Raw genomic sequence first — 144179 nt, forward strand, 5'->3', positions numbered from 1 at the left:
ACCCGAGCTCCCCAGCCCGCCCCAAGCGGAGGAGTACGCGGCTTCCCTTGGCAGGGAACCCGGCTGCGGCTGTCCCCCTCTCCGCGCCCTCCCCCCTCCCCGCCCCCCGGCGGGGCACTGCTACTACGGCGATCGCCACCTCACGCCGAAGGAATGCTCGAAGTATGCACACGTTCCCAAAAGTAGACCTCCTTCACCGCCGGAGGAGCATACATCACCCCGTGGCAGCAGTCCACCTTCTCAGGCGTTTCGTAACCGAGTAAACTGAGAGCTGGGAACAGCCCTCTATTAAGTAGCCCGCGGCGCGGAGTCTTTCCCACTTGGCGAGGGCGAGCCGCCGGGGACGCGTCCGCACGCCGGCAGCTGCGGTCCCAGGCGGTGTCCGCTCGTCCAGCCGCGCCGGCAGCTGCTCCCGGGATCCTCCTCCTCCTCCTCCTCCTCCCAGACCTCCCCGCCGGTGCCCACGCCTAGGCGGCCGCCAGGTGAGCCTGCAGAGTAGCGCCTACCACCCGGGCGTGCTGGGGCCACACGGAGCGCCAGCTTCTCCGACGCCGGGGAGCCTCTGTCGCCGCCGCTACCTCTGCCACTGCCGCCTCAGGTCAGTCTGGTTTCTGTCCCCTCTCCCTCACTCCATCACTCCGAAAGATAACGAGGGAAACTTGTTTCTAGCTTGCACCTTCCCGGGAGCCGTGAAGAATGTCGGGCGAGGACGTTTGGGCTTGTAATAGCGTAGCTGTGCCAGAGGAATCCCTGGTATACTGGGATTTTGTAATTCACTTGGGGTTTTGAGGGTAGACGGAATTGCTTTTCTTAAAAGCTGATGCAGGGCGGCAAGTGTGCGCGCAAAGGATCTTGTTCAGTATTTCCATTTGTGAAGGAATTTCGTCTATAGATGCTGTCGATTTTATCGAAGGGCGCGCCCGGTTCTGGGGCCACCCGATTTCCCTTATCTCGCGCCGCTGCTTTGCCCGGAGTGCCCGCGTGCGGCGGAGGCGCTGGGAAGGTATTTTGGTGACGCACGGTGCGGAATTCTTTGAAGAGCCGGCTAAGTGCTCTGCAGCTCGTCCAGGCTGCGCGGGTTTGTGTGGCATCTCGGGACAGATTCCTGGTCGAGTGTTCTGGCTTCTTCCTCCTCTTTTTTTTTTTTTTTTTTCAAAGCGTCCGAGGTGTTGGTTTAGGCCAGCTCTCAGGGACTCCCCCTGGGCCTACTGGAAGAAGCCCCCTGTCCAGCCTCCTCACCGTGCACTGGTCCGTGGGGCCTCTGAGGCGGTCTCCGGCTCGGATCCGAGACAGTGTGGGGACCAGAAAGCGTGGGGCAACTGGCTCATTTACGGAGCCGGCGGGGGTCCGGGGGACCCGGAGCCGGGGAGCAGGACAGGTACTCCAAATTGGGCATCATAAGGAACCCTCCAGTGACCAGTTCGGGGCTCCCTGGGACGGACATCCCCTCTCCCATCTCAACTAGGACTATGCAGCCTTGTAAAGAATGCTGGGGAGAGGGATGGGGCACGAAAGGAAATGAGCTCTAAGCTCTGTCTTGGTTAACTAATGTCGCGTGGTGGGTAGGAGAGGGGGTAGGTGACGCGCATGGGATCTGGAGGGACCCTGCGGGTGTGTGTGTGTGTAATTTTCTTTCTTTCTTTCTTTTTTTTTTTTAACTTGCCGCAGAAGTTAAGGAATTGGCCTCTTCAAGAGAGGCGTGAGGAGTGGGCAATTTGGCAGAAGGAGACGAGTCTCCTTAGCATCCCCCCCCCATGACTCATTTTCATTCATGAAGGTGAAGTGGGGGAATCCTCTCGGTGCCACGTAGGGGCCGCCGCTTTTAGACATTTATGTCTGAGAATGCGCAGTGAAATGTTGCTAAGCATTCAAATGAATGTTTTGGCTAAAAAGGAGAAAAAAAACCTTTTTCTTTTTAAAACATATAGACGGAATGCCTGGCTAACTGCGCGTTAAGATACCACGAACCGAGATTTATTCTTGCTGCTGAGTCAGGAAGCCAATAGGTGGCGCTCTAGACTCAGACAAATTGCTTCCACCGCTCAGGTTTTTGTTGAATTCGGCTGTTTTTTAAAAAATCTGCACACAGCTTTTCGGTGGGGTCGACTGTCAGCCTTTAACTTCTCGCGAGCACGACTGCCAACTGCGTTGGAAATAATTGTAGCAAAGTAAAGGCCAGATGATGGGAACAATGGGCCAGTCTCACCTCTTGTTTTCACTGATGTAGGAGAGGGTTAGAAATGTCAAACAGTTGTTAATTAGGAAGAAAGAAATTGCTAGAGCCCTTAGATCTCCTGGGCAGTGCCAAAGTTTTAATCTTGGCTTCGTGGAAAAGGAGCTCCAGGCAATTTGGCACGCCTGCTCATCAGACATTTAAAATGTAATTTACACTCAAGCGGAGGAAAGTTGCCCTAATACATTGTGCCAATAATTTGGAAAGACATGGTTGGAGATTGTCAGTTTCTTTTCTCAAAGAGGGCTCCATCTTTGGCTCATTTTTGGATTCCCAAGCAGGACAGCCCCCCAGCCCTGTACATTTTTCCTGAGGCCTACCTCGCCCGTTGCCTTACGATAATTTATGCACTTCAGAGTCAATTAATTCTCTTTTTATGTTTAGCCACTGGCAGCTTCCCAGTTCAGTTCATTGCTTGTAGCTTTTGTCTCTGGATTGGACCTTAGACTATTTTAGGAGATTCCATTCTGCAGACATGGGTTAAGCACCTGCTGTGTGCTGGGACACCACAAAGGTGAATAAGACTCTTTGTCTTTGAGGAATTAATAATCTAGTTGCAGGAAAAGTCAGAATAGAACACATTCTCCCCTGGAGCACATACACCTGTAATCTTCCAGGATAAATAAACAGTTAACTGGAAAGATTAATTTTTATTGCGAATTTTTATTTTAAAACATCTTGGAAAAACAGAAAAGAGGGTTTTGCCTCTTCTATTGGGCTGTCACTTTGTATTATGTATTTTGAAGTTGTTTTCTCCCATCTTGGGTAAAGGATTTATCAGATGTGAAAACAACACAGTTAGCAGGAGGGTCAGGTTTCAGCTGGATCTTACATATTTCTGTATAATCCATTTCAGACCTGAAAGAGCTGCAGATTTGTAGGCAGAACAAAATGAAGAAAAAAAGAGAGAAAAAAGGTTTATTATACTTTTCCAAATTGTCCTGAGACCACTAAAGTACAGCTACCTAAAGAGAGCAGCAGCTAGGAAAAAGCAGCCAAATAAAATCCCCAGCTGGAAGAGACATTTAGTTGAGTCAGGGATTAAATGACCTCTGGATTAGCCATCACCCAGGCAGGATGAAGTCATTCGGGGGCTGGTAAGGCCTTCGCCCGGGATGCTAAGTAGGACCAGTCTCCAGGAAAACAGGACCCTCTTTAAACTTGAACTCCCTCCTAGTGCCGTGATTAAACTTCTGTGGATGATCTTGACTTCCACTGCTCCACAATACGCCCATTGTGTGCTGGGCTAGGCCCTGTCGTTATGAAGGCAGATATGGTCGGGTTCTGGACTGGCTCCAGGCTCCAGCTCTAACCTGGTTCCGGGCCTGCCCAGACCCGGTTCTGATGCGATCACTGCTTCTTCCGCAGATCCCTTCATGCGGCTGTGAGCTCAGAGGCCCAGCATGCGGACCAGGCTTCCCCCAGCGCTCGCCGCCCTGGGCGCGGCCCTGCTCCTGTCTTCTATTGAGGCAGAAGGTAAAAAGCCTTTTCCTTCCCCCTCCCGGAGTGACAATGCAGGATTTGAGAAAGGAAAAAAAAACAAAAAAAACCCCACAAATCTTTCTTGCATCTATTGCTTGCTCTGTTTTCCCTGCGCTTTGTGCTTTCTCTGATGGTTTCTCTCCTCCAGAGAAGCACACTCTTCTCCTGAGGTTTGTCCATTTCCCAGCTCTCAGGTGCAGCTCTTTCGTATTCTGCTTAATCCATTCCGTACAGTGCTGTGTGGTCTCCTTGAGTGTGTCTCTGCGGTGTGCTGTCCACACTGCCACCTACGCTGCCGCCTTCCGAGAGGACCAGCCGCCTGGGAGGGAGCCACGGCTGTGCCCAGCGCCACCGACGGGACCCGCAGGTGGTACCCAGGAGCCCTGGAGCGCAGGCGCGCTTGCTCGCGGGCTTGGCTGTACCCACCTGTCTCTGGGTCTGCGACCTCGGTGACAGCACGAAATAAAAGTCTCCAACAGCGCTGGCTCTGCGCGTCTGTGTATTTTGTGGGGAGCTCAGCGGGCGAGGCGGCTGATGCAGGCAAATAAAAGAGCCCGCGGTCAAACCGCCTGTAGGGGTGGGAGACCTGCCGCCTTGGGGCCACGTGTGGCCTTCTGGATCCTTGACGGGTCCTTTTGACTGAAACCAAATTTAAAACAGAACAAATCCTTTTCTTAAAAGGGGTGCAGCAGAGAAAGAGGAAGCTCTTCTTGCCTCCTTTGGTGCGTAAAAAAGAACAATCTTGAAATCAGAAGGCCTCAGGTTCCTCTCCCCCCTGACCCCCTTGCCCACCGCGGGGAGATGGGGGCCCGGGGGTGTTCGCGTGTCCCAGGGTCGCTGCTGTCCCTGCCTGGTTCGCGGTGCTTCAGGCGCGTGGCCCAGACCAGCCCAGCTCAGACAGGTTGGGTCTGGGCCAAGCTTTTCAGCCCGGGAAGCCAGCGCACGCCAGAGGAGCCGGGCATCACCTCCAGCGCCCTCCCCTAGCTCCCTCCTGCCTCCCTCCCTCCAGGACCGCTCCGCTCCTCCGACCTTCCCACCGAGGGGGTCAGGGGCTCAGAGACTATCTGTACAACGACTCCGTGTGGCCCCGCCGTCTTGAAAATGAAGAGCTTTTGTTAGATTTCCAACCTCGTTTTTGCTGTGTGCACTTGATACCTTAATTTCTCAGTATTCACTAACCAATCCATTTCTATGTATTAACCCCATGGGTGCTTCTGTGTTCCCTCAATTATCATTGGAGACTTGACAAACTAGTTTTATTATTCTGCAAGATAAATGGGGTAATGTCATAAAAGACATCTTACAATTTTGTTTTTTCCAATACAGAAATGCTCCCAATGAAGTTAAGGGAGAAAATAAATACTTCTGCATGTGACAATTGTGGAACTTTCAGGGTGGGTTGTTCTTTTTCAGAGGTGGGAAAATTGGGACCGTTTCATGACAACACTGAGCTTTACAAAGTTTCTGTAGTGTTTGATTTTCTACTTCAAGATTGCACAGAAACTTAGGGAAAGCAGTGTTTCCAAAACGTATGGCATGCTTAGAAAAGTGACAGACACTTGCTGGCTCTTCTTACTTGATTAATATTTTGTGAATGTAGAGACTCTTCAGAGTGGCCTCGATGAAGTAATATTCAGATGAGGTTGGCTTTAATGTTCGTTTCTATGTCGTTGTTAGGAAGGAATTTTATTTGAGGAACACTTGGAAGCTCTACTGAAGATATTTTTAGATAATTCACTGAAGTGGCCCATTTATGGCTCATTAAGAAAATAGTTATTTGAAAATCAGAATGTTTGAGAATACTGGGGAAAAGAATTAGGTTGGAAATGATGTAAATGGAAAAAAAATCAATTCTGAATTAGATAATGGCTGGTTAGCAAAGTGCAGTTAAAAAGAATATTTTACTATCTACATTTGTGATTATTATCATATTTCTTATGTTTTATCTTTTTAATTTGTGTTGATATCCATATGGTATTTTTGCTTTCTTAAGCTGTGTGTTGTGTTTTTTTTGTCTCCCATCCCCGTATGTCAGTATTTAATACTTATATTTTAATAGTATTCATTTCTTTGGCCTTATACTCTAGTTTGGTAATGTCAAATAGAAATATAATTTGAGCCACAAATGCAAGCCATATATGTAACTTAAAATTTTTCTGGTAGCCACATTAAAAGAGAGAAAAGAAACAGGGGAAATTAATTTTAATAATATATTTTATTTAACCTCATATTATCATATCAACATATAATTAATACGAGAATTGGTGGTGAGGCATTTTACATTTTCTGTATTGAGAGTTTGACATTGGGTGTTTTTTACACTTGCAGCACATTTTATTTTAGACTGGCCACATTTCAAGTTCTCAATAGCCACATGGCTGGTTGCTCCTGTGTTGGACAGCACAGCCTTGGTGTTAACTACCAACTAAGTGGCCTCAGGAGCCTTTGAAAGGCTAACAAAATTTGTGGCCAAAGCCTTTCTGGGGACAATGGGATGGAAACAGAATTTCTTTGAAATATTTCTGTTGGGAGCAATTCAAAATTTCAGCTTGCAACCCTCTTTGGTACTATGCCATTTTGATCTTAGTCCTAAAGTAGCCATAGTTACTCTTTTTTTCCTTTTTATGACTCTTACTTGCACTCTTATATTCATACTATTTTCTCACCATTTTCTATTTACTTAATTTTCTATATATTGGAAATCCAATATATATATATATATATATGTATATTTATATTAGTAAAAAGGTTTTGGTATTCACTTTTTGCATTTCTTCTTTTTTATAGTGGTACCACTTTTGTCCTGTTGTTTTTCTTCTGCCTACTTGTCTAAACTATGGTATCTTGTCTTACTGAAGTAAAGATGAAAATAAGTTTTTTTTTGCCTTCAGTATTTTTAATTTTTAGCCACAGCATAGACTTTAGCAACCTTATAAGTTGGCCATACATTCTAGGCCAGTGCTCTGTATGGTCTCTAATGTATGAATTATTTTTGGTTCATGTAGCATACAGTGTGTTAATTATGCTTTAGAAAATGTAACACTTTGCATTTAAAGGTTAATGGCCAGTATTCCCTGAGAGTTTGGACACCTTTCTAATTAGTCTAGAATTTGAGATGAACACAAATTTTGTGAAAAACAGAGTTTTAATTTGGTAAGTCTGATGTATAGTTTATACTATATCATGAACAATTAGATATTATCAATTCATTGGTGAGTTTAAACTGTAAGCTTTGTCTTGTGTCTAGGTTAAGAGGCTAATTAACACATATGTCTATTAATCCTATAACGGATTTCAAACTAGAGGAGAACTAGAGTTCATCTATTCTAATTCTTTCATTTTCCAAATAAGAAAATGAATCCCAGAGAGGCTGAATAACTTGATCAACTAATACAATTACTTAGGGGCAAAATACAGACAAGACCCAAGTCTTCTAGTTTTTGTTAGTGCTGGTTTGGCCAAACCATGTTTCCTTTTTGCGTGATAACTGGTTGACTTAGTGGGTTTAGTGTGGGAACACAATCTGTAATGTGTACAAAATAATCTGTTGCTTGTCTAAAATATTAACGTTTCAACTAGTTATTTTTGGTATCTTGTAAACACAAATGAAAGGAATTTTTATATCATGGGGAAGATCATTAAATTTATACTACCTTTGCATGGAAAACATAAATTAATGCCTATCAAATATAGTAAACTCATCATACTTTGCGTACTTCTAAAGGTTTCTGTCATTAAGGTAGTATCCTTTCCAATGCTGTCATCACAAATATCAGGCTAAAGATCTTACTAGTTCATCAAGATGATATTTTAGTAGTGTGTGCTCAGCTTTGCTTTATCCATAACACATTATATACACTTATCAAAACTTATTGGACTATTCTCTCAAGCATCCATCTTTCCATCCATCCATCCATCCATCCATCCATCCATCCATCCATCCATCCATCCATCCATCCATCCTTCCATTCATTTATCTCTGCCATGGTTGGTAAATTCTTGGACATACCAAATTCTTGGACAAAATTCTTGGACTTTTTGGGTGCCATAATTTTAAAAAGTGTTTTTCTTCTTCTATATCAAGACAGACACTTTAGTTTTCAAATTATTTCAACAGGTGTGTAAAGCTAATACCAAATTCTATCTACGTCTGAATAGGAGATATCTGAATACCACATATTTATTATTGATTAGGCATCATTTGCTCTAATAATGTTTTTTTCATAGAGTAGGAAGAAAAATATATATATATATTAACAGGCAAACATATATAAATATTAGTTTCTAAAGTTAATTTTTGATTGAAACATTTCTTCTTTTTCACATTTAATCTAGTACGGTAGAAAACTGTATGCTTCACAGTCAGACCATGGGATGACAGTTTGCTGTCTATTAGCTGTGTTAACTTCTCTGAATTTCACTGACTCATCTGTAAAACAGGGATAATCTGTAAAACTCACCATTGGGTTGTTATTAGGGAAAAAAAGATACAATATATGAAACGACTAGCTCTCTGTTATAGAAGACACTCAGCAAATGTTAGCTATTATTAACATTCCTAAAATGTCCTAACTTCTGCCAATTTATGTAACAAAAATCTCATCAGAATGAGGCTTTCATAGCATAGTGCTTGATAACCAAAAGTATTATTCTAGATATGGAATTAAACTACTAGAGTTATAAATACTTAAAATTTTAGCCACTTCAATATTAGTATTCAGGTTTTATGACTATGTATCAGATTATCATTTATTTATAAATTTAGTTATATTTCTCTTGGTTTATCTTCTTATTCTATGCAACTAAGGCTCTTTGTGATTATAATCCATATGTAGTGAGTTCATATTTGAAATATTCCAGCATCAAGATTGTTTTGGGAAACACTCTTTGATGATGCAATGGTGGCTGTGAATTATTTTTATGTAAAAGAAAACATTTGCAAATTTATAATAATAAAATTACATTTTTGCATTGATTTATGTTGACATGGGTCACATACTCACATCCGATTGATTATTATTGTTTTCATGAAACACACAAGCAAGTGTATAACAAGAATGACAAGCCTGTGAGGTGGTAGATGCGATAAAAATGGCAAGGAGATAAGCCAGTGGGCTTTTTGTTGTACATGTGCTGGTCAGCCATTCTTTCTTCCTCTTGATTCCCACATGCTAGATCTTAATTGGTTGTGAGTATGTTGACATGGGTCACATACTCACATCCGATTGATTATTATTGTTTTCATGAAACACACAAGCAAGTGTATAACAAGAATGACAAGCCTGTGAGGTGGTAGATGCGATAAAAATGGCAAGGAGATAAGCCAGTGGGCTTTTTGTTGTACATGTGCTGGTCAGCCATTCTTTCTTCCTCTGGATTCCCACATGCTAGATCTGAGTTTCTATGAACACCTTAAAGTCCTCTGAAATGTTAAAGACTTTTCCCCACAGTCAATTTTTCAGTTTATCTGGAATCCTGGTCATTTGGATATCAACAAGGGGGGCTGCTGCTGCCCTTCAGCAGTTTTAACCTAATGTCTGCTGCTTCAGGTCAATTTCCTTCCAAGGTTGGTGGTACTATTTTTCCATGTACTGATTTTTTTTTAAAAGCATGCTCAGGCCAGTTGTGTCTGCCTTTGCATTAAATTTGTCCTGAGCCATTGCTATTGGAGCAATATTTTATAATGATATTCTTAATACCTGTTGTCCTATTAACATCTGTTGCATGCATGTTATACTAAGTGATGAGTACAGCTAAACCTCCAAATATGATTATAAACAGAAGAATGTTGAATAATTAAGCTTTGCATGTAGATTAATAGTCTAATCTCACTGCCTGTGTATGGATAGTAAGAACATAACATTCATTCCAGTTCTCGTGTATCCATTAAAAATAAAAAGCCATCTCCTACAGTTGGAGACAGTAGTTTATTAAAGCAAATGTTTGCTTAATTTGTTTTATTCCCATTAAAAGTGCTATTAATATTACATAATCCTTAACCCCAGTTAAATTCTATGACTCATGTCTCCAAGCTACTACTGTATTTTAATTGACCTTTGTAAAAACCTAAAAGGAGATTTTAATCTCCCAAAACATATGCAAAAATTCTGACTCACAAGGAATACTTTCAGAGCAAAACATGTTAAGAAGAGTATGGCTGAAAGTCATCTTACTTTGTTGACCTGCTTCAAAAGTAATCATTTTTAATGCACTGACCATGCACTGACAGTGAGTCAGTACAATGCTGCATGATGAGGCATGAACATTGTAGAGAGAATATCATTATAAAATATTTTGGAAACGTCTTTGTGTAATCACTATTGTACATGGAGGCTTTTGTTCATTGTGGGAAACTAAAAGCAAGTCAACATTTCATTGACCCATGCATGATGCTGTACGGTTTTGTATGTAAACTATTCCTTTCTGTACTTTTCAGTTATTCCTGTCATTGACTTCTCCAAGTTTTTATGCGCAGTCATGTCTTCAGATTGCTGATCCTTTCTTCACTATTTTCTTTAAGTTCTGTAAATAAATGTCCATAAATAAACATTGATGTTGTCTTTTCATAATTAACCATTGTTTTGTAAAGGACCATACTGGCATTTTAATCCAAAATGCCATTTCTAGTATGGAGTATACCTGCTGCAAAGGAAATAACAGTGTTGGTTTACACCTTGGAACATACAGCAAGTTGGTGTAAACAGGCAGAATAGTAGTTTTATAAACACATGAATATTACTGTTTATATACTTATAAATTATTAACATCCCTTATTATTTTTGGATATTTGTCTATATATGAATATACATTTAAATGTATATTTCCTTGTGAGACGTAACTAAGTTTCCCATGAGTCTTCATTTTCATTAAAATATATTTTTCATCTCTGCCACGGATTGAGATTTATCAAACAACAATAACAAGGCAATAATGCAGAGAATGAGCCAAAGACATCATTGATTCTTTTCCATATTACTGAAAAAAAGTATTATGTCAACGTTCTAAATTAACTTCTATGATTGTAAGCAGGTTGTGATTTGGCATGCTTGTTCAAAATGCACTCAGCATGTATTGAAATTTCTTTAATTGTTATGTGAATTGTTTGCATATGTGGGTATTATATGTGATTTCATTGTACTTGTATGTACTTGTATCCAAATGTTTCTATTATGCTTGATTTTGCTGGCCATTCTTGAATGACCTAGCAACTCAAGAATCAAAAGTGTTTTGTGCTGTCCTCTATAATATGTATACTCTCTGATGTTTTGTCATATCTTGTCAGCTTTTAATTTTATTCTTATCCAACAAGATATATTTTATATTTGTTGGAAACAAATTTATGCAAAGACAATTTTAGTAAGCTTTGCTCAACACAATTCTTTATTAATTAAATCGACCGTTTTGTGACATTGGAAAATGTAACTGATATCAGCTCTCTCTTTTGCAGTTGACCCACCTGCAGACTTGAATTTTAAAATTATAGATGAAAATACTGTTCATATGTCATGGGCAAGACCAGTTGATCCAATTTTGGGTTACAGAATAACGGTGGACCCTACAACAGGTAAGATTCAAGATGTTGGAGTTTTAAGACACAGACATCAAGATGGTATAATCCAGGCTCTTCCTCTCCTCCCAGTTCATAATGAAAAAGCTGAGATTTAGAAAGTCTAGGGGATTTGGTCAATGTCACAGATATTTGGTGGACTCAGGTTTCAAATTTCCAGGCCTAGTACCCACTGTTATATTTTAATGGTGTTGAGCTTTATTTACATGACTAAGCTTTATTTACATGTGCTAAGCTGTTGTTATTAAAAATAGACATTTAAAAAAAATCTGATCAGAATATTGTTAGTAATCTTCGATCTTATAAAATAGAATTGTCATTTATTGGCATTCTTCTTGAATTTCTTAATCTTCTCAACATTTAAAGTATCAAGTTGTTCCACGTTACCCAGAGTCCTATGCATTTCGATGTTCAGAAATCATCATTCTGGGATAATGGTGGGCAACCATGATGAAAGACAAGAGTTTACTTTGGCTAGGTGGATTCTGTGGACACTAGGCTGAATCCTTGGAAAATAACCAAGTGTGAAGAACCAATCTCCATGGATTAACTTTTAGTTCTAAAATGGAATGGGAAAATAACCGTTTCTACTAACACAGGCCAAATGGTCGGAAGAAGTCTTAATTGGTTGATAGTAGAGATGGATGATGTCGACATAACTTATCACTAGAACTGTTTTCTTATCTTGGCCTTTAAAAATACCAATGATTTAAAAAACTGATTTATCAGGGAGCTTTAAAAAATATGATCTGAAAACTTAAAAAAGGATCAAGAATTTACTTTTTCCTATTTTAATTTTGTATCCTCAAATATATTTGTAGTTAACTAATTCATTCATTCCAAAGCAGAAAAGCGGTTCAAATAAGATCCATCCTGTTTTCAGATGTTGGGAATTACTGACTCCCAACACTTTCAAAACTGGCACTGAGACCACCCAACCCAGCAGAACTCCAGTATCTTGATACCCCCAGGAGTCTTGGTTGGTTTTGCATGTTCCACATTTAAACCAAGAGCATTTCTCAGGGTTCTGTTGCACCTGTTACCTTTCCTGATCACTTATGTTTTTTTTTTTTTTGAGACAGAGTCTCGCTTTCTTGCCTAGGCTAGAGTAAGTGCCGTGGCGTCAGCCTAGCTCACAGCAACCTCAAACTCCTGGGCTCAAGCGATCCTCCTGCCTCAGCCTCCCGAGTAGCTGGGACTACAGGCATGCGCCACCATGCCCGGCTGATTTTTATATTATATATATTAGTTGGCCAATTAATTTCTTTCTATTTTTATGGTAGAGACGGGGTCTCGCTCAGGCTGGTTTTGAACTCCTGACCTTGAGCAATCTGCCCGCCTCGGTCTCCCAGAGTGCTAGGATTACAGGCGTGAGCCACCGCACCCAGCCTGATCGCTTATGTTTTGATGCAAATTTAATATAATTAAAAATATCAGGCCGGGCGCGGTGGCTCACGCCTGTAATCCTAGCTCTTGGGAGGCCGAGGCGGGTGGATTGCTCAAGGTCAGGAGTTCAAAACCAGCCTGAGCAAGAGCGAGACCCCGTCTCTACTATAAATAGAAAGAAATTAATTGGCCAACTGATATATATATAAAAAAATTAGCCGGGCATGGTGGCTCATGCCTGTAGTCCCAGCTACTCAGGAGGCTGAGGCAGAAGGATCGCTCGAGCCTAGGAGTTTGAGGTTGCTGTGAGCTAGGCTGACGCCACGGCACTCACTCTAGACTGGACAAAAAAGTGAGACTCTGTCTCAAAAAAAAAAAAAAAAAAATATCAAAAGGCATTGTCCCTAAGAGCCACCATGTTTCCTGTTTGAATTGAGAAATAACAGAATCTAGGAGGAAGTATATAATTGTCAATATGTAAGTAAACACTTAGTAACTGTACCATGAGATGTTTGCTACCTAGTTAAGTCTATTCAGAGGTCCATGGTTACCCATTAAGCTATGCATCCATTTAAGTATGGACAATGCATTGCTTTCATACACATTGTTTCCCACTATGGGTTAATCTTAACCTATGGGATTTGTTTCCCTTGAGTTTACTTTCATCCCTTACTTCTCTTTTTCTGCTATCCTACAATGCATAATTTAAAGCTAAATTCTTTTCTGCTTTATATCTCATTTATAAAAATTTTGTTATCTACCATTACTCTTCAAAACCAATGAGAGATTTTTGGTTTGAAATTCTGGTATACATTTAAATCTAGAAAAATCTTGTATCCTCCAACAAGTACTAAATATGATTGTAATAAGTAATGGCAATATCAGTCCATTAATTGAATTTCTAAAATTCAAAGTTTTAGTTTTAGAAGACAGTAAACAACGTTTGGTTGTCCTGGCAAAAAAGCACATATTAAATTTTTCAGATTTTGAGTGTATCTGAGAATTACAACGTATGGTGTTGTGTTACATGTGAAAAATGTTTTATCGCATTCGTATTTTTTTCATTTTATATTTCCAGATGGGCCCACTAAAGAATTTACCCTTGCAGCTAGTACCACTGAAACTTTATTATCTGACCTTATACCTGAAATAGAGTATGTGGTGACAATAACTTCATATGATGAAGTAGAAGAAAGTGTGCCAGTTATAGGCCAACTAACAAGTAAGCACACATATAAATTCAAATACTTTTATATCTTTTATTTTGTGGGACATTTTTCCAGCTTCAGATTTAATCTCTTATTATGCAGAGTGAATTTATTTAACTATTCTTTCTGTGATGCTAGTTATTAGTGGATATGAATCATTCTTGATTTGTAATCCTGGTCTGTGGAAGCAGCAGAAATCACAAATGAAACATATTGAAAACATTAAACTTTGCTGCACAACAATGTTAATGTCTTTCTGAAATGTCTATAAAATATATATTATTTACAAGGGAATGCCTTTTTTGCAGTATTCGCTGACCAGTTGCACATAGAACATACATTTGAAAGACAATAGCAAAGGACAATATATTTATTCTTTTTAAAAGAAAATATTTGGGTTCATTTCCTTTTCTAATACTTAGGTTTTGATTCAGTTCAAACAGGTGTTTCAGCAAAGCCAGGGGAGAAGAAACCTGGAAAAACAGAGATTCAAAGTGAGTGTTTCCCTTAATATTTTTGCTTGGATTTGTAGAGTTCATAAATGTAGGATATAATAGATTTTCCAGTTTTGTAAATAGATTGATCCTATTCCTGTATTAATTTCTATAATCTTTATCTATAAGTAGCACAGACAATATGAGTAATGTGTAGGTAAGCAGTTATAATGCTTAAGTTCTGACTTTCTAGCCAGTTTTTCATTCTGTTTACTAAACATTCTTTTTAATGGCAGTGTTTTGAATTTGTACGTGTCCAAATTTTCCTGCAAATTTTGGCAGTAGGTGAAAAACAAAGCTCATCACTGGACTCAACTAATTTCTCAAAGACAAACTGATATAAATAGATAGTACTTAGAAATATATGAGAAATACAATGCTGGAGCATGAGAGAGATGCCCTCAGTTAGTGTTCAAAGCAATTCAATTGCCACAAAAATACTTTTCTAAGTCTATGTGTATGTTATGCTCATCTCCAAGATATTTACAATGGCTTTAGTTGATGGCAGTTGTAAACTTTCCAGTCTCTGTAAGGCATTTCTGATAAATTGGTGCATTTGTAATCAGATGAAAGCAATTTTATTTAGTCTAGGACAGGTTTTGCAGTTATTGGCCATCTTTTGTCTTATACTGCTTTGTCTGACTTATTGGGATGGACCCTTAAGGGGTTTCTTGGACTTCTGATTTTGCCACTTTGTAAAGGTTGGATTTATGACCCAGAATGACAATAAAAAGATTATAAACACAAAGTCCTCTTTATCTGGAAATTTTCCTTCCAGATCACTGTTTTTTATTCTTTCAGATGTCTAATAATCTGAAATGAAGTTTATAGTATGTAGTTACAATGCTAATATTTTCCCCAAACCATCAATATTTATGCTAAATCAAAGCATTATGCCAAATATTGACTTTTTAAATAGACTTAAATTGATCTACTAAATAATGTGCAAAAATTACTTAAGCATGCAGCTTGTATTTGGCTTGCAAAATTTTCCAGGACCCTTTTCTCCTCTTCTTAGCCAAATACTTGTTTTATTATCTACCAGCTGACTACAGGGACAAAAACACCTTCAGAAAATTCACTTAGCCTTGCCTTGTAAATACAAATTTTGATGAAAATCAACCTGACTTCCACCACAGAGAAGGAAAGATAATATATTCAGTTATAAAAACTGGCTATTGTATTTTAGTAATTTAAGGATACCTTGTGGAATTTTTACTTTTGAAATGAAATGATTGTTCACTTTGTTTAGTAAAAGTAGATTTTAGTTGCCAAATTTAAATACATTGATAATTAGGATAGGATATTTTGGCTATTTTGCATCATTTTATGCTTGTTTTTACTTCTGTTAAACTCCATTAACCCTCTAGACAAACCTTACTGCAAACGGACAATTATATTGAAAAGCAAAAGAGAATATTGAAAAATTTGCTCTTTTCTACAACTCAACTGCACTTGCTTGAGTGGTATTTATTTTTTTATAAATACCAAGGAATGAAAACACTTCATTTGCATTTCTTTTATATGTCTCACAGAAGTTTTATATAATTTTTACTTGGAAAGAAGAGTGAGGATATAGTTTATAAAAATAGATAGGTTGATAGTACAACTACTTGGATATATGCCCCTAGAGAGCAGGTCATATATATTTTTATCTCTTCTTGCAAATGTCTTATACAGTAATTTAAAGACATTTAGTTCCATAAATGCATCTCAATGAAGGCACTGAAAATGTGTGCTAATAAAATTATATACTCTTTTGTGTGTGAGGGTGAAGAACAATGGGTGAATACGTCCTAATGAACAGAATGATTTAAGAAGTCAACAGTTTTGCAATGTTAGCTTGTATTTCTTGATGATAGATTGATTTAATACAACATCATTTAAAAATATATTAAATGTATTTCAGAATGCTCTGTCAGTGCCTGGACTGATTTGGTTTTTCTTGTGGATGGCTCCTGGAGTGTGGGAAGAAATAATTTCAAGTACATTTTAGATTTTATTGCTGCTCTTGTGTCTGCATTTGACATTGGGGAAGAGAAGACAAGGGTTGGAGTTGTTCAGTACAGCTCTGATACCAGGACTGAATTTAACTTAAATCAGTACTACCAAAGGGATGAGCTGCTTGCTGCAATTAAAAAAATCCCATACAAGGGTGGAAACACGATGACAGGTATGTTTTACAGATTTTGTTATTGTTTAAAATAAATGGCATGTCTGTTTTAGAAAGAAATTACACGTGGCACAATTATCATATATTAAATAATTTTGAAATTAATCACATAGTTTTTGACTTTGGCAAAATTGTGTAGTACAAAGTGAATGAACATGTTTCTTTTTCCCTTTAGGGGATGCCATTGACTACTTAGTTAAAAATACTTTCACGGACTCTGCTGGAGCAAGAGTTGGCTTTCCTAAAGTGGCAATTATTATTACGGATGGCAAATCCCAGGATGAAGTGGAAATTCCAGCAAGAGAGCTTCGTAATATTGGGGTTGAAGTTTTCTCTTTGGGTAGGTTAAGTTTGGTTAATTATTTTCTTTTTACAACTGCTTTATTACACTTAATGCTCAGGAAGATGAAAGATTGATTCCTCAGGGAAGGATGCTGTTAGAAGTGTTTACTGCATTTTATAGTGTAGTTTAAGCCAAATTGTCTTTAAGTAAAAATTTTGCTTATCTATTTTCCTCATATAAATCCATTAGCATATACATTAAGCAAGGTGGTATTTACATTCTCTGCCAGCTCTCTACTTTTCAAAGAATGCTGGTCCAATGATTCTAATAAAGATACTTCTTGTATTATCATTAAGTGTTTTTTATGTGTTTCCTATATTACGTAATGCTTGAAGAATTCAGAGGGCTCCAGCATATTCAGGACTCTGGAAGAAGAAAGTATTATCTTTACAGATGGCAGAGACATATGATGGCATGGTTGGGATGAAAGCCCACTCTGTTTTACTAACCATTTGTTTTCCTCTTTGGCTGGCCACTTTATGTGAAATTATAAAATGCTTTTGTCATCTGAACAGTTGCACATTCGTTATGAAGCAAAGCAATTCTGGCTTGTGACTTAATAAGGATTTGAAAATGTCTTCGGCTGTGAAAGCCTCCCGAAGCAAAGATCTCTTAAGTCAGCCAGCATATTTCCCACTTCAATATATTCTTGTCCTTTTGTTTTTTAAGGGATTAAAGCTGCAGATGCAAAAGAACTCAAACAAATCGCCTCCACACCCTCACTGAGCCATGTTTTCAACGTGGCCAACTTTGATGCAATTGTGGATATTCAGAATGAGATCATATCCCAGGTGTGCTCAGGTGTTGATGAACAACTCGGTGAATTGGTTAGTGGAGAAGAAAGTGAGTAGCATGTTGAGTGTTCCCCATGTGTTAGCCTTTTTCATGATTGGATAGCATTTATAGCTTTCCAGGTATCCTAGAAGTAGACATATTTATTTAAATATATCCTTCAGTGATTCTCCAACTGTATATTGCTTTTCAGTAACTCAGCTTATTGATACCATTTGTGTGGCCCCCCCCACTCCCACTGAGTGGAACATTCACTACAATAATTATGTCATTGTAAAGTTCTTTAAAATTTGGGGGGGGGCAAGTTTTGATTTGCCCTTTTCTTTAAGACCATCTGTGCACATTGAACATACATTCAGCGTGCACAAATGTATATGATGCAATTCTGGTACTTAACTTTAATTATTTTACACTCTGATTTAACATTGGTGGGCTGGAGAGACATTTATTTTATTTAGCATTCTACAACTGAAAATAATAATAACACTGTTACTAGTAACTGGATAAGGACAAGAGTTTTCTATCATTATATTCTGCATAATAGTTTCAAAGCTTCTAAGTCTATTTCAAAGATCAATTTGATCCTCCCATGTCTGAAAGTTTCCCATTTCTAGTAGTTATTACTTCTAAATAAAAAAAGACATTTCAAAGGATGTTTTGTAAGCATCCTTTCGACATTAAAAGTCACAATTAAAAGGCTTTATATCTTTCCATAATTGTTCTCCTCTCAGCCTGAGAACTGACAATTGATTAAACATGAATTCTAACTAGCTACGTCTGCAATCATAGAAACCCTTTAATCTCCAAGGCCTGAGTATTTTGTCATTGTTCGTTGGCCCTAATTCTGTCTCAGAACTTCTCATTACTTTGTGGGTTGTGAATCTTTTTCTTTGTTTCACAGCCTAATGTCTGACTTTTTTGCTCTGTATTATTATAAAATCCTCCTCTACTTTTCTCTGATTACCTCTTTATCTTTCAAACATTCTAGTTCTTCACGGAGATGCGGTTCTCTGCGTGCAAGGGTAGGCCGAGCTGTTGTTCTGCTACTCTTGGACTCTCCCAGTGTGGGAGCTGGGGCCACACGACAGGGTGCACACTTTTCTTCAGGGCCTTCTCTTTCCTGCTGGTAGCCTCTTAGCCTGAGTCTTCTGTTCCCTGCACTGCCTCTATGTCACTCAAAAGGGTTGGCCAAACTTCCAGTGGGTGCATCTGTGGCTTCCCTCCAACTTCTTACTGGATCATCATTTTGCATGCACTACGTCTGTCTGATTGCCCTTTTGAGGAGATGATGTGTAAACTTGTGCCTGCTTTTACAACCACTTCTTGCAGGTACATTTATAAAAAATTAGAACTATGTCTTCTGGGGATTGGTTCCATTGACAAATCTAGAATTTTGAAAATTTGTCTAAAATATCTTAAAATACTTTATGTTAAATGTTAAATGCATGACTATGTTCTACATTGAGTAAGAATAAAAAAGAAATTTTTTTTTTTTTTTTTTTTGAGACAAGGTCCCACTCTGTCACTCAGGCTGGAGTGCAGTGGCCCGATCATAGCTTACCGTAACCTTGAACTCCTGGGCTCAAGAGATCCTCCCACCTTAGCCTCCCGAGTAGCTGGGATAAGAGGCGTGCATCACTGTGCCTGGCTAATTTTTAAAGTTAAAAAACTTTTTTATAAAGATACAGTCTTGCTATGTTGCTCAGGCTAGTCTTGATCTCCTGGCCTCAATCAATCCTCCTGTCTGGGCCTCCCAAAGATCTGGGATTACAGGTATTAGCCACTATGCCCAGCCTCGAAATTTTTCAGATGATTGTTATTTACATGTCAGTGTGCATGTTATAAGCTATTGTTTCAGCTATGTTTGGTGGCACTGTGAACATAGTTGTACTTGTTTCTTATGCTGAAGGAAGTGAAAATAAAATTTGTTTAAGAACACATTAAGAACACATTATTTAAGAACACATTATTTAAGAACTGCTAAATGCTCTCTGTTTCTTGCCATATTATAAAGTATACTTAAAAGATTATAGTTTTACTCCTGTGATATTATTAAAAGAGAAAAACTTTCTAGAGAACTGAGTAAATAATTAATTTAGTAAATATTTGAGTGCCTATTTTGGTACCTGAGAATAAAGACAATGAGTAAAATACCAAAAACCAGAATGGAAATTCCGAGTTCAGAGAAGAATTAGGCATGAGGTGTCCTATCATTACTTTGTTCCAAAGACTTTCTTATTCCATAAACTTCTCAGCAATCTGACTAAAAATCAAGCTTAGAGTCATTTTTGGTTTGACAGGGACAGGCGGAATTGAGGAGAGAGGAGGGTGTCAGGCAACTCTTGATGTATTCATGCTTAATTTGAAGAAGGAGAATTGAAGGTCCAAACCTGTAGACCAGATCACTAAAGTTGCTTCTCACTGTAATTAATCAGTCTGCTTGTTACTTTTTAGTTGTCGAGCCTCCTTCAAATCTGATTGCCACGGAAGTCTCATCAAAATACATTAAGCTCAGTTGGAATCCATCCCCTAGCCCAGTGACTGGCTATAAAGTCATCCTCACACCAATGACTGCTGGAAGACGACAGCACGCTCTGAGTGTGGGACCACAGACAACCATGCTCAGTGTTCGTGACCTCTCAGCAGACACAGAATACCAGATCAATGTGTATGCCATGAAAGGAGTGACGTCCAGTGAACCTGTTTCGATAATGGAGAAGACTCAGCCAATGAAAGTTCAAGTGGGTAAGTTGATGAGTGCATCTCCATGTTTGAAATATGTGAAAGTCCATTTGATAGAACGCCTTGCATGTTTGGACTTAGTTTTGAACAAAATATTTGCAATAGCTTTCTTATAGAGAAGCATGCTTGCTAGGAAAGCTGGATAACAGTATTTTAATGATTAACTCATATGTGTTGAATTTTAATGGACTTTCTTTCTCTTCACAGAATGTTCGCGTGGTGTGGATATAAAAGCTGATATTGTGTTTTTGGTTGATGGTTCCTATAGCATTGGGATTGCAAACTTTGTTAAAGTTAGAGCCTTTTTGGAAGTTCTTGTAAAAAGTTTTGAGATTTCGCCAAATAGGGTACAGATAAGTCTTGTCCAGTACAGCCGCGATCCCCATACTGAGTTCACTTTGAAAAAATTCAACAGAGTTGAAGATATAATTGAAGCAATAAACACCTTCCCCTACAGAGGAGGATCTACAAACACTGGCAAAGCAATGACTTACGTCAGAGAGAAAATATTTGTGCCAAGCAAGGGTTCAAGAAGCAACGTACCAAAGGTCATGATTCTTATCACTGATGGGAAATCATCAGATGCTTTCAGAGATCCTGCTATAAAACTCAGGAATTCAGATGTCGAAATCTTCGCAGTTGGTGTGAAGGATGCTGTTCGCTCAGAATTAGAAGCTATTGCCTCTCCTCCTGCTGAGACCCACGTGTTCACAGTGGAAGATTTCGATGCTTTTCAGAGGATATCTTTTGAACTCACGCAGTCTATCTGCCTTAGAATTGAGCAAGAACTGGCAGCTATAAAGAAAAAAGGTTAGTAGACTTTGTAGAGTAAAAGTTATTTCTTCATGAACAATGCATTTTTTTTTGCTCTAAAATTGTGGATAATATGCTTCATCAATTCCTTTTATAGACAGGAGAAAGTATAATAACTTTCCTATGTTATTGAAAACTATTGAACTTAGCTAATTTAGCTCTGATATATGACTTTCTTCTAGGTATGAATCATATTGTTGTTGGTAAAAAAATAGTTTACCTGTAAGAGTTATGAGATGTTTCTTCTCCTAGATGCTTAAGAAGGTCTAGGAATGAGCTTTATTAAACCTATTTGTCAGCCGGGCGCGGTGGCTCACGCCTGTAATCCTAGCACTCTGGGAGGCTGAGGCGGGCGGATTGCTCAAGGTCAGGAGTTCGAAACCAGCCTGAGCAAGAGCGAGACCCCGTCTCTACTATAAATAGAAAGAAATTAATTGGCCAACTAATATATATATAAAATTAGCCGGGCATGGTGGCGCATGCCTGTAGTCCCAGCTACTCGGGAGGCTGAGGCAGCAGGATTACTTGAGCCCAGGAGTTTGAGGTTGCTGTGAGCTAGGCTGACGCCACGGCACTCACTCTAGCCTGGGCAACAATTGAGACTCTGTCTCAAAAAAAACAAAAAAAAAACCTATTTGTCATATCCAATTAAAAAACCACTATTGAGTTGTTTAATGTGTGCCGAATGCTAGGAGCTAGGACCTTTGAATCAAAGGAGGCTAAAATACAGTCCTGGACCTTTGAATTCTTTGTATGCATTCCTTTTCCTAGATCATTTTTGGGCATCATTTTTAACATCTGGAATTCTCTATCCTCTTTTCTTCATTTTTCTAACATCTAATTTTTTAATGTTCAGTTAAGTTCCATTCTTTTCATCAAGTCTTTAACTGTTCTAGCCCTATAACCCTATCGCTTCCACTTAGTTGGCATTCATATGTACTGCTTTTTTTGATGATAATAATCTTGCATTCTCTTGTTTTCCAATCTGCTTGTATGTTCTGTGAGGACATGCAGTATATGTTAAATATTATCTTTTTCTATGATTTAGTTTAATACATGCCTAGTTTAGTAAATATTCTTTCCTTAGGAAAAATTCCTTAATTATTACTTTGAAATATCTATCTACCTACCACTAAAGGTTAATATCCAAGTATCAGGGATCAAGGGGAACAAAATTTTGATGGTTCATTTTAGGTCTGCTGCTGTTTATTCTAGTTGTGGGTAGGTCTATTCTGTTACTGCTTTGTCTTAAGAACCTCAAAATTCAAATTCAATTTTAATTAGTCATTTAAATAGCATAATTCAGTATTATGGAAGAGAATGCAAAGAATCAGGACTTCTTTGATGGGCTGCACGTGGAGGCCTTCTCTCCATGGTCGAGTGTGGAAGATGTACTGAGAACATTGGTCTCAATGACCAGCATTCTCCCACATGAATATAAGCCTTCTGAGAAACGTGTATGGTGGTCATTAGGTTCACTTTTGTTTTATAGGTTTAAACATTTTTAACTAGGTCCTTTTTTTTTTTTAATAGCTTATGTGCCTCCAAGGAATCTTAGTTTTTCCGAAGTGACTTCTCACAGTATCAAAGCCAACTGGTCTCCAGCTGGGGAAAATGTTTTTTCATATCACATCACCTACAAGGAAGCTGCTGGAGAAGACGAGGTCACGGTGGTGGAGCCAGCGTCGAGCACTAGTGTTGTTCTCAACAACCTTAAGCCAGAGACCCTGTACCTGGTCAACGTGACTGCAGAGTATGAGGATGGCTTCAGCATCCCCTTAGCCGGAGAGGAGACCACTGCGGAAGGTGTGTTGGAGTTTCTGCTGCTGTTTTCCAAAAGCTAGTAATTTATTACAGAACAGAGTTACTGTTTGCAACAACCATCTGCTTTATAGTTCAGAACTGTGAATGCCTTTGTAAGATTTGGCACCTTTAAAATACAGCTTTTCATAAATCTTTGTAAAAAAAAAAAAGAGAAAAAAAAAACACTTCTAAGTAAAAAGCCTTAGGTTTGTTTTGATAAATTTGATGTTAGGAGACATAGAGAACTGTTAATAATTATGGAATTAACTTTTGAAATGCTGCATATCCATCTTTTTCTGAACCACACTTCAGGAATGTCATGTTTTAAATACTTCTGAAACTGCCTTACTGCACTTGTGGAGCCGATGGCAAATGTATATTACCAAGTTTTTTTTCCCCTTTAAAATTGTGGTAAAATACACATAAGATAAAATTTACCATTTTAACCATTTTTGAGTGTACATTTCAGTGGCATCAAGTACCTTCACCTTTCGCCACCATCACCTCCATCCATCCCCAGAACTTGCCAAACTGAAACTGTACTCATTAAATAATAACTGCCCATTCCTTATTTCCGTTGCTCCTGGAAGTCACCATTCCATTTTCCGTCTCTGTGAATTTGATTACTCTAAGTACCTCAGATGAATGGAATCATAAGTATCTGTCCTTTTGTGACTGGTTTATTTCACTTAGTATGATGTCCTCAAGGTTTATTCATGTAGCATGTGTCAGAATTTCCTTTCTTCTTAAGGTTGAATGATATTCCACTGTGTGTGTATGTTACATTTCATTTACTCATCCATCCATGAACATTTGCATTGCTTCCCCTCTTTAGCTATTTTGAATAATGCTTCTATGAACATTGATGTACAAATTTTACCAAATGTTTTAAGCGGTATTTGTTTAGATGTGTCTTCTTTATTGGATATCATCAAATATTTTCAGAGATAATTCATTTAAAGGGCACCAATTTAATCTGGTTTACAGAAGACTAAGACAAGGCAATTACTCTTTAATGTAAACATACTGACTATTACAAGACATGTCAATTGTTCTTCCCCATCTTGAATGAGGATAGGAGGCAAAAAAACTGAAAAGAGCAAAAAGTCTATGGCAGTTACAAAGAATTATTTGCTAATAAGGATAGCTCATGTTGCCATGCCTTACTGATAAGAACTAGACAATCTTTTTTTTAGGCCAGGCGAGGTGGCTCATGCCTGTAATGCTAGCACTCTGGGAGGCCGAGGCAGGAGGATTGTTTGAGCTCAGGAGTTCGAGACCAGCCTGAGCAAGAGCGAGACCCCGTCTCTACCAAAAATAGAAAAAAGTAGCCAAGCATAGTGGTGCATGCCTGTATTCCCAGCTACTCGGGAGGCTGAGGCAGGAGGATCTCTTGAGCCCAAGAGTTTGAGGTTGCTGTGAGGTGGGCTAATGCCACGGCACTCTAGCTGGGGCAACAGACTGAGACTCTGTCTCAAAAAAAAAAAAAAAAAGAGAATCTTTTTTTCTGTGAAACATTTTTCAAATAAGATGGACATTTTTCTTTTGCGCACGGTTTAGGTATATTTCTGCCTGAAGGCCAGCAAATAAATGAAATAACCTAAGGTGTCCTTTCATTTTTTGTGATCCTGTCTGCTAGAAGTTCACACTTAGATATTTCTGATTTTTTTTTTGTCAATTTTCTGTAATGCCCATACTGCTGCTTGTTGAGCCTGACCCTTTTTCCTCAGCAATTTGGGATGGAGATGGGAATGTAGCCTGTCTCAAGAGAAAACGTCTCTAAAGGGTTTTTGAGTAGAGGCCACTACATTCATACATACTATATGAATGTATTTTTGGTCATTGGGCCATTGTGGTAAAATTTGGTAAATGTCTTTTCAGTTCTATCATCTGTGGTGGTTTATATCTGGGATATAAACTTTCTTTCATCAATAAGGAAGTTTCTGATTTAATACCTTCATTAAGCTAACAATTATTGAGCTCCTGCTATGCATCAGGTGCTATGCTGAATGTTTGCCAGGGATTATCTCATCTAACCACTTCAGTACTCCTATAAATACTCAAGTTTTATTGCTATGCAATCTCAGGCTCAAAATTACATATCTATTAAGCTTCAGAGACAGTATTGAAACCCATCAGTCTATCTGCCTCATTTGTTCTGACTAGTTTAGTCTTTTTCCTTGCCACACAAAATGAATCATGGGCGTAAGTTTGCCAGCTACCTTTTTTTTTTTCTTTTCTGGAGAGATGCATTTCCTTTCTTTCTCCCTGGGCTGATCTATTTATGTGTTGAATATGTAAATAAACTTCTCATTGTGGATACATGCACAGCATGTTGTATTAGAGTTTCACCCCAGCGGACTGAGAAGACAATGACCTTCAGTTCACCTTGACTGAATGTGTTCTCCATCTGGACAGTTTGCCCCTTTGAACAAATAGGTCTTTCAAACATGTTTAATAAACACAATGCCAAATAATGTTCTCATTTGGGCTTAATGAAAATTTTATTTAAAACCGTGAGCCTATGGATGTTACCCATACGGCAATTCAACTTCAAGATTGGGATCTAACTAGCACTCACTGGGAGCATATCATGTACTTTTTCTGTCCCATGTACAGTCCAATTATTCTCCAAGTCAAATGACTGTACAAATAACAAATTAGTGTGGGATGGACTGCATAAATGATCTGGTGGGTAAATATGGTAGACCCGAGTGTTAGACATTATTTTCCTACTTTTCTGAGAAAATATAGTGAGAATGAAAGTCTTCGTTACTTATATTCAAAGAAATGAATTATTTTTATTCTCTAATTTTATAGCCATGTAAATGTACCATTTAATAGAATTTCCATGATTTAAAAAAATTTGCTATTATATACATTTTTAATTAAAAAAATAACAGTACTTAGTTTCTTTTTGGTTATTGTAGAATATGTATTTATTGTTTCAGAATCTAGTTAATCTCTGGCCAAATGAAATGCAATGACCTGGAAGTTTGTCCCAAAACTGTTCATGGATTTGTTTAGAGAAATGCTATAATTTAGTGATTAAAATTTAGTTTTTGTATTTTTTTATATAAAATCAGTAAACTTATGTTTGAACACATATGTATATACATATTTTTTTATTTCAGTAAAAGGAGCACCTCGAAACCTAAAGGTGACAGATGAAACTACAGATAGTTTTAAAATTACCTGGACTCAAGCTCCAGGCAGAGTGTTAAGGTACCGAATTATATATAGACCAGTCGCTGGTGGAGAAAGCAAAGAAGTTACCACCCCAGCCAATCAGAGGAGGAGAACGCTGGAGAACTTGACTCCAGACACAAAATATGAAGTATCTGTAATTCCCGAATACGTCTCAGGACCTGGGTCTCCGTTGACTGGAAATGCAGCCACTGAAGAAGGTAGAGGAAATATGCTGACCGTATGGTAGCACCAAAGTCTTAGAATAGAGGTTTTGGACAAGTAACCAGATAATAAAAGTGATGAGACACTTCTCAATTATCTGAGTATCTTAGACCATAGTCCTTTTATACTCAAGTTATTTGAATTTTTAACTTCCTCATGACATCATTTGTGTCAGTAGAACTTAAAAGCTATGATACAGTCTCAATATTCTTTTTAAAATAATATTATTAAATATTCTAAAATAAATTGAGAGATGACTGTGGATAAAAGCCAAACTGCTGTACACCATCAAAACAGATTATATTTTACTTCTTGGGGAGGATTTTTAAACATTAATCTGTTTTCATTTGAATGAGATGGTTAGGATCCCGGGATACATTATGATATTTGTTACAAATTATTGATGTTTAATATGTTATTTCAGTGAGAAAAAATATGGGATTCATAATTTTCCTTATAGTTCCTATCTTTAAGATTTTTTTAATATAAGCAACAGTAATGCTAAGCACATATTAGCAATAATGAGCAGTTATTGAGCACCTATTTCAGTCAAGTTTTACATAAAGGTCATTTCATATATTATCTCATTTAATCCCTGCATATGAACTCGATAAAGTAATTATTATTATCATCTAAGCTTTATTAGGGAATTGAGGCTAAGAAAATTAAAAATAGCTCAAAGTCAGGTAGCTGGTAAGTGGTGAATCTGAGTTTGTGGACTTTACTCACCTTCGAGGAATATCCATTATGACATGGGCTGCTTCAGTCTCACCACCTCCCTGTGCATCCCTCTCCCTCCAGCCTCTAATTCACTCTCCCACCCTCTCCCCCTCCTCCCTCTGCTTCACTCCTCTTCCTCCCTCTGCTTCATTACACCTCCTCCCTCTGCTTCACTCTCCCTCTTCCATTTGCTTCACTCTCCCTCCTCCCTCTAGTATACTCTCCCTCCTCCCTCTGCCTTACTCTCCCTCCTCCCTCTGCCTCACTCTCCCTCCCTCTCTCTGCAACCTAGCTCATTAGCTTTTCCTGTTGGAGACCCTTTCTTTTTCCACCTACTTTCTTCCTCCTCGCTTCCATTTGGAAAGTTACTACTTTACTTTTTCTCTCTCTTGCTGGAGATCTTTGTGCTGGGCACTGTAAAATGACCCAGTAACTCTTTATCTTTCTATTTTCTGGAGTAAAACTGGCTGGCTGTTATGTGCTCAGTGGAGAGTGTCACATGGTTGGGTGTCTCGAGACCCTTCAGAGATGACATGGGCAATCTACAAAGAAAGCCACGAAATACCAGACATCATAATTGCAAAGGGATGTGTAGCCCTTGGGAGTTGTACCCAAGGCTAGGTCTCAGGCTGTTTCTCCTCTTAGTTTGTTTTTTTTTTGTAGAGACAGCATCATTTTTCATCATTTACCATTTTTTATGCATTATTTCAGCATTTTATGCATTTTTCAGCATTATTTCCTGTCTGTTACCTGTAGATGTTCCTAGCATTACACTGATAAACTGTATTTACTGAAGATTTCTTAGAGGAGTTAAAATCTACATTGTACCATTAATCACCATGTACACATTTTATAGTGCTTTGTTCTACTTTTAGGGAAAGTTTAGGGAAACTTCTGAAAGATTTTCTGTGTAAGATTTTCATAGAAAAGGAATTGTATATCTTTTGCTTTGTTTCCGCTAACATGTAGAGTCCAGTTTAGAAATGCTTAAACTTCATTGACTAGTCAACAGTTAAAATTACCACAGTGTCACACAGGATATAAATTTGATAAAATGCATATGTATAGTAACAAATTGTTTTTCAAGTCAGTTTATTAAATAATGGGTTTTGATGTTGTTGTTGTTTTTTAATGAAGTTAGAGGGAATCCAAGGAACTTAAGAGTTTCTGATCCTACGACATCAAGTATGAAATTATCATGGACTGGAGCACCAGGAAAAGTGAAGCAGTATCTTGTCACATACACCCCGGTGGCAGGGGGCGACACTCAAGAGGTCACTGTGGGGGGAGATACAACCACGGCTGTGCTGAGGGAATTAAAGGAAGGGACACGATATGCCTTATCTGTGACGGCCTTGTATTCATCTGGGGCTGGAGATGCCCTTTCTGGAGAAGGAACAACGCTGGAAGGTAATTACTGTCACATTTTATGAAAATCCCAGAGTTTATTTGTGATTATGCATTTAGGAAACTTAAAATGTTTTTAGAGAATGGAACCTAGAAATGTGGTAATTCTCTCTCTCTCTCTCTTTTTAAAGAAGAGCTCTTATTTAATTTATTTATTTCTTATTTTATGTAGAGATGAGGTCTCACAGGCTGGTCTCAAACTCTTAGGCTCAAGCGATTCTCCCACCTTGGCCTCCTGAAGTGCTGGTGTTACAGGCATGAGCCACCACACTGGCCTGTAATTCTTAATCTTAAAAGGAACTTACATTGAAAAACAGATAACGATAAAACTTTCTGTTATTCAGAAATGTAGAATGTAAGCAACTGAAATAATTAACCTTGATTAGGAAGAAGTGTCCCCAGGGAGCTGAATGCATAATAAGGCCATAGAAATGCGTTTATAGAGCCATGGGTGGGTTAAATGGAGAATAGGAGTGGGGCAGTCAGAGTGGGAAGGGGCTGTAGAAAACATCTGTGATGAGGAAGATTTGGGATTGTCCAGGGTTACACAGTTGGCTCTGTCACCCAGGTCCATCTGGAGCCATTTTCTGATTTTCATTCATGTGCTCCTTCCCATTCACTGTGCATAAAGGCATTCATAATAGCTTGAGAAATGTGGGAATCCAAATTTCTGTTTGTTTTCTAAGTAACCTCTAAAATGCAATTCTATGTTAGACGTTGAAAGTTAATGCAATATAAGACTTAGTGAAAAACATCAAGACTAGAACTGTTTCCTTGGTTCTCTAGAGTTAATTGTCAGAGGGCTTGACATTTCTCAGGATCTTCTGAGATATAATTACAGCCTAGGTTTGACTCACCGCAACTACTAAGTAGTATAAGAGAGAGAAGTGCAAGTTTATTTTAACCACAATGAGCATGGATTGCAATGCTAAAGAAACAATATCAGTGTGTGATTACAATGATGTTGACTCAGTTCTATCATTGGGGACCTAAATGGGCTTTCAGGCAATAACGTTCCTTTTCTTTATCATCATATTTTACATGACTTATTTTAAAAGATTATAGGAGGAAAATGAATCTGAAGTATCTTTTGTGATGTGAAATCACAGTGATATTAGGCAAAATACCCATCAGATTTCATGGCTTCAGCAACTTGGAGAATTGTAGATACTATAATTGGCAGGGACAGGGCCTACAATGGGCAGTTCTCATTGGAAACTTCAATACTTAGTCAAGAACTAAAAACAAATAAAAAAAATATATATTCTCATCAAAATAATAGCAATCAAAACTTTAATCCTTGCAGTTCATGAAATGATTTTAGAAAAGGATTTAAATGAGAGATTAAATACCAGTGTGTAAAGGACTGAGAATCAGAAGCCTCATGGTTGCACTGCTCAGCTGTGTGATGTTGGAATAATCCCTTAACCCCTCTGAACCTCAGATTATCCATCGATAAAGAGAGGATGATTATCCTCCCTCCTTCCTCCTGGGGTTATTGTGGAGATCAAATGGGAGAATGTAATTGAAACTCATTGGAAACTGTCAAATACTATATGTATATAAAATTCATCAAGAGGAAATAACTTACTAACTTTAGATCTGCTATCTAAAAATATAATTGTCCCTCTAGAAACCACACGCACACAGGTCCCAAGGTCAGCTCAAGGAATCCCTGTGTAAGAAAAGTTGACCCTCCATATAAGTGGCTTTCACTTCTCAGCAATACTGTACTTTTGATCTGCATTTGGTTGAGGAAGCTCTGCATGTAAGTGGACCCTTGCAGTTCCAACCCATGCTGCTCAAGAGTCAACTGTTTAGCTTTAGTATTTTAGAGATAATTGATTGGTTACATGTAAGGTTTGGAAATAAGTAGAAACAGAAATTGCCTTAACTGCAGAGACATAATCCAAGCAATAAAAGCATGTGATCTTTACATCTGGAGCAATATCCAGAAATTTAGAGAAGTATGTCCTTTTCTTTTGACCTTTTGAAGTTCTCTTTCTGATATGCTTTCCAAAGTCCTTCAGCATAGATTGTTCATAGGATTTTTTTCCCAAAGGATAAACTTTCAATCTTTTACTTTTTACACAATAGGTATAGATTATATTTGTGAAAATTTCTCCTTTATAAGGAGTATCTTGGAAATAATTTAATAGTTTTACCTCTGGTTGTACCTTTTAACCTTCTGATATTGGTTTGCATTTTCTTGCTCTTAAAACCATATTCATACTCTGTCAAAAATCTTCCTGATTCTAAAACTTAAGGCATTTTTGCCAAGAATAATATATTAAAAACCTTATATAACAAAATGTACTTTTTAATTTTAAAGCAAACACATACTATTGGACTGTGATTTTTCTAGCCAAGATGTATGGCTAAATTGTAATTTTATAGCTCTGCATAAGTGGCATAGAAAATCTACCAACTTATATGCATGTAGGAGTGTACATACTCACACGTATGCATGTATTTGATCAGAAATTATCACTAAGGTAGATATACAAGTAGTAAAATAAATTTTAAAAACTACTGATTGCCATTTCTTGAGAAGGAGGGAAGCTAGATAATTTTCAGGATTTCTTAAAAAATACAGTTAATTCGTAATTAAAGCGTAATAATAAAAAATATTTTTTCCATTTACACTAAAGCTCTTGACTACAGTGAAGGATGACAAAAACAATGCTGCCAGCCTGATTTTATTAACATATTTATCCCATTGCATTATGTGTGGTAAACTTGACAAATATGTGAAAGCATAGTTGTGACTAAATTAAAATAATAGAAGATTTTTGCCCCTGGTTATTCCATTTCATTTTATTGTATTAACTCAGCCAAATCCACATACCGTATACAGGAATAGGATATGATGGTAAATGCAGAGAGTGGAAAGCCCAGAAACAGAGCCAGGCAACTGCTTTTGAGGGCTGCTGTTTTTCTAATCTGTTTTTCTCTTGGGAAAGGAGGTGGTAAGAGCAGAACTTGAAGGAATGTTTCTTCTATCCAGAGGCATGGAATCAGCAGGCAAGAGCATTCTGTAGGTTGGACATTTTGTAGATGACCTCAGTACATTATGGCTTTCGATACAAAAAGAAAGAAAGTTTTTTTTTTTTTTTTCTTAAATATGTAGTGTGGTCTACAACCATCCCTAACTTGAATCTGTTTCCTAGTACTTTTTTTTGAAATGCAGCCAATTATCAGAAAATTTCCCTGTCGCTGGGAGAGAGATTTATTAGCATTGGCACTGAGGAGGTTCACGGTTGGCTGTAGTACTGTATGCAATAGAATCACAAAGGCAGAGTTTATTACTATTTCAGACCTAAACTTCAGAGGAATCTGAGCACAAACCATTAGGTTTGATTTACGTTGTTTTTTTCCCTTGTTGTTGCTAAAGTAATTACTAAAACACTACTGCCTACGAAAATGCATTTTAAGTCTTCATAGAACCTTTGGTTATTACTGTTAGTGATTAGAGGCAGGGAAACCTATTTTGATGAACCTTGAAATAAATAATGTCCATTTTAATTCAGAGATTTCCACAAATGAATGAAAATTTCAGTCTGAGACTAACATGGCTCTTTAAAAATTTTTTTTGAATGTTGCTTTTTGTCTACAGAAAACATGACTTTTCAGAATTTCCTTTGTTTCAGTTGCTGTAGCAACCTGCCAATGTCCTAGACATGAATGGCTTCCTACAGATCAGACCAGCCTCACTCAGTTGACATTTTGTTACAATGAGGTTTTTAGCACATCACAGGAATTCTGCGTGATGTTGAGTAACATGGGCTTCTCTAAGATGGACTAAACAAGGCCTCTGTGTTTTCCTAGAGTTACTATGTCATAATTTGAAAAATCATGTATTCTGGGTATGACAACTCTGATGTTGCTAGGGAACTTTAGCACAATCACTAAACAGTAATTTCCCATTTCCTTTTCTGTGGATTGATGTGTATCAGAAAAATCTAAATCAAAATGGAGAGATAATAATTATGGAAGAAATCTATTTTGCTGAAGCAGGCTTTGAAGTTGAATGGTAATATAATTGTTAAGAGGTTTTCAAGAACAGTATAGCTTAAAGTAACTGAGATAACTTATCAATAGTGAACTTTGTCCTTTGGAATGGCGGTTCTAATTCATTGCTTGTAAATCAAGTGTATTTCCACATGAATGTTACCCAGGAGCAGGTCTTCTGTATTGCTGTGGAAAGTTGGATGACTTTTGAGTTGAGCTCTAACGGAAAAGACAAATTGATTTAGAAGAGAGTTTACATTACATTTTCAATTTAATTTCTATTTTTGAAAGTGGTATGTGAAATTCAATGAAAGCTGGCTGGAATAATCTATAAGATGAAATACAGTTTCATTTCATGATGATTAATTTTTCAGTTATCATCATTGGCTAATTCGTGTTATAATTATATTTGAATTGGATGATAATTTGCTTTTCAGAAAGCAAATGGAAAAGGTCTAAGGAAACATAGGAAAGTTACTTAAATGGGGCATTAGTTCTTTGGCGTGGTATGTGGAAAAAAGCAGTGTAGAAATCAACCCCTTGTGGATGTTCAGATCATGAAAAATACACCTGTCTAAATTACTTCCCATAGCAGCAGCACAGAGACACATGCAAGCAGGCACTAGAAAAATGGCTTTTGAATATTTATGAATATGTTTCATATGAATATGTTTTATAATGAGGACAGAAATGCTGAGCATCAAAATTCTATCAAAACCTGATATAGAATTTTGTACTTTTTTTTTTTTTTTTTTGAGACAGAGTCTCGCTTGTTGCCCAGGCTAGAGTGAGTGCCGTGGCGTCAGCCTAGCTCACAGCAACCTCAATCTCCTGGGCTCAAGCAATCCTTCTGCCTCAGCCTCCTGAGTAGCTGGGACTACAGGCATGCACCACCATGCCCGGCTAATTTTATATATGTATATAGGCCAATTAATTTCTTTCTATTTATAGTAGAGACGGGGTCTCGCTCTTGCTCAGGCTGGTTTCGAACTCCTGAGCTTGAGCAATCCGCCCGCCTCGGCCTCCCAGAGAGCTAGGATTACAGGCGTGAGCCACCGCGCCCGGCCAGAATTTTGTACTTTTAAATTTATGACAGCAATGCACTGTTATTCCTTATGCCTGTACCGCTACTATACTAGTAAGAATAGGGTATATGGAGAGACTATTGAGATGGAATCAAAGCAATAAAAATAAAGGCATACCATCCTTACAGTTGATGATTTGTTTGAAAAGATTGCCAGAATTTCAATGACCCAAGGTGAAAGTGATACAGAGAGCACAGGGATATAGTCCAGAGCAGAAGAAAGCAAGTACTATGAGATTAAATAATATTGAAAACAATGAGAGTTAGGTAAAAAACCTGAGCAGACCCTAGCACCAGATATGCATTTGTCGGTCTTGGGACAGAAGATGAGAAAGAACTCAGGGAGGCAGGGAGGGAGCCGCTGCTAGAGCAGAAGTGGATCTGGGTAGAGGGATAGGTAGTGAGAAAGTGACAGTGATTCTACTAGAGCTGGTTACAGTTCCTTTCCCTTTTGAGGAACTGTAATCTTTCCTGCAGAAGGGTTACAGACTGGCTTTTGGACATATTTACTTCCTTATTCTTCCCTATTTCCTATTTCCCCTTAAGTGCTCCATAAAGGGATGCTTGACCAAATCCATCTACTCAAACGAAACCAAAACAAGCCAAATAATCTTTTCCTGTGGTTACTGATGTCTGGGGTTTCTTAGATTGAGGACAACAGCTACAATATATTAAACCAAGCAAATGCCTGCCTAGGTAACACTTTGAACCTCGTCCACATAAAAATTTGATCAATTGTTCAATAAGAAGCATGTATTGAGAGCCATTTCCTGTCAAGACAGGAAGGAGGGGAGAAGAGAGCAGTGAACATCCTGCATGTGCTCTAGGATGGGAAGATGTCCTGAAAAGCTTAAATCAACTTCTCAGTTCTCTGAGGGTCAGCCTTGAGATCACTTAGCTACCTAAAAGGATGATTTGTTGTGCCTGGCAATATAGCCATACCATACATAAACCATCAACAGTCCTACAAAGCACCACGTGTCTAATGATTTTGACCAGTGTACTTTCACCATACCTGTCTTTATTTTGAAGGAGCCCTATTTCTAAGTGAAACCGAGTGTGAGGGTTAGGGTTCTTTTCCGCACTGACCAAGCACACCTTCCAAATAAATGCTTCTCTAGGTCTCAGCAAGGAGAAGTGGAAAGAAGAGAAAAGAAAGACATGGGCAAAAGAATAAAGAATTGTAGAGGAATTAGAATCCCAGGGCAGATTTAAAAGATTTTTAGAAAGCATCAGTCCTTAGGCACATCCCCAGATATTCCAGTTTAATTGATTTGGGCAGGGTCTAGCCTTTGGCTCTTCAGGCAGTTTTATGTATCTATTCAGGCCCAATCTCATTATTTTGCTGCTGAAAACTCCAGGGCCCCAGGAGGTGACATAGCCCACTGGTGGCCTGCTCAGCTGGTGGCACACCTAGCCCCAAGACCAGCTTGGCTACTTGCCAGCCTGCCTCCTGCCAGCTGTACCACAGGGTGCAATCCAGTTGCTTCAGTTTTGGTAATCTGATGTTTGGTCAAGCCAAGATCTCATTTTTTAAAAATTCAAGGGTTTTACAAAATTCTGATAAAATTTATTTGTCATGGGTACACCATATTCTCAAAATTCTTGGGTGTAATTCAACAGAATACTCAGCCTTCCCTCCTGCTTTTTTTGGTTTTGTTTTGAGGAAAAACAATTATTCCTGTGTTTGAAAATAATATAGGCTTAATATTCAGGAATATTCTTATTAAACTGACTGATTGACATATAGAAAACCCATATCAAGGAGTTTATCTTTTCAATCTTGACTTCTGGATCAAAGTATCTTTCTTGTTTTTTGGAATCTATAATTCTTTGTCACATATACATCATGTTGTAATGCCAGTGCCTGCAAATAATGCCTTTACATGCCACAGGCAGAAACTATTATTTTTAAAGGATTTTTTTTTTCTGTGATTGAGAAATTATTCAATGTTTATTCAAATTGGTGTTGTCATGACATTAATAGGAAGTCAGGAATATTGGTCATTTCATTTGCATCTTTAAAAGTGCTTTTGAAGATTATTTTCAGGACATTGATAAACCTGGCAAAGGCCTTTGCTGCATTTTGTTCTAGCTTTCCAGCTCTTGAGAGTGTTAAAATAGTTGATTAAAATCCATGGGGAGACATGTCTCATGCTTTAAGACCCTTTTATTTTAAGCCCAGTAATGTCTTTGTGAATGTATTTTTACTTCAAACACAATGCTCTTCCTATTATTTTTCTCACAGTGAACTCATTAGCCTGTGTTTGTGACATTGATGTCTGTTGTCATGGAAATAAACAATGTCACAAATTTAATGCTGTAGAATGAAGAATGAAAAATAGGCTGAGAAGCACAACTTTTAGGAAAAGTAGAAGCTGCAATTATTGTTTTGATATTACCCTAGTGTTAACTTGGAGGATGATTCATTCCCATATTCTAGCTAACCTTATTTGTCTTTTATTTTTTTGGAATGTCTTTAATGCAGTATTCAGCTTATTTAAATTTAGTCACTCTCAAGTAAGGTCCTTCCACAGCAGCTGTTCCTGACTGAAACGTAGGAAATTTAGGAGAAATGGCACATATGGAAAAACAGTGTATATCAAGCCAAGGAAAAATGTGCTGTACATTGAAAACTTAGAGACTAGTTGTTGGGATATCAAATATCAAAACAAATAAAAACCCAACAAACAGAAAAACCCCACAACCAAACCAAATAAAAGAAACGAACAAACAGCTTGAAATTGTGCTTTTATATTCCTGCAGGTAGAGAAAATATAAAGGTGTATGGCCATTTAAGTAGCAAAGACAGCTAAAGCAGACTTTCAAATAGGAATTAGCCTGAAGTACTGAGGGAAAAAAGTCAATGTGTTCCTGAAAATAAGTATTCTTTGTTGCAGTGAAATATGTAACTAATTTCCTTCCAGAGATGAGATGTGCTTTCAGCAGTTAAAGTTATTTATAATGGAGTTAGAATTTTCCATGTGGGCTTGGGGTCTGGTAGGCTGCCCAGCTCCTGTTTTATTTATTTTTTGCCCTGAAAATCCAACCACACATGATAGGTTTTTGTCCACCTAGATTTCTTTTTCATTCATTGTTGTCTTTATTTTTTTGTGTTGAAATATAATTGTTTAATTAAAAGTAGTCTTAGGATATGAATTTTTTACTCTTTGAGTCAAGTCAAATAATAGCCTTCAAAATTCTTGTAAGAATGTTATATATCATTTGCATGAACATACAATTACTGGTAAAATGTATGCTGAGGAAGCAGATAGTTTCATATTTATGTCATACTGTGGCATAAACCCTCATAAAGGTAGCCAATATAAAGCGACCTGTATATTTATCTTACATTTAAAATATGGAAAGTGAGGGTTTTATTGGAAGACATCTGTGCCTCCCATTAAGTTGAGGTTTCCATATTTTTCCATTTGGGTTGTATTTTTTTGAATGAAAGAGCCAAAATTTAGTAGCAGACGTTTTCGATCAGCTAGAACAAGTGGTGTGTTTTATTTTGATGACTAATTGCTTTTAAGTTTTCCAGAAGAACTGGTAGTTTTTAGTTTCCTTAGGGTTAAGCTATATTCAAAGTTTGCATTTCTACTTTTTAACTTTTTTATCTGCATGAGCAAATAAAAGTTTCACCAGATAATGATTGTTGGAATTAAGATTTGCATTGATATGAGATTGTTGTAGTTATTGTAAATCAGACATTGACACTGAGCATATTTAAATTAGATCAGAGAGAAAACGATAATGTTAAGGAAATAAAAATCTATGTGAACAATGGGCTATGTGATAAGGCAGAATGAAATGTGACAAAATTTTGGCATTTGCCCATATTTTTTTCCTTTGGGAAAAAAACTAAGGCACTTATGCCTTCAAGTTTATATGTCATTCTTCTCCTGAGGACCTTACAACACTACTGGGCATATAGAGGCAAGGCTGATAGGGCTCAAACACAATTCTGAAGTTTTTTTCCATCAATCTGTTCCACTGACAGAACAGAACAGACAGCTCAAAAAGAAGAAATTTGTTATTATTAATATTTTTTGAGACAGGATCTTACTCTGTGCCCTGGACTGGAGTACAGTGGCTTCAGCATAGCTCACTGAACCCTCAAAGTCCTGGGCTCAAAAGATCCTCCTGCCTCAGTATCCCAAGTAGCTGGGACCACAGGTGCACGCCACTATGCCTGGCTAATTTTTTACTTTTTGTAGAGAATGGAATCTCACTATTTTGCCCAGGCTGGTCTTGAACTCCTAGCCTTAAGAGAACCTTCTGCCTTGGCCTCCCAAAGTGCTAAGATTACAGGCATGATCCACCGTGCTCAGCCCAAGAGATGGGCAATTTTAGACAAGTTGAGTTTGAGTCCAGCAAGTCAGGATGTCTTGCTGGACTCATTAAATGAATATTTAAACATCTACTAGACATTTAAAAAAATAATTCCCTTTTAATTTCAATTGTAGAACGTGGTTCGCCTCAAGATTTAGTTATCAAAGACATCACCGATACATCAGTTGGGGCTTATTGGACGTCTGCTCCAGGAATGGTTCGAGGTTACAGGGTCTCGTGGAAATCTCTTTATGATGATGTTGAGGCTGGAGAAAAACATCTTCCTGAAGATGCAATTCATACTATGATAGAAAATCTGCAGCCGGAGACCAAATACAAAATTTCAATATTTGCAACTTACAGCAGTGGAGAAGGAGAACCTGTGACTGGAGATGCCACAACTGAATGTAGGTAACACACGGGTGTGTTTGGGTGTGTGTCGATGCTGGCTAATAGCTATCAGCCCAAGTGACGACATACAGTTTAACCACTGGAATTTTTTTCTTTAGATGATAAATGAAGACTGAACAATTAGGATCTTTAAAGAATTTGGTTTAAATTCACATTATGTTAGTATCTAAAAAATATATCAAATATATTTTGAAATATTGAATCCCTTTATTCCTTTCAACTAACCATATATATTCATACACATACACATGCATGCACGCATATATATTTATTTATTTTTTCTGGTTGAATGATCAACTCAATAGCATACCCAACTAGTAAGAAGATCAGGAGCCATGGAGACAAAGAGAATTCAAGCACAGTTACAGCTACGTGACCTTGGTCAAGTTACATAACCTTCTTTGAGCTTCAGTTTCCTAATCTGTAGACAGTAGACAATAAATCTTGTCTCTTAGAGTTGTGAGGATTAAGTGAAGTAACAATGTACCAAGCACCAAGCATTGTGTTAAGCCACTTAGAGATGATTGATAAATGATGAGTGGCTATTGAAACTGTGGGATTATCCTATAACCAAGACTAATTCTAGATTTTTTTTACTTTATTCTTGTTATATTTGATAAGGTTAAATCAAAAGCCCACTCAATTTTCTGTTGGCTCAGATTTAACTCAATCTCAATGATATTCTTTCTTATAAATAATTATGAACTACCTACCATTGTCACCTGGCTGGTGAAGGGTGTGTCAGGATTTCTTAATTCATTTTCCTAAAAAGTCATTTGCTTGAGTGATGATCATGTGTCAGTGTAGGCTCAGCAGTTGTAACAAATGTACCTCTGGGGTGGGAGATGTTGACAGTCAGGGAGGGTGTACATCTGGAATGGGGGCAGAAAAAGGTACATGGGAAATCTCTGTACCTTCTGCTCAGTTTTGCTATGAACATAAAACTACTGTCAAAAATAGTCTATTTAGAAAAGCAAATAAAACCAAACCAAAACAAAAATCACTTGTTAAGCATGGGCATTTCTAAGTATTTGTTAGGAGAAAATTTTATTCCTTTCATTTTGGGAGGATTTTAGGAAAAAGGGATTTTAAATGGGCATTCTTACATTTCCTTCTGTTAGAAAGAAGTAGAGGAATTTGGTGATTTTCCTGGCAAAGGAAGAGGGAGGGAGAAGTGCCATGAGCAATTGCAGTTATGTCCCATATCCTGATTTTAAGCTATCCTTAAACTAAAATCTTTTAGTCTGAGTTTTCTAAGGAATTCATTATCTTTTTATGAAAGAAACTCAGTTGAATGTGTAAGCTTAAAATTGTATCTAAATTAACCAGATTGAAAAAACATCAAGCTCCTTGTAGGAAATATGTGAAAAAGCAAATTTCTTAGATACACACATGATTGGTGAATTTTAGTAAATGAAATCTTGTGTATGAAATATATTGGCTGATGTAGTTTAAGAACCTGACAGAAAATCTTTCTCTATTTCTGACAAAATTCATCTGTTGTAAAGAGAAGCCATATTGTAAGCTTAGGCCAGATATGACACATCTAGCTACATTTATTTCTAGGAGGAAAGATACCATTCATGTGGCTGAGAAATTATAAAAGTGTATGTATTTAGAGGGAATTTTTTTCAAAAATTCTTCTACATTTTGTCTTTTTCCAAAAAGTTTGAGCCTTCAGATAATTATTTGGGATTGGAAATGTCTGCAAGGATGTATATTAGCCAAAAGCAAGTATGTTGGCAGAAACTATAAATATAGTTTCTTTTGATAGCTCACTCACTTGGAGAACAGTAGTAGATAATTGAGGATTAATCTAAACAAATTTTAAAATTTCCGGAAAGTAATGAACTTGGCTGAGAGTTCTCATAGTTTCTTTAAACCATAACATGTAAATTGCAACCAATTTACTTTTGGTTAAAATTATATTTTTGCATCTCTCAGAAACGTAATTCCTAATCATATATTGAATTTACCTATTTTATCATTCTTATATTTGTCCTTTATACATATTATGTCTTTCATAAAAAAGTATGGCTGCTTTCAAGAGTTTCTTTTTAACACTGATTTCAAACAATTTGATTATTATGTGTGTTGATTTAGTTTTCTTCATGTTTCTTGTGCTTGGGATTTGTTGAAATGCTTGGATCTGTGAGTGTATAGTTCTTATAGAATTTTTAAAAATCCAACCCATTATTTCTTCAAATATTTTATTTATTACACTGTCACTCTCTTCAGGTAGACATTCTTCAGACCCAGTAATCTGCGTGTGATTTCCTGTTTGTAGATACCCAAGAGACTTTAGCAGTCACCAGCCTTAATGCATGTACAGGATATTATTATGACTTAATTTATCTGCAGGTTTTTTTTTTTTTTTTTTTTTTTGAGACAGAGTCTCACTTTGTTGCCCAGGCTAGAGTGAGTGCCATGACGTCAGCCTAGCTCACAGCAACCTCAATCTCCAGGGCTCAGCGATCCTCCTGCCTCAGCCTCCCGAGTAGCTGGGACTACAGGCATGCGCCACCATGCCCGGCTAATTTTTTGTATATATATTTTTAGTTGGTCAATTAATTTCTTTCTATTTTTGGTAGAGACGGGGTCTCGCTCAGGCTGGTTTCGAACTCCTGACCTTGAGCGATCCGCCCGCCTCGGCCTCCCAGAGTGCTAGGATTACAGGCGTGAGCCACCGCGCCCGGCCTATCTGCAGTTTTTAATCCACGTGAAATTGGAATTTATAAACGGACTTGGATTAAATATGTCTGCCTTTCTAAGGTCGCAAATGTTACATTAAATGACTTATGTTGTAAATGAGAGAAATTGAGTTGTACCTAAAAAATGTCCACCAATTTCTGTGAATATTTTTACAAGGAAACTTTAGAATCAAAATACGTCCAAGTCAAAAAAAAAAACATATATATATATATATATATATATATATATATATATATATATATATAAACTCCAATATATTAGTCTGCTGGAAGTTCTCACACATCTCACTGATGCTTTTCATTTTTCAATCTTTTTCCCTCCTTATGTTTCATTTTGGATAATTTCTATTATCGTGCAATCAAATTCATTAATAATATTTTCTACAATTTCTAATCTGCTATAAATTTCATCCTATGTATTTTTCATCTTAGATGTTGTACTTTTTACCTCTAGAAGTTTGGTTTGAGTTTTTTTTTTTTTTAAATATGCTCTGTATCTCTGCTTATGCTTAATCTTTCTTCTATAATTATTAACATTTGGAATATAGTTTATATTAATAATAGCTGTTTTACTATCCCTTTTATCTGATTCTGTCATATATGTCATTTTTAGTTCTGTTTCTGTTGATTGATTTTTCTTCTGTAATTTATTGTCTTTGTCTGCTTGTACTGCCATAGCAAAATACCATGAACTGAGTGGCTTAAACGACAGAAATTTCCTTTCTCATAGTTCTAGAGGCTGGGAATCCAAGATTAAGGTCTGGCAGGATTTGGTTTCTGGTGAGGGTTCTCTTTCTGGGCTTGCTGACAGTCGCCTTCTCATTGTGTCCTCACATGGCCCTTTCTCCTTCTGTGCATGTGGAGAGAGAAGGAGAACTCTCTGGTGTCTTTACCTTTGCGTACAAAGACAGCAATCTATCAGATTAGGGACTCACCTTTATAACTTCATTAAACCTAATTACCTCCCCAAAGGCCTCATCTCCAAATAACATTAAGTTGAAGGTTAAGACTTCAACATTTTAATTTTGATGAGACGCAAACATTTATTCCATAACATAGATGATAATTTTGTCCTTCTTGGATATCAGACATTGTGATTTTTACTTTGTTGAGTGGTGGACATTTTTATATTCCTATGAATATTCTTAATTTTTGTTCTGAAATACAGTCAGGTTACTTGGAAATAGTTTGATTTTTCTGGAGCTTGCTTTTAAGCTGCTTTAGTTTAGAGCTAATTTTGCCCCATTATTGAGGCAATCACTGCCTAAATACTCAACATGATGGTCCTTGAGTTATGAGGTTTTTTCCCTGGCTAGGGGGAGTATTTCTGTGAACTCCAAGAATTATTTCTTCTGCTCCTTTTATGTGGTTCTTTCCCTGCTCTGATTAATACTGGATTGAAGACTCAAGTATTAATTTTCCTTGTGGCACTCTCTCCATATTTATAGTACTGTCTTCTGCAAGTTCTGGTTGTCTTGGACTCCCCAGACTCACAGTGCTATCTCATCAGTTAAGGGAGGCCACCAGGTTTGATCTGGATTCTTCCTTTCTGTACTGCGAATGGGAAACCCCAAGCAATAAGCTGGGGCAACCCCAGAGACTATTCTCACTTGCTCCTTATCTCTCACCACCGGGATCATTGTCCCATGCTGACTATGTCTAATGTCTCAAAAGTATTGTTTCTTTTTTGTTGTTGTTGTTAGTTTTTTTGTTTTCTTCAGATTTTTTAGTTGTTTCAAATGGCTATTGCCCATGTGAACATTAAAATTTCTTTTAAAATCAGGAAAGATTCTTTGCTGTTTTGGAATTTCTTTCATTTTAATCTTTCCTATTGAAAATGCTTATGACCTTGTGAACACTAAGATGAACTGAATGAAATGATCCCACTTATAAACTCTAATTATATATAAGAAAAAAGAATGCTGTTTGCTGTTTGTGGATTTGGGTGATCTGTTTCTGATAGTTATCATATTAATAATATAGCATATTAGTAAATGATAATTTAATAAATAATACTGATTACATATTAAGCAATAACTGTTAACATATAATGCTTTCTAGAATACTCAGCATATACCAGTTTGTCTTTAGAGACCTTGAGATATTTTGATGTGTTGGAGTTTCCTATCCTTTCATGCTCATAGTCTTATGTACATGACAATCACAAGAATAGTGTTAACTATAGTCACTCTGGTGAGTCATTTATGGATTGCAACTTTTTCTGAAAAGACCCCAGTACAATTTCTACCCCTGCATTCATGATTTTCAGTATTCGGCATGGCATTGTTACTAGGAGAATTCTTTACAGATGGAAATATAATAAAAATTCTAAAACCTCATCTCCGGAAATGGATGTTTTCTTTACTAAAGTCTTGAGAATGCAAATAGGAAATCCCTGCAATATGAACTTCCATTTTTTCATATTAGCTAGATAAAGCAAAAACATCTTACCGAGATCTCACCGAGATTAGGCTCACACGCCATCACGGATTTACGAGCGATGACAATACTAAGCAAGGGAACCGCATGCATACTTAAGAAACCACAGAAAGTTTCTTTTTACATAAATGGAGAGATGGGCATATATTTTCTTTCAATGTGGTTAACATTTTAATCTTCCTTTTACTGCACAGTATCTCCAGATTCCAAAACCTTGAAAGTGGATGAAGAAACAGAAAACACAATGAGAGTTACATGGAAACCGGCACCGGGGAAGGTGGTCAACTACCGTGTTGTATATCGCCCCCAAGGGGGAGGCAGACAAATGGTTGCTAAAGTTCCACCCACAGTCACTTCAACAGTGTTAAAGCGACTTCAGCCCCAGACCACATATAACATCACAGTTCTCCCGATTTACAAGGCAGGAGAAGGAAAGCTTAGGCAAGGATCAGGAACAACAGGTACAAAATAATTATTTTTTTGGGTGACGGGGAATATGTAATGTTTCAAAAGATGACTTCAGTATATCTACTTCATTTGCAAATATTTAAGACTGATTCTGTAGCAAATTAAATTATAATTATTAAAAAGGATGCCTAATTAACTTATCATTTTTACTAAATCTAGTTTCTGGTAAAATCATTCTACACATTCATGTTTTAAGGTGAATCTAATCTGTGTTGTGAGAATTATTTACACTCATGCTTGGGTAGCTAGCATTCTTTCTGTGGTCAGGACTTCTATTGGACATGATATTTTGTGCTACCAGACTTAACTCTTTGTATAAATATGCCTTTGTGTAGGGGTTAATATAATAAAACCTTAAAAGCCTAGACTTACTGATATTTTTAAAAATCTTTTCGTCTTTACAGCGTCTCGATTTAAGTCGCCCAGAAACCTCAAAACATCTGACCCAACTATGTCAAGCTTCCGAGTGACTTGGGAGCCTGCCCCTGGGGAAGTGAAAGGTTATAAAGTCACATTCCACCCTACGGGGGATGACAGAAGACTGGGGGAGTTAGTGGTTGGACCCTATGACAACACTGTTGTTTTGGAGGAACTTAGGTAGGAATTAAGTACATTTGTGTTGAAAGATTGAATAACTTATACAAATTAATATGCCCTGTATAAATAATCATTAACATGTTAGCTTGCCAGCGGAGTATTAAAATCAGCTAAAGCTGCTTTCTTATGCTTGCTGCTGCTGGAGTTGAGGTTAGGAATCGGAGGCTAGCAATGGAATTTCAGCCTTAGCAGGCTTTTCTGTAATGATTTTTGTTTTTACGTGATCAGTAATGGCGTATTTCAATAACACTCTGCTTTTTTAAAATTGACATCTGTACTACACAATTTCACCAAAATTCCGGCCACGTGGAAATGTGTGGGTTCCTGTGCTTTCTGGAAGGGCTCGGAAGACTCATGCTGAGATCCCGAGTATGAATCCCCCTCCGCTGTGATATATGAGAGAGAAAGGGCAGGACTTTGTGCTTGGTGCCAGCTGGCAGGAGAGGGCAAGGCTGGGCTGATTAAAGGTCTAGCTTCGGGCTGTGCAGTGGAAAACAAGGAAATGTGAGTTTGAACAGCACCCTACATTCATTACAGTAATAAGAATGGACTACTGTGTGTTGCCTTTGGAAAGTTTGTTTTTGCAACCATTCATTCAACAGTATTGAAATTATATAAATACTTGCTATTTACTTTTACCAGAGTAGGGAGGATGAAATTCACTGAGCTGACTATGTGTCAGGCATCGTGCTAGGTGCCTTATGTTACTCTGAAAGGTACAGCATTTCCATCATTTTGTAAAGGCCGTTGCTTAGAAGCAGCCTTCTCTGACATGCTAAAAGGGATGGGCGGAGGACTCAGCATCCGATAGAAAGGTACGGCAGAAACTGGTGCTGTGAATGCCTAGTGTTGTCAGGAATGCTTGCTGTGTAGTGTTCCTTGATACTTCCCAGGGTAAGCATAAGCTGGAAAGTGATGGGAATTAAGTTTCTTGTCTTACGATGTTGAACATGATAAGTTCCTCTGGGTGAAAGTTCTTAAATCAAGATGCGTGTCTTTAACAAAGCCAAAAAATGCTACTACTTGAACCCATGGTCCATACAGACTATATGCTTGAATATTGCAGGGCAGGTACCACCTATAAAGTGAATGTTTTTGGAATGTTTGATGGAGGAGAAAGTTCACCACTCGTTGGACAAGAAATGACAACCCTTTCTGATACAACGGTGATGCCAATTTTATCTTCTGGTAAGAAATTGAGTTACAAAAAAAAAAAAAAAGAAAAGAAAAAAAAAGAAATTGAGTTACACTCCCCTAGGAAAACTTAACATTATGAAACTATTTCAAATGTGAACTGTTAGGTTATCGTACAATGAAAGGTGACTATGACATTTTTACACTAAAATTTATTTCAATAATTTACATACTTATCAAAGAAAACTTTTTCAAACATCCAGTCAAGTGTACTTTGGAGAGTATTTTTTTGTGTGTGTGCTTCTCTTATCAGCATTGCATTAGTTATATAGTACTGTATTATTTAAAGATACATTTTTACTAAGCGTAGATATTGTACCTTTTTTTTCTTTTTAGTGACTAAGATGTAGGTTTTTTTTTGTTAAAGTAATTGGAGAAACAAGTTATTTGGGGTGGGCAAGCAGAGTTAGGTTATATAAATAGGTGGGCAACCACAACTTGGAAAGCAAAATGGTAACATAAGACCTTTAGATTTTCTGCCCCTACCACGATCATAGCCTTGATGTTACGTGAAGCTGGTTTTAAACGTTATTAGAGGTGGAAATGGTGGACAGAGTTCACGTTTAAATTTTTCATTATTTCTTAAAAAAGAGTAGATCTGGGCAGTGCAGGAGCAGGCTTGAAGGCTTAGGTGCTTGGGATAGTATTTGGAAATCCTCAATCCTGATGTAGTATATAATGCATGAAAGACACATTTGTACTTTGTAGCATTACCTAGTTTTATCCAATGACTTTTTTTGGTAATAAGTTAGAAAATTCATAGCTGGTAGTATAGGTTCTCAGAAAAGAGAGCATTAAAGAAATGGATGTGGATAAAATAAAGTGTTAAATCTTACTGTTTTGTATTAATGTTCTATTATTTCTCTTATGATGATATTAACTGACTTATATTTTTATTTTGTAGCGTGTACACTGAGGATATTGGGATTATTTTCTCTTCCCAAAGCTTTTTCTTTGTATCAATGTTTGTGCTTGTCTCTACAGCTCTCAATTTATATATTTGTTTGCATACTTTTCTAAATTGTCTTCCATCTTTCTTGATTCTTTAAATGTGCAAACTTTACCATCTATATTTATCTGATTTTTATACATAGTAGATTATAAAGTTAAATAATTAATAACTAAGTAATATAATAGGTTACCATGTTTTCCAAAATATGTCTTTACTTCAAGAAAGTCTAATTTTGAGAGTCAGGTATCTAATACTTCGTAATTTACATAGTAGTTACCTGGGAGCTTAATTATTTCAAAAGATATTTTTTGGCTCACGAAACCATTTTCTAGTTTAAAGATTTTATCATTCTTGTCTGTTAATGACCATTAAATATTGTAGAAGAATGAAACATCTAATCTTTAGATCACGTTAAAATTTGATTAAAATTATTAATGCCTTATAGTTAGATAGTTATACATTCTCATTTATTTCAGCTCTTGTGTTTGTGAGCCCACCAGATTTACAGTGATGTTTAATTCAAGTCTCCAGGTTCTATGAAGGTGGGAAGAAAGTGTAGTCAAAGATGAGGGAAAGATTGGCCACTGAAATAATCTTTGGATGAATTGATTCTCATGACAGTTAATTGAGGCTAATAAATCACGCGGACATATTGTCAGAGTCTCATACTCTAAATTACTGCGCTAAGATATAGTACTGAAATAGGCAACACTGAGCATCAGGGAGTGGTAGAGGCATGTCTAGGAAGTAACCCTGCCAACCATTTGCTCCTTACTGCCTTGTCTCACGATTGCCGTGTCAGGGATGGAGTGTCTCACTAGAGCTGAAGCAGACATTGTGTTGCTGGTGGATGGATCGTGGAGCATTGGCCGGGCAAATTTTAGAACCGTGAGAAGTTTCATTTCTCGTATTGTGGAAGTCTTTGAGATTGGCCCCAAAAGAGTACAAATTGGTAGGTTCTGACAATATTGAAGACATTCAGACACTTTCGATTTGCTCTTTTATACGTAGGCTAATCCCAGTGGTGTTTGTTATTTTAGCCCTTGCTCAGTATAGTGGAGACCCCAGAACAGAGTGGCAACTGAACGCTCACAGAGACAAGAATAGCTTGCTGCAAGCTGTGGCAAACTTGCCATACAAAGGTGGCAATACTCTCACAGGTGAGTAAGGACAGTCCTGCGCGCTCTTTCAGCTTGTGCTTTTGGTCAAAGCATGTGGCCGAGTAGTGATGTGAGTAATTCTCTTTTTACAATCCCACTAGGCATGGCTTTGAATTTCATTCGCCAGCAGAGCTTCAGAACTCAAGCTGGCATGAGGCCTCGAGCTCGCAAAATTGGGGTTCTCATTACCGATGGGAAATCACAAGATGATGTCGAGGCACCTTCAAAGAAACTCAAGGATGAAGGCGTGGAGCTGTTTGCTATTGGTAAGCGTTGAAAAGGATAGTGATGCCCCTGAGGTTTACAAATGTGCTGGGGATGTTTTTGTAGTTAAAAATATTATCTGTAGCATGAAACAAACATTTTCCCTGTCATATAATTTATCAAAATGATAGTCTAGAAAGTTAATTCATTTTTTTTTCTTTTCTGTTTGTAATGAGACAAAACTACATGGGTTCTTAGAAGAAAATTAGTGGATCAAGATGAAAAATGTGCCAAAAAAAAAAAAAAGATGAAAAATGTGCTATTAAGAGGATTCGGAAAAATTCCTATTTGGTTTTCCACCGAATCATGTTTATTTTTGATATCCATTATTTCACTTTTCAGAAAAAACACTGAAAAGATACTTTTTGGTGAGAAACTGATTCTAGAAGCATTTAGAAGATGGTAATTTAGAATAACTTTCAGATTATATTCTTTATTTCTATTTTATAACTCTAGATAAGTAATCATTTTATTATTGATGAAAATAATATATATGTTTTAGTTAATAAATTATTAAACACTCATAGTTGGCCTAAAGCAGCCATTAATTAAGAAAGCCCTAAAACATTTGCTTTCTTCCATTAATTTTTTTTCTGAGGAATGATTTTAATTTGTATATGTCAATTTTCCAAGGTATTAAAAATGCTGATGAAGTTGAGTTAAAGATGATTGCAACTGATCCTGATGATACCCATGCATACAATGTGGCAGATTTTGAGTCACTCTCTAGAATTGTGGATGATCTCACCATTAACTTGTGTAATAGTGTCAAAGGTCCAGGTAAGTCTAGCCTGGGGTTTCTCACACTCAACACTGCTGATATTTTGGGCCAGATAATTCTTTTTTGTGTGAGTGGAAGGGCCTGTTTTGTGCATGGTAACATGTTTACCATTGTCTTAGGCTTCTGCTCACTTGGTACCAGTAGCATTTGGCTGAGTGTGACAAGTAAAAATACCTTCAGATATTGCCAAATGTCTGCTGGGGGAAACACTGTCCCCAGTTGAGGATCACTGCTTTGTTTCTTGGGATGGCACCAAACTAGAAAATGGCTCATAGCTTATTTAAGGGTACATTCAGTTTATATATGCCTGCATACCACACACATACACACACACACACACACACACACACAGACATGCACGCGCACATACACACATACACAACATTTATATAAATAGGGGTGGGAAGAGAAAGTGAGATGCTCTCTTTTTTGGTGTATATTCTCCAGCAAAGTGTCTTTACTCTATTTAATTATTATGTTGCTATCAGGTGATTGTTCCTAGACTTTTGTTTTCTAAAGTTTGGTACCTTTTTTTTCTTTCCTAATATGAGTAGGAATGGAAGAGGGGTCTTACGTCTAGTTTGGTTTGCCTCGACTACAGATATTCAGATTTTATACCTGACACTTGTAATTCCTAAATGTATAGAGAAGTTACAGTTTTAGAGTTTGGACTCTAGAAATTACATAATTTTCTCTTTACCAGTGAGGAAACGGAGATCTAGAGAAGGCAAATTATTTAGTCAGGGTCAAGTGGTTAAGGATGTTTTTACGAGTCTTTGTAAAAAGTAGCTATGGATAAGGAATTAGGATTTAGAAATAAAATTAGAGAGCTGGATTTGTGGTGACAAAGGGTGGACAGAATGATTACTATCTGTGTAAATCATAGAGCAAAACACGGTAAGCGCCAAATTTGAAGGTTTTTGGAAATTAATGATAAAAATTATGGTCCTTATTAGGTGACAAAAGTTCCTTTTAAGTACATGTAGATTATGGTAAAACTTTCCTTCATTAATTTATTCTGGTTTTGGAAAAGTTGGAAAGAGATTAACAAATAATGTGGTAGAAATTGTTCACATGCTTTGGGTACTGGGGATACATTTATTTGAATGTTCCTTCTTCAGTTTATCTCTTCAAACTTTTGCAGATTTTCCTTTTTAAGATTTTGAACAACAGATTGACCTTTTCCCTGGAGAAATAGACCAGCCAGGCAGCCAGAATTAGTAGGCTCCTGGCTCTGGATTAGCTGAAGGAGTTGTAGTCTTACTCAGTTGGAGAGAACTTTTGAGTGGGGTGAAAACATCTTTTATCTGTTTTACTTTATTTTTTTTTATCAACTGTGTAATAGTTGCATTCATTCTAGTTTCCCAGACAGTAAAATTGCTTGATAATTTTGTAAGCTTGACTATGACCCAAGTACAATAAAGGTTAGGATACTAAGAATGGAAACGCTTTCCCCAGTTTTGGCTTGCGAAGAAAGTAGAAAGAATTTATATGAAAGTGGTTTGTCATATTCATGGAGTCATTGGATTAATTTCTTTCTCTTTAAATTACTATTTGGGACATCTTCCTGTTGGCCAACTTGAGTTTAATAGTTTTATTTTTATCAATATTTATTCTAGATACTGTTACGTATTCCTCGTTTCACCTATAGCCACCCACAGAGAACTCAATTACAAGCAGTAGGATGTTCCCAAATTTTAAAATACTTGTTTGTTTTCATTGCCTCTTTAGTGATAAAGTTGTTAGTTTCTCTACTGAGCTAGATCCTGTAAGGAAGCTAAACATGAATAAAAAACTGATTCTGTCCTCATAGAGCATAACCTTTAGTTAAGGAGATAAGACATGAACATATATAATCAAAATTATAATGAGGGCAGTGAAGTTGGGTGGTGTTTTTTAAAAATATTTTTATTTATTTATTTTTTTGAGACAGAGTCTCACTTTGTTGCCCAGGCTAGAGTGAGTGCCATGGCATCAGCCTAGCTCACAGCAACCTCAAACTCCTGGGCTCAAGCGATTCTACTGCCTCAGCCTCCCGAGTAGCTGGGACTACAGGCATGCACCACCATGCCCGGCTAATTTTTCTATATATATTAGTTGGCCAATTAATTTCTTTCTATTTATAGTAGAGACGGGGTCTCGCTCTTGCTCAGGCTGGTTTTGAACTCCTGACTTCGAGCAATCCACCAGCCTCGGCCTCCCAGAGTGCTAGGATTACAGGCGTGAGCCACCGCGCCCGGCCTAGTTGGGTGGTGTTAATAGTAATGGGGACAATGGAGAAGCTGAATTGTCAGGACCCAAATTCTTATTTATTGGCTATATACACAAAGGTAGAAAGAGTAGAAGGTATACAAAGACGATTGAGAGGGTTTGAGTCTAGGTGACTGGCAAACTGGTAAACTTCTTAAGGAGAGAAAGATCAAGTTTTAAGGAAAGATGGTGAGCTCAGGTTTGAATCTTCTGAGCCTAAAGAACACTTTGGCTATCCATACAGAGAGGTCATATGGGCATTGAGCCTCTTTCCTGATTTATCATAGCTACTTAATATGTGAGAGAGAGTGTGTACAAGCTTGAAAGACAGAGAACAATACTGTTTCAATCTAATTTCAAAATTCAACACCTTGCTGCAATAATGAAAAAAGTGTATGCACTTCATTTCCTTGTATAGGTGACTTGGAAGCACCTTCCAACTTAGTTATTTCTGAGCGAACCCATCGTTCTTTTAGAGTGAGCTGGGTACCTCCTTCTGACAATGTGGACCGATACAAAGTGGAATACTACCCAGTTTCTGGAGGAAAACGCCAAGAAGTGAGTAGGCAGCACCTACCACCCAAGCCTTCCTGATGTTGAGATTGTCCTCTGCATGAAGGCTCTGAGAATAATGTTGGGTGAGGGGCAAGAGGGATAAGAGAAGGGCAGATCAGAGTTAAGAATGGTGCTTTCTATTCTTGACTTTGCAAGGCAGCACATCTGGGCTTAGTTAAAGGGTAAGAGCTTTGTTGAAATTCTTACGGTTTCTAAGAGTCGTAGAATATCAATATGATTTTTTCATTAAAATTTTATTAGAAGATGCTTAATTTATTCATGAGTTCATAGTAGAATCATAGAGTTGGCAGGAACCTTAAAGATGATCTATTATTTACCCACTCATTTTACAAATAAGGAAATAACAGCTGGGAGAAAAAATTATATGAATTGTCCAAGATCTCATGGGAATCTGGGAGTTTCCAAAAGCAAGAAAATGGTCTCATTGAAATATAATTTCTAAGCTCATTGCAGTTAACTACTTCATAAGTATAGTGGAAAAAGGGAACTGATTATATATAACTTGTTATGATTTTTCCCCCTAGTTTTATGTGAGTCGGCTGGATACTAGCACAGTGCTAAAAGATCTGAAGCCTGAAACTGAATATGTCGTTAATGTGTATTCTGTGGTAGAAGATGAATATAGTGAGCCTCTGAAGGGCACAGAAAAAACCTGTAAGTCAGATTTTTAAAAGATAAAAAAATTTTCTTATTTTTTTATAGTTTTCTAAGATAAAGAGGTATTGGCCAATGTAGGATTTTTGCCAGCCTTCCAAATCGTTCTGTCAGTATCCATTTAACAAATATTTACTAAGTTCCTTCTTTGTGCAGCGCCCAACAGATACTCTGTGGTTTGATGCTCTTGCTGGCTGCTCCTGCCATTAGGGGATCCCAGTGGTGGAATGGGTGGTCATGGCCACAATAATTTGGAGGGAAAAATACTTTTTATTTTGAGACAGAGTCTTGCTCTGTTGCCCCAGCTAGAGTGCAACGGCATTATCAATCTCACTGCAACCTCTAACTCCTGGGCTCCAGCCATCCTCCTGCCTCAGCCTCCCGAGTAGCTGGGACTATAGGCACGAACCACCAAACCTGGCTAATTTTTCTATTTTTTGTAGACATGGGTGTCTCGCTCTTGCACAGGGTGGTCTCAAACTCCTGACCTCAAGTGATCCCTTCCTTGGCCAGAGTGCTAGGATTACAGGAGGGAGCCACTGCACCCGGCCATAGAGGGAAAAATACTTTTAATATAGTTATTCACTTCTTAGGATATTAAAACTTTATGCTTTCAAGAAAGTTTCTTAAAACGCAGATATACCTTTCAGCGATAATACTTTAAACCTTACTCTGATTGTTATATGGTGACATTTTATTAAAGCACAAAGCTTTTCAGGAGTAAGATATGAGGAAAGCTACCATGTGGGGAGAGGTGCTAAGATTAGGAAGAGGAACTGTGCAGAGATGATCTATTTCACCTCTCCTGATGGCCAGAGCTCCCTGCTGGCAATGAGATCTCTTCTTTCTTTCTGGCCTTTGGCCTTTAATAGAGAAGCTCTAGGGCTTTGACTTTGAGCAGAGCTTTTGGGGTTCCCCACTCCTATTCCTGGTAGGGTTTCCAAGACCATATGAAAATACTCTTTCCTTCTTGCTTCTTGGTTGGGTTCAAAGCGGAAGAAAGAGAGCCACTTATTAGAGGACGCAGTGAACATCTTCCTTGCTTCTAGGGTGAGATTGACTCCACTCACGTACTGCTCAATTCCTTAAGTCCTTATCTCTTCCCGTGTACCCTTTTGTATTAGACCACAGGAGGCGGGAAATAAAGTATTTTATAATTGGCAGGATTAACTTGATAATTCCTTATAACTTTAAACTCAATCTTTGATGCAAGAGAGTGTAAACTTTTTACTCTGCCTCATGGACTTGTCTTCAAAAAGCTATAAATCCACTATGTTCCCGTTATTAATGTGTGACATTCTTATTTTAAATTTATTCTTTTGCAAGAAATATTAAAAAATACTCTGTTGGTTACTTATATATGAAGTTCTATGATTGAAGAATAAAAATAGTCAACTTAGTGATGTTCCAGAAAAAGAGATTGAAGTCTCAGAGAGTTGGCATCTCTTTTGGCTTCCATATTAGTCACTAGAATGCCATTTGCAATTTGAATCTTAACATTTTCCCCTCTATGATATAGTTTTGTAACATGCAGTCCTGATTATGAAGTGCAATGAGCAATGAGATTGGGTATTTTGGAGGTGAATGGGAAAGATTATATTAACTCTTACTGATTTCTCCTAGCTATGCATTCTCTATTTAGCATATACAAATATCAGTAGTTAGGTAGGAAACAATGGTTTAAAAAATAAGTGGGATGAAAGGAATGAGATTGATGTCTGCTTTAACATTTCCATAGTGCCAGTCCCTGTGGTCAGCCTGAACATTTATGACGTCACCCCCACCACCATGCACGTGCAGTGGCAGCCTGTCGGGGGAGCTACCGGCTACATCTTGTCATACCAGCCCACTCAGGCTGCAGAACTGACAAAACCCAAAGAGGTGAGAGATATCTGTTTCTTTAGCATTGGTTCTTCCTCAGACTTTACAGTTTTACAGTCCCCATTATATTGAAATTACTTATGAACCAATTTATAACTTTACACATATAACAGAAAAGTAGAAAATTAGGTTCATGGTCTGTGATACATTTTAGAAAACATTGGCATGCAAAAGGAAATGAAATTTTTATAAGTGAAAAATGAAAGTTGTGTTCTAATCTAGCGGTTAGAAGTTGGCTTCAATTGGCTATCCCCAGTAAGTGGAAACGCTTGATTTGAACGTCTCATTTCCCTTTGGCATATCCTCATGCAGATGCGTGTGGGGCCGACAGTGAATGATGTAGAGCTGACTGACCTCTCTCCCAACACCGAGTACGCTGTCACCGTCCAGGCCGCCCTGTACGACCTCACTAGCGAACCTGTCATCGTTCGGGAAGTCACCTGTAAGCTTCCGCTAGTTTCCCTTCCCTTCTTATTGCTGTAAACATGACATTCGTTAGAATATTTCTTTCACATGCTGCTAACAATAATTTGATAATTCATGTATAAGTTACAGAGTTGTTACTTTTGACAGCCAAATTTGAGAATACATATATTAATTCTAGACTTATGGAAGCATCTTAAATTGATTCTAAGATGTACATTCTTTTTTTCACATTTAACATGCTTGATACTGGGATTTATCTTACAATCAATGGTGTCTCACTGTTGCTCTTGGTCAGGTGTCAATCAGGACATAGAATATAAAATAATAGTGCATCTTATGATTGATGTTGTCTTGGATCCATGAAATATGGTATATAGCATTGGTGAGAATGGGATTGTTGAGTGAATATAGTTTTGGAGGAAGATATTTGATCTAAGATCAAGATGTTCCAAGTTCTTGTTGAAATAGAAACTCCCTGGCACACACAAATAAGACTGTCTTAATTGAATTAATCAATTTACCCAATCCAAAAACATATTGATCACCTATTATATGCCAGTCACTGGGCTAGGTGTTGGGAATATACCACTAAATAATACAAAGCAGTGTAGAACGTATGGACTCCTTCATGATTTGCATTTCTCTTGTGTGTTTGCTGGTCAGACTCTTTTGTACCCCCAGCTTGTTTCACTAAGCATTGAGGTGCTTTTTCTTGAAAAGTGACAATGATTGCACTTAGCATCTTTGCTTTTCCCAGCTGGTATTTTGTTTCATGCTTGGAGAGGTAGACATACTGGGATTGATGACTTGGCTTAAGTTTGGTGAATCTCAGCCCACATTTCTAAAGAAATTAAGAAGTTGGAAGGAATTTCAAAGGGGAAAAAGGGACTGAGGAGATGAAGCAGAGAAGAGAAAGAGCCTCAGTAGGGTGGATCAGTATAAATTCATTGACAACAAATAAATATTTTTAAATCATCTTTTATATGTTTGATCCTGTCTGGAGCTGGTGGGTTTATGGAAATAGGGTGGGGGCAGGTGGAAGGAGGGCAGGGGCCAGCCAGGGATGTGGATACATGTTCTGAGGGTGCTGAGAAAGAAGACGCAGGAGTCATAGTGGGCTGAACGGTCACGAGTTTGGGCAAGGTGCTGGGCTGCAGCAGAGGAGGAAGGGAGGGCATGGAGAGATGCAGAGAGACAAAAACATTGAAGAGATAAAAGTGCAGAAACATGGAGGTGGAGACAGAGATTCAGAAACAGAGTTGCACAGAGTCAAAGTGACAGACGAAGGAAAGTGGTCCAATGGGCAGCTAAAAAGTGGGAGATACGTTTCATTTAACAAGAGAAAAATCTTTGTTCATCATCATCCTTCCCCTTTTTTAAGGTAAAGTTTTGTTAGACTTGGTAAAAATATATCATTTGGATTTTCTTCTAACCATTTAGGCTTCTGTGGGTTTTCTTATAAGCTTATTGGATGCTTAATGTTGGCCCATCTTCATTCTTCACCCTTGTAAGCATTGGTTTTATTATCACATTCCTAAGGGAGAACAACTTTATTGATTTTTTTTTCTATTAATATATTAACTGATTTAAATATCTCATAAAGAAACATGAGCTATACATTTATGATGAATTAGGATTTATTATCGCTGAGCAGCCAGTAAAAGCTTATTTAAATAGCATGGAAGAAGATTAACACATAAATGAGGAGTTAGCAGTGTGATAACAAAAAATTAAATATGTCCTATTTTTTAAAAACTTGCCTAAGAAGAATTCAGCTCTATCTGGTAGAATTGTGGTACTTTTACTGCCATAATCTTTTTTTTTTTTTTTTCAGTTATTTTGCTATATACTTTTAAGGTTTCTTTAGACAACTTCTTGAAAGCTTGTGTGAGGCTTTAGAGCGTTGTGGTTAAGAACCACATCTGGATCTAATATCTCATGCTTCTCCAGTGCCTTTACCCAGACCTCAAGATCTGAAAGTCAGAGATGTGACTCACAGCACCATGAATGTCTTTTGGGAACCCGTGCCTGGAAAAGTCCGTAAATACATTGTTCGGTATAAAACACCAGAAGAGGATGTCAAAGAGGTAGGTTGAAGATTAGAAAGGATTTGAAAGTATTTGTTTTCCTAGTAGGTTTAACAAAAGAACTTTATCAAGTATAGATGATAGCATGTTTTCAATACTTGTCACTTTATTAATATAGTGTTGAAAACTTGTGATGTTAAATACTTTTTTAAAATCAGTAATACATTGGACTGTTTTGTATTTAGTTTAGAAATGTTTCCTGTGTGGTATTCGTTTCAAAAACATCATCCCTTAGTAGATAAAGAGTTATAGAATCTAAATGGTATTTCTTTCTCATCCAGTTGCCTTATATGGTGTACCCCATTTTATGAATTACTAAAAAAATGTCATAATGTTTCTAAAAACAAAAGGTAGCAGGAGAATGCAGGAAAGAATTGGGGGAGTTTGGCAGACAGTGGGAAGATAAGACAGTTGAGTGGGACAGAGAGAAAGGAGGAATACATTGTTAGAAGAATGTCCCTTTAGGAGTGAACATTGTTGAGGTGATGTTGGAATAAAGAAGAGCTGTTTCCATGACAACCTGATTCAAAGTGGGAGCAAATTAAGGGGGCTTCGCTAGCAAATAGGTTTTAAACTTGTGTGTGCTTGAGAGAATATTAATGTCAGAATCTGAGAGGCATTTTTGGAACATTGAAATACGCATTTCTCTAAGCATTAAGTTACTGATTTTGCTGGTCATTTATGAGCTATACAAAAGCTAATTTATATACTTGTGCACATTCATTTCATTCTGTGTTCCCATTTAAATAGGGTGCAATGGCTGGTGAATCTCCCAAGGTTCTTGTACGTAACAAATGAAATAATACCATGCACAAGAGAACATTTCTGAAAGAAATAGAGGGAAACAGGTGGAAAATGGTTAGGTTGTTTGAATCCATAAGCAGTCATTATTTGCTAGACAATAGTGTCAGGTGCGGCTCCAGTACATACATTTTTTCCACTTTGGAAACATTTACACTGTGTCCAGTTTCTAGATTCTCATGCAAATTGGAAAACACTACTTTTTTTCTTGTCACAATTTTTATGTTCTTGTGCTCCAACATACAGCAAACATCAGAGAGATGTCAAAACTAAACCCTTTGTAAAAGTAGTTCCACTGCTCTGTTATTATAGGTAGATGTGGACAGATCAGAGACCAGCACCTCCCTCAAAGACCTGTTGTCACAAACCCAGTACACAGTCAGCGTGTCTGCAGTGTATGATGAAGGGGAGTCTCCTCCAGCGACTGCTCAAGAAACTACCCGTGAGTTGTGCCTTATTGATAATTGAGAGCCAATACTTTACATGCATGTGCAACTCAGCTTACTTGGTCATTTCATTTCTTAATGCTACTTTTGGCAGTATTTAATACTGCTTGGATTCATAGATTGTTTCCCACTTATTTCCTTGTTAGGAAGTGTCACATCTTCTATCTTTGTATCCGTTTCTTTTGACTCTTTCTTTCTTTCTTTCTTTCTTTCTTTCTTTCTTTCTTTCTTTCTTTCTTTCTTTCTTTCTTTCTTTCTTTCTTTCTTTCTTTCTTTCTTTCTTTCTTTCTTTCTTTCTTTCTTTCTTTCTTTCTTTCTTTCTTTCTTTCTTTCCTTCTTTCCTTCTTCTTTCCTTCTTCTTTCTTTCTTCTTTCTTTCTTCTTTCTTTCTTCTTTCTTTCCTTCTTTCCTTCTTTCTGTCTTTCTTTCTGTCTTTCTTGTCTTTCTCTGTCACCCAGCCTGGAATGCAGTGGCATCATCATAGCTCACTGCAGTCTCAAACTCCTGGGCTCAAGTGATCCTCTTATCTCAGGCTGCTAAGTAGCTGGGACCACAGGTGTGTACCACCAGCCCCAGATAATTTTTTTCTACTTTTTGTAGAGACAGTCTCGCTCATGCTGAGGCTGGTCTCAAACTCCTGGCCCCAAGCAAATGCTCCCACCTCAGTTTCCCAAAGTTCTAGGATTACAGAACTGAGCCACTGTGCCCAGCCCCCTTTTATGAGCCACTGTCACTAATTCATCTTCCAACAATTTTGGGGTGCATGTGTGTGTATGTGCGTGTGTGTGTATGTGTGTAGGAAGAGGGATGGGGAAAAAAGCATGTTCTTGGATTTGTGTTTGACATTTGCTCTGGAAATGATGAATTAGTTATCAAATAGTTTCTGAAATCTTACTATATGTAAAGTGATATTGGGGTAACAAAACATAGGTATCTTTGCTTTCAACAGTCCATGATATATTTGTGCAGATAAAAAATAATTAATAACACATGAGATCATGTAAGGAAGGTCAGGTGAGCGGCGCTCAGACTGTGCACTGTCGGATTTCAGAGCAGGGCAGACTGCCCCAGCAAGTGGAGTGGTGGCAGAGACCCAGGGCAGCCTGCCAAGGGTGCCTGCTCCATTCTGGCCCAGTTTCCAGGGCTGTCAGTGTCTCCCTCTCTCATGGTGCTTTCATAGTATTTAACCCAATTATTATTGCCTGTTGGTCTTTTCCTGTCTATTCTACTTTCCCTTGCTCTCTCCTAATGAAGGCAGTGACATTTATTTTGCTCAACTTTGTATCTCCAGTGCTTGGCACATAAATGACTTAATCCAGACCTCAGCATATAATTACCTAATCCGGTGCTCAGCCCATAGTTACCAAATAGTGGTTTAAAAAAAAGTTGAGATCTAGAGCCAGCAGTGTTCCCAACAAGAAAGGCTGCATATAAAATTAAAAATTTTCTAGTATCCACATTAATAAAGGTAAAAATAGATGAAATTAATTTAAATAATGTTTTACTCAACCCAGTGTATCCCAAATATTATCATTTCAACATATATCAGTATAATAATTATTAATGAGATATTTCACTTTTTCTGTAATAATTCTTCAAAATCCAGTGTATGTTTTACACTTAACAGCACATCTCAATTCAGACTAGCCACAGTTTAAGTGCTCAATAGCCACATGTGGCGAGTGGCTCCCACAGTGGACAGCACACGTCTAGAGCATTTAAATGACTTGCCCAGCCTTATTCAGTAATCTAGTGGTGGGATCAATGCTATAGTCTGGAACTTTTACCTCCTATCCAATAAATCCCTCACCAAGGGCTCAATAGCTTCTTCTTATTGCCCAGCTGTCTACACCTGAACAGGGTATCTTGACAAATTTCACAACCTGCCCCTTAACTTCAGGCTTATCCTCTTCTTTTTTGACTCTGCTATTTTCATACTATGTGAGATCTCTTAGCAATTCCTATTGTCTTCTTGGCATTGGTTCTTGCCTGGTAAAAGTCATGGCTAGAGATGAGAATGCATGTACATGCATGAGTAGACTGACAGTTTTGCATAAACATAATATAATTATAGTAAGGAGAAAAGGAAGTCAGGGAAAAGGCTAGTGAGGTAGGTTATTTAGTATACTAGATTAATATTTTCAACATACCTTTTCAAACCATAAGATTTACCAATAGTATTTAGATGCATCCAAAGTATTCATAATTGGTTTATTTTGCAATTGTGCTTGTGGAAGTAGTACCACTCTCTTTATCTCAATGGGCCTTTTGATCGTAATTATTAGAACAAATTTTTGATGGCTCAGAGTTTTGTGTAATTGGCTTTGGTTACCAGGAGATAGAGAAATAATTGACAATGAAAGCTCAGGACTGGTGGCAGACATTCAAAAATGTGTGTGCTGCAGACCAAAAATGTGTGTGCCTGGTCAATGGTCGGGCTGTGGCTGTCATCTGGGTCCCCAAGTGTTCTCTTCTCTGGATATGGTCAGTCTAGTCTGATGCATATCGTGATCTATAGAGAAAAGCTTATGCATGGATTACTTGGATCATAACATGTTCAGAGTTTCTTTCCTATGGTAAAACTTCTAAGCTGGAACTCACTGTGTGATTAGGCAGGTGTGTTCCAATCAATTGTCAAGGTGTAATGTCTTTAGTGTTGTTTAAAGCAAGGTAGACATTCTCACTTTTAAACAGCAGTGATATGTGTGTTTTATAAAAAATAAAAATGAAACTTTTTTGGGTATTAGAACAGCAAATTATGAACAACAAATAAATATTTCCTTGGGCATGATCTTGAATGCATAATATAGTAGATACTTAGTTTATGACATTTTTGGGTAAGAAGGAGGACCTCTTAACCCAGGATCCACGTGTGTGTCTCTGGAGTCATTGATGGTCGAGAAAAGGTCGATGGGCTCTCTGATATATGCCAGAGTTTCCACTTTGTAGATTGCTTCGAGAAAGAGTCCACGGTGTTCATTTGATTCTCAAAAAGTTGGAGACACAAAAAGGTTAGAAACCACTGATTTAGAAGAGTATTTAAAAATAATCATTTTAGGATTTCTTGGTACAGCCAATCTCACTGAGGTTAGGTGATATCTCATTGTGGTTTTGATTTGCATTTCTCTAATGATTAGTGATGTTGAGCATTTTTTCATATGTTTGCTGGCCATTCTGTCTTCTTTAGAAAAGTTTCTGTTCATTTCTGTTGCCCATTTCTTGATGGGGTTGTTTGATTTTTTCTTGTTAATTCTTTTGAGCTCTAGATAGATTCTTGTTATCAGACCTTTATCGGAAGTGTGTCCATCAATTCATGAGTGGATTATTAAAATTGGTGTATGTTTACAATGGAATATTACTCAATTCTAAGAAATGACAGCGAGTCCCGCTTATATTATCCTGGATTGATCTTAAGCCCATTATCCAAAGTGAGGTGACACAAGATCAGAATAATGGGCTCCACATGTACTCGCCATCAAATTGGTACTGACTGATTAATGCTATGGTGCTCAAATGGTGGTGGTGTTCACCAGGGATTTGGGGGTTGGGGGGTAGTCCCACATCTGAGGGATGTGGAGAGCATTGTGGAGGGGAAGGGCATACCTCTAACCCTTGCCAGGGAGAGGCAAAGATATAAAATGTAACCAAAACGTTAAAAAAATTTTTATCAAGTGTCTGGCAGCTGAGAGGGGGGAGGCGGGGATGGGTATTTGCATACATAGTCAGTGCGATGTGCACCATCTGGGGGATGGCCACGCTTGAAGCTCTGACACGAGGGGGGAGGTGAGGCCAGGGCAATGTATGTAACCTTAATGTTTGTATCTCCATAATATGCTAAAATAAAAAAATAACAATCATTTTAATAGACTATCAATAATAACTTACTAAATCCATACAATACAGTTTCCAGAGCTCTATGCTATGTTTATTTTTGAATGAACTGATTTGGTGAAATATTTGGTTCTGAGCAATGTAGTCAATCAGTTTTCTCATGTCCATTAAAATAGAACAAGGCAGTTCTTTCATAATAAGTTTGTAGCTCACATTCCAAAACGTAGTCTTGCGTTTTCTCATGCTAGGACCTGTGCCAGCCCCAACAGACCTAAGAATTACTGACGTAACACCACAGAGTTTCAGAGGGACTTGGGATCACGGAGCTTCAGATGTGTCTCTCTATAGGATAACCTGGGCACCTTTTGGAAGCTCAGATAAGATGGAGGTAGCGTTAACCCTCTTTCTCTCTCCCTCTTCCTCCCCACCCCCACTCATGCCCCACTTCATTAGAGGGAAGCTTGTTTCAAATACTTGTGTTACCAGATAAGTGTCCTTTCCTACTGATGACCTTTTGGCTCATGGCATGCATCAAAGTAGGGAAGGAACGTCTGTCTAAATGATATCAACAAACTACTATGGGATGTGTATGATCTAAGTGGAGCCTTAATTTTGTGTGGATGTTTCTGTCCTCTTTCTTCAAGACCATCTTAAATGGAGATGAAAATACTTTGGTATTTGAAAACCTGAACCCCAACACTCTCTATGAAGTTTCCGTCACTGCCATCTATCCTGATGAGTCAGAAAGCGATGCCCTGACTGGCAGTGAGCGCACACGTAGGTGTTCAATCAAATAGGACATTGATGTTTTAAAGTTCATTTTTTAAAAAATAGAGCTACAGCTAGATTAATAATGTTTCCCCAAATTCTGTTTTCTTTTAGTTCGTTTGATAACCATAACACCAGGTAAGACTTTAATTCGCTTAATTTGAATTGTTTGAATGAACAAATAATAAACGAGTGAATGAATAAATGAGTGAAAAATACTATGAGTATATTATGAATAGCCCTTCTGCTTTTAAATTGTGAAGTGTTGATTGGGGCCTCTTTTAAATGGGTCTTTCTTGAAAAGCTTTGTTTCGCTAATACTTGTTGAAGAGTATATTAGTCAACTTAGGTTGTCGTAACAAAACATCGGTCTGGAAGGCTTAAACAACACAGATTTATATGCTCACAATTCCTGAGCCTGGGAAGTACCAGATCAAGGTGCTATTGGTTCCTGATTCAGTTCCTGGTGAGGATTCTCTTCCTGGCTTACAAGTCAGCTGCTTTCTCACTATGTCATCACATGGTGGAGAGAAAGAGAATGTGCTCTCTCATGTCTCCTTTTATAGTGACCAGTCCCATTGGGAGGGCCCCACTCTCATGACCTCCTCTAACCCTAATGACCTCCCAAATGCCCCATCTTTAAATACCATCATATTGGGTTTATGGCTTTAGCATATCATTTTTGGGGGGACACAAACATTCAGTCTATACTAAGGCATCATTTAAGATTCAATGCCATCTTTACTAAGGGGGTCAAATTTAATTCTAAACCTAGAAGTATCTAATTCTCATGATTTTCTCGGGTACTGTCTATCCTTTTTTGGAGGGGGAGGCATTGTTCTGTGTGCTGACTCTGTTTTTCAACGATCTTCTTTCAGCTCCAAAAAGTGGCCCCCGAAACCTTCAGGTGTACAATGCAACATCTAACAGCTTGACTGTTAAGTGGGATCCTGCTAGTGGTCGTGTGCAGAAATACAGAGTCATTTATCAGCCTTCATCAGGGGAAGGCAATGAACAAACGGTAAGTTGTTTTTATAAAAACGGTAACTTGGATAAAGTCTACCCATTTCTCTTCAGTTTTTTTTTTTCACTGTCAATGTTTATTAGTTAGTCATACTTGCCATTTTAAGGGATGTAAGATTTACTGTATTGGATGACATCATCTGACCCTCTCGCCTGGACTCCACTGGAGCACCATCTTGGGGACTTGGCATTACTCTCATGGGAGATGATATTAATAGTTACTTTTCATAATAGCTTCAAAGCATTAGGCATGTACTTCAGAGCATCCACATTTCCCTTAAAAACTATTAGAGCTGGATTATCCATGAAGGTATCTAGATAGTTTTTGAGTCTATGTAGATATTTAAAATATCTTTTTAAACTTAAGTGATGAAAGTTTGCTAAATGTACCTATAAAATTTATTTTCTTTTATTTATTCCTTTTCCCCCTGGTTTTTGCATGGCATAGGGTATTTTCTAGATCTGGTAGTTCCAGATATGGGAGCCTGTTCACTTAATTCTTGCTATTTATCCTTTTTATATTATCCAAATGGAGGTACCCAAGAAAGATGGCAGGACTGTAAACTCGACCTTTGTCTTCATCTTCCTTCTCTACTCTTATTTAATAGAGCCTTTGCCCATTTACCTTCCTTACTTTAGCTGTCTGTCTTTGGGCTTTCCCTAACTTTGTGAAGTGTTTGACTAGAACTGTACATATTATCCTAAATCAGGAATCACCATGGTTTTTGAAGAGAGAGGATTATGCTTTTGGATTTATTTCAAATATCTCTATTGTTGAGGTCCAGAATTTTGTTGACTTTTTCTGGGCTGTAATATTTACTTATATAGCTTTAGAGACACATGCATTATTAACCTTTAATCATCTGGCTTGCTGAGCTCAAGCAAATGGGTCCTATCTCTTATGAGTTTAGAGGTGTTGAGTAGAAGTGGAGGCTGGCAGTGGTTAAAGCAGTGTGCTTAAAGGTCTCTGTCCTACCTGGTAAGTGAGCTTAGCTGACTCAGAAACCCTCCCATCCCTAGTGCAACTCTTGAGTTTGTCTTTTGAGGTTTCCAAAGCCCAAGTCTTAGGTAGTGTGATGCATTTGGACTGGGAATTTGTCTGTTTTAGTTAAATAGATTATTAATAATGAACTGAATATCAACTGTAATCAATTGATTTTTACATAAAAATAAGATAAAACAAATTAGATGGACTGATATTTTAATTTCAGGAAAGTATTTCTTTTTTCCTATGCCAGGCCAGGTTTCTGTAAAACTATGAAGCAGGTGAAGCTTGACTTCAGCATTTGCCTTCTTGGTGATACTGATGCTCCAACTGCTTCTTTTACTGTCCCTTGGCTGTTTGTTATCGTTAGAAAAAGTCTCACAGCGCTTATCCTCTGGAAAGTATTAAAATCCCTGAAGGTTTATTATTCTTAGAAGAAGTCTTTACATTGTAGCGCTAGTTGATGAAATTGTCAAGGTAATGAATCCATAACGCTAGCATTATTTTGGAGAGTTAGATGGAAGAAGTAGGTAGACACCTTTCTGCTTACTCATAAAACTAGTTCACCTAAGTAGATGCCTTCAGATTTGTTATGTGGCAAATTTTCATAAAAATGACTTATACTAATATCGATACTTTTCTCTCATAACCTCATGTATGTAATTTATTAAAATTAGCCACTGGAGTTCAATTTGCTCCTACCGAGGATGACTACAGTGATTTGCAGAGGTTTTTCTCTGGCATTCGGGCTACTTGAGCGGATGGGTGCTAAGTTGGAAACATCTGGTCTGCAACAGCGCTTCCAGCCATTCTACATGTGCGCTCATTGTGGGCAGCGTGCCATTTTCATGCGATTTTAATTAGTATGGCATAAACATCTGAATTCGGTAGACTGTTAACAAATCATACAAATTTTCTTTCAACAAGATAGCTAGATGGCCTTAAGCACTGAATGAAAAACTGCAAACTCCATAATTGGAGGAAATTGCAAAGCTTCATACCATGAGGCTGGTATCATGGAGACGACTGGGAAGCCCTGCCTGAATGTGGCCTGGCACAGGGTCCGGTCACGTAGTTTACACAGCTAATGCTGTCAGAGTGACAGTGTTTTGGGGGAAACACCAAGAGCTTTAGATCTTTTGCTGAATCATTTTAATGTGTTTCTAAAGCAAATAAAAAACATCTGGGAAAAAAAGTAAGAATAATACTGAATGGTGTGGAGCCTCGAAAATTATGCAATTCTTTGGTATCTTAAAGTCCCTTTGTAGCTCACTTACGATTAATGCCCTTTTTTTTTTTGAAGAGTGCTGTGAAATGTGTTTTGGATGAGATTTTGCAGTGTTGGCGGCTAGCAAGTTGAAATATGTTTTTGAGGTCACCAGTTTAAAGCTTTGGAATCCTTTTTTGTGATTGAGGTGCATATTTTACATTTAAAATTATACCATAAGATATATTTTAAGCCTTCACTGTGGTACATGATTCCAGAGCTTGGCATGGGTCTCAAATAGCTCCCCTGCAGAAAGAGCTTTTTCTTTTTTTAACATATTAGTAAGATGGCGAGAACAAGGCTAATGCTTATCAAGACCTGTTTTACTCAAGACCACAATAGGAGGGCGGCAGAACAGTGTCGTGCTGCAGAAACTGAAGCCGGACACACCTTACACGATCACTGTGTCCTCTCTGTACCCGGACGGTGAAGGAGGTCGGATGACGGGAAGAGGCAAGACGAGTAAGTGAAACCAGAGTTCCTGTAGCTTCTTTAGCAGCTCTTCATTGGAATGGAATCCCATCTTTCTCTGGAAACACTGGGTGACACAGAGTCTTACTAATCTTTTAAAATGTATTTAAAAAATGGTATTGTTTTAACATCCTTGCTTGGGCATTATCTATCTGTGGAGAAAGACATTATTCCTTTCCAGGGTACAAAAGTCCTCTGAGGCACAAAGTATTTTGTAGATAGGTGAGACACATGCACCTGATCCAAACAGATCCTGTGTGTATGTGATTAATTCGCTGCTTCAACAAATGTTTGTGGGATGCCTGCTATGCTCTAGGTTGCCTGGCAGATATTTATGAACCTGTGTTTCATGTGTGCTCGGTCGTTAGATCTATACTGTGATGTGACTTCTGTGCATTTCAGAACCTCTGAATACTGTGAGGAACCTTAGAGTGTATGACCCTTCTACTAGCACCTTGAATGTTCGCTGGGACCACGCAGAGGGAAATCCTCGTCAGTACAAACTCTTCTATGCACCTGCAGCAGGTGGTCCAGAGGAACTGGTAATTATTTCCTATAGTAAAAAATGCTAGTTTGTTTAAACTATGAGCTGAGTGATTTAGAAGTGAAACTAAAGGAGTTAGCCAACTTGCTTTAGAGCTGAAGAAGTTCATATTCATTCAGTAGGACATGACAGAGGGTAAATAGTTGGGGCCTCTGAGCTTAGGTAGCAGAGAGATTGTAGGATTGGGGCGGGAAGAAGTGGCCATTCCAGGAAGTTCTCAAAGGGGAACACTGGTGAGTGTAGGGCATAGAGCAGTATACAACCTCTTGTAACTACTCTTGAAGTTACTCTTGTAACTTCATACGGGGGCACACCATTACACCCCAATACTGCAGAACTTGCTTGTTGACTTGGTCTTGAATTGGTATTATATTGTTTGAAGTATTATTTCTTTTATAAGTCTTTCAAATCAAATACTTTATGTTTTATTAAAATCTCTAGGTTCCAATCCCTGGGAATACCAATTATGCCATTCTTAGGAACCTGCAGCCAGATACCCTATATACGGTTACAGTAGTTCCAGTTTATACTGAAGGTGATGGCGGCCGCACATCAGATACTGGAAGGACTTGTGAGTAAAAAAGCTGAAAAATTAATTTTCATCGTAAATTTTGCTTTTCAACATAAAGACCATAGGGGATCATTAGAGAAAATTAGGAAAATTCCAAATGATGGAATTAAAAACATAACAATTACCCATAGTTCATCTCCCAAACACGACCAGGTGTTAACATTTTGGTATATGAAATAACAAATTCATAATGGCATTCTTCTTTTGAAATGATCATTTGAGGATTTGTAAATGTAATATACATCGATATGCTACTTTATTCATTCTCTTTCACTGACAGAAATTTATGGAGCTTTGCTTTGTGCCTTACAAATTGTGTGAAGCAATGCTTGCAGTTGGCTTTCATAGTGTGAATTTTTGAAATCTGTTCAGCACGTCACTTGATTGCACATTTCTCTGGTTTGCTGAAGTGCTTTTTCTGATCTTAAAAATCCATGCTTTTATTTGAGAAATCAATTTATAGTGGTTTTATAATGTTTTATGTTAATAGTATTGCTTAAAGGCTTTGTACAGATTTATAAATACTTCTTTGGCTTTAAAAATATAGTAATAGTTACTGATGGTTAAAAGGAAGCCAGTATGGATGTGTTCCTTTGGTGAAAGATTAGTGGTCTAGGAAGATGATGTATTGTTTAAATTAGAGTTTGAGATTAGTATGTAGATTTAATTTGTAGATTTTTCTAAGTCTCTATAGGGGCAGTTAACTGAGAACTGAGTATATCTTATTTCTCTCTCCTTTTGCCTTTTCTCTTAATCACAGAAGGTATTTAGTAGCTATTTGTTGAATGGAGAAGGAATGAGTGATTGAAACTCTTAATAGCAGACTAAATTATAATAGATGGGCTCCACAACTGTTGTCAGATTTTACTTAGGAGGCTGACTCTTAAAATTTCTCTTCTCCCTCTCTCCATTACCTGTGTTGGTAAATGAAGCTCCTTTTCTTATTTCCTTTTCTTTGTCCCATGTCCCTTTATGGCCAGCCCAGTTTTACTATTTTTGCTAGCTTGTTTTTATTGAAAACAATGTCACTTCTGTGTAGACAAAGGCAGTAGTTGCTAACTTGGACTAAATTTGGATTTGGAGAGTTTTAATCTGCTTTTGTGTGTAGGTAATTAGAAGTTTAAAGACAATAGTATTTTGTCCCATTACAAAGTGTAGGTTCTGGAAAAGTGATAAGAAAAGCTTGACACGTATAAATAGATTTAAAATATAGGCGTTGGCTTTCATTTCCTCAGTGGTGAGAGGACTGGCAAGAAACGTCCAAGTGTACAATCCTACACCCAACAGCCTTGATGTTCGCTGGGACCCTGCACCTGGGCCTGTGCAGCAGTATAGCATTGTGTATTCTCCTGTGGCTGGCACGAGACCCTCGGAGTCTGTAAGCAATTTTGTCATGGAAACTACATTTCTTGTTGAATATAGTTGCATGTTTATGTCATGTTTGGCAGACTATGAGAACACAAACCACAAACATGCCATTATAAAATGCTTAAATCGTTGTTTTTGATGAATTAAGGTAGATGCATTAGCTCTAGGTTTAGTTAGAATAAAAAGAATCTTGGGAAAATGCAAATTATCTGTATGAGTTAAAAACTCAAATAATAAATACAAATCATTGCTAGACCTTATCAATATGGGTTTTTGTTGTAAAGTACAAATGTTTTTGTTATGAAAATATTTTAAGGCTTGCCTTCTCTGGCTCTTACAGATTGCCCAATCTATGTTTAATTCACAATGTTGTTTAGTTTTGTAAGTAGATTGACAATTTGGAAATTAGAAACTGCTAATTTGAATTAGTATAATATCAAAATACCTAAGGGAAAATAAATTTATAAAGTAATTTAACTTACAAGTCTTTGCAAAAATAAATGACAAAAATAAATCGTAAGCAATATATTTTTTTTTTCTGTGAGAATATTGATTTTCATGTCCCTGTGTATGGGACGACATAATCAGACAACTTTACCTTTATCCATTGCACGGAGTCTCTATTTCAACACAAAATCTCTCCCCTACCAGAGTGGGAATCTCTTCTCTTATGTGTATGTAACATGCAGTTCGTTCTTTTGGTAAATATCATGAACCCTAGATATTGTATTTAAGAATCTTTATCATAAACATAAATGGAGATAATGGAAGCCACTAAAGGTCAAGGATGAACTGACTTCTTTTGGAGAGGGAATTTATGAGGATAAATTGCATCTAAGGGTGTGATCTCGGCAGATCTTATGGCTTCTGCTGTGTCTGGGCGCAACCTTTTATCTTAAATATTGTTATGCTAACTAACTAAAGACTTGGTAAGCACTTGGGTTATCATCAGGCAGAATTTGGCATCCTCCCATCCTCCTGCAGATGGTGGTGCCAGGAAATACCCGCACGGTGCACCTGGAGCGGCTGATTCCAGACACACTGTATTCCGTGGACATTGTGGCTCTCTATTCCGATGGACCAGGGAATCCCAGCCCTGCCCAGGGCCGAACGCGTGAGGCAGAAATCCTTTCTCCATCCCATTCCCTTGTAGCCAGATTGGGAGGGCTCCTCCGAGTGAGTGAGGGGTGGGGGGTGGGTGGTGGGAGAGGAGTGCGGAGAGCTCTCTCCTTGTGCCCAGACAGGGGTAGCCCTCTGCAGAGGATTCTGCCTGGGCTCCCGTGCATCCACGTTCTAGGCTAAAGCTTTGGGTTCACAAATGTCCTTTGTGCTGAGTGAACTTCAATCAGTCATTTTCTCATCTGGGAGGATTTCCTCCCTTCATCCCCCTACAGTGGATCTTCTCGCCAAATGTACACTTTGGAAATGTCAGGGCTTGGCCTCTAAGTTTCATTAAATAGAGGTGGTTTTAGTGGTTAAAATAATCCCTTTTTCCCTCGTCTGTACTTGTAGGTTTAAATCTAGCTCTAAGTCATTGAAATGACCTAGGTCACTGATCTAGGTCAGTGTGTAATGTAGCTCTGAAATATAGCACTTTATACTGTTTATGATTTCACATTAAAACCATGGAAGATATGCATTTTATCATAAAGGAGTAAACATCTTAGTGAATGGTGAAACACCTGCAAGCAGCTTCCTTAATCTGAGCTGGGTAATGCTTGCAGACAGGCAACAAACTCTACTGTATTTTGTTTATTTAGTACCACGGAGTGGACCAAGAAATCTGAGAGTCACAGGGGAAACAACCAACAGCCTCTCTGTAGCCTGGGATCATGCAGATGGGCCAGTTCACCAATACAGGATCATCTATTCTCCGACCGTTGGTGATCCAATTGATGAATATGTAAGTCTAATACCATTTATTGGCACATTTTATAATCTCGGCTTGTTGGAGAGTGAAGTTAAACTTCTCCTTTGGAAGCATGCTGTGATTAGAGTTGATGCTGGACTTTCTAGTGACAGTCACATTTTATGACTTTCTCAGACATGATATTAGGAACAGCAAAATGTGCCTAGTCTGGCCTCTCACACCACAGAGAAGCAATGTCTTTGGGCTTATTTTTATTCTAAAGAGTGATATAGCGCCTCTTGTATATTCCTGGATACAGCTGGAACCCATTCTACTAAGTGAAGTATCTCAAGAATGGAAAAACCAGCACCACATGTACTCACCAGCAAATTGGTATTAAAGGATCAACACCTCAGTGGACATATAGGAGTAACATTTATCAGGTGTTGGGAGGGTGGGAGGGGGGAGGAGGGAATGGGTATATACAATCACAATGAGTAAGATGTGCAACGTTTGGGGGATGGACATGCTTGAAGCTCTTACTCGAGGGGGTAGGGGGCATGGGCAATATATGTAACCTAAACACTTGAACCCCCATAAAATGCTAAAATAATAATAAAAAAACAAATAAACAAAAACAAAAACAAACACACACAAAAAAGATAGATAGAAAAACATTGTATCTCATGATTACCTGCATATTTCTAGCCAACTAATTACACCATAGAAACTAATTCCAGTGAAATATTATACCTAATAATCTGGAATATCTAAGTTAATGTTCAAATAATGTGATTATCCAAATCCTACCCTTTCTTCAACTCTCGTTCCTCTACAAAGTTTCCCTTAAATACTCCAGCGCTAATTGATTTCTCTTTTCTCTAAACTTAACATTTTGTGGTGCACTTTAGTTTTGGAATATACATACTTTCCTATTAGCTTCAAACTTTTTGAGTGTGATATTTTGTCTTTCCAGAACCAGATTCAAGTTTCTGGTAGCTTTTTCAGAGCTCATAGTCCTCATTATGTATATCCATTGTTTCAGATGGAAAAACTTAACACTTTATTTCAAATTTATTGATTAATAGCTGTGATAGGTTCACAGAAGATTATACAAAATGTTGATTGCAAAGGAGTTAGGTCTTTGGTTTGCCATTGTTTTACCACATACATCCTTTTAGATCATTTCTCCCTATGAACCTCATGTGATAAAATATCTCATCTACTTGAAATTGATATACAACTTTTAATTAAAGTCCCCATTTTTATTCAAAAGGAACACAAGTAATTGCCATTTAGAGCTTCTGATCAAAATGAGATAAACAGAACTGCAACAGTTCGCCAGAGCAGAAAATCTCATGGTTAGTGTTTGTTCAGCCTTGCCATGGACAAATACGCAATTTCCTTTTGCTTTCTGAAAGTATTAAAAATACAATTTCTCATTTGTAGTTGTGGGTCTCTGGGCTGGGAATCACTGGCACAATTTATCCATGTTGTTTGTAGAAGCAAAGCATAGGTTTACAAGGTAGATTGAGAGATGTCTACTTCATTTCCTCTTCGAGGAGGTAGTTGAATGTATTTTCCATTTTGTTTATACCATCTTTTCCCTCTAATTAGTATCAGCCAAGCTGATATTCTTGAGGGCAGAAACTGAGTCCACTTTTGCTCACCAATGGATTCCCAGTGGCTAGTACCACGCCTGGTCCACAGTGGGTACTGGGCACATATTTGTACATGACAATATGCGTACTGGTGAGAGATGAAGGAAGCAGACTTACTAGTGAATGCCGCAGTCCTCGGTAAGGTGTTCTGAGATGTTGTATGTGTCATTGCCTTTAATCCTCACAATTTCCTTCAGAGATATTAAGTCACATAGCTGGTAAGTGGCTGATCTGGGATTTGAGCGCCTGTTTGACTCTAAAACCATTCTCCCATGCTGCACAGAAGCACTGTAGATGGTCTGTCTTGCCATGAGTGTTGTGCAACAAAAAGATAGTATGCAGACATTATTACCATTTATGAGAGTACATAAAAACAATATTGTCTTTTGATCTAGAAGACCTCTAGATGGTAATAAATTTGCAACTTAACTTCCCTTCTAGACCACAGTCCCAGGCAGAAGGAACAATGTAATACTGCAGCCTCTGCAATCTGATACTCCATATAAAATTACTGTTATCGCTGTTTATGAAGATGGAGATGGTGGCCATCTAACAGGAAATGGAAGGACTGGTACGTGTTTTATACCTTTTTATTTCTTTGGCATCAAGATTTTATTGTTGCTTCTCATACCTTTTAAAATCCTTAAATTTTGTCTTTACCAATGCAGTTATTGCATTAACATTTATATTAGATATTTTGTCAAATTGGTAACATGAGAAAAACATTTGCTTTTAAAACAAAGAGAAGGAAAAGGAGACAAAAATCTGCATATTTTTCTTTGCTTGAGGTAGTTTTATTTCTGTTTTGGAAAGCCATTGTATATTCTCTGGATAATATTTTAGTCTGTGTGGTGTCAATTAAGGCTATAGCTGTTGAGTCAATAAAGTATTAGGAAAAAATATTCCACTGTGATTCAGTCTCCAGTCATAAATAAAGCAGCAAGATGATTAGCAATCAGCTTTTGTCTACAAATTTAACCTTTTAAAAAAATAAATATTTTTATTGTATCAAGTAATTTACAAAGAATTATCAATATTCAGGCCCCGCTTTTTAAATCTATACTGGTGGAAATTTGTTGAGGTGTACAGATTCTCTAATTTGGTTATTCATTGGAGTTACCCCAGGAGCTTTAAAAATACTTATGCTTGGGCACCACTCCAGAGATACTGATGTAACCAGTGTGAGGCCTGAGCTGGACCTGCTGATGCTCTAATTCATGTGCAGCCCTGGCTGAGTGCCACTAGTTCAGCATAAAGTCAGGGTGAGCTCTAGATCTGAGTTCTGTTATTGATACATATTGGCATTCCTCTTTCCCACTTCATTCAGCAATAATCTACTAAGGTAACATGATTTCAGGGTCCTTTCTACATTCACTTGCCTCAAAGTCTTTTTGTGCATAAATGATCTTGACAACATTCTAGAATTTGGGAGAGGTAACATTTACAAGCTCCTAAGAGAAAAATAGGAATAGAGTTGATTCAGCTCAGTGTGTCAAGGTCAGGAATCTGTATTTATTGATACTATAGTCCGTAGGACTGAGTCAGTGGAGACTCAGTCTAGTGACTCAAGCTGATTTTAATTTAATAACTTCCCTTTTTTCACTTTCTTATAGATTTTAGAATATATTTTGGCACTTCTCTGGGAAAACAGTGTATTTCAGAATTTTGTGCTTATCAAAATATAAAAAAAAAAATCTTTACTGGATCTTGAATTTTCTAAGAAAAGCCTCAGCCATGACTAGTTTCGCTTGTGAATAAAAGTTTTTCAAGTTGGATTCATTATTTGTGTAGTGCTATGAATAATAATCTCAGTGGCTACTTAAGATTCTAATTGAATACCGCTGGTTTTGTAAGTTGTGGGTTGGGGGCAGTATCTCTGGAGGCTTAAGGATTTACTCTAGGTCATGTTGGTGAAGGATAGAGTGGTGTAGAGAAAGAACATTGTTTTGGTCATTAGCTAGTTATGTGGTCTTGGGTAAATCATATGTGTGTGATGAAGTGGTTGGACTAGATAGACTCTAAATTGCTCTTTGGTTGTGACGATCTGTTATCTGTGACATTCTAAATGTAGTCTGAGATCTCTTTTGTTTTTCATAATTCTGAGCCATAAAACACACCAGCTCTGGATCTTTCCTCCTGCTAAGGAAATCAACAGTCTTGAGTCCATTTGAGTTGCTGTTTGAATTTGGAAAATGACTAAGCTTTTGTTGAATACTCCATGCCTTTTAATTTAATTTTCTGGAGAAATACATTAGGGGATGTTAAATTGCTCCCACAGGGCTGCCCTGTCAATACTCTTAAAGTTCTGCGCTCCCCCCTGTGTGCCAATGCAAGGTCAGTAACGTGTGCCAATGTTTGTTTGCAGTGGGACTGCTTCCTCCTCAGAACATACACATCTCTGATGAATGGTATACGAGATTCAGGGTGTCCTGGGATCCTTCACCCTCTCCAGTTCTTGGATATAAAATTGTGTATAAACCAGTAGGTAAGGAAGCACCCTTATCATCATAGAAATGCTTTGGAGGGTTATTTACATGTGAGGGTATTCTCTCTTGCATCCCCCACTATTGGATTCTCCTGATGGTTCAGTTACCATATAAAGTCTCCTTTCACCAGAGGTAATGTTTTCGGAAATAATGTTTTAAGTCAATGGTCTAAAGTACAATTATTATGGATATTGATGAGATTTTTATTATAAATTTTGTGATTGGAAAGTTTGACCTGGTCCATAAAAATGCACAAATCAAAGATGCTCGTCTTCATAATCCTATATGTTATGATCATGAAACTGCATATTTAATCAATATAAACTTCTGTACTTTTCTTATTCTGACCAGGTATTGTTTTATTTGGGGCATAGATTTTATGTATTGTAGTTTACTCATGACAGACTTGCTTTCAAATCCCCACTGACATTTTCACCTAAGTCATTTTCACCTTGGTTAAATTATTTGCTATTTTTATTTTTATGTTCTATCTACATGCATGGCAGAATTGGAAGAAAAACACCCTTGTACTTAGTAGGGCATCCTCCATGCATTCAGCAAGAGTATGAATTAGGAAAAAAATGAAGGATATAAGACAAGAGAAAGGAAATTGTGAACCAGTGTAAGAAATAGAAGGAGACCTTGGAGAAGAAAGAGGAGTTGGTCACTGAAGACTTTTAGCAACCAAACTATGTGGAATGAGGTCCAAAACAGAAATTCTTAGATCATCTCTACAACAAATCAAAAAGTGTTAATTGAACACCTACTATATACAAAACACTATGTTGGCAAAGTCGTCCTTAGAAAAGAAGCTTGAGAATTTATTCCCTAAAGGAACATTGACTATATATTTATTACATTCTAGGTACTATGCTATATTTTGAGAATAAGAAAGTGAAAACTGGCCGGGCGCTGTGGCTCACGCCTGTAATCCTAGCTCTTGGGAGGCCGAGGCGGGCGGATTGCTCAAGGTCAGGAGTTCAAAACCAGCCTGAGCAAGAGCGAGACCCCGTCTCTACTATAAACAGAAAGAAATTAATTGGCCAACTGATATATATATATATAAAAAAAAAATTAGCCGGGCATGGTGGCACATGCCTGTAGTCCCAGCTACTCGGGAGGCTGAGGCAGAAGGATCGCTTGAGCCCAGGAGTTTGAGGTTGCTGTGAGCTAGGCTGACGCCACGGCACTCACTCTAGCCTGGACAACAAAAGTGAGACTCTGTCTCAAAAAAAAAAAAAAAAAAAAAAAAAGAAAGTGAAAACTTCAGTCTCTGCTTACAGTTTTATATTCACTATATAATGTAGCTTGTGCTGTAGTGAACAGGTGCAGGAGGGGCTATGGAATTAATGGGGTTCATACTTCCATTTGACTATGAGTTAATAGATCTTTCATTTTAAGCAAAAATTGAGGTTAGTGATAACATGTTTCTGTGCACTTTTGTGATTGTTATTAAAGGTTCCAATGAGCCCATGGAAGTCTTTGTTGGAGAAGTGACATCATACACTTTACACAATCTCAATCCCAGCACCACCTATGACGTGAATGTTTATGCTCAGTATGATTCTGGACTCAGTGTCCCCCTGACAGATCAAGGCACAACATGTGAGTCATGGATCTTTTCATAGTTGTAAGAAAAAGTGTAGTACAAATGACCAGGTCAGCTTGTTTTAATTTTACTTTTTCTGAACATAGGCATGTTTCCTCAGCATTATGCAGGCAGGCCATTTGTGTCCAGTTAAACAAAATACCTATCTAAATTAATAAGTAATAAAATTGAGTATATAAAAATGTATATGATGAGGAAATGGTGTCTATTTTACATAAAATATCATATTTTGAATTTTAAAAGATAAAGTGATAGAAATTGTCATTTCATTCATGAATGACCTGTAAAATTAGATCTGTGATTCTATTTAGTTTTTCTTGACATTTGATATTAAGATATATATTACCTAAATTTATTGATATAATTTTTGAATCATGGTTACTGATTTGGCCCACAGATAGATTTTGTTGTTACCAAATGCTTTGGGTAACTATTTAAAGACTTAGCAAGATAGCCTTTCAGAAAAATTTCTCATTCTTTACCATGAGACACCTTTGGCATTCATAGTTTTGGGAGGGAATATGTGGAATTTCCCTTCCTTGAGAATCAGCAATGGAAAAGAAGGTCTGTTTTGGCTGTATCACATTTTCATGTATGTTTCTTATGAGGAAACATACTTTGATTTGAGACATTTTATTTTTCAGCCACAGTGAAAGTTTGAAAATTGTGTTATGATTAAAAGTATGCTTTTTTTGGCCTTTATTTACAAAGTAAATCTACTTCTTTCTTTCTTCATTTTGTAGTGTATTTAAATGTGACAGATCTGAAAACTTACCAGATTGGGTGGGATACATTCTGCGTCAGATGGTCACCTCACCGGGCAGCCACCTCCTACAGGCTAAAACTAAGCCCTGCAGACGGTATGTGTGTAAAGAAAATATGAACTGGAGAATGTGGTGGAATCATTTTAAACTTTAGTAAAGAAGATGCCATTTTGTTTATAAAAATGGCATATAAAAATATCTTTAAATATAATTAATGATGAAAGTGGCATTTTCCTTTGTTGTCATCGTCAGGAACCAGAGGACAAGAAATCACAGTGCGTGGATCAGAAACCAGTCACTGCTTCACTGGCCTTTCACCAGACACTAATTATGGCGTCACTGTTTTTGTGCAGACACCAAATCTTGAGGGACCAGGCGTCCTTGTTAAAGAACATACCAGTAAGTTTTTGAGTAATCTGGAAAGTCTCTGTAAGGCTTCAGAATAGAATGCTCTAGGTATGGGAGACTTAAGTGACTCCTTCTGGGTAGCAGTGATGATGGGATGGTGGCAGATTCCTGAGGGTGAGATCTAAGGCTGGCTTAAGACCTTTTTCTGATTCAATTCCAGGTTGTCCCTGCTATGAGGTTGGTGCGACTTTAAGGAAGGGCTAAAGGAGGGAGAGATGGCTCTAGCTAACAGCGGGGAGGAAGCATACACATCCATATTAGTGACTTTTACTCACTGGACCCTATCTGAAGGGCTTACACTCTCCCTTCGGATCTTTGCTTTGCTTCTGTAGCTGTAGTCAGTGTTGAATGACTACCAGTAACATCAGATTTGGATGGAACAGAATCTCCCGCGTGCCAGTGCCAATGACGCTGGAGCCTTCTTTTCTAAGACTTGATTTGTTATCCAGGACTTAAATTGCTCGTAACATTTTCTTTCTGGGATATGAATTGCACACATGTTGCATTTTTCTAATTATTATTTTTTAAAATTCTAGCTGTAAAACCAACAGAAGCCCCTACAGAGCCACCCACACCTCCTCCCCCTCCTACCATTCCACCAGCCCGGGATGGTAAGTACAGCTGAGTAGGCAATAAATCTAACTAATAGGGATTTATAGACTTCTTATTTATGCTGTATATTCATCACTTACAATTGATAGAGAACATTTCTGATTTATTATTCCTGCTGAAGAGTTTTCAGATTGCAAGAAAAGATTACCAGTAATTTGTCCCTCCTCTTTGGGCACATTTTGGAATGAATAAAATCAGTCATAAATTACTGCAGCTTTTCAGCTGGAACTCTGTTTCCTCAATTTTGCAGATTAAGGCCTGGTAATACCTTCCATAGTCCATAGTCACATGGTGGGCATTTTTTTCTGCTGGCTGCTGGCATCAGGAGGCGTTTTGAACCCTTTTTTGGCTCTATCTGCAACCTAACCCCTCAGGCGGTTAGCTTTGGAATTCCTGGCTTCTGACCTGAGAAGTACCCTGGAATACACAAAGCTAAAAAAATTTCCATTCACTGAAGAAGTCTGAAACATAATTGTCAATTCCAGTGAGCTGGTAAAAAGACATATCGATCTATTAAGGCTGATCTCTCAGTATTTGGGGCCAATTCTTTAGTGCTTTAGCAAATTAAATTTAAGTTAATTAACTCCCAGATTATTCTTTTCCCACATTCTGTTTCCAGCATTTAACAGGAAGCATTTCAGATTTCAAATATATTTTTGTTTCATCTTAGAAGAATCTAGAATGTTATAACTTTTACTAAACCTATTATATAAGTTTATATATATATGAATATAAGTTTATATATATAGTTATATATATAAGTATATATGTTTTATATATATAAAATTAAAAATGTATTATAGGGTAAGATAACAATGAGTTTCTGTAAATTAAACTATTGAAACAAATTCACTAAATAATCCTAGCTTAAAATATATGTATATTTTAAATAGGCTTATTTTCTAGATTGGTTTTAGGTTCACGGCAAAATGGAGGGGACGATACAGAGATGTCCCATCTCTCAGACATGTCCCCTGCCCCCACACATTCATAGCCTCCCCCACTGTCAACATCCCACATCAAAGTGGTACATTTATTACAACTGATGAACCTACATTGGTATGTCATAATCATCCCAAGTCCATAGTTTACCTTATGGTTCACTCTTGGTGTGTTATATATTCTATATGTTAAGTTCTTATAAACTAAAATTTTGTTAAGATTTTTTTTTATTATTATATTTTTTAGTCTCCAAGTATGAGGATTCAAATTAAAGATATTTCTTTATTTTATTTTCTCCTCTCCCTCCCCATATATGATTCTAATGGCCTAATTTAAAATTAAAAAACAACTTATTTGCTCCAAATTTTTAATAATTATATTCAGAATCTCCAAACCCACTGATAGCTTTGCTTTAGTTCTGGGCATCATGGCTTTTCATTTGATTTCCCCCCTCATTTATTGTTTGAAGCTACTTGAAGAGTTCCATGAGACAAAATCATATCTTTGCATATAATGGATCTAAACAAATGAAGTAATTCCAGAGCAGGAATTGAGGGTCAGTTAGACAAGTACGCCTTAAATTTATTGTGCATGTGAGTCATCTGGGTATCTAATAATTGCTTGTTCTGATTCAGGAAGTCCAGGGTAGGACCCAAGATTCTGTATTTCTGACAAGCTCCCAGGCAATACTGTTGCTGCTGACCCACACTTTGAGTAGCAGGGTGTTACCCTACATTTTTCAATTATGTAATTTCACTTAAATGAAAGGATTCATGAGATTTGGGGCTTCCTCTGCTTTTTTTTTTCCAGTATGCAAAGGTGCCAAGGCAGATATTGTGTTCTTGACTGATGCTTCTTGGAGTATCGGGGATGATAATTTTAATAAAGTTGTAAAATTCATTTTCAATACTGTGGGAGGCTTTGACGAAATCAGTCCTGCTGGGATTCAGGTGAGTGTCATTCCACCAGTGGCTGCTCATTTGTAATGTCCTGCAATTTCTTTTGAACTTCTCTTTTTAAGTAGATAGTCTTTTCAATATAAATTATGTTTTGACTTTTACTATTTGCTATTTCCTCTACATATGTATTTTTAGAAATGAATTGGAGGTAAATGATAAATAAATAGAAAAATAAGTATTCCTCTAAGTTTCTATTTTATTTTATTTTACAAAGTCTTGCACTGCTGCCCAGGCTAGAGTGTTCTGGCATCAGCCTAGCTCACAGCAACCTCAAACTCCTGGGCTCAAGCTACCATCCTGCCTCAGTCTCCCGAGTAGCTGGGACTATAGGCACACACCTTCATGCATGGCTAATTTTTCTATTTTTAGTAGAAATAGGATTTCACTCTTGCTCAGGTGGTCTCAAACTCCTGACCTCAAGCCATCTTCCTGCCTCTGACTCCCAAAGTGTTAGGATTACAGGTGTGAGCCACCGTGCCCCATGTATTCCTTTAGTTTTTATGTTTGGCTAGATGATATCCCTGTTGGAGAATTTAGAGGATTCAAAAGAGGATTCTGACTTTAACTTCCTGCATACAACTTCCAACAATGATACATTTCCATGAGAGGTCATCCAAAGTTCTGGACAATAAATGCATTGTGATTTCATGCTCTGTAAAGTTAGAAGAATCAGTGTTGAAAAGCGACTGGAGTGGGTGTGTAGAAACTCCTGCCTCTTCTGTCATTACTTTGCAGATGTTATATTGACCTGAAGAATATCCATTTTTGACCCATAGGGTATTTCATTTGTTTTCCTACAATGATAACTACCAATTATCTTACTGTGGAATCACTCCAAATTTATTTGTTGTGATATAGTACTTAGAGAAGTTTATATTTCCATGAGAGGCTTATTCTTTGAGGCCTAGCCCTAAACTGTCTGTAAAGTTGAGAATCTCCATCTACCCCTCCCCCCTCCCCCAACATACTCATGAACTGAACACTAAGGTCCAGTGGCTCTATTTTGGGCAATCTTCCCAGATCCCTTTGAGAATCTGGTTCAAACTTTTATTAGGTATTTCTTGGATTTTGTAATCTTAAAGACCCACTTCAAATTTTACCCCCTCAGGAGAGTCTCCCAATGGCTTTAAGTATTCTATGTTCCTGAAGTATTTTGTCTATGTTGCTATTACAGCCAGCATCTCTTTGTATTGTCATTATTTGTGGGACTCTCTTCTATCTAAATCATTGACTCCTTGAAGCAAGAGATTCTATCTTTTTTTTTTTTTTTTAATTCTCTACTCCTTTTCTTCCCTCTTCCTTTTGGTGAAATTTCTTCTTTATTTTGACAGTTTATACTTCATCATGGCATCTTAGAAGCATTATGAAGATAAGAGATTTTGAAATAAACCACAAATAATTTCATAAATAAACCATATCCCATTTATGGAATAGTGCTTTGTGGAATACTGTATAATAAATTTCAAATAATACTATGGAAATTGTTCCAGCCTTAGAAGAGTAAAAATTCAGCCTAGTTATATTCTTAATGTGTCAACAACCAAGTGATTCTTCATCCCCTTAGAAATAAGGATTTCTAATAAAAATTAGCTACCATATTTTATTAACTTCTATGTACCTGTTACTTTGTATACAGGATTATTAATATTAGTCCTTAAAACAACCCTAGAAGGTAAGTGTAGTTATCTTCGTTTTACTGAAGAGGAAACGAAAGCCAAAGATGCAGGGAACTTGCCCAGTGTCACACAGCTACTAATTGGCAGAGTTAAAATTTGAGCCCAGTGAATCCTAAGTACAAAGTATGTACTCTTTCCATTAAATCACTTTTTCACTGAGTTTGTGATGAGTGCCGCTTATTGTCACACGAGTGCCGATTATTGTCACACATGGGACATTTTTATATTACCATGAAGGACAGATGCAGTCAGTGAGAAGGAACAGTTGGCTGAGAGCCAACTGTTCAACCAACATTTGGATTTGAGACAGTGTGTGTATTCTCATTTCTAATTCTGAGACCTCACTACTCCCCAGCTTGACCCATCCCCTTCTACATCCCAGAGAAAGGTGCCATTTGAACGCAGCGTATTTTCATTGTTAATGTCAACTATGACAATTTCATTGAAGATTGAAAATTAGAGTATTTCATGAGAAAACAGCCGTCAGTGTTATAATATTAGTTATAAAGAGCTTCTAATAGTCTGTCAGGTATGAGACACTATTTTTTTTTTGCCTTATTCTGCAGCCAGAGGAATCACTCAAAGATTGAAATATACAGTGAGATGACTTATGCTCACGGCCAAACCTCGTTTCCTTTCAGGTTTCATTTGTGCAGTACAGCGATGAGGTCAAGTCTGAGTTCAAGCTGAACACGTACAATGACAAGGCCCTAGCCCTTGGGGCCCTCCAGAATATTAGGTACAGAGGAGGAAACACAAGAACAGGTATGGTTAATCGGAGTGTATGTGGACCTTCACTCTTCCAAGTATTTGGAGTGGTAGAACTGAGTGTATCTTCTCACTCGGTGACCAGATTCTTATCAGTTGGGCATGGCTAATAGCATTTGGATAGTTTTCAGTGAGGTGACACTGAAATGTTCCATGGTACACTCTGTAGGCAAAGCCCTCACATTTATCAAGGAGAAAGTCTTGACCTGGGAGAGCGGCATGAGGAAGAACGTCCCCAAGGTGTTGGTTGTGGTCACGGACGGTCGGTCACAGGACGAGGTCAAGAAGGCAGCTCTGATTATCCAGCAGTCAGGTAAGCACATTCGTGAATTTCATAGCACTCGTTATTTTACCAGTTGTAAATGTTCAGGAATGATTGTAAAAGACCAAAATTGCTGAGTTTACTTTATTGTCCCACTTTTACTCTGGGCTCTATATCCTTATAATGCTAGTTTATATTTGATTATGGAATGGTTTGGTAATTGCTCAAAAATGACATCATGTATTCTCTGCATAGGATGTGATTCAGGGTTGTCAAGGCATAAACCAGACTTCCCCATAGTAGTTGGAAAGCTACGGAAAGCAATGATAATGGGATAATCCTCTAGCAGGCTTCCTGCCATAGCAGAAATGAATCTTGATACTGGTTCCTGTACAAGAGGAGATGTAGGGAAGCCTTTAGCTTCAGCACATTCAGCAGATGCAGACCTAATGCAGATTGCTAAAAGGAACACTGCAAAGAAGGAATATCAAGGTCTCAGGGAGACATCTTTGGGCTAGATCTTGCCAATCAAACACGTTGAGAACCTCCTAGTAACACTGACCTTTGAATTAGTTTTTTAGGGTTATTAGAGATGAAACTAGATCTTTCCAGTACTTGCATTAACATCTCCCACTGATCACCACCTCAAGCAGGGTCTAAGGTTGACATATTTTTAGAAAGAATCCTATGTTATGCATAATCAATTGTAGTAAAGTACTTTGTTACATAGACTTTGTCATTTGCACATACATAATCTTTTTGCTAAAATTTTAAGTCATGATTAGTGCTACTGCCTTTTTTCAATAGAGATTGTTCTTTGTTATGATCTTTTATAATTTATTGCCTTTGTGTTACACACCTTGAGCAGATTTCTGTATATTCTGGGCTCCTAGCTGACTTAAATTTGGGATTATGAATATTTGTTTCTCAAGTTACCTTATATATAGCTAATTATATTCTAATTTGTTATATAGTCTGTTTTTTTCCTGATGTCAAATTAAGCTTTTGGAGTGAAAAATTTATTTATTTGTAATAGCCTAAATAAAGGAAAGTCTGTTGCCAGGGAAAATGGTAGATTCCATTTCCCATGTGGCCAAAGTGCTGCCTTTGAGCAATAGTTTGCTGAGAGAATCGGTTTCAAGAATTCAAATTTTAAAATGAGCCCATTCTTGGCTTCTGAGTCATGTAAGCTTAAAATATTAATGGCCGCAGAATTCATGTGTATATTAGGATTGTGGATCTGTGGGAGGCACTGTGTACCACATGAATCTTTCTGCTATTAAAATATTCATCTTTTAATTGTTCAGAGTTTACTTTAGGAAATCCAGTTAAATGAATTTTGTAAACAAGAGAATAGAAAGGCCTGGAAAAAGTATGTATTTATTCAAGAGAGTTCATGTCAAATAAAAGGACGTGCTGCGTATACTTAAGAAAATGCAGCATCATATCTGATAAGATTTTATTTGGAATTGTTCAATCAATAAAGGGCAGAAAAAGGGATATGTGATTCACTCTATAAACTCTACTGTGCAGGGTTCAGTGTCTTTGTGGTTGGTGTGGCTGATGTTGACTACAACGAGCTTGCCAATATCGCCAGCAAACCAAGCGAACGGCATGTTTTCATTGTGGATGACTTTGAATCTTTTGAGAAGATAGAGGACAACCTTATTACATTTGTTTGTGAAACTGCCACTTCAAGTAAGTCACAGGCAATGTGGATCCATACCCTCGCTTGTTTTGGAAAATAATTACCTAGTAGACAATTCTCTATCCTATATGAGATCAAGTCTGTGCATAAATAGATCCTGGGAAATCACTTGAGAACCTGATGAATCATTGTTCCTATTGAGATCATGCTTAATGTGTGCTTGTTAGAAGGCCACTTTTAGCCTTGAAGACGTAATTTCCTTGTATGGAAATAAAGTATTTTAATATAGTCTTCCCCGCCCCCCCCCACCCCCAAAGCCTGTGACATTTGAGTAAATTCATCTTCAGCTTAGAATTGCATATATGGAAGCATTTCTGTGAAATGAAGGTTTTCCACATTAGTAATCAATTGGTATTTGTTCTGTCAACATCCATGCTTTAAAAAAACAATGAAAAAACTGTTTGTGTATGTGTGTTGCTCCACGGAAATCCATTTGGTTCCGATTTGTTTGTTGGGGTTTAGATTTTCAAGTTCAGCTTTTAAACTACAGTGAAGGGCCAAAGATTGATTATTTAAGGCAATTTCTCCTCTTCTCCCTCTATTAGCACTGATTCTTGGGGTATCAGATATATGGAGATAATTATGTGGCTAGTCTAGACCCCTGGTCCTAGGCAGGAGAGTGCTTCTCAAGTATAGTATTTCCCTCCCATTACAAACCATATTAAAAACTCAAAACTCTGGTGAGAGTAAACAAAGCTCAGTGGTTGACTATGAAAACTTATGCTGAAGTCCAGAGTGGGGCTGCACTAGTGAAAGTGGGTGGGGGCTGGAGTTGTCTGCCTCCACTCCAGGTGGGCCTGGCTGCAGCTCTCTGGTACCCCTGGCTCTGGGGGGTATAGGGAGAAAACTGCTGCACTCTTGCTACATTACATGATGTTTGGTAGCCAGTATGAGGATCAGGGGCTTGGCAGAGAGGAGGGTTGGGGAAGGACAAACTCCTCCTACCTTTGCATAAATCTAAAATTCTCTGGGAGAGAAGTTCTTCAATCTATTGCAAAACATGTAAAAACTTCCTCTTTTAATTCTGTTTTATTATTCTTAGAAACACTGTAAAATTCCAATTGCACTAGAAAATGTTCAGAAAACATTTCTTCCACTGGTTAATAGTATAATTTCTCCTCCACACAGGAAGTCTATAAGAAATAACTTATAAAAATTAAATTGATGTTATTTTTAAATAAATAAATGAACGATTTCATTACTTGAAATATTACTACATATATTGCTACTTTCTGTGCATATATAATGTTTGTACATCATATTGGTGCATCACACTTAAAGAACATTGTACATTGCAGGTTGTCCTCTCATTTATTTGGATGGCTACACCTCACCAGGTAAGCATTTATACTTTTGGGCTAATTAATTCCAAAATTTAAGCAGTAAAATAATTAAAATGTACTCGTTTTAATATTTTCTTTTCTTTTCTGATGTAAAGGTTTTAAGATGCTTGAAGCATACAACCTGACAGAAAAGAATTTTGCCTCTGTACAAGGCGTGTCTTTGGAGTCAGGCTCTTTCCCCAGCTACTCAGCTTACAGGCTTCAGAAGAATGCATTTGTGAATCAGCCTACAGCGTAAGTGCGCCAACAGTAGGTTCTTTTTTTCTTACAATGGGCAAGAAATTTCTTGGAATCTTTCAGACTTCATAGAATCCTGGAACTCTAGAACTGTCAGAAGACTGCTTATGGATGACCTAGTTTGGTTTCCTAAAATACACTTGAGTTAATTGTTTTCCATCAGGTTATATAATGGTTTGCATGCAGGAGATTAAGACTCAAGCCTCATTATTCCTAGACCCAGAATCTCACGCTGGTACTGCAATATTATGGATTATTGACACCCTTTGGAGTTAAAGCTAGGGTTGTAGTTATGCTTCTTTTAAGCGAGGCTGTAAAAATAGGAAGCTGACTTATTATTTTGAACATTTCTCCCTGTGGTGCAGGACCGGATGGAATAAGCACAGATGTAGAGCAAGCATTCTTTTTAGTGTTTCAGACCTGTAGAGAATGAAAGGCTGCATAGTTTCACTTTGTCCATGACCAGACAGTCTGTGGCTAGTTTTTTTTTTTTTTTTTGCTATAAACATTCGAGTGCAATGTGGCTAGTTTTTATTGGCTGATGCTCTGGCAATCTGTTGGGTAACTCTAGATATTATTATTCTACTTCATGAAAGTTTGCACCTGGGCATAATAACTGAAATATGTATTTCTTATTCATTAAAATGAAATCCTTTGTTGAAAAATATGTGTTTTCTAGTTGATGGAGAAAAAAGAACAAGAAGAAAGAAAGTTACCAGAAATTTAGGACAGGGTTGGAAAATGATGTCTGAAATTTAAAGTGCTCTGAGAAAGCTGATGGAAAATTCAGATTGAAACCAAAACTAATTTATTTTAAGGAGGCACAGATTATATTGTTGTAGTTTGACCACATTGTAAGTGCCTAACTCTTTTATGGTTAACCACGTTGGTTCAAAGTTCTGGGTTTTACAGTGAACCTTAATATCCAGCGTTTAACCCTTCTAAGCACCTTAAGATGTGATTACTACATTTTAACTTTTGACAGTCTATTGTCCTTTTTTAAATTTTCTTTAATCCTTAACACTGTTTCGAGTCTAAGTGCTTTGAAGAGCCAGAACTTTTGACAGAGAGGAAAGAAGCATAAATGAAATGAAATGATTATTATTTTTTTTTTCACAAGCACTAGTTAACCAGGGAAGAAGGAGAAAAATGAGCTAAGTGAGAGCTGAATTAATATGGAGGAAATATTACTTTTAACATGGAATATTATAAAGATAGTTCTTGAACATATAGAAGGGATCATGCCAGCTTACCCAGAGCACATGTTTTAAGAAGCTAGACAGCATTATAGTCCAGAAGTACTAGTGGTGTGGTACTAGTACATGGAACTTTAGGAGACATTCCATCCATTCTGCCACAAATCATGGAGAAATACCTTCTTTTCTGTCTGAGAAGTGATTATCAAGGCCTTTTTCTTACCTTCAGGGAGAGTGTTATTAAATGGTCTTAGACAGAAAACCATTAATTCTGCTTCAAAGATTCCCCCAGAACAATGATTGACTCAACTCTGGAAGGACACATGGGACTGATTTTTTTTTTTGTCTCACAGCTTAGAGCCAAGAAACACTTCCTTATAATTGACTCACATTCTTTTATCATCACTAAACATTTGCACATGTACATGGCCTTAACATTTACAGATGGTTTGGTTTTGGGGAATATGAGAGATCTGGAGGTAATTTATTTGATTTCAGGGGAGTAATTAAGAAGTGTAAAAACTATTAGTGATAGAGAGAGAGAAATCAAAGCCTTAAGCCATTTTATGATCTCATATGCCTGACATTGTAAGTATATTTAGCAAAATTCATTCTCTTTAAATAATAGACAAAGTTATAATGTTTATCACTCTAAAATTATTATATAATTTTATAATCCTCTATGTGTCTGGAAAAATTAGTTATTAATAGTAGGATAAAAGATTATTTGGTAATTTCCCAGTTTTGTGAATTTATCATGTTATAAATAATCTATTAATATTATAATTTACATAATGTGTCTTTAGTGTTTGTTATTTTGATGTGTTTCCTAAATTTTTCTCCTTCTAAAGAGAAATCAGAAGGAGCTGGATTATTATAAATAGCTTCTAATACCACCCATAATGAGATTCTGGTCCAAAAATTTAAAATAGTCTCTGTTCCTGATGTTAAATCAAGCTTTTTCTTTCTTTCTTTCGTTTTATCCAACAGAGACCTACACCCAAATGGACTCCCCCCTTCATACACGATTATATTATTGTTCAGACTTCTCCCAGAAACTCCCAGTGACCCTTTTGCAATTTGGCAAATCACAGACAGAGATTACAAACCACAAGTTGGAGTGATTGCAGATCGTAAGGATTTTTCTATTATTTTAAGACACATGCATACATAGTTTTGATTATGTTTTCCCTTTCCTTCTCTTTTCTCTTTAAAAACCTTCTGAGTATATATATATGTGTGTGTGTATACATATACATATATATACTTGATATATGCTTTTATGTTTACACTCTTCCAAATATAAAACATCAGTAGATATTCGAATTGCATTTTATCACAATTGAAATTATTGCATTTTTGAGAAATCTCTATAAGAATTATTTGTAGATACTTTCAATAGAGTATACCATGCATATGATTTAATAATAATTTTATGTTGATTACAGCTTCTAGCAAGACATTATCATTCTTTAACAAGGATACAAGAGGAGAGATACAAACTGTTACATTTGATACAGATGAAGTAAAGACATTATTTTATGGAAGTTTTCATAAGGTAAAAATGTAAAATTATCTGAGTCTTATTTCTAGAAGAAAGAATATGGCTTAAAACTTAATTAATTTCTTTTATTATTTATTAAAATGTCACATTAAATTGGCAGAATCATAGCTATGTCATTTAAAAATAAAATCTTTTTTTTGTTTTTATTTCAGCATATTATGGAGGTACAAATGTTAAGGTTACATATATTGCCCATGCTAAAAATAAAATCTTATTTTAGAGAGTTTGATTTATTCAAAGCAAAGCATTTAAAATAAAACAATTCTACTAATCAAGAGATAATTACTATTAATATTTTGATATATTTTCAATGCTTATATCTTTTCAAAATTTGAATCAGATAGTATATGTGATGTTGTTCACCTATGTTTTGTATTTAACATTTTATTGTAAATGTTTATGTCATTTAGTTTGAAAGGCTTAATTTTAGTGGCTTATATTTTAATTGATAATATTATTCTTTTATATAGAACAGTAATCTTATGCTTGTTCATTTATTGAAAAGATACAAACAGACCAGTGAAATGCAGAACAAACATTTTAACAGTCTATAAGTTATCGATATCTACCAAAATAATTAAGATAAATGTTTATGAAATTAATTTTTTACATGAACACACTTATTCTCTAAAAACACAATTATCTAAAATATCTTGTTAAAAATTCTAAGATGCATTCTAGTGGATTGTTTATTGTTAGTGATCTGAATTAACTTTTTGTATATCAGCATCCAGAAGATAGTAGAAACTTTCTTTCAGGTTTCTAAAGGATGATTAGTTGACAAATAAGAAATACTTCTTCTTAAAAAGTACTAAAGTTGGAAGCATTAGAAATAAAAAGAACACTCTAGGTTAGGAATGGACTTTTAATGTACTTCTTCATGCATTGAATTACGTTAACAGGAATACCAGTTGTTGTACAAGTCTAAAGTTTTTCCATTGTGGCATGCAGAAAGATTAGCCCCCATACATAAAAGACAAATATTTCTAATTCAATCTGATTCTCAAGTGAAAATTGAAGAACGTTTCTCTACTTGAGAGTAGATTTAGCAGGATTTCTTACTGTTTCTACTTCTAAGGAATCTTGGTTTCTTTCCAGAATGTTTTCTCATTTCATGAATCAGATTCTTGATAAGGATGGTGAAGGACCCTCTCATCAAACTCAAAGAGGCTTCAGTATGCACATTAGTGATAATCCTTCACCCAAATAAAGGAAAAAACAAAAATCTCTGAATACAATAGTATATTTGCTTTAAAGTTTACAGACTTCCATGGTAAAGTGAAGTAAAAGAAATGCCTCATTGGGAAAACAAATCCTAGTTTGGCAAATGTTATTGGCTTCAACTGATCCTTATCCGATAATAGATGTTGAATCTGGCATAGTTCTTATAAACCTTTTTGGCTCATTGATACACCCATGAAACTTACATTTGACTAATTTTATAAAAAATCTATTTGATTTTTCCTTTTATATCCACTGAAGTTATTGAGAATTTCATCTCCTACTAAACAACTGAAAACCATTTAGTAACTTATTTTTAAATTTCCAACTTTCATGGAATGCTTCATTTTATCTGAGTCAAAAAAGGCAGCATTTTTCAGAGGTCTGTAGTAATAGTTACTAATTATTACAAATCAGGATAACTATTTTTTTTTGACATTCTCTTCTTCATACATTTGCCTTCCCAGAGAGATATTTGCATTCTTGGGTTTTATATAGTGCCTCTTTTTTTCTCCTTCCCACAAGCTCTGTCTTTTCTCTCCAGATTCTCTACCCTCTTTTTTCCATAATCCGTCCTTTTTTACTTTCTCCTTTCCTTTTTCACTATGCCCTTCCTCCTCTTCCATTCCTCCACCCCATTCTTTTTTAAAAAATAGCTTTATTGAGATATCATTGACATATGAAAATTGTATATATTTAAGGTGTACAATGAAATGTTTTGATTTACATGCACATTGTTAAATGATCTCCACAATTGAACTAATTAACATATCCATTACCTCTACATAGTTACCACTTTGTGTGTGTGCACGCATGTGCAGTGAACAGATTTGTTCTACTATCTAGTGTCTTAGCAAATCACAAGTGCACAATACCCCTACACCATTCCTTTAACCCACTCTTATTTATCCCATCAATTCAAGCACCACCTTTAGTCACTGTCAACTATTTATATTGCTTATTGAGCCAAGGATTCAAGCACTCTCCTTTGGCTTTCCCTCTAATTCCTGAACTGAATTTCTTCAATCTTGGGATGAGAATGAACAGTACTCTGAGAGCAGGACATTAGTGACAGTGATCGGGAGAGGGCCCTTTGGGAGAGAGGGGATTAGCTAAAACAGTTTAAATCATGGCAGACAGTTATTGCTTTTTGTGGATTCTCTTAAAAAGCTTAGTGTCTCCACTTATAGCCTTGATTCAGGCATTACAAAAGCCATCCATGTATCCCAAAACATTGTACTCCCATAATATTTTGAAATAACAAAAGGAAGGAAAAAAGCTTCCTGTCTCCTTTCTATTGTTAACAGATAACATAGATCAATGTGAGAAATGTAAAATAAGGGGAAGAACCAGAATAGGTGAAAAATAAGATTTTATAGAATGGTGGAGGCTGGGAAGGGAGATGAGTGAGAAGAAGGTACCTTTCTACTGGTCTGGGACCAATAAAGTTTGACAGTTAGGAAATAGGTTTATTACTCTGAATACTTGGGACAGTGATCTACAGATGAAGAGCTTAATCCAAAATATAATTATGCATGTGTTTAAAATACAATAAAGCTGGCTGAATAAATTATAGCAAAATGTGTTTTTAGGATGTGCTTCTTCATGGTTAGCATTGAGTGACAAGTGTACTTGGAATAATTTGGGTACAAATTGAAGCAGTTTTGATTTTGAAATATTTTTTCTGGATGCTGTGGTTTTTCAGATGCTCTCTGAGTGTTTGCTTCTGTGGTTGTTCATATAAGAGCCAACAAAGAAGTTTTATTTCTTATTAGCTAATAAATAGCCTAGAAATTCTTATATGATGTTCTTCTTGAATTCAATATTAGTTGATTGCCTTGGAGGAATTTAAACTTTACTTTTAAGTAAAACTGTTTATCACTTTTATATAAAAGATATATGTAATTCCTATTTATCATAGATGCACTAAACTAATGTTTTGGTGGTAATTCCATGTGGGAAAAATATTTAGTTTAAAAATAAAACTTTAGAAATTGTTCTTATGCTTGTTGACTGAGAGCATTTAAGGGAATTTCTGTTCCTTTTAACTTGCTGCCAAACTTTTCAAAGTAATCATCAAGTGCTTACTTGAGTATTTGTGCTGTGATAAGTGGAAACACTGAGCATGACTATGCAGTCAAGGATTAGCCATGACCATTTTTTATGTTGGTTAATACAAAAGTTTCATTGGTTATCTATACTAATAGATTTCTTAACATTCTCTGTATCTTTAATAGCAGACAAAAAGTAAATCAACATAAGCCCGTTTCCTTAAAAGGAAATTGAATACTAGATTCTACTGATTTCCAGAGTTTAATCTATATAGAAGACATATGCTAGTTCTTTACTATATTAGATATTTATATGGTGTGCTGGTTCTTTTTGGCTAAGACTGGAGAATAACAAACTAAAAACTGTATTTATTAAAATAAGTGATGGCTGGGCGTGGTGGCTCGTGCCTGTAATCCTAGCACTCTGGGAGGCCAAGGCGGGAGATTCACTCAAGGTCAGGAGTTTGAGACCAGCTTGAGGAAGAATGAGACCCTATCTCTACTAAAAATAGAAAGAAATTAATTGGCTAACTAAAAATATATAGAAAAAAATTAGCCGGGCATTGTGGCCCATGCCTGTAGTCCCAGTTACTCAGGAGGCTGAGGCAGCAGGATTGCTTGAGCCCAGGAGTTTGAGGTTGCTGTGAGCTAAGCTGACACCATGGCACTCGAGCCCAGGCAACAGAAGTGAGACTCTGTCTCAAAAAAAAAAAAAAACCACCAAAAACTCCCCAAAAAACTAAAATCAGTGAAAGACATTTGAGGCTCCTTTGTACTGAGTATAGTAATATATATATATGATTTATTAACCTCTACTTGGATGGCTCTTTATAGTTTACAAAGTCATTGTATTCACTGCATCTTCTCTTATCATCTCTGTAAGAATATATATCGGGAAAATAAGAAATTATTTATGTGTATATTGGATGAAGGAAACTGAGACCAGGAGTTAAGTGGCTTATCTAATTTCATATTATTAAGTGACACCACTGAGAGTGCAGTCTGGTTCTTGGATTTTTATTTCAAGACTCTTGATTTAGAATGAGAATGGCTCAAGAAACATTTTTTTCAAATCTGTGATCTGAGCTATGCAGAGTCAGCTAAATTTTTCGGTAGGAATTTTATAATGGAAAACAAATTATCTTTTTAGGTTCATATTGTAGTGACTTCAAAAAGTGTTAAGATTTACATCGACTGCTATGAAATTATAGAAAAAGACATCAGGGAAGCTGGAAATATCACAACTGATGGTTATGAAATTCTTGGAAAACTACTTAAAGGGGAGAGGAAATCAGCCGCAGTAAGTAACACGTTTTTATTTTTCTTGGTATCTTGTGTTAAGACTGAAATTGTATTTTCTAAATAGTTAGTTTAGTGAGTTTTATTTTATTTTTTCTCCATGAGTTTTAAATTGTCAAATCCCTTGGTCAGATGGAAACATTGGAAAAGTTACATTGAGAAAATATGCTGCCCACAGAACACGATAACGCACTTTACGTCCTAGAAACAAAATAAGATGTCAAGGCACCAGGGGACACCAAACTTCAAGATGTAGCCATCTTGAAACATGATCAATTGGAGATTACAACACAAATAGTTGCCAGCATATTCGGTGAAATCTAAAATACTTCCTTTTGTGTTCTTAAACGATAATTGTTAACACAGATTTGTGCAGTCGGGACATTAAGCATTTGTGGACGCTAGCTGTGACCATTGCTAGATCTGTGTTCCCTCACAGAGGAGGAATCACCTGTGAGTCGTCTGTCTCAGAAGGATCAGCGTAGCAGGGCAGCCAAATGACCCCATTACTCACAAGTTTCACTGGCCCAGGTTTGAGGCAGAAGCATGCCAACCCTGTTTACCATGCTATCTAGTAGTAAAAACTTAAATCTGAACTATTCATTGTACCAGGCTAATGGACTTCATATTAAATATCAGTTGATAAACATGTTGTCCTAAAAGCAAAGCTAATCTCTTTAGCTTCTATTATTTTTATTTTTAAAATGACATTATGTATTTAATTTAGCTTTCCTCCAGGGATAGGATTTTCTTCTAGATTCAAAAGGGGAATTTTTATTCCACAATATAGAAACAGTGAGTTCAAATTTAATATAATTATGATTAAAATCCAAACTTTTTGTTGAATGCTGGATTTGACATTTAAATAGAACAGTGATATCAAGTTTTTAAAAAGAATGACTGTGTTTAAACAACCTTTTACTTTTTATCAAAAGAGCTTTATTTTTAAACTGTAGACGGATAGAACGTATATGCTATATTGAAATAACTGGGGGTCATCAGAAAAGTTATTACTTGACCCCTAGGTATTAACTTTGGAAAAGAAGAGCATCAACTATAGAATAAGTGAGGAATGGTTCTTTAATTTAATGTTACTTTTCTACAAGGGTGGACTCTTGAAATTTGACTTCAGTGTGTGTAGTTTTCAAATTAATTTAAATATAGAAATTAATATTCTCTTAAATAAAACAAAACTGATGCACATATTTCATTTTAGCCAAGGAAGTGAATGAGGAGTGGGAATTTCACATAACACATTTCACTTTACTGTCTCTTTCTCTTAGGCATATGTTTTTAAGTTCTTTCCTTATGAAGTAAGAGTCACATTGCTCTCAAGGGCTTGAACCCTTGAGCGAGTCTGTGTGAGAAGTTGGCAAAGGTCAAAATGAGGAAACATTAGTAAATATAAAATGTTTTTCGTGCATCTTTAGCTGATGTTGCTGTTGGTTGTTTGCAGTTCCAAATCCAGAGTTTTGACATTGTCTGCAGCCCCGTGTGGACCAGTAGAGACAGATGCTGTGATATTCCCTCCAGGGTAAGTAAAACAGAACTGAATCCTGTCATGGCTTTACTAGCCCCCCGGGAATAAATCCTTGTGTGTGGGAGAGGAAGTAGCACTCGGCAGTTGCATCTCCAGGATGGAGCTAAGAGACACGCAACGCGTACGTGCTCACCAGCTACCCCAGCCCAGTGCAGCGCCTGCGTGCGATCCCTTTCTCACAAGCTAGGAATGCACAGACCATATCTGGAAATTCTCCCTGACAGAAAAGTCCTGATGAGTTAATGTGTTTGATAAAAACCCACTTACTGCCAAGCCCTCTTATTGCTTGTAAAATATCAGCACTTTATAGAACAAGGCATCACCTTTCTGGATATCTGAGATTGTTTAGGTGGTAGAAATAACCATCGTGTTTCTTTCTGAGATGATGGCTTTCCCTCAGACTATCTGTCTAGATAGCAACAGTTACAAAGTTGAATGTTGGTGGTGGATTTGAAGCTTTGGGCAAGCAAAGACCTGCATATATCCACAGAAGACTGTGCATGATGTATTCAACAGACATCTGTTGAATACCTGTGATAGGCCAGGCACTAATCTGTGTGCTAGGGTTACACCAGGAAAAAGTGAGTATTCCAGTGAAAGGCAGGGGTAGAGAAATAATTAACAAATATATATAGATACTGTGTTGTAGAATGAAAGTCCTAGGATGAAAAACAAATCAGCGTGAAGGGATGGATAGCAGTGGGGGGCACCATCAGCCTTCAGCGATAAGGCGAGATTTAAACAGTGCAGGTAATGGAGGAAGAGATTCCAGTGGTAGGGGACTGTAAATGCAAAGGCCCTGTAGCCCCAGTGTGTTCCAAATATCAGAGAAACATCAAGTAGATCACTGGGGCAGGAGCAGGGTGCAATCAAGGTGGAAGAGTGGTAGGCAGTGAGGTGGGCAGGGTCGTGGGTGCTGATTAGCAGAACATGGAGGGCCTTGTAGGTCGTGGAAAGAATTTAGATTTTTTTTTTTTTTCTGAATGAAATGGGAGTTGCTATTTGACATACACAGCATTTCTCCAACACCAGGTTAGAGAAAGTTGGATTCAATTACCAGTGGCCCCAGTGGTTTTGTAAACATTTGTCATGTGAGGTCTCCTAAAGCAAAGCATAAAAAAGACAAAGGAGCAAAGTGAGTTTCAACACAGGACTATTTGTAGTGATAACTAGAAATGATTTCTTCACGGTGTGAAACACTCTTCCTTATGTATGTAAGTGGGGGGTGGGGGATGGGAAGTCTTTTTTCCCCCTAAATGTATAGATAAATATTCTTTTCAAAATTTCAGAGAGATGAAGCAAAATGCCCTGCTCTGCCAAACGCTTGCACATGTACACAGGACAGCGTTGGACCTCCAGGCCCTCCAGGCCCTGCAGTAAGGAAACTGAAATAATCCCTTTGGCTTTTCTTTTGAAAGTTTTCATGTGCTCATCTGTTTGCCAATATGGTTCCATACAATGCTTCCATCCATCCGTGTTTCTAGGATAGCACAAGCTAAATTGCAGACCATCTTCGTAGTTTATTTAGATATCTGGAATGGAGTAAATCAGGAAGAATATTTGGTGCTGGTATTCAACCCATTTCTTCAGCCATGAGGGAATATGATATTGGCTAGTCTTCAAGAGCTTTTCTCTTAAAGATATGAACCTGGGTTTCCATCTGTAATTATATGACTGAAAATTCCTTACCTCTTCTGAAAGCTTCTTGTATCTATGGGATATAGCAATGATTGAGAGGCTGACCCAAGAACAACCTGAGAGCCTAGTACATATGCACCTTATGTAGCAGACATATCATGAGAATAACATATGAAGAGGGTGGTCAACATACATGATGACATCATGAACTCTGGATGAAAGTGTTGGGGTTTGGATGAGAAGACTATGACCAGATTTATTCATGGGAGGAGGGAAGGCCAAGAAAGTACAAGGGAAAAGATTGAAGATTGCAGTGACAGACCTCATTGATTAATGTGGAACCCCTCGATTTGGTCAATCCAACATCTGATTGGGGCCAGTTTTGAGGAATAGAAGTGATAGCTCTAAGCCCTGTTGGCTGCTTTTAAGAAAATGGGTAACATAGGAACAGCTCAGGGATTCACGGAACACCAGATTTTACTATACTTGGGTCATAGCTAATAATGTAAATTGATTTTAGGTTGATTGTAAACCAGCTCCTTATAGACAGAATAAAAATTTCACTGGAATTACCATCATTTGTTAAATAATAGTAACATAGCTGATTTATATTTTTGCAATCATGAATTTATATCCTGGATTTGATTTAGACGTTTTTGAGAAGTAGGGATTTATTTTTCTCTCTAGTTGTGAGGTAACATTATCGGATATCACTGTTATATTTATTTCCTTTGTTTAGTGGTTTCTGAATTCCAATTACTTAAGTACATGTTCTGAGATTCTGAAAGATTTAAGATACTCTTCTTTTTGCAGATTATTTTCCCTGAAGAATATAATTCACATAATTCCAAAACACATTTTTTTCTTTACTGTATTCAAGTAACATTTGCTTTTCTCAATAAACCTCACATTTTTGAACGGACTTCAAATTTTGCTGACAATGTTCAAAATGTAAAAATAAGACACTTAAAATATACAAAGCTTTAAAATTCTCTTTCCTCACGTATTTTTATGACATGAAATATTTGCTTCTATATTTTGCAAATGACTGTAGAAATACTGATTGTCTGGAGAATGCACTTTTTCTCGAAGTACTTTTTATATATCAGCTTCTTCTTACTTTCCTTATGTTCACTCTAAAATGTGCTTTTACTGTGTATTGCAGGGAGGGCCTGGTGCTAAAGGTCCCAGAGGTGAAAGAGGTATCAGTGGGGCAATTGTAAGTATATTTTAGAGTGCATTTAAATTTTCATCTGCGTGTTGAAATGTGGGTGTTCAAATTTCCATGAAGGGCATATGTGACCTTGAGTAAGTGAGTTCAGGTTCACAGTGCCTTAGGTAATATAGTTACCTCTGTCTTGTCTCTGGATGTCAAAATGATGGATTAGACTAGCCAGAGAAAGAAATGCATACAATGCATCTCACAGCTGTAACCTACAGAAGAACCTTAAGGGCTCTTCCAGAACATGGGGAAGCAAGGGGGGTGCCCGGACCCCAGGAGGAGCAGAATCCTGCTGGAAAACTGGAGCCATAAGGAGTAGTTCTGCTTCTTTTTTTCCACCTGTCTCAGTAAAAATGCTGAGTGGCTGCCTATGCTTTCACTAGAGGTCACCCACCCCTTCTGCCAGTCCCACACTGATCTTCTATAAGACAACTCAAGCTTCTCAGGGAATATTTGATGAAGATAATGTATAGATTTTGGTCTTAATGTCATTAAGGATGAGATAATCTGGGGTGAGATTCAATTGCTAACTCAAGTCTGTCTGACTCCAAGTTTGTGCCCTTTCCACCTAGACAGATTGCAAGAGAGCTCTAGCACGGGCATCTCACACATTGGTATCTCGATTTATATATGCTTCAGTCCCAGAAATAAGCCCAAGTCTAAGAGAGATCAGGAATAGCTTAAAATAAATCAAATCCAATGAAATTTGAGCTTTGATCTCATATGAATGTATATGTATAAATATGAGTGCATTATATTCAATGTATTTTATTAAAAAGTCTACTTCTAATAGAATTTTTATGGGAATTTAAGTGCTCTCATGAATATACTGTATTTTACATTTTCTCTAATGGGTAGTGAAGGGAAGAAAGGGATGATATTAATAAATACTTTTATAGATATGCATTTTTAAAGTGTTTGCCAACATTGTATGATTGATGTCTTAGAGTTATGAAGACAAGCGTCTAGCTGAATGTTGGCACAGGAAGGATTGCATTCCTTTGTGGTTGTCTCTCTCTTGTATATTTTAGGGGCCCCCTGGTCCTCGTGGAGACACAGGTCCTCCAGGCCCGCAGGGTCCTCCAGGCCCCCAGGGACCCAATGGACTCTCTATTCCGGGAGAACAAGTAAGCACAAAGGCTTTCTGTGTTCAATGAGAATGGTGGATTAACACTGAGTTTAACTGGAACCTTTTCTCTATGTTAACAAACTCAAATGTTTTCTCAGAGAACTCGACAAAATTAGTCACTGAGATAACATCCTATGATGACTGTTATTTCAGTTCAGATATATAAATAGTACACGTAATAATATAAAACTGTGTAGGAAAAATTATGGCAACTTATTTGACCTTATTAAAAATGTCTTAAAAGTAATGCAAATATCCCTTATGTTAGACCATGTTCTTTCAAAGTAGGTGTACTATCCCATAATTATATAAAATTACCTCATAACCTTATAAGTGGAAATTATCATAGCATTTGTAACTTAAAAAGTGAACATAAATCCCAAAATGGTTTATTCATCTCCTTTCGAAAGTACCCTTATGTGCTCGTCTCTGAACCTTTGCACTGGATTTACGAAGTGATGAAGATTTCGTAAGTGACTCATGTCTTCCCTTTTCACGTAGTCTCAGTGAGACGCCTGAGAACCGCTTTCCCATTGCCTACTCTAGGGTCGCCAAGGGATGAAAGGCGATGCCGGAGAGCCAGGACTTCCAGGCCGATCAGTGAGTTGATCTCGAAGTTGCCTTGTCTTCCCTCTGCCATGTATTGTTTGAAAAGTTGCCTTTGTAGTGCCTCAAAAGGTGAGCCAAGGTGAAGCAGCAGAGCAGAAGGAGGCTGGTTGTGTGCTTCCTGGTATTTCTAGTTCGTACCGTGGTCTGAGTCTCAAGTGTGTGCTGCTCAGTTCCGGTATCTGCTTGGTGACTGGGCAGCTACTGTATGTGTGCCTGGTACTGTGCTTGGCTCTGGTTTCCTGTTTCTTTACTGTTTCAGAGTCCCTGTGACTCTTCTCTAAAAAAGCATTTTGGAGAATAACAAGGATCTTTTTTCACACCGGAAGTATATTACAGTGTTTCACTTGTTTGCTTCCTTCCTCCTGCAGGGGACTCCGGGATTACCTGGCCCACCGGGACCCATGGGCCCTCCAGGCGATAGAGTAAGTTCTCTTGGGCAGGCTGTAATGACACTGGAAATGATATTGCACTGTTGCCTATTAATCAAACACCATCCACAATCCAGTTTGCATGGCTGGAAATGTGGACTTCACACATCTTGTGCAAGGCTGCAAAACTAATGTCAGTGGACCATCCTACATCAGGGCAACCCCAAGGTCTCTGAAACAAAATGGTGGGAAGCTAGGGGAGTCCTTGAAATTTTAATTGTGGGAAAATTTTTTATTTTGTCATATTCAGAAAAAGAAGTCCAGAAAAGGGGTTTAGCTGATTAAAAAGAGATGTAAGAATTGTAGTAAATTGTTTTCAATCCCCAAATTAAAATCTTTGTTATGAGACAGCTTTTATATAACTCTGAGAGTCCCTTGACTTCCATGATACTTTTTGTTTCTGTGCTGTTTTAGGACTTCCTCCCTGTACCTTTAGAACTCTGATACTGCTTCTAGGCTTTGATGATGAGGCAGACAACTGATATTTAGTAGGGACTTTGCCCATTTGTGGCAGCTTTCAGGTTTGCTCTTGACTCAGGGTGAAAGCAGTGCAGGAAACCCAATCTGTTCTAGGACAGATAAATGAGAAGCACAGTGAACATGACCTCTGTGCTCCATTCATCACTGTTATGAAACATTTGGTTCCATAGGAGACCATGAATGCTTCAACGAAAAGAACCCAGAGATTTAGAGTTGCTCAAAACAAAGGAACTAATGACTTTTAAGCATCTTATGGTTCTGACGATAGTCTGAAAGTAGGCTGTGTTCTGACTAATAAATCAATAATGACAGAAATGACTAGCAGCAGGATGCGAGTGAGCCCGTGCTGTAACGGCTGCCACTAAACATTGAGTTGTTAACCTTAATACCTACAAGACACACCATTGGTCAGAGAGGCAGGTAATTCAGATGGAACAAAGACTTGCCCAGCTGATACAAAATGGAGGAGGACATGCCAACGAACTTGATTTACTCCCGTGCCTCTTTTTGAGTTTGAGGGAGACAGAGAGAGGTCAAAGAGAAAACTGTATTGCCTGGGATCTGGGATATGGAGGTGGTACTGACATACATTCTTCTGACTCTTTTGAGGCTGGCACTTTAGTTTTTTTTCTGAGTTGTTATTTTATAATATAGGATAACAGTGAGAGTACAAAGGGTGCCAAGTCAGTATTTTTGATTAGAAAACAAACCCCAAAATATGGCAATCAGGAAGTGTTGACAGGCAGACTTGCTTGCTGCTGCTGCTACTCCTGAAGCCTGTATCCATCGAATCCACCCCAGTGTGGGCTTCATGTAGAGATGTGGCCAGTCCCAAGTGCACTTCCCATCAACACTCTTTCTAAACTGTCACCACCATCCCTGCACTCTTGAAAAGTATGGGACTGGGAGGCACTGTGCTTTTCCATTCTCAAACTCTAATCTGTGTCCAACTTTGTGGTGAAGCCATCTAGGTCTCCTGAGATAAGGGCAAGGACATTTTTCAAGAAATCATTTTCCTCTTTCCTTCAGAGCTTTGTGCATTTACCTACTGCTTAGTAAACTACCACTAAATGCTGAAAGGAGGGTGTGAGATATAAACAATTTTGAAAAGTTAGAAATGGTCTTCAGCACAGATGATTTGCAAAATGAGGCACAGCTTTGGAGACTATTAGATAGTGACAAAAGAACCACATGTACGGACATCTAATAAATGGGCATCTGTGAAAATGGCCACTGGTCTTCTCAGCCTCCCTCACGTGGGTGGAAGTAGTAAAAATTGCTACAGCTTTGAAGCAAAAAATGAAGAATACTGTATCACAAATAGCCCTTCTAAGGATATCAGAATAAAATTCTTACTCCAACTTAGGTATATATTCTATAAGTTTCTGAAAAAACTTTTTTTTTTTTTTGCAGGGAGGAATATTTCTAATGAATTTTAAATAAATAATTTAAATGTCCTCTACTGTAAAATCAGTGGGCTAAGAAGTGTGGATACTTAATGCAGGAAGGGATCCAAATGATCCCGATTTTTGTTAGAATCCAGGTGTATGGATGAAATGATCACTCTTACTCTCTGCAGAAAATGAGACCCAATCTCCTCTGACAGAGGAATGCAACAGCCATAAAATACGACCTGACTCAGAAATCCTCGGCTGGATTTCAGAGATCCGCTGTTGGGAATGAATTCTAACTGAGTAGCACGATGACTCATTCCAGGCAGAGGTCATTTGGCACTGTAGAGAGAGAGAGCGAGAGAGGGAAAAACCCCACGTAAATGCAGGCGCACCAGCCAAAGGAGCGAGCCTTCGAGATGTGCTTTGTTCCTTCCTGGTCACTGACTCTGACTCAGCTCTGGCCTTTGTGTGAGAAGAGGAGAGATGGCTACTGAAAAATTAACTACTTATCATGACGACTGAGGATTTCCTGTCTTTTGAGCAGAGAGCAGTTAAGACACCATTGCCTCTTTTTTTTTGTGGGGGAGGAGGAGAGAAATTCGCCAGGAGTGGAGACAGAAATAGTCCTGCCCTAGCTGTCTGGCAGTTGCTCAGGAAATAAGGGAGTTTTCTAATCAGGTGGTTGGCATTCAGTCTCCATGTCTGGATGGCAGGATATGAAGCCTCAAGACCATGTGTTAAAATAATTATATCATGTATGTTTAATACATATGTTCTTAGATGAGGGGAGGTTTAAATGCTAATGTAATAAACTTTCATTTTAAGCACTTACTAGGAGCTTAAAATTGGTATAATTGTTGGAGTAAAGGATTGTTTGACAAAATATGATGATTCCATCTTAAGGGAATTTCAGGCTTTAGAACATGATGTATTGGCTATTAGTTATTACAAATATTCTACTAAAATGTTTGGAAGCTGTGTTAAAAGCAACAGGGAGAAATTCTTATGGTTTTGGTGGGGTGGAGGGTGCTGATATAATAGAAGAGAATGAAAGTGTGGAGAATGCACCAAAGGAAGTAATGAATTTAGGGTGAGAGCTTAATTCCCAGCAGACAAGGCCAAACTCTTGCCACCATGGTATCATCTTTTGGGATACACTTCCTTTACTCAGCAGCATTCCTTTCGTTCCACTTTGATCCTTCCTGGGCCAGTTTGCTGACATTGACTTTACCATAGAAAAGGTCAGTCTTCCTCTAGACTTCTTTATACTCTTAACAAAAGCAAAAACTAGTATCACGAGGAAAGAAATCTACCTTCTTGGCGGAAGGTTAGTTTGGCTCTTAAAATGGTTTTATTTATACCTGTACAAATGAGTTAGCATAACAATTAATTATTCAGTAAAAGGTGTAAGTGAAATCGAATGGTTTTTTTTGATGTTTGTCTTTATATTAAAAGCTTACCTGCCGAACAGCACATTGTACTAAATATTTCTCTTCACTCTTCACCCATAGCAACCTGTTTAGCATCTTTCCTTTTTTCACTTGCTCGTTATCTTGCTAACCTCTAGTTATTTTCATTTTTACAATAGGGCTTCACTGGAAAAGATGGTGCAATGGGACCCAGGGGCCCACCTGGGCCACCGGTAAGAACCAACTGGGTTACTTTGTTGTCCCCTCACCCTACCCTCTGTTCTCATTTGCTAGGGAAGAGTCAGGTCACTTGCCTTTGGAACACATTCCATCTGTGCTGTGGGGTATATCATTGAGGGAGCTGTTTGTTTTTATTTTTCTAAATCAAAATGTGCTAGAGAAAACAGATGTGTTAAAATACAGAGCCTTTTTGTTTAATCAAGTTGTATTTGAAAAAAAGAAAAAAAAAATCCTTAACTAACTTGGCCACTAGCTGGTTAGTGCCTCTGTTCCATCATCTGCACATTGAGTGGTTGGGTTTTATGCCCTCAGTGGTTACTTCTTGTTCTAGAATTTTAAAAATTGGTGGCCTATTAATATTTGAATTTCAAGAGCATTTATTACTGAGCAACCATCAGTTGTTCTAAGGAAGTAAGTTTTATCCACAACTAAGACAAAGGGTCTTCTAATTAAGATCTTTGGGGAAAATACTGAAGCTAATGATTTTGAAATGAGCATGCATACACATATGAGATGCATCCAGGTGAGATTAAATTCGAGGTGATGGATACTCTCCATGTCTGTGTGGCAGAAAACGAAGCCTCAAGACCATATGTTAAGATAATTTTATTATTTATATTTTAATACATATGTTCTTAGATGGTAGGATTCAAATACATAGTAAACTTTCATTTTAAGTATTTACTATGAGCTTAAAATTTATATAATTGATGGAGTAAAACATTTTTTTTTTTCAAAATCTGATGATTCTATCTTAAGGAAATTTTAGGCTTTAGAACATGATGTATTGGCTATTAGATATTATAAATATTCTATTAAATATCTGGATGAAATATCTGGAAGCTGTGTTAAAAACAACAGGAAGCAATTCTTATGGTTTTGGTGAAGTGAAGGGTGTTGATATGATAGAAGAGAATGAAAGTGTGGAGAATGCTCCAAAGGAAATAATTAATTTCCAACCTGAACGCAATTCCTAGCCCACAAGGGAAGACTCCGCCACCATGGTGCCCAACTTAGCATAAAACTGGCCACTTTCTTAATTCTTCCCCAAAGTTTTCAACCTCTGTCTTTTGAAGTATCTTCTGGTTTTGTACTAGAAATAAACTAAAAAATAGGAATTGCTTTCTGCAGATCCACTTTGTAACCAACTTACTAGGATCATAATTATATATATATATATGTATATATATATATATGCATGTATTTTTCAAATGGTCTCAAAATATATTTTAGAACTTTACAGCCTGTCAAGATTGAATTGGAATTTTCAAGATGTTTTCCTTCTTGCTATCTTAAAATTTGGTTTTATTCCTCCTTAATGTATAATTATGTGCTATTTCTTTTAAAAGCTTTTAAAACAGGCTGTACTTTGTTAGTTTACTTTAGATGGGATTTTCCCTTTGTCATAACATTTCCTTTCTCTGCTTGTGTGTTATAGGGAAGCCCAGGCTCTCCAGGAGTCACAGGACCGAGTGGGAAACCAGGAAAACCCGGAGACCATGGCAGGCCAGTAAGTGGACAGCCTGCATGTCTATCTGCAGTCATTTCACCTTGGACATAAATAATGAGAACTGCAAAACTTTGTTCTATTTAGGTTATCTCTGCTGTAGTGTGTTTGAAGCATTTGTTAAGACCGTGCTAAACCCATGCATTTGACGCAGTACTATTTCTAAAGTTTTTCTCCCTGGGCTATTGTAGTATTTTAGGATGAAAACTGTGGTCATTGGGTTTCTTTAAAGGAGAATGAGATTACAAGCCAAGACACATATTTCTGCACTGTATAAACACTCAGAGCTGGGTCAGCAAAATGATTCTTTTTATTTAGGAGTGGTATGCTGCTTAAGATGGAAAAATACATGATGATGGCGCATGGCACCTCCTCTGTCCTTAGTTTGCAAATGTTAACCCTTTGGCAGCATTATCTAGCTGTGCCATTTGCTCTTTTTTCTTTAGTTGAGGATGCTAGCACACTAGTCCCCAAATTAAAAGAATTTATTGACTTTAATTGGTCACTTTACTTTTTTTATACTGTCCTGCCCCACTTTACAGCCAGCTTAACTTTCTCTTACTGAGATGTTTTGGCTCAAATCACAGTTGAGATGGTATTTTTGCATATCTTATATTTTCAAATTAGTGTCTCCAAAACTGAATTTGAAGTTTCTAATATATCCACACACATGTGTAATTACTACTGGGCTTCATTTTCTTTATAGGCTATTCCTTCTTTGTATTTATGAAGTGTAAATTTATTTTAAGCAGTTTTTCTGCTTTAAATTGCATTCTGAAATATAAAAATCTTAAAGATACTTAAATCCAACAATTAGCAGTGACAAAAATTTATCAGGGCTGTTCTCTAGACAGAACCTCTCTTAAGCATTGTTCAAGTTACATAAACCCAAGTTTAATAAAAAATGTAATATCAGACAAACTTAGGATAGAATATTTATGTGACATGCCTTGCTTTCTATGGTTATATAAAAGTAACCAAGCAACATAAAGACAGAAGGGCTTCTGATATGCTTATAATCTGTGCATACTCTAGCATGTGAGTTTTGTTACTTTCTTTTCCTTAATGGATCATGGCAGAAAACTTGCAAAAGTAATTTTAAAAAGTACAGGAAACTTTTCTACTTATTCAGAGTTCTATTTCATTTTACTATGACTGCAACAGAATCTTTTTTTTTAATTATTATTGCAGCATATTATGGGGGTACAAGTGTTAAGGTTACTTATATTGCCCATGCCCCCCTGCCCCCTCGAGTCAGAGCTTCAAGACGTGGTTTGGTATGGGACATTATTTGAACATCTGATTTGTCAATGGTTTGGAAGTTCCTTCTGTGCCAGCAGTTGGTAGCCTGGAAGTATACTACTGAAAAACAAAAACTTGTTGCGGTCTAAGGAAAACTTTTTCCAAGACCCCTCATGGTTAGTGAGAGGCCTGTGACAGAATAGGGACAAATATTCAGTGGTTGTGTTTGGATGTCGGACCATTTGGATTGAGTTATTTAATAAGGAGACACTGGTTCCTTTTCTACCCAATGCACAAAGAATCACTGTAAGATGTTAGAGATATATACTGGGCTAGGGAGTTGACAAAAGTCCACTGGTTCTTAGACTGAATAAAGATTAACCTCATGGACATTCCACAATAACCAGCTGAGCTAACCAACCATGATGATGTAAAACACAGTATGATGGCACATGGGCAATCTCGGCACATGGGCAATCTTCAAATGTATTTTACTTCCAAGCCTATACAGGGAATAGCGTTGTAAAACGTATGCATGGTACGTAACTTTTATAATTGTGACCATAAAATTCACATCTATGCATTGTTTTGGAGAGCATGTGCTTCTTTGAGAGAGAGAGAGAGAGGACTTATATTTCTTTTTACGGAAAAGCAAAATGTAACATGGATATAAATGTGATATGCCAATTTTGCTAATTTGTTAGAAAGCAGACCTTGTCCTCTTTTATCATCATCATGTCATCATTTTATTACATAGTCATCATTATAGACCATATTTGTCAGTTTCTAATGTATGAATTTCCTATATTTCAGGGTCCATCTGGCTTGAAAGGAGAGAAAGGCGATAGGGTATGTATTTTTAAAAATCTTACCTTTATTTTGTGTGTTAAACATTAAAGTCTAAAATGATAGAAGTGACATGCTAATAATTCTCATTAATTTAATTAACAAGGGAGACATTGCTTCCCAGAACATGATGCGAGCAGTTGCAAGACAAGTCTGTGAACAATTAATAAGCGGTAAAATTTCTTTTTATTGTATGAATGGTTTTTTAATTAATTGCAGTAAAATGTGGAGTTTAAATCATAAAGTTTCTAAGAGAGATGTTTCTGTTTCATTTTTGATGACCTCTTGTTTTCATACATTGTCAGTTTTGTATCTGATTAGAAAAAGCTAATGATATTTTAAAGATTGTCATTAAGGTAAAATAATAGACTGTTATCTTTATATTCAGTCTGACACAAAATCATATTTTAAAAGGGCTTTTCAGTTTCCATATTAAAAATCCTAATATAAGTTCCATCACGGTATATATGGAGGCAGCAAACTTCTTCAGTCCTAAGACACTGGATCCTTTAAGTTGCAACCTTTAAATTATTCTATGACCTTAAGGAAGTAAGCCTACTAACCAAGATTAATTTGATCATAGAAAGTCAATATTTTTCACAGACTCTTTCTTCTTCTTTTTTTTAGACAGAGTCTCACTCTCTTGCCCAGGCTAGAGTGCCCTGGAGTAAGCCTAGTTCACAGCAACCTCAAACTCCTGGGCTCAAGCCATCCTCCTGCTTCAGCCTTCCGAGTAGCTGGGACTACAGGCATGCGCCACCATGCCCAGCTAATTTTTTTTCTATATATTTTTAGTTGGCCAATTAATTTCTTTCTATTTTTAGTAGAGACAGGGTCTCACTCTCGCTCAGGCTGGTTTCGAACTCCTGACCTTGAGTGATCTGCCCGCCTCAGCCTCCCAGAGTGCTAAGATTATAGGCGTGAACCACCACGCCCCTTCTTCTTCCATGAGGCCTGTTAAATAATAAAGCTCAGTGCCTACAGACTGAGAATGGGCCTTAAACCCAGGGCTCCCTCTTAATCAGTGTTTCTCAAAGTAGTCTTGAGAAACACCTGCCTTAAAACTACCTGGGTTGCTTGTTAGAAATTAGAGTTTCTGGCCTGTGCCCTAAACCTAGCACATCATTATCTTTGGAGATAAGGCCCAGAAATCTATATTTTTTAATGTACCCCAAGGGCAATTCCAGTTTGTACCAAAACCTGATTATCATTGCACACACAAAAATGGCATAATTTTTTAATTTAAAAAGTGTCTTTTTTGAGTGAAATCATTGAGCAAAACTCAAGACCTTATTTCAGAGCCACATTAAAGTTTCATCACTTTTTTGTACTCATAGTAACGCTTGTGGCTTGTAGGTCATCTTTTGTGGAAACAACTGTTTATCAGCAACCATTTTGTACCGGGCCACCGGATTTAAGATTCTCATTAGAATGTTTCCTGGAGGGGGATGGAAGGGAGATGGATTTCCCTAGACACTAAGAGAGAACAGTTTCACTCTCTCATCCCTCCTTCATTGGAATTTTTACTAGCAAGCCTTATTTCTATTTGTAGGTCAGATGAACAGATTCAATCAGATGCTGAATCAGATTCCAAATGATTACCACTCCAATCGGAACCAGCCGGGCCCGCCTGGTCCCCCAGGCCCCCCTGGCAGTGCAGGAGCCAGAGGAGAGCCAGGACCTGGGGGGCGACCAGGCTTCCCAGGAACACCCGGAATGCAAGGACCGCCTGGTGAACGAGGTGAGCATTTCCGGGTGCTGCACAGAGATAAAGGAAGGAACCTGCAAATGTAGGAGCTGGGTCCGGTGGAAAACATGCAGAAGATTGAACTTGGCAAAGTGTTTGAACTACTTGTGTCTGGACAGTCTCAGAAGAGCCATCCGTCTGTGAACCTGTCTCCCTCCTTAGGCAACCTGCAGGCCATAAAGATGCATATCTTAGAAAACAGCAATGCTTTTGTCAGGAGGTCTTGGTAGCTATAATGCTATTTTCTGATTTTTTTTTTTTTTTTTGGTGGTTGTTGTTGCTATTGATTGGAAAACCTGTATCTTGGCAAACTAAATCAGGCACCAAAATCTTGTTAATTGCTGGGACTGTGGCAAGAGTTGAGCAGCAGCTGAATGTGCTTAAGTAGCCCTGTAGTTTTAGATCCAAATTCTTTTGGTTCCTTTATTCAGGCCCTGGCACCGCACTTGTATTTTTTTGTTGTTGTGTGTTTGTTTTTACTTTAATTTCATGGTAGACAATTGCAGTTGAAGGAAAAGAAGAAAAGTAGGATTATGTGATTCCAGATGTTTCAGGACTCTAGGGTCCCACTTTTGTCAAAAGAGTAGTTAATAATCTAGAGAAAACTTAAGCTGTTTCCATGATTGTGATGGTTTAGATGCTGTAATGATAGGGCTACAAAAGATAAAATACCTTTTAAGATGCTTTTTAATGAGTTATAACTATTTAGTCAAGATTTCTATTCTTAATTACTATTTAAAAATATATTAAACGTGTTTTTTTCCGTCAAATATTTTTTTCCCTTGACTTGTAGCCAGATTTGTTTCTTGGCCATGAATCTGGAATTACACAAATGTCTAGAAAGAATTTGGCTTAAAGAGTGAACTTCTGTGAAAAATTAGGTTCTGCTTTCACTAAGGAAACGAATTACTTTAAATTAAGTATTATCAGTTAAGATGAAAACTACATGTTTCCAGATAATTTTTTTCCTATGCTTTCTTTTTTTGTTCTTCCTTAGGTTTGCCGGGAGAGAAAGGTGAAAGGGGTATTGGATCTCCAGGACCTCGGGGGCTGCCTGGCCCCCCAGGTAGGTTCACTAGCACATCTAATAGGTAAAGGGTATTAACACTGAGTGGGCACGCAGTCCCCAAGAGAGTCACAACTTCATCCTGTTAGCTTTGAGCATGTGTACAGTCATGGCATGTGTTTTAGCAAGAAGTTCAACTTGCATAACCTCTTTATTTTTATGTTCCTTTTGTTCAACAAATGAATGTGTATGTACATTAACTGCAACTTTAATATATGAGGGAACGAGTTTTAGTGAAATAGAGAGTTGTTTTTGTTTTTGGAGAATTCCTATTTGTTTTTATGGCCTTATATCCTTTAAGGATGCTTACATTTCCTGTTTGTTCTAGTAAGTCTTCTACATGGAGCTATTAGACTGTGAGAAAATACATTCTCATTTAGACGCCAGACACATTACAATATTACATTCACTGCTTCTTTCCTAATATTTTGGAAAGAAATAATAACGGTCGAGTTGTTTTATGCATTTAATGCACTAGGTTGTACATGAATTTTTTTCTTGTTCATCATAAGGTCTGTGAGACCCTTACAACCAAGGGCCGCCCTATGACTAAATCTTTACATTTATGTTAACCATAACAAAGTATCACTTGTCCAGAAATAACATTGCTTTACTTAGTCTGGAGTGATGGAGTAGACACTGCCATGTTTTCACAGCAACCCAGTGTGGCTGCCTGGTAGAACGACTTCCTTCCGGTGCTTTTATCTCTTGAGAGTGGCAGCCAACCAGAGAACTCATTGGCATCTTTAATTTGGCTTAATTCTTACTAAATTGGTTTTCCTTGAACAAAATAAAATAATGGATTTCCAGCATTAATTCTGATGAGTCACTGGCAAGAAAGTTTGTCACATCTTGGTTCATATTGGGTATTTCTAAAGGAAATATTTTCTTACTATGTGTTAGTCAGTGAATGGTCTGGAGGCAGTGGAGATGCCGCTTAAAATATCACTGACTGCCTCAGGAGGTGTATTTAACAAGAGGGGAAATGTGTTTGTTTTAACTCCACACTAGGTCCACAAGGAGAATCCAGAACAGGTCCGCCAGGGTCCACAGGTTCAAGAGGTCCCCCCGGTCCTCCTGGTCGTCCTGGAAACTCAGGTATCCGAGGACCCCCAGGTCCTCCCGGATACTGTGATTCGTCCCAGTGTGCCAGCATCCCATACAACGGGCAAGGCTATCCAGGTATGTTGTTGCCATTGTAGGAACCCAGATCCCCCTGAGGTAAAGAACCTTTGTGGAAATGAAGTTCTCTAGGATTGAAGGAAGCTTGATTTGAGGATTTCTTGAAGATATCAACTCTTTCCGTTCTGTTTTGATTATGTAATAATAATATTCTCTCCAAAAGCATAATACATTATTTCACTAAGATTTAATTATTTTCTTTTTTTATCCATATTTCTGCATTTACCAAATCTCATTATAAATCTCTCCTTATTTCTTTTGTAGTTTCAAAGAATGCTACCAATTGACTTTTCTCTTTCCTTTCCTACCCTTCTTTTCCCTTTCCCCTTTTTCTTTTCCTTTCTCTCTCTTTGCCTTCTCTTTTCTTTTCTTTTTTTTTTAACCTTAAGGTTAAGAACAGGGATATCTTGAAGACAGTTGTAGAATGCCAAGAACATATATTAAAACAATTGTTCTGGGAATGTAATTTGTAGGTAAACTATTTGATAACATGGTAAAAACCACTGAACATAATTAACTGTCCCACATAGGCCATGGAATGAACACTTATACAATCTGGGACTTAATCATTTTTTTTTATAAAGAGTTGTTAATGAAATTTCAGTGTTTGACAATGATAGAAGGCAGATGTCTCCCATGCCTGATTTTGTGGGATGTGAGTACCGGAGGGTATGCTGATCTGGAAATAAGAGAGCCCCGCTGTAGTTAATGGTGATCATTTCATTAGTGCACCTTCAAGCATCTTGCAAGTTTTAAAAATGATACTGCTGTTTGATATGGTTTGCTACTTGCCAATAGTGCATGAGTAGTTGAATATCTAAATATATATATATCTATATATTTATGTGCATAATTACATATGACCAAAAGTAATAGCAAATCTTAATACGTATTTCTCATGCAACCCATTCACAAAATTACAATTTAATTCTTTATAAAATAAATTTAAATTGCCACTGCCTTATGGCACGCGTGAATAGCTGAAAATATATGGATATATATGTATATATACTTTAACCATTACATACGTAGATGGATGTGTATATATATATTTTTTACATAGTAATTCAACTTTTAAAAACTATCATCTTTGACCTGTTTCAGGTTCCGGCTAACAAATTTTCTAAGTCGCCAGTGCTGCTTACAGTTTGAATACATGAAAATCCTGTTTCTGAGATGTTTGCGCACGTGCTTATTAGAAAATGAGTCTGTATGGAAATCTCACCACAGATATGGTTAACGAACCGGGTCGACATCACAAAGGAGGGTGGAGACTCTTTATACTAACTTGAATGAAAAAAAAAAAAGCAGTGGTGTCAGTTTATAAGCCTGATGCATTTCAGTAATAATGTAGAAAAGCATTTTTTTTTTTTTAAAGTTCAAAGACAAAGCCATGGGGAGCCTCAGTTGTGAAAGAGGTGCACAATAAAACTACTAACCAGCGGAGATCATGCCATTTATGAAAAACAATTAACCTGGTTGAAGAGAAATGTCTTATGTAAATAATAAACTAATTGTGGCTTGTAAATGATTTGTATGTGATCCTGTCCACTAAAATTACTTAACAATCCTACAATACGCTTCTGCATCAAAGCCTGCTGCTTGCTGTATGCCGGAATAACACTGAATGGAATCTCCTCATCTCTTGCTTGTTAGCGATGTGTCTGATTCAGGGCATGTGTCTTTTTATTATTATTATTATTATTATTCCTTTTTGTACGTGTACTCTCATTTGGGTTTTGTAACTGCAATTTTCAAGCCAAAGTTTAAAAATCACCTTTTCTTCCTGTTTTGCTGTAGTCACTGGTGTTCCTCACTCACCAGCTATAACTCAGTCTGTGTGAGGGACGGCCACAGAAAATGTCATGTACTGTATATTACCTGGTGAGAGTTGCTTTTCACCTCCAGAGTTCAGTTTTTCTAGGAGCCAATAAAACTTGCCTTCACCTCCTCAGCTTTCCAAGTTGTTCTTTGAATTGAGGAGTTTGAAGTTATGAACAGTTCCTTGGGGATTTGTGAAAATCCTACCTAGGTATTGTGTTTACAGTTCTTTGGCCCAGTCCCGGACCCCTCCCAGGTATTTGTGCAATGATTGTATTTACTGCTGGATCTTTGAAGGGTTTTTTTTTTTTTTAAAGAAAGTGCCATTTCACTATTTGATTATTACCAAATTCTCTCTCTGCAAATAGAAGTAATCAGGACATTGTAACTTATCTATTTATGGTTGGGAGATTTGAGACTGGAGTGCCATCACCTCGGGTGATGATTTAGCTTTTGCTGTGTGTGTGCCTTCCAAATCATGCCATAACTGTAATGTTGAATCGGACAGAGCCGTACGTGCCCGAGGGCGGGGCCTACCTGCCTGAGCGCGAGCCCTTCATCGTGCCGGTGGAGCCCGAGCGGACGGCGGCGGAGTACGAGGACTACGGCGCCGACGAGCCTGCAGAGGAGCCTGCTCCCCACGGGCGCTGGCGGCGCGCCCTGCCCCGCGGCCCGGGGCAGTGAACCTGAGACCCCGCGCCGCGCCGCGAGGCTGGGGGGAGGTGTTGGAATTCTCATTTACAGGTCAGATAGCGCAGTGTACGTCTTTTCTGTGATGTTTCTTCCGGCGTTGCTTCCTCCAAGAGTGCCCTTTCTGACTGTAGAGAACCTTGTTTCTGCAGGAAGCCTAGCTCGCAGCACGCAGTCTGCAGACATTTTCGCCTTTGCCCTTGACATGCTTGCAGAATACTTTGTTCATAAAAGCTGCAAGGAGAGAACATGCCATGTGCCTTTAGTTAGCACAGTGGGCGGCCTCAGTGAAACTATTAGGCAGTAAGTCCTGGAACCCAGAGCTACTGTATATTTTCGAAGAGAGCAGTTTATCTTTTCTTATACTTATTTGCAATTCACTTACACCACGATTCAAGTAATTCCCTTCTTGAAACCAGAAAGGAGGGAGCCGTCAACTCCATTGCAATTATTTATCTTCCTCTTCTATCTGTTATACATTAGTGCATAGGATGCTCTTATACATCTTTAACAACCACAAACCTTAAGCCATGTAGCTTAAGTTAGTGCATCGACTGGATACAGTTCCATATTGCTTTAAACCTCCTTGTTGTAGGCAAACTAACATTTATGCCAAATTGCAGATTACTCTGCAGAGATGGAATTGCATGTTTGTGTTGTATATTTAGTATGAACTTTTTTTTCAGAACATAATGTTTCTTAGTTATCAAAAGCAGTTGGAAAATGTTTGCAAGACTATGAACATAGAATTGCTGCTTTTATATTTTAACTGCAGATTGTGAATTTCACTGCCTTATATTATTTATTTCTGAAACAAAAGAGGCATTTTTCAATAAAACTACTGAAAATTCGACATTGTATGCTTTATTTCTTTGAAGGGCCTTTTGGACTGCTCAGGCGGTTGTTACAACAAACAAGTTCATATCCTTGGATACGGTTACAAATCTTGCTAATACTGTTAAATTATGCTAAATAACTTTAGATTTTTAATGATATGGTGAAGTCATAGAAAGAGTGGTGAGAGCCTTAAAAAGCCCAGCAGATTCCAAATGCTTTATTAGGAATATAGAGGATGTGTGGGTTGGTGGAAAAACAACTAAGTATCCTAGGAGACCCCAAACAACCAAATAATCTCTAACAACCCACAAAATTTTCTATGCATTTAATCACTTTCCTATACCATACTTTACCCGCTAGTGTGTTTAATTGCAAAAGGGAAAATTCCTTAATGGAAAGTTTTACATTTAGTGATACCTTCCTTCTCCACTTACAAATGCAATAAAACCATTCTAAATATCAAAGAAAACGATGTAAATGTTGGTTTGAAAAGAACCAACATCAATTGAAGAGAGAGGAGAGGTGACAGAAAGTTTTCCACAAAGCAAAACATTTGAATTAATAATCATCTGAATACTTTCTAGAGAACAAGGATCAAAAAAGAACAAAGATCAAAAGGAATAGATGATACATGAATGCATTGCATTTAGGAAGCTTCAAGCCAATTCCTAAACTCATAGTACTCACTTGTAATTCCCAATGTGCACACTTTTAAAGACAGAAGAGACCACTGCGACTATCCTAGTCCAACTCTTTTGCTTTATGTAAGAAGAAACAGACTGTGCTAATTAACATCAGAACAAGACTAGGTTTCTAGGTCTTGTGGTTCTTGGCCTAGTTTATCACCAGATCGTCCCCATCCCACCCCACTTACTCTCTGGGCAGGAGTTTTCAAACCTTGAAGTTCTATCAATTTAGATTAGCTTCTGATGCAATTGGGTTTCGATACTCTTCCATGAACATCCTGTGTATCAGGAGCCAAAGATGGATAGGTCTTCATGCCCCTAACCCAGTGGGGTCCCCGGGACACATGGATTTGAGGCATAAAGAAATTGCACCTTCTCTCATTGGCTAGACATGGGTTTGAGTCTTGATCTTGGCAATGCCTGGATTCACTGCCTCCTAGTCTGTGCTAGGAAGGGAGTGGGGGCTAGGGCAATCCTAACTATGGGATAAGCCCAACATTAATAACCAGCTGAGATATGTGATGTGTTTTTTTATTTTCACAATATATTTACTTTCATTATGTTTGCTGATTTTTATGTTAAAATTATTTTTGTAATCCTTGATTGAACACATACTGGCTAAACTATGGGGGAAAGAGGCCAGATAGTCTGGCTTTTACAACTCATGGTAAAATTCCAGAAAATCAAACACATAGGTGCTGGTTTATTTACTCCAACTTTTTTTGAGGGGAATACAGAACAACTGGAAACATTCTTTCTAGCTCTTTCAATTTGGAAGCATTGTAAGAAGTTCATTATGTGTAATTTATATTTGGAGCTAGAGCTCTTATTTTTAATGAAAATAGCTTGAAATAAATGTGGGAAGAGGTTGTAACTTCTAATGAAGTCTACAATGGGAAAGTTTTCAAAATTTACAAATAACATTTAAATAGATCCTAATTTTTTTGAGTATTTTTATAGAATATTTTGTACAATGAAATTAACAATGTAACAAGTTTAGCAGAATGTTGTAAGTATATTTTCTCAAATATGTGAGCATTATTTTTGGGTCTATGAAGAATTATGAAGCAACTGCTGGCTGTGTAGTTGCTCAAATTTACATTTTATTTTTTGAACAAATAAGGTCAGTATAATGTTCCTAAATATTTATTATTCACTATATCTTATTGCACTGCATTTGGCACATAGAAGTCTTTATCATTTAGTTTTTAGACATAATTTCTCCATAATTAAAGGGATTTTGATTATGTTGTCCTAATGTGGTCCACTTTATAAAAACTAGCCAATTATATGAAGAATTGCTGCGGTAACTCTTTTATTTTCAAAAGCAATCTTTTAAATTCAAAGAAATATTGATCCTTAAATTATTTATATTTGTGCTTAGAAAATGGATTTAGATATGAATATCTAAGCAAACATTTATTAACTTTTTCACTCTTAGATTAGGCTGCTGAAGGATATGGGGGGGGGAATCACATGGACTTGCTTTTAGGGAATGGTCCGTGTTCCCTGTCCCCAACCCTGATCTCTCTGCCAAGTTCTACATTGGTATATCCAACTGTACCGTATATCCTTCCTTGAAGTTCCATCCACGCCTCAAACTTAACACATCTGGCATTTATTAGGCTTAGGTTCAGCTGTGAGTAATAGAAAGCTACAAAATAACAGTGGCTTAAAAGAAATAGAAATTTCTTTATTTCTCATGTTTGAGAAGTCAAGGACCCAGGCTCTTTCTACCTTGCCGCTCTGCTTTTTGTGGTTTCCATGGAAAAATTAAGCTTGTGATCCAAGGTGTTTAGTATTATGTCCATATTCCCCAGCAGGAAGGAGAAAGTCATGAAGAAAAGACCCCTCCTTTTAAGAATACTTCCTAGAAGTTGCAAACACAATTTATATTATATACCATCAGCCCGGAACTTCGTCATATGGCTATATCTAGCTATAAGGGAAGTGGGAGATGTGATCTTTTTTCAATGGCCATGTGCTCCCCTGAAATCAGCTACTCTATTACTATCTAAGAAGGTAAATGACTACTGAATGTCAGCTCAAGGCTTTAGTCTTTAATACAATGTCCAGATCTGAACATACCTCCCCATAAATATGATTTTCCTCCATTGTCCCCCCAAACCACCAAATAAGGCTAGAAATTTGAGAATCATTGTAAACTCTTCCTTCATGTCTCACATCCAATCAATCAAGTCTAGCCTACATATATCTTAATAATCTTGCTGTTACTACTCAATTTCAGACACTTGGGATTTCTTATCATAACTATAATTAACAGTGCCTTAAATGGGCTCCCTTCTTGTAGCCTTGAATCCCCTTAAAAAAAAAGTCTTCCACACAGCTGCCAGAGTGATTTGTCTAAAATGTAAACCTGATCATGTCATGTTCCCCACTCAATGTTCTTCAAGTGGCATACTGATTTCACTGCAAATCTCGACTCTGCCTGCCAATTCCCTATTCCTCCTCTCTCACCAACTCTTCCACTGGACCATCTGGAATTCCCATTGCATTATTAACAAACTCCCTCAAAATCCGGAGCCTCTTCAGTAAGCAATCTTCCTGGCTTGACCCTGCAAACACTGCAGAGACTGTTTAAGCCTCCCAGACTTGATAGGTGGGAACACGTCCTCCTCACTCCTCAGTGCTGTTTCCAGACTAATAATTCTTCCTTCTCCTACAAAAAGCCTTTATCGCTGGAGGCTCATACCTAACTCCCCATCACTATAACCTATTTACTTGGTGGTCACTCCATACCATTCGGTTGAGGCCTTTGTACATGGTCCTTAATATTTTCCTCCACCTCAGTATCTGCCATTTTCTGGGGAGATTTTAGCATTCATATTGGATGACAAATCCAACAACATTAATTATATGATCTTCTTATGTTGCAAACTTTTCTTTTACTCAACCTCAGCTACTCTGTCTCTCCAAGGCCTTAACTTGGACTTGAATTCATTACAAACTGCCAGTACTTTGAAATCACTAATTTAGACACTGCACTCATCTGGGACTTCTAGCTCATCTGCGCTAATTACTCTCAGTGCGGCTGTTCTTCAGCTTCACCATGACACTCAATGTGCGGATTCTTTGTTCTCTCCATCCATCAGCTTCTCCTCATCTTCACTTCCTTTCTCATCCAGCTCGGACTCCACGTCTTGGTAACATACTGTTTACTGAAAAGCCTTAACTCTAAGGGATTGCGAAACTAGTTCTGTTCTTTAGCCACTGACTTCAGTTGTGTTCTGTGAATATTCTTTTTCTGTCCTTTATCATACTTCAGACAGATCCCATTTCTTTTGGGCTATTTCAAGCATGAATTTTCCAATTCAGTCCAATCCAACTTAATCCAATTGAAAACTGTAATCTCAAATCCAATTTAGTGTCTGTTTTCCTTTCTACCTTAAAGCCAGATCTTTGATGTAGGACTTGGCTGCAGAGATGGTATATGAGCTCTTTCACTCCAGTTTCCCCAGGGTATAGGTAGGGGAACAGGACTGAGGGAGAGGAAGTTAAAGTCTTCTCCATTTAACCTGTGCCATTAGAATCCTCTCTTGGATGTCACTGCTTACTATATGGCAGGTGTCCAAAAGCTGCTGCTCTCATGGGGTGCCTGCTATATTTTTCAGGGGGCCTGTAGGGGCCCTGTTCACTGTCCATTTATTTTCAAAATGACCTCTCCCAATGCCCACTCAGCTTTTGCTCCCATGGAACACTTCACAGCTATTTGCTACTAAAGTCCTCTTTCCTTGTCTAAAGTCCTCTTAGGAGGGATTCCAGCAAGGTAGTTCAAGTCTTGCTACATTTTAAGTATCTATTGGACCACAGGAAACTAAGCATCCTTGTTAAGCCAAATGAAAGGAGTCTGCTTCCACAAATAATCCTTCTCTTTGCCTTGCTGTGTCCCATTTATTTTTCCCCATCAAGCACATAGGCATGTAAGTTGGGTCAGCAAATGACCTGATTTATATCTTCACACATAATAGGTATCCACATATGGAGTAACATGCCATTCTTGTAGACACTCCTCCATCGCTACAAGTGATTCTTTTAGAGCCTTCTTCACATGGCTCACTTGCATGAGGGTTTGAAGCACTCTTTCTATAATGGAGGGTAAAAGTCATAACTTTCTGTCCTATCCTACAACAATGATTGCCTGCTTTAGTGGATTCTTCTTGATTCTCAGTCTTTTGCAAATATAGGCTACCTGGGGGCAGTGGAGTGATAGTTTGGTTGGCAGGGCCAGTTCCACCAATTCTTAAAAGTCTTGTGGGAACGTGCTTTAAGGCTTTCTTTAGAATGTGGGTGGTATGTGACTGATCATTGTTTCATCTTTATAGCCATTTGTCCAATTGAGTGAAAAGGAAAAGTCCCATTTAATATCTCATTACCCACATCAACCAAACTCCCATACTTATTTATCGTTCTTTGACCTGTAGGTATTGAAACCCTAATTCCAAATTAGCACAACTGGTTGCAGTCTCCATGACTGTACCCAGACACTGAGCATAGTTGAAGAAAATTATCCATTGAGACAGATTGTTATATCTATAAATCCATGATGCCCAGCTTGAACTTTCTTGTCAACACTGCTCAGTACTTTGACTAGCCCTATTCTTAACCATTTTCAAAAATTTTCAAATTCCAATTCTATACCTCATCCTGATCAGGAAATTTCATGCTTCTTCTCACCAAAGTGGTTATTTCATATAGGAATGAGAAGCTAAATTGGAACTTTACCTTTCTATACCAGGGTACAAAACCACTTGCATCTGAATACATCCTTTTCTCCTGTTTCAACAAAAAAAGCATGTCTACTGTTTGAACTCTGGGACCCTTTAAATTCCTTCCTTCCACAGATATTATATTGAGCATTTATTAAGAGCTAGGTGCTGTTAAAATGGTGCTGGGGTTCTATAGTGAACATAGGAAAACATAGGCAAAGTGTCTTCTCTTATGGGGATCACATTTTTATGGTAGGATATGGACAATAAATAAATAGGAAAAGCATATAGTCAGAAAGTGATAAATCCTATGAAGGAAAATAAAGCAGGCAGGAGCATAGAGAATGTTGGGTGTGGATGGTATGTGTGCTAGTTCAGGTAGAGTAGTCAGGAAATGCTTCTTTGAGTAAAGACCTTAGTGAAGCGTGGCTGAAAGTGTGAGGCTCAGTTCTGTCTGATCATTGTGTAATATGGAAGCTTTCACAATTATATAATTACCAGCCTTAACCCTAGAGTGATAATTCTGAACCTTGCCAACGCACTGGAATCACCTGGGGGACTCTACAAAATACTCATGTCTCAGTCCCACCCTCATAAATTCTGATTAATTGGACTGGGGTGAGGACTGATGATAAGAATTTTTAAAAGCTCCTCAGGTTATAAAGTACTGATAAGGAACAAAACTATCTAGAGATTCTCATTCAGCATGTTAGAGATGGAGGTCCAGGAAAATATTTATTTTAAATATATTCTTTGGGTGAGTCATTTGATCAGCTGGGGCAAAACCTTTTTCTCCTCTCTATAGCTTTGGACATCATCTTTAAGCTGACAACTGTATTTCTAGTTTAGTCCCTTCAGCTGAGCCTTTAGGCATATATATCCAGCTGCCTTGGTACATCTCCAGTTGGATGTTTTACAGGCATTTCAAATTTGATATGAACCACATGAAATCCCGTACCCTCCTTCCCACACTAGCCTTTCTACAAGTGTTTTTTGTCCTTGTGAGTGACTCAACCATCCTTTCAATTGCTTCACCTAGAAACCTGGGAATTAACGTGACTATCCCTTACCTCCCACATCTTTTCAATTACTATTTTTGAACCTATCTCCTAGGCATCTTCCAACTGTTTACTTCTCTGTATTATCACTGCCATTCTCTTCCTTTAGGCTTCATTGTTGTGTCTTGATTATGCAGGAGTCTTCTATCTGATCTCTTCTATCCACCCTTACCCAGCAGCCAAAATGATTATTAAGAATGCAAGCCTGGTCGCATCACTGCATTCCTTAAAATTTTTTCATGATGTCTAGTCCAGAAACCTTATCAAACTCATATGTCATCAGGGATTTGGGCTCTTCCTGTTTTTTGGACATCATGATACTTCACTTACCCCTCAGTTGATTATTACCAATTATAGTGGACTTCCTGCGGTACCTTTTCTTAATCCTGAGCCTTCACTTGCTTTTTTACCTGGAACACTCTATATCTCCATTTGGCCAAGCCCTACTCATCCTTTAATTTGCTGCTGTAATATCACTTCCTTTGGGACACCTTTCTTATTGCTTCCAAAGTTGAAGATACCTGCAATGTGCATTAATACCACTTGCCTTCTCTTTGATACCTTTTTATCATACTAGTAATTCCTTACCCAATGCTTTCCTTCCCTGCTGAATGGCAAGTTTCCATGAGGGCAGGCACCACATTTATTTTGTTCACCCTTGTGTGTCCAGCAGCAACCACAGTGCTGACATTAAGGTGGTGTGCAACAAGTATTTGTTGAATGAATGATCTCAAGAGAAACAAACTCTTTCCCTGACATATCAGGTTCTATTTGAAACTCATCAAAATGCTGTATGAAGGTTGCATAGTTCATGTGTAATTAGACTTCTTTTTGTCTGCTTTGTTGCAGAGCTAATGTAGATGCCATTGTGGGTGTTTACCCTCTGTGGGAGCCATTAATGACAGGAAAGCTTAGTTATTCCTAACTGTGGGCTATTATTGAGTTGGGCTTTTTTAAATGGCCCTATTCTATATTTGTGAATTAAAGGCAACATGAACAGTGAAGAGTAGAGTAATTGGCTAGAGTAGACTATAAGAAAAATTTCACCTTCTGTTCTTCTTTAAGGTGCATTACTGGCAAATAAGCTATAGAGGTTGTTCCAAAGGCTCATTGAATTATTAATGAAAAAGGCCTCAGGTGTTCAGGAAATGCCACAGAAGAAAAGATGTTTTATCTTCTTTCATCAAAAAGAGCTCTTTTTCCCAAGCCACTCCCCAAAGAATCAACACCTGGCAGGATAGTTAGACAATGAGTTTGTTATAAAATTGATGTTTTGTTGAGAGGTACTGGTGGGAATGGCTGTCACTCATTGGAGTTTTGATTGTAGCTAAAGTGCCCCAAATAGGATAAAACAAGCATGTCAAATGGGAAATACCTTTAATCAAAACATTTGATATGGTTGCCAAATTAAAGCAGATGTGAGATACTTATCAGTTTAAATTTCTGCTGTTTGGGTTACTCAAAGCAAATGACACTGGAACAGTTGAGTAAGGATAATTTATCTGAGTTGAGCCCACTAACAAAGATAATTTACACATTTTTTTCCTTCTACCTATGTCTTTTAACTTTAGATTTTCTTATGAAAATGTAGTTTGTTTATTTTTAATCTTTCATTTATTAGTTTCTCGACTATCAAATTATTCAGAATAGAATCCAAATGTAATTTTTGTAAGAACATATTGAGTTCAATACTAAAAAAAACTTTTAAATTATAAAATATTTTCCATGGATATTTTAAAGAAAAATAATAAAAAAGAATTATAACCTGTTTTGTGCCTGGTGTGGTACTAAGTGACTTCACTTAGGCATTCTTTAAATATTATTGTCTTCAGTGTACAGATGAGATAAAGGAGTTTCAAGAAAATTAAACTGTTACTGGAGGTCATGCAGTTAGAAAATAATTTTCTAATCTATGCATTTCTATGACACTATGCTATCCTTACTGTTTACCTGTGGTGATGCAAGAATAATCCTGATTATAAATCATAGCGTAGTTAGGAGTGCAAACTTTGCTCTCGGACTTGGGTTTGAACCTTGGGGCAGACGCTTTCTAACTGTAATCTTAAGAAGTTTCTTAACCTATCAATTCCCAAGACCTGAAAATTTGGGCCTTACGCTTACCTCTAGAGTTATGGAGAGATTAATGCCAATATTTGTAATATGTTTTACCACATTGAAAAATTATGCTAGATACGAATCCTGTGAAAAGTCATTAGAGACTCTTCTATAGTAGTATTCCAGCTCTTAGTCCATTTTTGATGCTATAACAAAATACCTGGGACTGGGTAATTTATAAACAACAGAAACAGCTTTATTTCTCACAGTCCTGGAGGCTGATAAGTCCAAGATCAAGGTGCTGGCAGGTTTGGTGTCTGGGAGAACCCTATTCCTTGTTTCCAAGAATATGCCTTGGTGCTGCATCCTTCAGAAGGGACAGGTGCTATGTCCTCACATGGTGGAAGGTGGAAGGGCAAAAGAGGCCTAAGGTAGATCCCTCCAGCTTTTTTATAAGGCACGAATCTATTTATTAGAGCCCCCATGACTTCATTACTTCCCAAAAGGCCCCACCTGTTAATACACCCACAATGAGAATTAAGTTTCAACATGAAATTTGGAGGGGATATATTTAAATCATAGCACAAATAGAACTATAGAACAATATGCTTTATGAATATAGATGCCCAAATCCCCAACCAAATACCAGCAAACAAAATTCATTAGTATATAAAAAGAATTATACACAGTGACCAAGAATTCAAGATTGGTTTAACATTTGAAAATAAATTAATATAATATACTATATCAATAAAAAAAGGACAAAAAAACCATACAATCATCTCCATATACTTGAAAAAGCATTTGACAAAATGCAACATGACTTCAGGATAAAAACACTCAATAAACTTGGAATAGAAAGGAACTTTCTCAACCTGATAAAGGAAATCTACAAAGACACCATAATTAAAATCAAACTTGATGGTAGAAGATTAAATGCTTTGTCTCTAATATTAGGTATAAAGATGTTCATTCTTGACACTTCTATTTAATATTATACTGGAGGTTCTAGGCAGGGTGGTTGGTAGGAAAAAGAAATGAAAATCTTCCCGATTGGAAATAAAGAAGAAAAACTATATCTATTTGCAGATGAAATAATATTGCATACACAAAATTCTAAGGAATCCACTAACAAAACCATAAGAACTAATAAACAAGTTGAATAAGGTTGCAACATTCAGGTTCAATATACAAAAATCAATTGAGTTTCTAGACACTAGCAATGAGAAATCAGAAAGATAAATTGAGAAAGCAATTCCATTTAAAACAGTATCAAAAAGAACAGAATACTAAGAAATAAATTTAACAAAAGAAGTATAACACTTATATTCTTAAAATTTTTTAAAATGTGGAGAGAAATTAAAGAAACTCTAATTAAAGAGAAAAACATCCCATATTTATGGATCTGAAAGACTTTATATTGTTAAGGTGACAATACTTTTCAGATTGATCAATGGATTAAACAAATATTTATCAAAATCCCAGCAGGTTTCTTTACAGATGTTGACAAGCTGCTCCTAAACTTTATATGGAAATTCAAGGAAACTAGAATAGCCAAAACAATCCTGAAAAAGAACAAAGTTTGAGGGCCCACATATTCTGATTTTAAAGCTTACTACAAAGCTACAGTCAATAAGAAAATGTGGTATTGGCATTAGGATAGACATAGAACAATGGAATGGAGTTTAGAGTCCATAATTAAACCCTTATGTTTATGTTGAATTGATTTTCAAGAGGGGTGTGCCCAGACAATTCAAATGGAGAAAGAAATAGTCTTCAATAAATTATGCTGAGACTCCGGGACATGCACATGCAAAAGAGTAAAATTGGACTCCTTTTGCATACTATACACAAAAATTAACTCACAACAGAACATTGAACCAAATGTAACAGGTTAAATGATAGACCTCTTAGGAGTAAATATTGGCATAAATCTCTGTGACCTTGCTTTAGGCAAAGCCTCCTTAGATGTGAATAGAAGCAATGAAATAAAAAGTAGATAATTTGGAGTTCATGAAAATTAAAAAGTTTTGTGCTTCAAAGGATGCCATCAAGAAAGTGAAGGGACAACCCATATTGTAAGAGAAAATATTTACAAGTCATAAATCGGATAAGGGATTTATATCTAAAATATATAAAGAACACTTAAAACTTAATTCTAAAAGACAAATAACCTCATTAAAATGGGTATAGGATTTCAATAGACATTTCTCTAGAGAAGGTGTAAAGATGGTGAATAAGCACATTTAATGGTGCTGAACATCGTTATCTGTAAGGGAAAGGCAAGTCAGAACCATATGGAATACCACTTCATGCCCCTTAGATGGCTGTAATAAATAACAAGCATGGACAAGGATATGGAGAAATCAGAACCATCACACACTGATGATGAGAATGTAAAATGGTGCAATTTCTTTGGAAATATACTAAATAATGTACCACAGCATATACTAATACAGTATTACCAAATGTACTAACTATAGTAGAAACTGTTCATCCATTTTAAATGGATGAACTGTATCTCAATAAATCTGTTTTATTAAAAAAATAAGCAAAAGGAGGCCAAGTTCTGGTCTGGTAGAGGCACAGAGGGATCACAGAATTCTAGGATGGGAAAGCAAAAGTAGAACCAGGGATGAGCAGAGGTCAGAAACTCGGGATTTGGTGTCAAAGACTTTTGGTTTTGGAGATCAGTCTCAGCCTCTACAGGTGCTTGGCATGCTCTTTGCCTATCTGACTTTGATCACTGCTTAAATTCAAATACTATTGTAGGTGAAGTAAGGTGAGGTGAGGTGAGGTAGATTACACATTAAGATATTATTAGTGATCTATCCTCCAGGGCAAATTAATTTTGAAAAAAGTTTAATTAAAGAAAAGGGGAAGAATTTATAAAGGCACTAGATATTATGGAAAGAAGAAGGTGAATGAAATTGCAAAGGGCTAAGAAAAGGAATTTTAGCAGAAGCAGAGTCCTGCCTTTTTAAAACCACAGCTCAGCCTAGAGTTCTCCTTGAGCTGTCACATTTTTGTAGACATGAATTCTAAAGAAAGGTTCCACATCATATGGATCAGGCTGGCCAAGAAAGTCTATTCCACTTTTATGAAGAATCTTGGGGCCGATAGCTGTACCAGTTGTATATGTGTGACAGGCCCAGTCTATAGCAAGTCATGAAAAGCCGGGGAAAACTTCTGTCTGAGACGTTGGCAATAACTGCAGGAGAATATTGGGCTATCAAGTGTTCATAAATAGCACTGTAGACCAGTAGGATACAAAGAGATCTGAGAACAAAGGATGCTCCTCTTTGATGAGACACAAGGGTCCTTAGAATATTGGAACTGAGACTTCACAGAACTCAGTGACTGTGAGTGCTGAGGAAAAGTGGTTAGTTCAGCAATCAAAATGCCTTGCATTGATTATATGTTCAGGCCTCTCCAGCTTTTTCCATGGACCCTCTCAAGACAGGACCATGAAAAATTCTCAAGTGGTTTATGTAGACTCTCCTTGGGAAGCTCACACTGCACTTCAGAAAGTACATGGCTTAGTAACATGAATTTCTGGAGACTAGATGATTGGTTAGCCAGAAAAAAAGAAGTCTTAATAGTTTTTAGGACTATTTGAGGTCATGTGCTCTTTTTATAAGTAAGATTACACAAACATCAAATTTCAAATTAAGTATAAGCTGATTCTTTTAAATTGGAATGATTTATACCTCTACTGGCATGAATTATACCTTCAAAACCGGAAACATTAATTTGCAAATGTGTCTAAATAAAGTGTATGCCTTTTTCCCACCCTCCAGCCCTATAGCCCCGATCTCTTCTCTACTCTTGGACTCTGGAAGCTGAGTTCTTAGGCATAAATCTCTTGGGCTCTTTCACTGACTGGCTTGGGGTTGGGTGCAGGAGATCAGAGGGAGGAGGAGATGGCTGTTCTTCTTTCGTGGGGCAAGGGGTCTTCTTCTCCGTGGCTCTAGCTCTCACTGAGCTCCCTGCAGGATGTTTTCTTCCCATGTCTCTTCAGCACTTGGGGTGGCAATGTCTTCCCACCAACAAATTCCTGTTTCTAGATGCTTCGCCATTCTTTGTTAATATTGCCTTAACTTGCTTACATCTCTGTAAATCATCTATTAAAGTCTTATAATTTATGCCCTCTGTGAGAAATCTCTTTCCTTCTGGGACTCTGAATGATACACCAAGGTACAAGACTTAAGAAAAGAACACCAGATTGGGATTAGAAGTGGATTGCCCACTAACTAGTTCAGTGACCTTTGGGAAAATGCTTTAGCTTTTCTGAGTCTCTATTTCACCTTGCGTGAAAAGGGTGGAAGTTACCCTCTGATTTGAAATGAAACATGGTGTAAATGGCTGAAAGGGAAAGTGGCGGGTTGGACTGGATGGCAAGCCTTGTCACCTTTAGATAATGGAAACAGATACGAGCACAAACAGGCCTATTTGGAAACTATCTCAGGCACTGCAGGGAAATTCATCTTTGCAAGAGAAGAATACCAAGGGAAAACTCTTTCAAGCCAGACGTAATCTAAGGCTGGATTTCCTCCAGATAAGGAAAATTGATGCAATGATGCAGGAAGTTGGGGAAAACTGAAATTGTAAGGAGTTCATGTGGGAGCAGGCAGCCTTTTCTTTTATTTCTAAATGCTACAATTAAGGAGAATTAAGTCACTGACTAGATCCCAGTGTGTCGCCATTATTGCTTAACATCTCAGTAACCCGAAGGCCCCAGGGTCTTTGTGGACTCTCACTTTAAAATGTTCTAATGTCTTTATCCACTCAGTCCTAAGGCTTTGTCAGGTTCCACTTTGCCACTCCTAATAAACTCTTTTTTTTTAACTTACTTTTCTGTTCCCAGTTCCCAGAAAGCACAAAAACAAGTTGTTTGAAAATTGCCCTTATTTTGTGTTGTATTGAAAAGGCAAATACATTTTCAATAAAACCAGATTTGTTCATTAGACTTACTGAGTTCTGCTTCCCTGGAGAGCTCTGACATGCTATTAAAACTTTTTGAGAAGGCAAGCTACTGAAATATCAAGTGAGGGGATGAACAATGGAGTGTGGAGGGAAAGTAAGCACAGAAAAACAAATGATAGAATTGGTGGAGGGAAGAGATATATTTGGTGGGGAGGAGGGAGGGAGAAAGAGAGAGAAATTCTGTTCAACAATAGGAAGAATAGTGGCCACAATATCTTAGCTTGTTGACTAAATCTAGAAGAAAGAAAAATTATTTCTGATATTTTGAAGACTTTACCTTGAGTGTCTAATTTTGAAGTAAAATCCCTAAAAGAAATGCTGAAGATGGTGACTCACAAAAATGTGGTATTTATATAAATATTGAATTAAATACACTTATGAGAAGGCTCAAGGATAATTGCCTAACATAACTTGGTAGTTTTTGAAAATACTAACAAGTGGAATAACACCCACCATTTGATTTTGCACCTTATGTTTCATTCATCATGAAAAAGGAAAGAAGGTCAATTGAGCTGAACAGAGGCATTCTCACTAAAAGTGAGAACAATCATTTAACTAATGCCTGTGCTTGGAAAAGCTTCTCTAGGTGTAAGAATCCTTCAGCTTCCAGAGCTAAGAAATGCTCTGTAACACCAATGCTATATAGCTTGCTTTTTGAAGTTCTCCAGCTTTTATCAATTATGTTTGATTTCATTTGAGGTTTTTTTTTTTTTTTTTCAAGTAGTATCATCTGCACATTAAAGTTCCAAGGGAGACTCATTTCAAGAGCAGCTTGACTCAATTCAGCTATGAGTAGACCCAAATGTCTCATCGAATTAGATGTCATCTTTTGGCATTCATACTGTCATTATTCATGGCACTTCATTCCGTTGTCATCGCCATTTTCCTCCTTTCCTTATCCATTGCTTATGTTCCCCATCTCCCAAAACACCAAGAACTTGTCTTAGGAAAACCAAGAGAAAGCCTGATTTTTAGTGTAGAAGCCATCAAAGCTTAGGGATGTAAGGAAGAAAAAAGTATGTGAGAGAAACATAAAAGACAGACTGGTGGATAAATTCTCTAACTTCTGATGCATGTAATAAAGCTTTTCTTTCTTGATATTTATCAGAGATTATAAGGAAATCCTAGTAATTCCTTATTGCCCTAAGACTAGAACAATTAGCTTTATTAAATTGTAGAATTCAAATATTTTCTGGTTATTCTGATGCTATAGTTGTCTTTACAGAAATGATATGTGATAGTCATGAGAGTTGATATGAAATGAATTTCTTGAATCCCCCAGTGCTTCAGAAGCTTAAGTTATAGTTTATTTTTTCTTTTCTTTTCTTTTTTTGAGACAGGGTTGCTCTGTGTCACCCAGACTAGAGTGCAGTGGCATGATCATAGTTTACTGTAGCCTGGAACTCCTGGGCTCAAGTGATGCTCACGCCTCAGCCACTCAAGTAGGTAGGATGCAGGTGCATGCCACCACACCTGGATAATTATTTAAAAGTTTTTTTGTAGAGATGAGGTCTTGCTGTGTTGCCCAGACTGGCCTCCAACTCCTGGCCTCAAGGTAGCCTCCTTTCTCAGCCTCCTAAAGTGCTGGGATTATGGGCATGAGTCACCATGCCCAGCCTTAAAATACAGTTTCTAAAGATCTTTTAAATGATGGGCTTTAATTATAATACTCGAATGGCCATTTACTTAAAAAATTTTGATGATACCCATTGATACTGATAAGCCCCTTAGTATTTCAGCTGTAAGTGAGCAGCAGAAGCCAGCAATAGTGGCTTTAAATATAATATATAATATAACCCAATATACAGTTAGGCTGAAAGTCAAAATGTACTCATCATATATATGATGTTGAATAGTTCTCTTGTTGAATATTTCATTGGTATTATTTTTGCTAGGATTCTAATGGTTTATCAGTTCAAAGGAGAATACCAAAGATAGAGTTTAGATTTCCCTACAAAAGATCAAAAGTAAAACTTTAGGCTGAAACTTTGGCTCAGTTTGTAGGGTTGCAAGACATATGGATGAGGCAATATTTTTGAGGTGTTACTATTTTCTCAGATAAGCATATTGCAGCATAACTAGGAGGTTTTAGTTTCCTGGAGGAAAGGTATCACTGGCAGATGGAACCATCTGTAAAAAGATGTGAAGGACATGGAGTGGGAGGAGGGGACACTGGGCAGGCTCAGGGATGGGAGAGGGAAACGGGAACCAGATGGCAGAGAAAGGGTCTTGTGGGGAGGTGGTGGGGACAGAATGGGGGATATATTTGCCTGAAGTGTGACATGGTCAGAGGTGTCTATTTATTTAATTTAGGCTTTCCGCTGGCACAGGTGGGTCTCACAGCTGCTCTGGAATTTTCCCCTCCAACCACTGGCTAGGAAACAGATGCAGCAGTGAGCCAGAAGGGAGAGAATGCAACCAGGGCACCAGCTTACTTAGAGTCCCAAGTTCCTTTCTTGCTTGGGGGATGGACACGACTTTCTTGAGTTCAAAGGAGAAGCTAAACTTGCTTATAAAATTTCTACTATGTGACCTGTCAACATATTTGTTTGTGTAGCATCAGCAGAACAGAAGAACAACTGCTCTTCCTCATCACACATCTGTTTTTGTGCCCTTCGGAGGATTTAACACATATTTGAATTTTCTAGCCAAATCTAACTAAATGAAAACTCAAACCCTACAGATTCCGATGGAGGTGTTACAGTGTTATGAAGGCACTCTTTTTCACTTGTTTCTCACTCTCCTTTTTCATTAGAGTTATGGGGACTTTGAAGGGCTCTCTTAAGTATGCAGCTATGCTCAGTGTTCAAATGAGCAATTATTCTTCTAAACCGGTCTTGCCCTCAAGGTAGGACAACAGAGAAAGGGAGACAGGGAGATTCAGTTCTTGTCCCAGGCACAGCATGTTCTTATTTGAGAATGTATCAAGATTCCAAATGGGATAGCTGTCCCAGTGATTGATATTTTTAGATTATAATGAAAAACAAATGAATGAGCCTCTTAATCTATACTAAAGGACATCCACAGTACAGGTATGTATTATTATCAAAACACATAGTAGGCACTCAAATATTTGAGGAATAAATGATTGAGCAAATATCTTCCTGGAAATTGGATGACTTACTTTATAGACATATGCTGTTCCACCATAAAGACTGAACTACTTCGACATGTCTCTGTGGGATTTTCACAGCTTTGGTTGGGTTGTTTTTGTTTTTGTCTTCTCATATGTTTGGATAGCGAAGATTTGAAATCTGAGGATTTCCAAGTGCAATTTGTCAATCTTGAGCCCTCTATGTCAACAGAGAACACTTAAAGTATGTTTTATTATTACTAATTAATTTATTCAGAGGCACTGTGTCAGCCTTTTTTGGTAAACCAATGAGTAAGACACTCCCTGCCCTTTGCAAGTTCTTGGCTTACAGTTCAGGATAATTTCTTAGAAAATATGAAAGTAACTTCATTTGGAGCACAGCTCAAATACTAGTCTATTAGATATCTAACCCTGAATAAATCTGAATAAATTTCAAGAGTTCCCAAATGTGAAATAATGTACTAGTTCCTTCCTTTCTACCTGTAAACATACCATGTTTTCCCATTAGAAAAAAAATCATGCTTTATACATATCTTATCTTATTTCTTTCTGTCACTACCAAACATCTTAAAAATTAAAAGTCATTGCTCCTTGCTTCCATCTCTTCTCCATCAGCTTAATCCCTAAGTCCATGGAATACAACTTGCATCCCCACAACTATGCTCAAGGGGCCCCCTGCAAGGTCACTGATGATTGCTCTATATAGAAGGTTTTTTTCTTTCTGTATGTTCTCCCAGTGTTTGCTGCATAAAACACTTTCTGTCTCCGCTTCTTTCTTGAAGCACTCTTCCCCTGTTTCCCGTGACATTAGCATGCTGCAGGCCTGTTACCTGAATGGCTGCTCTTTCCTGCCTCTTCTGACAGCTCTACTGTCCTTTGTTGCCTAAATATGCAGGTACCTGCAAGGTTGTTTTGCTTGCTCTGCTTCTACTCTTCCTTCTTCTGGTTCTAGCACCTACTTTGGTGGTTTTCCTTCAGAGAGTCAACTTCCATCTCATCCTCAGCTATGCGGTCCTGGAAGAGCTGACCTCATTCCCTGATTCCAGGGTGCAGCGCCTGGCCCTGGCCTGTACAATCAGCAATTCCATCCCATTCTTCCTGCCCCACTGCCTCCATGGTGATTGGTGGAGAAATGGTTGTGTGACCTAAATGGAGACACTCAGGGTCAGCCCTGGAACATTTGCTAGAACTATTGAGAAAGAAAGCTTTTTGTCTCTGGCTATGGTGACTTCTTAAAATTTAAGTCCAGAGCTGCACGGGACAATTCTACCACCACAGAGGAAATTAGGTAGGCATGTACCTAGGAGGAAGGACGACAGGAGGGGGTGCAGAGTAAAGAGGGCACACATGCAGGGTGACAGGGCCAAAGCAAATGAGTATCTGATCAGGGCCACAGTGGCTTGGAGTGAGGCATTTGAGCCCAAATGATGAACTTTGAGCATGTTACCTTTGTTTCAAATACAGTTTATTTAATTGCACATTGGTGTAATTTAAATATTAATAGTTTTAACAACTGACATGAAATTCCTGAAGACTTAACAATTGAATCCAGCACACCCAAGCCTGTGGTTGGAATATCTGTCAATGTTTCTTGGCTGAATTAATTATTACTATTAATATTATGGCTGCCAAATGGTAATTTTTATAATTCAACATTCCTTGAAAATGTATTAGTAGGCATTTTACCCTAAAGAGCAGCTTTCTCTTCTTCTTATTTATTTGTGTGGTTATTGATTTATATTAGTACAAACTCATTAATAGCTATTAATATATTTATTTAGGGGATTATAATACATTAATACCCATATTTATTTTGATGCTCAAGTTGTCCACAATATAGAGAGTGGGAGGTCTCCCACTTCAAGCTGTTACCTTTTGATCTATCCTCATGATTCTTTCAGGACTTCTTTTAGGATTTTAGAATTTATTTTAGGATTTTTAGTTACCTTTTGGTGCAAGAAGATAATGCTTTGTATGGTTACATGCTGCCTCAGTCTCCCATGTAAGTAACCATTGTCTTATTGTCATTGCCTCCTGGAAACATGATCACCCTCCTCATTTTACTTGAGTCCCTGTAGCCCATGCCAGGCCACTGCGGCCCTGGACAGTTCTGTTTGACTATTCGGGCCCTGGATACCCTGTGTGGGGCTGTTGCTGCCTCTGACTCCACGCACAGATTCCCTCCTCACCCTTAGCTTTGGCTCTGGCACCCCACTCCTGCCTTACTTCCCCCTGTATAGACTTGACCAGTATGTATTTTATGCTTTTATATATTTTAGACTCAACTTGTTACTATTTTGTTGAGGAATCTCAGCATCTATGGTCGGGAGTTGGCAAACTCCTCAAAGGACTGTATGGTAAATATTGCTGACTTGTAGACCACGTGTTTTCTGTCCCATCTGGAACTGCTCGACTCTGCCATAGCAAGCAAATAGATATGGCTGCATTCCCATGAAACTGCAGTTACAGATGGCCAGTGCACAGACTGGAGTTCGCTGACACTTGGTTTATGTTCATGAGGTCTGTAGTTTCCTTTTCTTGTAATGTCTTTGTCTACTTTGCTATCAGGGTAGTGCTGGCTTGATAAAGTGAGTTGGGAACTGTTCCCTCCTCTTTTATTCTTTGGGAGAGAATGTGCAGAATTGGTATTTTTCAAAAAAAATGTTTGGTAGAATTTACAGAATTGTTATTATTTCTTACTTAAAAATTTGCCAGCAAAGCCATCTGTGCCTGAAGTTTTCCATCAGTCCACTTTTGACATTTCTTTCACAAACTGGGCTGTAGAAACCAGGAGCTCATCTCATAACAATCATGAGGGGTGCTTGGTAAGACCTCAGTATCGAAGCCCTCTACCACCAAATAGTAACTGACTATTGGAAGAGTATTTTTTTGTTTTTGTTTTTGGTATAGTGGGAGATTTTTTTCTGAAATTCCTAGATGGAGGTTTGATCTCTTTAGCATAAGAAATGAGACAAATTATATTTTTTTAATTGAAGAAAAAGGGTAAGAAAGGTGTTATAAATCTGTATACACACACACATAGTTTGTGTGTGTGTGTGTGTGTGCGCGCGCGCGCTGATGAGAGTCAGGGATGAGAGAAAAGGGTTGCAAACTTTAGCAAGCAGGCAATATAAAAGATCTTCTGGTATACATTTCATTATGCAGGTATTAATGTATAAGACAGTCTTAGGTTAGCATCCTGGATTTACCATATATTAAAATCTCAGAGTGACATATCATGTCACTGTGACATATCATGTCACCGTCACAAGTCCTGGATGTCAATTGAGATTACTCTTGAAATACTACAATGAAAGGAAAGAAATTCCAGGCCCTTCATACAAGGCTAATAGTTTATCAGTGTCATATACACAGAGAAATGATCCTTCCTGGACACATGGAATGAATACTGGCCCAATTGGAGACCATCACACGCAGTCAGCAACATGTCCTCAACTTGCTGGAAACAAGTAATGTTTAAAGTGCATTCACATGGCCTGTAATAACCTAAGGACATTTATCTTCCCTGCTTTCTGCCAGTTCCCAGTTAATTTTCTTTCTGTCAGGTGCTATAATGAAAGCAGATGAGGACATGGGGTTACAGGTTTGTGCTGACCCTGAAGATGTATATGCTTGTAGGGCATTTGGTTCCAACAGATTAGGAGAAGCAGAGTCCAAAATTAATGATCTTTTTGTTCTTGGGAATGATACATTCCCTAGCAATGAATGAAATCCCTGTCCTTTGACCTCACTTCCAAAGGCATGTTTGTGCTGCTCAGTTTGTGATCTGAATGATATATTTCTGTTCCACAGACTATGCCAAAAGATACCGCGAGCTTCCTTGGTTTTAAGCCATAATCAGCCTCGCCTGCTGCAGCCATTGCATTTTATAAGACAGATGCTGTACTGGGTGTCTTACCTTTCTCTCTTCAGAGTTACTTCCTCATGCTCAACCCTGCAATGTACCAAGCAGGCTGACCTTTTAGGATTACGTCAATAGTCTCTTTTGCTTTTTGATTATGAGTTGGGTTTGGCCAGTAGGGGGGGTACCAACAGAAGATCACTGTTTGGAAGGACCCCTGGTCTCTTGTGGGTCTTAACTGGCTGATTATGTCCCTTAAATGACAGTCACAGCTTCTAGAAGATGGGCTTCTCTGTGTAGCTCTCTGTAAGTAATAACCACTGCTTCTCCTTCTCTCTTCAGGCTTAGGAGTGGTAACCAGAATTACCAGACCTGAGGGTCTTGTGATTTCCCTGTGCCCTGCTTGTACCTCTGTAAATAGTCCTTTTATTAAACTCTCCTCATATTTTCTTTATTTGACTGTGCCATCTGTTTCCTGCTGGGACCTAGACTGATACACAAGGATCATTACAACAAATCTCTTTTCAATCTTTTTTTTTTTTTTTATCTCTGTGATGCCACAGCATAATACTTCTTAGCTTAGTATTCATGGGTTGAAATCAGTTTATCAGAAATCCTCATGGGCAACAAAAAAGCTGAGAAGTCAAACTTGTGTTTCCAGTAGGCACTTAGTTTTGTGTACCTGAAAAGTCAATTAAATATAAGCTGGTGAAAGCACGTTGCCCCAAGATTCTATTCCTTAAATTTTTGGGGTTCTCTGCATCTGTGGCTGTGAATTAATCTAAAAGACCACAGTGCCATGTTTGACCCTCACATTCTAAAAAGAACGAACTTCTCTCCTTAGAGGTTGTTCCCAAAGAACAATTAAAAGATGAGGGAGAGTCCTCCAGAGTCCTTTGTTTGGGAAAATCTAGGTCACATCTCAGGAAGCTTCAGGAAGTCTTTTAAAAATAGATATTTTAAACAGACAAAAAATAGACCTGAATATACACTTCTCTCAAAATAAGACGTACAAATGGCCAAAAGATATATGAAAAAGTGCTCAACATCAGTAATCATTAGGGAAATGCAAACCAAAGCTACAATGAGATATCACCTCACTCCAGTCAGAATGACTATTAATATCAAAATATCAAAAGATAACAAGTGTTGGCAAGGATGTGGAGAAAAGGGAACTTTTAAACACTTCTGGTGGTAATGAAAATTAGTACAGCCATTATGGAAAATGTATGGAGATTCTTCAAAAAATTAAAAATAGAACCAGCATATGATCCAGCAATTCCACTACTGTGTATATATCCAAAGTAAATAAAGCAGAATATGAAAGAGATATCTGTACTCTCTTGTTTATTGCAGCACTATTCACAATAGCCAAGATATGGAATCAATCTAAATGTGGATCAATGGGATGAATGGCTAAAGAAAATGTGGTACATACACACAATGGAATATTATTCAATCCTAAAAAAAATGAAATCCTGTCATTTGCAAAAACATGGATGAACCTGGAGGACATTATGTTAAGTGAAATAAGCCAGGCACAGAAAGATAAATACCATGTGATCTCACTCTTATGTGGAATCTAAAAAGTTGTTCTCATAGAAGTAGGGAGTAGAATAGTGATTACCAGAGGGTGGGGAGGGTAGGGAGGAGGGGAGATGCTGAATGTTGATGGGTACAGGTAGGAGGAATAAGTTCTGGTGTTTTATTTCATTGTAGGATAGGCAGAATTAATAATAATATGCATTTCAAAAGAGCTAGACGAGAGGTTTTCAAATGCTCTTATCAGAAAGAAATGATAAACATTTAAGGGAATGCATATGCTAATTACCCTGATTTGATCATCACACAATTTATACATGTATAAAAACATCATGTTGTATCCCATAAATATGTACAATTATTTGTCAATCATAAATTAAAAATAAATAAATAATATTCCCCCTAATAAAATTATGATAATAAAATAAAATATGCATATGAAGCACTTAGCACAGTGCCTGACACAAAGTAAGCCTTCAATAAATGTTAGTGATTTGTTTTGATAATTACAAAAGTATTTAAAATTTTGGAAATGATGCTCAGACTGTGGAAAGTGATACTTTAGTATTTGTGTAAAAGAATACTCATATGTCAATGGATATACTTTCAGAAAATAATTTGCTAAGTAACTGTGCTGGTTTCAGATATCCTACCCCAGGCCCAGATCTTTATGATGAGTAGAAAGCTCAGATTACAGATAGTTTTTTTCACAATTTCTGAGAGCTGAGGTATCAGAGGTCTGGATTATATTTTCTGGCCCCCCTTTGTTAAATACTCACAGGGAAAAATGAGTTGAAATTTTCTTTTGACTGTTAATTATTAGGGAGTTTCTATTAGGTTATAGTTGGGCAGTATTTTAGTATGTAAAATGTTTTGAATCACACGTCCTAGAGCAATCAGTTTATCTATGGTGACCTGGTTTATTTATGAACTGACAGCAGTAGGGACAGGTATAGGCCAAAAGAGCAGGTGAAGCATATGAATCAGGATTCCCTAGAGAGACAGAACCAATAGCATGTACAGTTGGGTCCCCATATCTGTGGGTTCCGCATCACGGATATAGGGGGCAAGCTCCAGGGAACTAGAGCATGTGCAAATTTTGGTACCCGAGGAGGATCTTGGAACCAATCCCCCTTGAATACGGAGGGCTTCTGTATGCAGAAATAGGAAAAGAGATGTATTATGAGGGATTGGCTCACACGATTATGGAGGCGGAGAGGTCCCATGATCTGCCGGCTGCAGGTTGGAGACCAGGAAAGCTGGGGGTATAGTTCCAGTCCAAGCCAGAAGGCCTGAAAACTGGGGGGCTGATGGTATAAATCCTGGTCTGAGTCTAAAGGTCTCAGCACCAGGAATTCTGATGTCTGAGGGCAGGTGTTCCAGCTCAAGGAGAGACAGTGAGTTTGCCTTTCTTCCACATTTTTGTTCTATCAGGCTCTCAAAGAACTGGGTGATGCCTGCCCATATTGGTGAGGATATCTCTTTGCTCAGTCTACTGATTTAAATGCTAATCTCTTTTAGAAACATCCTCACAGACCTATCTAGAAATAAGGTTTTAGTAGCTATCTGGTCATCTCTTAGCCCAGCCAAATGAATACATAAAATTAATCATCACACGAAGTTTGGGATAAAAAACAGTATCAGGGCATGATGGTACTATATGCCTTCCAGCAGATACTTATATTTTTAAACCCCCAAACTGATCATGTGGCAAATCATATATTAGCTCTCTCCTTTCTCTTTCTAATCTGCAGACCCTTTCTCCCCACTCTTTGAAATTAATGTTAACCATTTGGTGTGTATCATTTCATATTTTTTTCTGCCTACATGCAAATATACCCAAACATAAAGAGCTTTTTTAAAAAGTCTTATATTGGACACATAATTTGGTAACTTTATTTTTTACTGTAAGAGTAAATAGTATCTTTTCACATCACTACATATTAATTAAATCCATTATTTTTGATAGCTATACAATATTCCATAGATTCCCTAGTATGATTTTATGATAGTTTATCCAGCTCCTCCTCTACTGGTGGGGTTGTAGGCTACCAGTTTTTACTGCTACAAACAGTGTTCATGAATATTTATTTTTTGGTATTGGTCATTTTTCTCTCTGGATAGAAGTTTAGACATGGAATTGCTGAATCAAAGGTTATGTTTTTTGTAATTTTGGTAAATATGCTAAATCACTTTCTAGAAGTATATCAACTCATACTCTCACCAACAGTATATGAGAGCCGCTGCCAGTACTGGGTGCTATCAACTAATTTTTGCCCATCTGGAGAATAAAAGGATGGGTTCTCAATATTGTCATTTCTTCTTCTTCTTTTTTTTTTTGCATTTTCCAGACTACTAACAAATTTGAGCATTTTTTGCGTGTGTATTAACCATTCAAATTTCTTCTTCTACATAGTCTGTTATCCATTGCCCATCTTTCTATTGGGCAATTTGAGAGGCTGTGTGTATATAGATATTTAGTAAAGTTAGTTATAAGTGTGGCAAATAGTTTTTTCCAATGAGAAAAAAGTCAATGTTTATTATAAAGACATTTTATAGTTTAACAAAGTCACATTTGCCAATCTTTTTTTTTTTAGGATTCTAGGATTTTTGTCTTTCTGAAGTAAGTTTTCACACATCTTTTGTGTTTTATTTTAATATATATATAGACTTAAAAATTAGACCTTTAATGCTTCTGAAATTTATTTATGTAAATGGCACTTATTTATTTTTTCCAGATTTATGGCAGGTGTGTCAACAGCATTAAATAATGCATCCATTAAAAATTGAAATGCCACTTTTGTAATATATTAAGATTTCTTTGGAATTTCCTCTTAATTCCACTTATCTATTTGTCTATTTTCATGTCAATGAAACATTATTTTGATGATAGTGGCTTTATAGTCCCTTTCAGTACCTAGTAGGGCAAGCTTCTCAAACTATTCCTTTCCCCCTAAACCCCCCTCTTTTAAACAATTTATTGGCAATTTTACTTATCTATTTATTCATGTACATTTTAATCAATTTCATATGATTATTTTAATTAATTCCAAATAAAGCCCCATTGGGATTCTAATTGGAATTTCCTGAAATTTGTATTTTGAAATAAAATTGTCATTTTAATACTATAAATCTTCCCATTTAGTGAAATAGCATCTTTCTCTTTGTTAATCACTCAGATCTTGTTTTAAAACCGTCAAATAGTCCCTCTGAAGTTATTGCAGTATATTGCCATGACCTAGAAATGTATATAGAAAATTCGTATTTTTTTATTAATTAAAAAATGTTAGATAGACTAATATTGTTCTTCCAGGATATCGTGGCTTGGAGATTTTTAGATGATGATGTGCTTGAACTAAGTTGTAAGGCTTTTCAAAGTAATAGACCAGAAATGGAATTATTTATCTGGAAAAATGCTTGCATCTCTGATTCTTAATGGAATGCTAGTTTTGCCTAAGGATTGCAGAATGCCAACTTTTGATGTGTGTTTGTTGGAAGAAGAATGAATTTCTTCCACATTAATTCCCTTTCAGTAGGACTTCTTTCTGTCTTGTTGAAATACTTTTTTGGGTAAATTTATTAAAAATCAGCATATTTTATTTATTTACCAGCTAATATTACTTTGGATACAAAGAATTTTGCCTGCAACTATTTATAAGAATATTTTTTTGAGTTTGGATTTAAAAATCAAAAGTGATCAAAATTACTTCATGTAACCTTTGAATATAATCATAAGTTATACTTATGATTGTATTCATTTCTTCATCAAATTCATATGAGGCAACGGTGGCTGTGATAGACAAAGGTGACAGGAGTTCTTACAACCAGGAAAGGAAATTCTCTTGGGACAGCCATTATTGAGCATAGATTTGTTCTTTTCTTTCCTTTTCAACAGTTAGAAGATGGGGAGAGATTTTTGAGCACTTAGGTTTGTGGAGAGGCATCCATGACATTTCTCTTCATCTCAAGTCATGAATCTTAAATTGTTCGTATCTCAGGCTATTACAAAAGATTCCTGAGTGAGCCTTCTTTACTATCAGAGACATATGGACTTACGTTGCCTTTTGCAATCACATTTTTTAGGGGTGTGTGTGTGTGGAACAAACTGTATATGTAGAGTTTTATGGATTAATTTAAACATCATGAGGGAAGTGCCCAGACCTTCCGAATCATAGGACCACATTTATTATAATAGCAACAGTAACCATCACTTTCATTGAAAACTCATTTTCTGCTCTTCATGGTCATGAGTTTGTCAGCATCTTTATTAATGCCATTTCAATGCCTTTTTCTTGAAGTCTTAAATAATTGAGGACTGAAGTTGGTGGACAATCTCTGTATGTAATTAAAATAGTTGTTTTATGAGACTGAGAACTTAAAGTTAGACTGTTGCCTGACATCCATAGAGATTCTTTTTAGATTTGTGCAGAGCAAAAACCAGCTCAAGACATTTGCTTCTATTTTCCTGGGAGAGCATATTTACTTTGTCTTCTTAAAACTAATGATATCCTTGAATTGAAACACCAAGCCTCTTTTTTGTGGACAAGTACCTTTATGAAAAGCATTTCTTATATTTTTATTTATCAAATAATATTTAAGAAAGTATTTGGATTTGATTACAGCCAGGGCACTCTGAGATTTCATAAACTCAAGTCATCAGCAATCTGAATAAGAACCAAATTAAGTGAGAAGTGTTAAAAAATTACTAAAATAAATTAGAAACCTGGTACCAATGAACTCAGGTGCCTATTGTGACTTATGTAATTGATGAAATATTAGTGGTCTTGATCAAGCAGATAAAGAAGGTGCCGTTGGTAGAAAGTAAAACACTTTTCACCAAGGCCTATCCATGTCTGTTAAGAATTTATGAAAACTTCATGGAATAAATCCATGCCACTTTACCAAAAGACAAGAGAGTTTCCCTTTTCTGAAGTTGTCAGGCATAATCAGCTGCTATTCTGAAGCCAAATAATATATGACATAAGGTTATTTCCCAAGATGATTGGCTTGTTTTATTATCTAAAGTTAAACCCTTTCATACGTCCCCCGAGATGCTGACTGGCTCAGAAGCACATGAAGTAATTGCGTATAACAAATCCCTTATTTTGAACACGAGGAGAGAACATAACAATTTTTATTAGCAGAAAATCCAATTCTCTTTATTCAACTAAACAAAGGTTCAAAAGAGATTTACTTATTTGTGGCTTGAAGGGGTGCTCAATGCTTAGCCATTTTAGGGCACCCTCAGATGTGAGTAAGGGTACAGACCTTGGGATGGGAGAGATTATCCCGGATTATTCAGATGGGCCCAATATAATCACCAGAATCCTTAAAAGCAGACAACCTCTCTATGCTGTAGTCAAAAATAAGAGGGAGATGCGATTATAGAAGAATGCTCAGAGAGAAGCAATGTTGAGGACATTGCAGATGGAAGAAGAGGACCATGACCTAAGGAATGCAGCCAGTCTCTAGGAGCTGAAAAGGACAAGGAAATGGATTTTTTCCTAGAGCCTCCAGGCAGCGATGCAGCCCTGCAGCACCTTGATTTTCAGCCAGTGAGACCTGTGTTGGACCTCTAACCTGTTGGGCTATAAGATAATAAATTTATATTCTTTTTAAGCCACTGAGTTTGTGGTAATTTCTTCCGGCAGCAATAGAAAACTAACACAGCCTTCAGGATTATGAGTACTACTACCTATCTTCTCTCTAGAATCAAGGTCTTCATTCCTGATGGTCAAAACAAAATTGGCAACCATTTATAAACTGTAGTCTGGAACTCTTTCTACTGAACTAGAACTTAGAAGGTAGAAGTGAAAAGAAGACCAGGCCAGAAGTTGAGACATGTGGGTTCAAATTCAATTGGTAATTTTATGATCTGGCACTGAAAAGCCTCTGCCTCCAGTTTTCCTCAACTCCACAATGAGGAGTTTGGACTAAGATAATCTCTAATTCCTGTTAGCGCTGGCCCTTGATTGCTCTGAGTTCCTGCCTCGCTTTGAGAGTTAGTGTTACTGGGAGACTCTGCCTAACATCGCACAATCTGTCAAGAAGTGGCATTTAAAGGAAAGTTCCGAGAGTAAGAGCTTTATGTGTCATATTTAATTTTCCAACTCGGTTTTTCTTGTTTGGTGAAGGATGGGTGTTTAAACGTATTTGTCAAAAAGACATGTGTTATCCTAATTTTTAAGATTCCTCTGTAGGGAATGAGATTTGAGGAATCTGAAGGATGTGAACTGATTTAGATTAAATCTGGGACCCAAAACTTCCAGTTTAATTTTCAGCAGAATGTTAAAAACTATATTTTACAGCTATTGAAACTGATAACATGACCTGTTTTCAATATGGAACACAGATTCTCTGATAATATATCTTTTTCTTGTTTTTACTCCATCAAGATCTTTGACTTTCTAGTCTGCATAGTAATTCTTTTCAGTTAGAACATTCTCTACTCTGTTTTTGAGATGATATTTATTTTATTCTGCCTCAGTATATTTACTTACATTTTTTTTACTCATTTGATTACTTTAATTACCTTTTTTTGCTTATGGATTTTTAAAAATCCTATTAACAAAACCTAAACCTTACTTAAGTTCTTTTTTAGTTATTTTGCCAATAATAATAACTATTAAATGGGTTATTATATGTGAGATAGCTTTGGGTCCTGGTGGAGAAAATATCTGTTTTAGCTTTGAAGTTACTTTGCATGTCCCCTATATAAGTTTTACTTTGGAAATTCTTATTTTCCTTTGTTTTCAGTCAAATGAATATCAGGAGACTGAACATGTTAGAGAAGCACCTCCCTTTAATTTCTTTTTCATCCAATAATCAGAAATTTGTCTAAAATGTACAAAACATATCTTGGAATCATAGTGTGATTCATGTAAATTGTTATGTAACTGTTGTTATTATTGCCCTTAATTTTATTATTTTTTCAGTTACATTTTTCTCTGGCAAGAACACTTAACATGAGATTTAACTAATTTTTAAGTGTAAAATACAGTATTATGAATTGTAGGGACAATGTTGCATAGCAGACCTTTAAAACATATTCATCTTGCATAATTGAGGATTTATGGCCTTTGATTAGCAACTCTTTTTTTTAGCTCCTGGGAACTACCATTCTACTTTTTGATTCTATGAGTTTGATTATTTTAGATATCTCATAAAAGTGGAATCATGCAATATTTGTCCTCTCATGACTGGGTTATTTCACTTAGTATGAAGTCCTTAAGGTTCATCCATATTGTCACATATTGCAGGATTTCCTTCTTTTTATGGCTAAATAATATTCCATTATAATATATGCTAAATTTTCTTTGTTTATTCATCTTTATTCATTAATAACTTTAACGTTCCTTGATGGATATTTTGATTATTTCTACATCTTGGCCATATTGAATAGTCATGAAAATTGGAGTACTCATAACTCTGAGATCCTAATTTCAATTCTTTTGAAGAAATACCCAGAAGTGGGATTGCTGGATCATATTGTCATTCTATTTTTAATTTTTTCTACATCTTTATAATTTCATAGTGGCTACACTCACTATTTTGCATTCCCAGCAACAGTGTACAAGGGTTCTAATTTCTCCACATTC

At 37.4% G+C, this 144179-nt stretch overlaps 1 protein-coding gene across 2 annotated transcripts; it reads left to right on the forward strand.

Annotated features, from left to right (window-relative positions):
* The first annotated feature begins 208 nt into the window (after window positions 1-208).
* On the forward strand, window positions 209-113862 carry COL12A1 (collagen type XII alpha 1 chain). Of its 2 annotated transcripts, none has more exons than XM_020287100.2 (66): window positions 209-598; window positions 3602-3709; window positions 11163-11279; window positions 13747-13890; window positions 14311-14370; window positions 16280-16543; window positions 16719-16883; window positions 17556-17729; window positions 20133-20423; window positions 20628-21230; window positions 22767-23039; window positions 26171-26443; window positions 28305-28577; window positions 38139-38411; window positions 43760-44026; window positions 44438-44630; window positions 45697-45818; window positions 47579-47728; window positions 47817-47936; window positions 48038-48202; window positions 48834-48980; window positions 51650-51789; window positions 52332-52461; window positions 54200-54342; window positions 54655-54784; window positions 56719-56855; window positions 57969-58098; window positions 62181-62320; window positions 62577-62709; window positions 62815-62838; window positions 63579-63721; window positions 66308-66437; window positions 66849-66988; window positions 67432-67561; window positions 68797-68939; window positions 69914-70043; window positions 70690-70832; window positions 72881-73010; window positions 74805-74924; window positions 76384-76530; window positions 77278-77394; window positions 77551-77697; window positions 78243-78317; window positions 80071-80210; window positions 82537-82660; window positions 82833-82976; window positions 84459-84623; window positions 85932-85970; window positions 86072-86210; window positions 88400-88542; window positions 88858-88967; window positions 93396-93545; window positions 95001-95078; window positions 96374-96460; window positions 97888-97941; window positions 98976-99071; window positions 99620-99673; window positions 100051-100104; window positions 103573-103626; window positions 105072-105143; window positions 107196-107231; window positions 107335-107401; window positions 108781-108969; window positions 109973-110041; window positions 111053-111223; window positions 113553-113862. In XM_020287100.2, the coding sequence occupies exons 2-66, from the start codon at window positions 3637-3639 to the stop codon at window positions 113726-113728; spliced, it is 9360 nt and encodes a 3119-aa protein (XP_020142689.2). In that variant the 5' UTR covers window positions 209-598; window positions 3602-3636; the 3' UTR covers window positions 113729-113862. The 2 variants fall into 2 exon arrangements, with proteins under 2 accessions (XP_020142689.2, XP_012598616.2); XM_012743162.2 differs by lacking the exon at window positions 113553-113862 and adding an exon at window positions 112328-113360 and having other exon boundaries at window positions 210-598.
* The last annotated feature ends 30317 nt before the right edge of the window (window positions 113863-144179 follow it).

The sequence above is a fragment of the Microcebus murinus genome, chromosome 5, assembly GCF_040939455.1.
Source record: "Microcebus murinus isolate Inina chromosome 5, M.murinus_Inina_mat1.0, whole genome shotgun sequence".
Classification (NCBI taxonomy): domain Eukaryota; kingdom Metazoa; phylum Chordata; class Mammalia; order Primates; family Cheirogaleidae; genus Microcebus; species Microcebus murinus.

Bases quoted from the DNA above. Each gene is read 5' to 3' on its own strand.
- COL12A1 (XM_020287100.2), top strand. From the start codon at position 3,637: ATGCGGACCAGGCTTCCCCCAGCGCTCGCCGCCCTGGGCGCGGCCCTG. The intron at 67,562-68,796 runs GTGAGTAAAAAA...TCATTTCCTCAG, and splicing joins ATCAGATACTGGAAGGACTT to TGGTGAGAGGACTGGCAAGA. The intron at 95,079-96,373 runs GTAAGTAAAACA...TCAAAATTTCAG, and splicing joins GCTGTGATATTCCCTCCAGG to AGAGATGAAGCAAAATGCCC.